Source organism: Paramormyrops kingsleyae, chromosome 12, assembly GCF_048594095.1.
Source record: "Paramormyrops kingsleyae isolate MSU_618 chromosome 12, PKINGS_0.4, whole genome shotgun sequence".
NCBI lineage: Eukaryota > Metazoa > Chordata > Actinopteri > Osteoglossiformes > Mormyridae > Paramormyrops > Paramormyrops kingsleyae.
This window is the reverse complement of record NC_132808.1, coordinates 13,849,617-13,993,795: the sequence shown is the minus strand read 5'-3', so window position 1 is coordinate 13,993,795 and position 144,179 is coordinate 13,849,617. Positions and strand designations below refer to the sequence as shown.

The window sequence follows — 144,179 nt, the reverse complement described above, 5'->3', positions numbered from 1 at the left end:
ATTAGGCTCTGTAATAAAACTTTGTCCAAGAACAGAAAAGCCACAACAGCACTGACACTGACGTAGAACTTTGGAAGATTCTTTTATCATATTCCACTGCCTCCTTCACTGCATGCCAGAATAACAGCCAAACAAGGAAACAGTGTAGAGAATATTTTAATTAAAGTGCTACTATATTTACACTACATGCATACACTTATTAAATAGTAAAGTGATTCTTAAACTACATATACTGATTATAAAATCATAAAAACACCCCATGAATGAGACAGATGGTGGTATTTTCAATTAGTAATACAGAAATGGACACATTTTTTCCATGAAGAATTTTAATCTCCCCTAGCAAATGTAAATCGATTAATAATAACTGCCAGTTTAAAAAATATATAACATTATTGAATTCTACAGACGCTCCTCTACTTACGAACGAGTTACGTTCCGAATGGCCGTTCATAACTTGAAATGTTCGCACAGTATGTCGTTATTCAACATAATTTTAAGGGTATACGCAAGTACAAAGAACTGGGATGGTTGGAGTAAGCATGCTACACTGCTGCACGGTGGGAGTAGCGGCCAGAAGTCGTAGGCTACTAGGTGGAATTGGCAGGCAGAAAAAAAAATATGTTGCGAACAGGAAATGGGAGCCCAACGAACAAAATTTGGACTTACAGTCCTCTTCGTTCGTATGTCTGAAAGTTCGTAAGTTGAAAGTTCATAAGTGGAGGAGCGTCTACAAAGCCAAAATGTATTCCAGGGACGTAATCCAAATTGGCACTGGATGGTAACAGGAAAGCAGGGCAAGAAACCAAATCCAAAATGCTAGGCAAAGAACAAGAACATCAGGAGAGTAAATGGGGATTACATTCATGAAGTGTATTATGGAATGCATGCTTCATGTAGTGTAACACTCAATTCTTCACAAGGAGATCACTGAAACTGGGTTCTTTTATTCTGTGCTTAATTCATACAGTTAATCAGTGCTTGATGTGTCTAGTATTCAAAGGAGGAAGAGTGGGAACTCACTGAGTGTGGCAAGGACTTACACTGAAACTATGATTCACTCTTCAGTTTATAATCTTTACAGTGCAACGTGAAAGTGAAAGCACAGAAGCTGAAAAACAGAAGTACAATACTGCATCCATAAAGTTGCAAAGCTGTACATGCCATATCAAAGCATTTTTTTAAAAAGATGTAGTTTAAAAACTGTTAGATATACAGACCTAATACATGGGATTCTCCATAAATTTGGTATGGTACCACCCGTGATTCTTTTCAGACTAATCTGAGAGGGTGACTTGGGAAATTTTTCGCAGATTGGGTGATTTCACATATAATGATCATAACTCAAAGGTATATCTGCCATTCAGTTTAAAACATGCAGTTCAAGGTGAAAGTTGATCACTGTGGTCGAAAAACAGAACTACAATAACGTACACCAGATATACAGGAATAAAAATCAACATGGGAAAGATTTAACAAGCATTTGTAACTGGAGTAAATAATGTGAAAACAACAGTTGACGCTGGATTTTCAGAAGACGAGATGAATAACATGACTGTTACAGAACTGAAGACGAAAATTGCTCAGAAGCTGCCAGAGACCGCAGGGAGATGATACTGTACAGTACGTGTCAAATTTGTGTAATACTGATTCATGAGAATGTGATGTCCATGGCTATCTTAAGGTAGCGCAGTAGTTAAGATTGGTCGCTTGTTAAATTTCCAGTGATTAAAATGAAGTTTTCCGATCAAATAATGTGTAGATATATTTTAAGATTCGCACGTTAACATCTGCTATTCATTTCGGAATTTCCTTGTATTTGTTTTCGTACTAATCACATGCTTCCCAAGGCCCCTCCCAGGCGAAAATATCCTAGCTGTCTTACTTATCGCAGGTGATTTATACCGAAGTATCACACAGCACATATACGCTTAGCAAAACACCATGGCAACAAGAAAAAGGGGATATCAGTCACCTTCGATAAAGAATCAAGGAAAAAAACCTTGTAACAGCGCGAGTGGTATTTATGATCGACCTGGTGAGTCAGTACGTTGTCGCAGAATAAAAAAATATTTATATAAAGGTAGTAGAAAGTCATGTTTATTTTTAATTCTAAATGAGAAACGTAAAAAAAACTAAGGCATTCTTCCTAAAATCACTATCGGTTTTGCAATTGCCGGTTGCTCGCCAACACTGTTTAGGCTACGCGAAACAAGGCGTCTAAATTTACTTCAGTGTGCGTGTGCACGCATGTGTATCGAATAATGGACTAGACTAGACCCGGCGTACTTTGTGCCCTTTCTGGGGCCGATGACTGCGGCTGTTTAAAGGTCTGTATGAGCTCCAAAATGGAGTAATGCTGCCACATAGTGCTTAAATAACGAAACTGCAATTTGCGATTTCAATCATCCAGCCATCCATCCATTTTCTGAAACTACTTTTCCTATTCAGGATGGGGGGGGGGTCCAGAAGCTACGGGCACAAGACAGGGACCATCCCATCACATGGGGACATCCACAAACCATTCACACACCTATGGGCAGTTTGGTAACTCCAATTGGCCTCAGATTATTTATGGACTGTCGGGGGAAACCAGAGTACCTGGAGGAAACCCCACGATGACATGGGGAGAACATGCCAACTCCACACACATGGAACTCCTGAGGGAGACATGAACCCTGGTCCCAGAAGTGACCACTGCACCACCATGCCACCCCTGCTTTCAATTAGTTTTGTTCCATTTTGTAATTGAATACCATTCTTTTAATTACTCTATCCAACAATGTCATTTGATAGTATAAACATGAATTACTGATTAATTCATATATATTTTGATAGACACATACATTTATACCTTGGTGTTCGCTGGGTAAGTAGAGCTTTAGTAATATAATACTAAATTATACTAAAATAAGCGAAATCAAGTATATTCAAGACTCCCCATGTCTCTGAAAAATTATAGAGAAAATTACAGAGCTATACGTTGAGAAATTAAACATGACCAGGCAAATGAAAATTGGCGCACACATTTTAGCAATAGAAATGTATTAGCGTACAATATACAATTCACTTTTTGGAGCCTAATTACTACATAACTGTTATAGGTTAACATTTTCTGGAATTCCGCATTTCTAACCAGTGAGCAGCACTGGTACATTGGTATATTAAAGTGAAGCTAATGCTAACCTCATAGTTTCTCTAGGTGGGTTCACAGATGACTCAAAAAGGCTAGAGAAGTGTAGACCCGAAGTAACCATCTGCGGTAAATGTAAGCAGTCAAGCATGGAAATTACATTGTGTTCTTTTATATTGAGAGGTGCATATGTAAAATGTGTAATCCCCCCTAAAATGCATATTGGAAACATTTTGTAGTTAGATTTGTTTAATTCTAGCCCATATATTTTATTGTATTTTTATAATGTGCCATAATGTTCATTCTCAGGTGTAAATGTGGTAATATCTGAGTGCCTTCACGGGTAAATTGAAGTTTTGAAATTGATATTTTTTCCTAATATCAACTTTAGCTTATTATGGACTCCAAAACCTGAGGGCCACATGCTACTTGAATGCAGTGCTGCAGACACTCTTCATGACCAAGCAATTCAGGGAGGCTGTGGAGAGGTGGGAAAGTGATTCTGCAAACCTGTCATCATGGTCCACTATAAATAAAATAAAATTTAGGTCATATTTCTATTTAAAATTGGAAATTGTCAAGGATGGGGGTGCATGATACTGTCATTAAGTCATCTTATTATCAATTGAAATAGGAAAACATCAGTTGGTTAATTTATGATTCTCAATGTGTTAAAACAGAAAGTGATTGACAAAATACTGTAAATCCCCATTTCAAAGGCTTATTTCAGAACTTTTTTGCCAGTATGTACAATTGTAGCAAAACTGATTGTGGTTTATTGCTAACCATAAAGTACAAGACAATATTCCAATGAGTATTATTTCTCCCATTAACACCAGTATTGCATATTTCACTTTATTTGTAGCTTAAAACCGAGTACAACTTTTGAAGATCATTTAAAAAAGTTATTTCAAAAGTTAAAGAAAGGCACTGCAGTTGTGGAAGATGGTCTTCTAATAAATCTTGGCATCACAAATAGTGAGTACGTCCATGTGAAGATCACTGTTGTTCAGGTAGAATTTTGCTTAAAGTCTATCTAAGTAGTAACAACATATAGAAAATGTAAATAATAAAACCTATAAAACTTACTTTTCCAGATTATGAACAAGATGCTGCAGAATACTTTCAGAAGATTGTGAGTTTATGCAGCTTTACCAAGGTGAATTTTACTTTCTTTCAATTGTTTAAATTGAATTATGTGTTCAAGTTGAGTCTCACTTCCTAATTTTATATAAAACTTTCAAGTGTATATTTCCCTTACAATATAAACTTTATGAAAGTTATCCTTTTACATTTATATCTCACTGATGTAGATCTATCATGGAGAACTTAAATATTCTACCAAGTGCCAGAAGCATGGACATGAAAGTGAACCAGAATGCAGCTCATTTGTGATTCTGCCACTGGCTATTGAATCGCATCACAGCTACAATGTGGTAAGCAATTTAATAAATGGGCTTGTAATGACTGTTAGTCCAGCTTCTACCAAACTTACCAGTACAACATGGAAGGTCTCAAAAACTTCTAACATCTTCTAAGGAAATAGGGTTTGTTTCCCCGGAGAAGGGGTAATAATCATGAATTTGATGAGAAAAAAATAGAAACTATTCCTGTATTATGTAACTTAGATCGTATACACTGAGAGAATGTACTTGAACAGGCAATTGCAAAGCAATCAAAATATATTTGTGCCTGTAAATGTCTAGGTCTGCATATGAGTTTAGTAGTCTGAAAGATCATTTAGCATTAAAGCTAATTCCACTGTTAATATGATGATCCCCTAATGTTGCTCTGTGTTTTATTTTACAGATGGATGGTTGGAAGCAGTTCTTCAAGCCCTCAGTTCTGAATGGTGATAATCAGCTGTACTGTGACGTTTGTGAAAAGAAGACAGACACAGAAACAGTGGGTTATTGCAATAGTAATACATTTCTTAAAGTTATATATTCAGGCAGCAATGTACAATTTTTACTGCAACCATACTTAGAGCAATTTGTCAAGATACATATGTGAGCCATAAATGCAAATAAGCATTTCAAGCTGTTATTCACATGAGATTCTAGCTACATAGAGCTTACATACTACCTACATAAAGCTTCCCATTTCTGTTTGTGGAGGGATCACCTCTCCCTGTTTATTGGGTGGTGTGTCTGTAAAGAAGCTCTAAGGGCATACTCACACTAGGCCAGGTTGCCTTGTACTGTGCCCGAGAATGACTGTGCCCGCGTCTCCCCTCTCCACCTCCCACCATTAAACATTCACATTGCACTTAATGTTCCAGGCCTGAACACGCTTTTGTCATCATTGTGCTTTTTTGTGTCAAACAAAACATGGCTGTCGCACTGCAAAATGGAGTTATTTACTTAAGTCCTTTTTTTGTGACTTATTTGGGGTCATTTTGGGTGTGATGACACACAGTCCTTTTATACATTTATCTAGTATACAATGCAGTGATTTTTATTTATTAGGGTCGCTTGTATAAAAAGATGCTCCCACATTTTACCAAATATCTCAGAGTTTTTGTGTTGCATCTAGCTGTTCCTGGATAGTCTCATCAGCCGAAATTTCTAGCAAAAATGCTGCACCTTAGCCATAGACCCAAGTGATCCCTTGTTGTCATGTTTGTTAAATGGCTGCCGTTACCCAATCTGTAAAGTCTTTTTTTTTGCAGCACAGTTTTGTGAAAAAACTAGGTGTACAGCCTACCTGGTCAGTTCCTTCTGGGTTTGGTTCATGTAAACTGCCTGTGTTAGTCACATCATTGACATCATATTTGTGTTCTGTACCCAGGCACAGTTGCACATTTAGCATTCACACTAGATGTGTACTGTGCTCAAGTCCGATTAACTCTGCTCAGGCCGACCTCTACAAGCAGGCCTACCTCTTCAAGTGAGCCCGGGCACGGTTAAGCATACTGTGGTCAAGCACAGTACAGAGTGATCACACTAGTCAAATGACCTAGACTTTGGGGGTCAACTGTGCTCGGGCATGGTACAGCTCACCTAATGTGAGTACACACTAAGTTATATGTAACAGTCAAGTGGAGTAAAGGTCAATTACTCATAACTGCAGTCGAGAGGTACAGTTAGTTACAATCGTCACACTTCTTGATAGTACCACTATCCAGGAAACAAAGTTTGTAAAACTTTGTAAAAGTGCAGTTGTGTATATAAGGAAAAATGGAAATGAAACATGATTTAAGTCGGATATTATTGGAGAGGATAAACAGGTTTGGGTTTGCAAAGTATTTTATGTTAGGTTTTTAAAGCTCAACAGTGTCCCCTGTATTTCTGGAATGGTCCACAACCTAAAGTTGCCCATCCAACTCAATGTAGTTGTGGGAAACATGGGAGCCGTTATGGACCAGCACCCTTGTGGAATGCTGAAGTAAAATTAATATTTTATATCTGTCAAAGTGTGTTAGCGTAACCATTCCATATTTTTCTGAGAAAATATAAACTTACTACCCTGATAAATAGCTTTAAACATTTTCTTTCACAGCATATTTCATTTCAGCCATGTCTCATGGTCATTTTTTAATTTAAACCTTGTCTGACCCTTTGCAACTCAGGAATGTGAATTAGTGAGTTACCCTGAAGTCTTAACCTTACAACTGAAGAGGTTTGACTTTGACTACAACTACATGATGTATATGAAGAACGACTGCAAAGTGGAAATTCCCCTTCAGCTACAAGTCAGTCAGGTACTGTAAAAAGAGCTGTATTTTCAGTTCATAATTTTTATTGATGAATAGATTGTATCATTAGTGTTTCGATAATGCAAAAAGTGTTACAAGAGAAGGTTCCAGTCACTGGTAATGTACACATTGATAACATTAAATAGAAATTAAAAGACTTAGTACATAAAAATATTAGTACAAATGCTAATAGACCTCTGGAATACACTGTGGTATGGCCTATCATCAGGGTCTGTGTTTATTAGAGGCATGGATTCAACCTGTCTATGAGACAATAATATTGAAAAATGTACATTTCATATCCAATACACTATATCTTTAGACTGTATATTTAATGATACGTCATTGGCAGCATTAGCCAAATCTCAACATGCATCACGACACAAGAGCAGGCAGTTTAGAAAAAGAAATGAAAAAGCAGCAGGGTGTGTCTGAGTAAGTAAGCGTTCTGTAGTCATGTGTCTGAGTAAGTAAGCGTTCTGTAGTCATGTGTCTGAGTAAGTAAGCGTTCTGGAGTCATGTGTCTGAGTAAGTAAGCGTTCTGTAGTCATACCTCGATAATATACAGTACAATATATTGCCAAAAGTATTGGGACACCCCTCCAAATCATTGAATTCAGGTGTTCCAGTCACTTCCATAGCCACAGGTGTATAAAATCAAGCACCTAGGCATACAGACTGCTTATACGTACATTTGTAAAAGAATGGGTCACTCTCAGGAGCTCAGTGAATTCAAGCGTGGTACCGAGATTGGATACCACCTGTGCAATAAGTCCATTTGTGAAATTTCCTTCCTACTAAATATTCAAGTCAACTTTTAGTGGTATTATAACAAAATGGAAGCAATTGGGAACAAGAGCAACTCAGCCACAAAGTGGTAGGCCATGTAAAATCACAGAGAGCGGGTAATGCAGGCTGAGGCTCACAGTGTGCAGAAGTCACCAACTGTCTGCAGAGTCAATAGCTACAGACCTCCAAATTCTGTGTGGCCTTCAGATTAGCTCAAGAACAGTGCATAGAGAACTTCATGGAATGGGTTTGCATGGTCGAGCAGCTGCATCAAAGCCTTACTGTACATCACCAAGTGCAGTGCAAAGCATCGGATGCAGTGGTGTAAAGCACAGTGCCACTGGACTCTAGATCAATTACTACAGACATAAAAGTGAAGAAAAAAAACATTTCCATGCTGAACAAATCTAAACCTAGTTTACCTAGTTATTTAGACTTCAATACTACTGTCAGAAAACTGGCCTAGCAGGGAATTGTTACACATTAAATTATAATGTGTATAGATCTTAGGGTCTGAGGAATGTACATGAAGTGCCACCTGATGATGGTAATATACATGCAACTATACCTGCAGGTGTTTCTTGTTAGTGTTTATATTTGCTGAAATTAATTAGACTTCAACATGTCTTCATTTTGAGAATTCAGATTTTTTTCTCTCACTCTTTCAGGAGCTCTATAAGCTCTATGCTATAATTGAACATAGAGGTTCTGTGAAATCTGGACATTACTACACCATCATCAAGTCATTTCAGGATGGAAATTGGTACCATTTTAATGACAGCTGGGTCACTCAAGTTAGCCCCAAGGTACAGCTACTTACTGTCTCTCCCCTTTGACATGTTTATGAAGAGGGTGATTGTTTCTTGTTTATTTTATAATGGCGACTATGGTTTAAATTAAATGCATTTTCTTCACTGGATGTTGTCTAGAATGGATGATGGAAGATTTTGAGCATGTCCTCCAAAACTTTTATCTTCTTCAAAATGGTTTGCTAGTTTGGGCACATGCCTGCTTCATTAGGAATGATTAATAAAAATCAAAACTGAATTTCATTGAAAGACAATGCTGAATTTTTCACCTATAGTATATTTCTTCCCCTGCAGATAGTCGATGAGAACATCATCACGTAAGAAGTTTCCTTCATATTGTACTATATTATGTTCAAACCTATGATTTGGTTTATTTTAAACAATACTTTTTTATTTAAATGTACTGAAACTAATAAAGTTCAACTGATGTTATTCAACTTCCCTCATCTAATATATGTACGTAAAAGACACTTGCATCCCACAGGTCTGAACATGCCTACATGCTGCTGTACACAAGACGTGAGTTAATTAATTAAAATTCTTAATATCTTACATTCTTATTGCCGATGGTGCTCTTGAACACAAAGCAAAACTGATGTCATTGAGGATTTTATTATGATAATTTTTTAATTTCACTGTACACAGTGGTGTTGTAAACATGAAAACTGATGCTGAACCAATCATAAAACGTGTTGTTACTGTTGGAAATGCAGGAGTCAGTGGTTCTGCTGAAAGCTGCACCGATGAAAGACACAAAGTTTCTGGTAAAAGTAACGGTAAGAATGAAGGAGAGGAGCTTGGTGAAAATGATGTTGCCACTCTTAACAAAGGAGGCCATTTGGATGTGGATGCTGCCAGAGGATTTCAAAAGGTTGATGGACACAAAAGAGGCCCTAAGGAAAGTGTGCATGAAAGAAATTGGAGTACTCATGGACATAATTCTGCTGGAGATGCTGGAAGGAAACAGAGATGGAAGAGCCATGGAGATGAAAGGGCTGGATATGTCCACCCACCCACCCACCCATTTTCTGAAACTGCTTCTCCTGTTCAGCGTCACGGGAGGTCTGGAGCCAATCCCGGAGGCTATGGGCACAAGACAAGGAACAACCCAGGATGGGGTGCCAACCCACCGCAGAGGACTGAGTATGTTCACATTAGAGAGGCAGGAAACAGAGACTGTGTTGCTGGTAGGAGAGGAGGTGGAAGCAACATCATGACTGATAAGACATATAAATGTGACAATAGGGCTGTCAAAAGTGTTACTGCCACTGGCAACACTGGCCATGGGAAGGGAGCAAAAAAAGATTATGAAAAGATTACTAGAGATAAACGAGATGAAGATGATAGAGAACATGGGAGTAAAAAATGTTGTTTCAGCTGGTTTTTAAAGTTTTTGAGGAGAAGATGACTAGCTGTCAGTAGCTATGTTGCAGTAAAACAGAGATCAGAGGATGTTTGAAAGTGGTGATTTTTGTAATTCTTCAGTAAATGCCCAGTTATTGTAAGTGACGGGGAATACAATATATGGTACTCTAATAGAGCCTCTGTTCTCAAACCGTGATACGAGAACCACTGGTGGTATGTGACCTCCTTCTAGTGGTCCGCTTTTTTGTTTTAAGATAATTGTTAAAAATGAAAAAAATATATTGTGTATATATATTTGATTGTTGGTATAGAGCTATAATTATTAATATTCACAGCTGCTGTGTGTTTCAATGCAATGCAGTTATTATTCTTGATATCCTCAATATAGTAAAGTTAATTGCACAGTTGTTAATGTCACTCGGTTTTGACCGAGGAACAGTAAACACTAAATATTATTCATATTAGGAATAATATTGCCACCTGTGTAAACTATATTTGTCCAGAACACACCTGTCAGGGTCAGCCCCTGCTGTGGTCCTTCCGTGTCCCTTCCCTGTTTGACCAGCAGGTGCTGCTGGTCATCCCGTCCTTCATGTTAGTCTTTGTTCTTCCCTGTTACCTGTCTGGTCATGTGGCTCAATGTGTTAAGCATGTGGTTATCTGTGTACCCTTCTGTCTTGAGTACCCTTCTGTCCTGTGTTTGAATCCCACCTCCTGTTTTTGTATTTTGGCTCCCTAGTGTTTCATTTGAGTTTCTTTAGTTCTTGTATCTGATTTTGTAGTTGGTTTTGGTTTTGTTCCTTGTGCCCCTGATTGTCTTTACATGTTTAAATTCCAGTGTTAGTTTCTGTTTCCTTGGTTAGTTCTTAGTTTCCCTGTTTTCAGTTCCTTTTGTGTTCATTAGTTTCACCTGTGCCCTGTTTCCTTGGTTTTGTTAATTAGCCTCACCTGTCCTGTGTTAGTCTCGTTACCCATTAGTATTTTAGTTCCTGCCTGTGTTCAGTTCCCCAGTGGTTCATTGTCTATATTGTGTTCTGGTGTTGTTGATTTGTCGTTGAGTGTGTTATTGATTGTCTTGGTTAGATCTGTGTCCTGTGTTTTCCTTCCTGGTTTTAGTTTTGTAATATTTAGTCTTAGTTTATTCCCTTTAGTGTTTGACCCCCCGTGGTCCTTTTGGTTTTGGAGTTTTATAGTGTTTTCTGTTATATTTAATAAACCCTGTTTTGTTTTCCTGGAGCCGCAAGTGGGTCGTCCGCCCTTTTCTGCGCACCATGCCGCGTTCCCGTGCCCGAGATGCCCACAACCGTGACAACACCTGTCTTTCATGTTTTTTATATTTGGATCTGTTCCCAAGTTAACATTAAGAATTTACTTGATGTCATTTTCTGATTTTTTTTGTTTCATATATAATTTGAAATACTTTTGTTAATCATTGTTTTTTTTGTCTTTTTCCTTATTTTTCTCACCACTCTGTATAGATGTGTGAAATGTTGATTAAACAACTTAAATCAAATACAACATAAGAACATAAGAACTATACAAATGAGAGGAGGCCATTCGGCCCATCGAGCTCGCTTGGGGAGAACTTAACTAATAGCTTAGAGTTGTTAAAATCTTATCTAGCTCTGATTTAAAGGAACCCAAGGATTCAGCTTGCACTACGTTATCAGGAAGACTATTCCATACTCTGACTACACGCTGTGTAAAGAAGTGCTTCCTTAAATCCAGTTTGAAATGTTCTCCCGCTAATTTCCACTTATGGCCACGAGTTCTTGTATTTGAACTAATGCTAAAGTAACTATTCGGTTGAACAGCATCCAAACCTGTTAGAATCTTATAGACCTGGATCATGTCCCCCCTCAGTGTCTTTTTATTGCTTCCCCGCACTGGCAAGAATGAGACATGGAAGTATCAACATACACACCAAGGTCTTTCTCATAATCAGCTACCTTTATTTCAGTAGGTCCCATAAAATACCTGTACTTTATATTTCTGCTCCCTACATGGAGTACCTTACATTTGTCTATGTTAAATTTCATCTGCCAGGTGTCAGCCCAGTCACTAATTAAATTAAGATCCCGCTGTAGCTGCTGAGCCGCTAGTTCAGTATCTGCTACACCACCCACCTTGGTGTCATCTGCAAATTTCACCAGTTTACTGTATATATTGGTGTCTATGTCATTTATGTAAATTAGGAACAATAGTGGTCCTAAAATTGAACCCTGCGGTACCCCACTATGAACGCAGACCCACTGTAACATTGTGCCTCTTATAACTACTCGCTGCTTCCTATCCGTTAACCAGTTATCAATTCAGGTCGCTACAGTTCCTAAAATACCTGTCGCTTTGAGTTTAAGTGAGAGCCTCTTGTGGGGAACAACATCAAAAGCCTTTTGGAAATCTAAGTAGTTGACATCATAGGCCTTCTTATCATCAACTTCCTGAGTAGCTTCCTCAAAAAACTCCAACAGATTTGTTAAACAGGATCTACCTCTCCTAAATCCATGCTGGCTATCCCTCAAAATGTTATTTGAGTCCAGGTAATCTACCATTTTCTCTTTGATTATAGCCTCCATAACTTTACCAGTTATACAAGTTAGACTGATTGGCCTATAGTTTGACAAATTACTTCTATCCCCTTTTTTGAAAATGGGCGTTATGTTGGCATGCTTCCAATCAGAAGGTACCACACCTTCAGATAAGGATTTTTGAAACAGTAAAGTTAAGGGTCGGCAAATAATATCCCTCATCTCTTTTAACACTATAGGTAAGATGCCATCAGGGCCCTGTGATTTATAAAGAAAGTGATTGTTTAATGAAAAACAATCATACCATAGCATGAAGGAACTAATAACTTTATTTCTAAATTTCTTAGTTTGTACAGCCAAGAATAAGATGTAGCCACAAAAAATCCTCCTTGATAAGGCATTGGAAGATGGACGGATGCCGTACATGGGACTTTCTGACTGTCAAAACTCACTGAGTCTTTCTTTGGCAATGGGCAGGTCTTATTGATAAATAATGCATACAACATCGCCAAATACATACACGAAAGAGGTGGCAGCAATTTAGCATAATTTTACAAATGATATTGAATTAAACAATTTATTCCACGCAAGCTTGTCACAATGTTTTTGAATATTTAAAAAAAAAAAATTTTGTAATGACAAATAAAAAATGTTATGTGTTCTCTGGATGAGATTGAGATTCAGAAATGTAAAAAAAAATTAAATAAACTGTTTTGAAGATAAGAAATGTGTGGGGATTTATTTGGGCCATGTCTGGCCCAGGTGTAGCTGAAAAAATTTTGGGAACTGAAGCGGTGTTCATCTAGCCATCCAACTAGATATCAGTAACTTTTTAGAAAACAGAAGAAATTATTACTAGTTTTTATTGTGTTACTCTTAATTTGCACTAATGTTAAATTGTGTTTTTTGTTCTAAGCCAAAGTACACTTGCTACCCAGAGAAACAGCTTTAAACATTTCTTTGGACTTTTGCACAGTACTGTATATTTAAACATATACTAGATAATCTTGAAAAAGAATAATCATTAAAATTGCAAAACTTATTAGGTTTTTTTTCCTGTAACAGAGTAATAATGTTTTAGTGAGATTTGAACTCCCTGGCTATAATATCCGTACCAAGTTGAAGTTAAGAAAAAGCCTGATCATAATCAAGCTGACTGTCGAAGTAAGAATTGAATGTGCGTGACATGTGATGCTGGTATTAATATTGCACTATAGTATGTGATATAATATACTACAGCCATTTTTCGAATTTGGTACAAAATACCTCACCTCGCTTTGTGATATCATTCGACACAGGCACCAGTTTTCATGTCAGTGGAAAACCAACACCTTGAAGCACTGTACTTTTGGTACCTTTTTGAAGTACCAAAAGTACAGTACCTGGTGCGGTGGAAAAGCACCCTTTAGCTGAGCGGTGAATTGGACAGCTTTACAGTGCTGTATATTTCATACTTGCTGTACGTCCTCCGCTATGCTCCAAGCTTCTTCTGTGTACCAGCTTCTTTTGTTACTTCTGGGTCAAAGCCCAGAGGGGGAACCTGTGGAGCATGCAGAGAGCACCTAGGCCAGTTTGAGTCTGATTGAGTGTTTACATGCAGGAGTAAAGCGACTCCCAGTCGCATTATCTGGGTGTCTTAAGACTGACTAATTAGTCTGACTTGGAGAAATTGGATTTAGTGTGATTACATGTTTACATGTACTTTAAAAGTCTGGTTTTAATCAGACTAACACAATAATTTGATTTTCTTAGTGTGCATGTGTCGCGTCACTCACGATCCCACCCACTAACTAACCTCCTCCCGAGCCTCAGACAATACGGCAGTACCTCAGCCTCCGAAGGTAGCAGCTCACCACACGACTATGTGTGTCACAATGATCCTTAGAACCTATGTCGTGGAGGCTATTGTCGCCGGTAGGGTCTCCAATGCAAATATTTCCTATAGGTAAGGGTCCAGAGTAAGGGTGATTTAAATAACTCTTTTGCAGTATATAACTCCCGGACCGGATACCGGGACCCCACCCTGGAGCTAGGCCTGGGTGTGGGAGCCTGCTGGTCAGGCCTTTACCCATGACTGAGCCTTGTGGAACCATTCTCCTGTGGGCCAAACACCAAAGGAGGAGCCATAAGGGCCAGGTGCACTGAGTGGCAGAGGCCTTGGCGGACCAATCCTTGGCTAATGGCATTGGCTTTAGGGACATGGAATGTGATTTCTCTGGTGGTAATGGAGCCTGACCTAGTATGGGAGGTAGAGGACAAACTGTCTAGATATAGTCAGACTCACCTCAACACACAGCACAGAAGATCTGCAGTCTTTTCCACTCTGGAGCTGCCTTAGATGAGAAACGTTGGGCAGATATGGATATATTCATTGTCCCTAAGCTCATTGGTGCCATTTTCTGCAGCAACCCCTAAACCTGGTGGTGGATACCAATGGTAAAGGGAGCTGTCACGCCGAAGAAGGAGGCCTTCTGTGCTTGATTCGCCTGTGGCATTCTGGAAATTACTGACAGCTACCGGCAAGCCAAGAAGGCAATGTTGCTGAAGAAAATAACTAGGGTGTGGGTGACAGGACTGATCCCCATCTTACCCCATTCAGTCACTTAACTCCCTACATGAGTGAGGGAAAAACAGAGTCTGGGAATGACAGGCAGATCCATGCAGCGCTACCATTTATGTAGCCATTGTCTGGTCAATCATGGTGAAGAGAGAGCTGGGCTGAAAAGTGAAGCTATCAAATTGCCTCGGAAATCTACATGGAAGAGCTAGAGGAGGTGGCTGGAGAGAGAGAAGTCTGGGCATCTCTGCTTTGACTATTGTCCCTGTCACCAGGACCTGGATAAGCAACAGATAATGGATAGATGGATCAACACTCCAGTGTAGACAACACTGCCTCTTCAGAAATAAGAAAATTATATCCTTCAAATGTACACCATAGACATTTATCATCATGTCCGTCAGAGGTGGCTGCTTACCAAAAAATTTCAGTGAAGCAAACTCCAGACTGATCTCCCCCAGTATAATTTCAAATCATTAATTTGTTGTTTCTAGTAAGAATTCAATTTGAATGAACATTCTGGATATCTGAAATGACAATTGTGGATAGGAAGAATGTCATTGTGGATATCTGAAATGCTCTTTTTGACTAGGAAGAATTGAATTACGGATATCTGCAATACATATCCAGTCTAGCGATTAAATGTCAAAACGGCCACTTATATTTTTTAAAGATTTAAAGATATCTTAAATAGAATTGTGACTAGGAGAAATAAAGTTTTAGATATCTTGAAATACATTTTCTACTAGTAAGAATGCAATTGTGGATATCTGTAATTGCCATTCTGACTAGTAAGAATATAATTTGGACTAGGAGAAATGATATTGTGTATATCTAAAATGTAATTACGGATAGGAGTGTGACTTGATTAAATGTTAAAACGGCTTGCCATAAGCACGTAGAGAAGGATGGGTTTTCAGCTCATGAACGCATACGCGCTCGTGGTTTTTAAGCGCGCAAGTTTTGGCACTAATTTAACGCCATACAAACAAATCCAAAAATCAGCAGAGGTCTATAACAGGAAAACAGGGCAAGTAACCGAATCCAGAACACTAGACAAAGAACATGAACAACATGAGCACAAGCAGGGGTCACACATATAAAGTATATAATGGAACAAATGTTCAGTATAGTGTGATACTCGATACTTCACAATGAGATCACTGAAAGCAGGTGCTTTTAATCTGTTTCTAATTAATACAGTTAATGAGGTACAGATGGACCTGTAGCATTCAGGGGAGGTGAGGCTGTCACTGACTGGGCCTGGTTAGGGGGAGGAGTGACATCTGCATTATTAGACCTGAACTACAATATTTACAGTGCAACATGAAAGCGAAAGCACAGAAGCAGAAAAACAGAACGACAATAATACCAGACACAGGAAAAAAAACAGCATGGGAAAAACTTACCAGGTCATGGTGAATGGAATAAAAGGAGAGAAAATAACAGTTGATGTTGGGAATTCAGAGGATCAGATGAAGAACATGACTGTTTTAGAGCTAAAGAAGAAAATTGCTGTGAAGCTGCCAGGGACAGCAGGTAACTTCCTGTGTGTCAAATACTCTCCATTGGTCAGTGAGAAGGCGATGTGCTTTGTTGCACTAAGGAAACATAGTTTGGCGCTCGTCAATCAGATTGCCAGTTTGAATTCCCTGCTATTGTACCTTTCAGACAGCTACTTAACTTAAAAGTGTTTAATAATTGGTTAAAATTAATGAATGCCAGTTCAAAATGATCACCCAAAATCCCTAATCTGATTGTTTTTACCTTTTTTAATGTTTTAAATATCGTGCCGTCCTTCCATGCTTGGACTGCTTAACAAATATTTTTGCTTCTGCGACGTTTCTCTGACAGTGGACGACCTGAGCAGCCTGAGGCTGATTTTCACCGACAAACAGCTAGAGGATCCCTGTCAGCTCTCCTCTTATGGGATCCAGGACAAGTCCGTCATTCAGTTGGTGATCCGATTGCCTGGGGGGGGACAGCTTCCCCAATGAAGTACTGCAAAGATTCCTACAGCGAGCAGCAATATGCACCTGAACAACACTGTCTAGCACTGCAGAATGAGGGAATGATTCCTGTTAGTGGGAAAATGGACAATATTCTCCTGGCATGGGTTAACAATATGGGCTTTTGGGTACATGCCCAGGGGGACCTCTTCCAAGGGGGGGGGCATGCATAATTCTCCATTAACCACACCCCCCCCCCCCCCCCCGCCCCCCCGGTCCCATTCACGGATGTCTTTTAACAAGTTAGTGTGATTTAATACCCAGTTTATTTCATATGATTGCATATTAATCTTGCAGTGCTGTCCCGGATGTAACATTTTCCTAATTAGTCTGCAATTCTGCAATTTTCTGAACCACCAATCAGCTCTGTTTTTGTCATCATGTGTGCTGTTGGCCAGAGGCACTTAATATTCTATTTCCAGTCTTGATGATAACTCCTCATTTTTCTGCTAATAAGTATTTAAATCAGATACTGCAAAATTAAAACCATAAATAACAAGACAAAAAATACAGTCTACTTTTTATTAAAAGGTTGCTGATATATAATGCAAATGCAAATATATGCAAACCAATATATAAAAGTATGTAAACACAAGAAATTGTTTTTAACTCGTGTTTTCAAGCACATGAAAAAAGCAGGTCTTTATATCAAATTGAAGTCTTTTTTATTTATGAAAATTTTGTTAAATTACTCAGGAAACAGAGCTCGGGGGAGACCCAGTTGCGGACAACATAGTTTATTCACAAAAAGCAAACAGGATCAATAGGCAGGATCATGGTCGGGGTTACAGAGCAAGAGGGTCAAAGCCAGAGGGGTCAGTCCAACACGGGAGCTTGGGACAGGAGGCAGGTACGCTGGGAGAAGCTGGGGAATAGGAACAGGATTGGAGCGCGACGGGCAGGGCGGGCAGGGAGGGCAGGGCGGATCAGGGCTAAACGGGAGACTAAAGCAGGCGCTCAGTAAAGGACATGAACAATACGTCACACAGAGTGGGAGGCAGCCTAGGGAAATATCCACAGATATCCTACAGATATTGCGACTGTGATTTGACTTGCAATATATATTTTTGAAAGTTAAGCTTCAGTTCCGTTTTCAGTGTATAATACATTTAAAACATATGATACAGCATTACTGGGACTTTCATGCAATGCAGTGCCTAAAGTTTACAGAGAAAGCTGCAATAATCAAACACACTGAGGCAGCAGAACTTACAGTATATGGAGAGCAGTCAGAGGAAACCTGGCAGACTTGTTAAAACCAACAAGAAGGCCAAAAAGTACAGAATAAAGGAGAATTGCAAACTCCTTTCCTGATAGATTAGGATCCTCTTCACACTAACACAGAATGAGGGTAGAGTGATGTGTGGTTTTTGATTTTTTCAAAAAAGCAACTTGTTCCATCCAATGAGGTAAAACGGTGTCTGAAGTACAAGGCCTCGTTTGCAGAAAAGGCAACAATGAGTCCTACTAAAAGAAAGTCAATGGATGAAGATGGTGATGGTTCAGGGTTAGTTACATTTTAAAATCATATTGCATGAATTGTACTTTTAAAAATAGCACTGTACTCTTGATGCCTATTTCCTGAAAGCCAGTCTTGCATAGGAATAAGGTACATAGTTTAAAGTAACCAATGTTATCATCGGGTTTTATTTCATCTATATTTTAATTACTTGTTTGTTTGTTTGAATTATGACTTTACAAAGGAAAAAATATTACTGGAAATGTTCACAAAGTGTTTTTGTGTTCTGTATGAGTTTTTTCAGAACACCTTGTTACACATTAAGAACATTTTTGAGTATACTCCTAATATAGTGCAAATTATTTTGAATTCCCTTTCAGAAGAGCTTAATAAACTACATGGGGTGCTTGAAATGCTGCCCATGTACTAGTAGTGAACTGTTTCCAATCAGCTCATTATATTTTAAGGACATGTTTAGAATAGTAATAATGAGCTGCTGTCATAGTAAAAGAATGCAGTGAACATATTTTCACATAACCAAAGATGTGTTCAGAGTGTGCCTTAAGTAAAACTTAAGTAATATTATGAATGAATTTTAATTCGCACATTTCCATTAGATTACACTTACTTCATTAAAGTTGTTTGATTTTAACAGAAGAAATATACAACTTTAATGTATTTTTTTTCACCATATCATCACGCTTACCTATATCCCACTGACAGATACTGGTAATGTGTGATCAGGTTCAGTTCTCTAAACCGGAGGACATAATTTGTTCAGGTGGGTGGTGGCTGGATGATTGATGTGTACATGGAGATTCAGGTGGTGCTAGAGCTGATCCATGCATCAGTAATATATATATGGAGTTATTTTGCTGTTGGGGCTGTGAGCAAGGTCCTTAACCACCAGCTGCTCTACATCCGTTGGCCTATAGCTGGAGACCTGCCTGTCATCAATATATTTGCTAGTTGTGTATTTCACAAAGCGGCTGTAGTGGCTACATTTAATTTATTTAGCAGAAGCTTTTATCTAAAGCAGCATAGTTATTTATTTATTTATTTATTAAGCTGGGTCAGGGCCCGTCCTGGGCCCGTGAGTTTGCTTTGCTCACGGGCCCAACAGCAAAATGACTCCACAGGACCACAGGACTTAAACTGGTGGTTTTCTGATCACAGACACGACATCCTGGCCTGATGAGTCACACACCAGCCCTACTACCCAAACTATGCTGACTGGAAGTTCACCGAAACCTGACAAACATTCTGTGAAGCACTTTATAGCTTCTTAACATTCCCAAAACTGAAAGCACAATTGCAGCAGCAGCAGCAGCACAAACTATAGTTTTATAGAATTAAGCAAAGTGCAATTGCATGCAGCAGATATCATATTTTGTTACATTATAAACATTTTCCTGGCCAAGACATTAGTGCAGTGGCACATTAAAATATGCAAAGGCACTCAGAATGAATCAGTAGGTTTCAGCTATAGGCACAGCAGTAAACATAAAACAGATGAGCAAAGGTGCAAGATAAGATGCTCACTTGGTGCAACTTGAAGTCCATCAGATCATCAGAATGAATACAGGAGAAACTTTTATTGAGGATGAGGGCACTGAGACCTTATGTCTGACTATATATTTTACAATGAGAAATATTGATGGTAGGCAGATAGTAATGCAACTTTTACTTTCATTTCACATTGAAGAAGGAAATTGTGCTAATGTGAATCAGACTGTAGACAAAAATGTACCTGAATGTTTTGGGAATGATAAAGTGCAGGAAACTTCCTCAATTATAATTAATTTTTATTAGCCATTACCACCAATAAGCAAAACCAGTACAAGAAAAACCTCCTTTATATATAAAAAACTAGACAAAGTTAAATTGATTTAATGAAACTCTTTATTCCTGGTGTATTTCTTCTTGAAAAAGCAGTGATGCCTACCTGTTATATTTATGGGAGTTGCATGGAACAAGAAGGAAATCATTGACCAGCATGTTTGATAAGCCATCCCTTAGACCCGCTCCTGATCTAAAGTACCTGCAAAAAAGAGAAACTACTAACCGTGTCAATCCCTGCTTGTGTCATTGCCTGCATATATTCCTATCATTATCGGAGACTATCCATTCATTTCTTTCGCCATAACCCTAATCCTAACCGAGCCATAACCTTAACGATAAGTAACCAAACAAAATAAAAGACTTTTCGCTTTATTTGTTTTTTTAACTGTATTCATAGATCTTTTTGGGGACATGAAAAATGGTTCCCACATCATCAACTGGTTTTTATCTCATTGTAGTGGACATTAAAGTCCCCCACAATGCCATATATGCAAAATCCACACACACACACACACACATGCATTTGTAATAATATCTTTGTGACGACTCTCCATTCATTTCTATGGGGAAAACACTAATCTCAATATAATGACCTTAACCGCTACCTAGCCCTGAACTTTACCATAGGTAAGTAAACAAATACAACATTTTTCGGCATTTTTAGTTTTCGTTTGCACTCACAGATCTTTGTGGGGGCCTGATCATATTCACAGATCTTTGTGGGGACCTGATTATATTCACAGATCTTTGTGGGGACCTGATTATATTGTAATGTAACATAATATCTAACAGCAAAAGAAAGCATCTGAACTTTGGAGAGGAGTTTCAGCAGCTGTGAAATAGGCACAAAATATCAGTGGCCCACCTTTCAGCAATGGTTGTCGTAGTTGGACAGAAATGGTTAAACATTGTTTACCTGCCAGTTAAATACTGAGGTGGGGCAGCTGAACGCTGCTGCAGGTTAGCTCTCCCCTCCATGCAGGACATTTACATCAGGAGATGTAAGACCAGGGCAGCTAGGATTATTAAGGACTTGTCTCACCCCAATAACAGGCTGTTCAAACTCCTGCATTCAGGCAGAAGGTTCCGTGTCATTATGGCCAAGATGGAGAGACTCAGGAGGAGTTTCTATCCCCTGGCGATCCGTCTCCTCAATCGAGACATGCCACTCTCCCGGTCATAGTGTTATGGTTATCAGTTCAACCTTACACTGCTGTGCTGACACTGCACACTGCACTTTAAACTAGCTATAAGCATTTTTTTGCACAATATTTCATTTCATCCTGTAAAATTGAATATACTCGCTTTGTAAATTCATAGGTTTTCTTTTTTCTGTTTTGCACTCTATAATTTATTTACAGTATATTTTACTATTTATTTTCTAGTTTTCTTTATTTGCACAAAGTATGAGCGGTTCAGGATACATTTCACTGCATGTTGTACCTGTATAACTATGCATGTGACAAATAAAGAATCTTGAATCTTGAATAGATTCTTTGTTCCATAATTCAGGTCCCATGTCCTGTGGATCTGCTCTCCATCTTGAACTTACAGTCTCACAGGATATTGCACACATTCCTTCCTTTTTAATGTGGAGAACTCACCTTAAATCATGTGTATTTTGTGAGCTGGATCATTTGATATTGGTTCTCTTTTTGCAGGTATCTTAGTCTGAGAATGAGTTACAGAGGACAGCATGTCTATTGTGTTACCTGATGTTTGACTCATCTTACTAATTCTACACATATCAGTCATCATCCTCAAGACAGCATACCGTGAAAGCACCTTCTTTGAATGCACAGTTAGACATTCTCCAATTGACACAACTGGGTGGGGTAGAACATGTGTGGAGTTTGCACGTTCACCCTGTGTCATTGTGGGCTTTCTTCTGAGTACTCTGGTTTTCCCCCACAGTCCAAAAACATGCTAAGGTGAATTAGAGTTACCAAACTGGTCATAGGTATGTGTGTGTAGGTGAATGGTGCGTGAGTGTGCTCTGCAATGGATTGGCGCTCCATCCTGGGTTGTTTCCTGCCTAGAGCCTGCAGACTCTGGTATAGGCTCTGGACCCCATCTGACCCTGAATATATGTTCCACATGCTGGCAGTAGTACTGTAAGCCTAGTTCATGGGCTAAAAGAGGTGAAGATTAATTTCAATGCAGTTCAAGTCATGTGAATTTAAGACACCCCCGCCCCCCTTCGTCAGTGAGGCAGGTATGATTGCTGCCTCTCCTGCTGCTTTTTCATTGCAGTTTTTTGACGAGACCAGCGAGCCTAAATATTTTTATGCACACGTGAAACAAGTAACCTAGACTATGGAAGGTGAGGACATGTAATGACAGGTCTACAGACATTACATTGGTGATATACAGAGAGATGGTAACAGGCACGAGCTTACTGCCTGCGCTCCAGCCAGTTACTGAGTGGCTGCGCAGTCGGGGGGGGGGGGGGGGCTGAGTTTGTCGCTGCAGCGCCTCTCATCTCTCTCTGTGTTTGCAGCTGAGCTCCACAAATTTGTCGATTTTTACTATAAAAAAAATTATTGGAGTCATACAAACAAAACAATTCACTGGGGAAAAAATCTTAATCTTATCATATGTATTTTTTTTACTTTTAATAAAAGCTGTTTTCATTGGACTGTGACCAGTGAAGCTCTGCCTCCCTGGCCCGCACGTCCATGGTACAATTGTGGGAAATTCACTTCAAAAAAATTCTGGCTGGAGGGCTCTCATTTGAACCCACTCAATGTATAACATGGTTACGCCCTTGGATGTACTGTATGGGTGATTGGACATTTCATTCAGATGGTTTAGGTTGGCAGTTTGATCATGAGTATTATAGCACCCATCATGGTTAATCCTTCAGTCACAAATCCACAACTATTCGGTACTTGCTGCCTTTATTGAATACAAGGCGCCCCAAGGTCGCTTTACATGGGTGTGTGGTGAGTGGTGTGTAGATTACAAGATCAAGACGATCCGGCGCGTATAGAGGGGCACTGCACGTTCTGCACCTCTGGCAGGACAATCGTCAGGCACTTCTGCAGCAGGTCCAGATCCTTGTTGGTGCAGCCTTTGTTGTTGCAGGAGTTGGATTGTGGTCCAGGCCCTTTCCACTGCTTTAGACACTGGTTGAATTCATAAGTTCAGCCCATCTTGGCAGTGCAGTGTACACTCAGATTGGTCAGGTCTTCCTGTTCCACAGATGACTGGCATCCGGGACATTTCATATAGGCTAAGCATAGAGAAATCTAAGTTACCCCCCTGGGCCCTGAGGCCTTTTTTCCACTTTCGAGGTAGTCTGACATGCCTTGACATTTTAAAATATTTCACCTATCTAAAAAACATTTATCACAAAGTGATACATTTGCTTTTATTCAGTACAAACTCAGCACCAATAATCTGAGACCTCTTAGAATGTTATTATTCTATTTTTTGTTAAAATCAACTTTAAACATATACTTTTCAAAAACCTATTTTCAGACATGCTGAGAAATTGTAAAAAATCACATTATAGACATTTCTAGGTAAGACTTTTGAGCTCTGAAGCTTATAGACACAGGGGTTGGCTACACATAGGTGAAAGTGACATTCAGAAATTTTATATGGTTTGATTACTAAAGTGTTAGAGCTTTGGAGTGACACTCTTTTTCTCAAAGTCAGTGGTCTTCACAATGAATATTGATGAGATAGGTGTCCTCACACCTGTAGTAGTTTGCATACTGTCAATGGCCCATCAGTCTGGAATGTCACTGCACCCCACACCCATCACTTTGGAAAGGCAGTTTGAAACGCAAGAAAAGTAGCAACAATAAAATCCCTTTCACAGTTTATTGATAGATGGAATGAAAAATGAAAAACTGTGACTATATAAATATAGAAAGCGATAAATATGATGCAGTGACTATTATTGACGCTCTGGGGACGAGGGCATCATCGACCGCGTATCTTTCTCGTGTATTTCAGTTTATATCTCGCTGAAATCATTATGTAGAATCATGAAAAAAACACTGACTAAATCCGTTATCTGTCTTCTTTTCAAAACTTCCATTGTCAGAAGTATTAAAGTTTTTAAAATTAGGTTAAATAGGCAAAAAAGCAAATCGTGTCACCTTTCTTGGTTTTACTTGCGTCGGGAGTGTTTAGGACCGCTCTCAGCGGAAGATCGCTATTCACGTTCTAAATACGCTGCGTTTGAATCGGCGACCACGTGATTGCAGGCACACAGGCTTAGCCCACTGAGCTATGAACACAGGTATGAGCTTCGCTGCTGAAAGTGGGAACACTGGCGCAAAGCTTCAGCGGCAGAGACGTATCCGTGTGCTATATTGTAGCCGATCAGTGTAAACACTACCCAGACATGTGCTCTTGTTTATTTCGGTCACAATGGGCGTATTCACATATTTCTTTACCCAATACTAACTGTCGGATTATCATGTTATTATCATGCGAATAGCGCGATTTGCAAGTGGGTGGGCGATCAGAGCCGCTTCGAGACGCAGACGCTTAAGTCAGTCACTCTTGTTCTTTCAATTCGTATCACGAAGCTGTAAAAATATATTTAGTTTCTACCTATATATATTTGAAAAGTAGACCGTCCAAGGTTTCTGAGAGTATTTTTAAAATGTGTATATGACAAAAACTCGCAGAGTTATTTAAACGGTTTTGCGAAATTTCTGTCAGATCCCGCCGGCGGGATCGCCGGTCCCAAGGGGGCTTGTTTACTGCATCCGACAAAATAGTGTTAAAAAACTAGGATAATCCCTGAGGTTTCACTAAATTCTTTTGTCAAGGATCAACCCCGGGGATCCCCGAGTGACGTCAGGAAGACCACGCCCCCAGGTAAACCCTGACCAGTTACACGTTGTCTGCCTGGGTTACGTGCTTCTGCACCGGTTTTTCTGGTTTTTCTGGTTCTTGTGCAACTATGCCTCTCAGCTGATTCCTGCTCTAATCAGTGGATTCTATTTAGTTCGTCTGATCTTGCACTCCAACGCGAGATTTTCATGGTTTGTCCTGAGTTCTTCTGTCTGGTTCTCTTGACCTCGCTTCCGTCTTCATATTCTGAGACCTGCCTGCCCCCTGGAACTCCGACATACATCGCCCGACCATCGCCTGTTTTCCGACTACGGATTTTGTCTTTCGATTTGAACATTGTGGCACCACCCAGCTGTTTACCTCGTCGCCACTCTCGAGTTTTGCCATGCCCAAGATAAAGCCGGTTTTCATCCCTGAATCCGCATTCCCTGATATCTATAGCTGCAAGACTTGTATATAAATATATAACAAGTTTACAAGTACAAGTTTATCAAGTGCAATAATCCATCCATTTCCCATAACTACTTATCCACATTGTAATAAGATTCACAGTCAAGTACAATTTCTTAAAGATGAGTCAGTAATGCTTACAGGCACAATCAGACTGGTGGTGATTATCTCACACACTATAATACTTACTGATTTATATTCATGGAAAATTGCAGCAGCCAGAGCTGCCATGCTCTCCTCAAAATGTCTCTGCTCTGTCTGTCAGCACTGCCATTTTCCGAACCTCCTGGTAGGGCCACTCCTTCCCACACTTCTGATTCCCTCCATCCTTCAGAGCTGGACATGTGAACTTGTACTGACCCTACAGTTTAGAAAACTTCAGTTAGAGGGAGAAACCCTGTAAATGCAATCAGAATGCTGAATAGATACAAAGTTGCTTTAAAGAGAAACAGAAAGGGCTAATATGGTAACTAAATAAAGCATCACACATTATCAAGGAGGCTTCGACACCAAGCGGTCAGAGACTGTGGGCTGACAGCGTGTCCACAGGACATTTCTGCCCTCAGGGTCTCTGAGTCATCATCAAGGGCTACAGACAAAGTGCATTATCACAAAAACTATAGACCACTGTATACCACCCTCAGACATCATGATATATGTCAGGCAACAGATTTTTGTCCCCATATATTATATAAATAAATAGATAAAATAGTAACGTTACATGTTTTGAACAAGAATGCTACATTCACCATATTTTGTACCAATCCTGTCAGGCTCAGCACTGACTATCCAAGTCTTTCATGCCTTCTCCCCATTTGGCCAGCAGGTGTCGCTGGCCATCCGTTGTCAGTCTTTAGTGTGTTTCCCCTGTTTCTCCAGTCGGCTGCATGGCTCAATGAGCTGAGCATGTGGCTCCCTGTAATCCCCTTAATTGTGTGTTAAAATCCTGTGTCCTCTGTTTTTGGCTTTTGTAGATTTTGGTCCTTACTGTTTCATTTGTATCAGTTTTTCTAGTTCTTGTGTTTTGTGACTTGTATTTGATTTTGGTTTTCTGCTTTGTGCCCATGGTTGTGTTTTAACTGTCTTTGTTATTCCCCAGTATCACATTCTCTTTCCTTCCTTCTGTCACTTTCTTAGTTTCCCCGATTGATCTCCAAGTTCCTTGAGAAAATTATTAATGTCACCCGTTGCCTGTTCTTGTGCCAGTCCTTATGAGTTCAACCTGATTGCTCGTTGTCCTGCACCCTCCCTGACTAGTTAATTGTTTCATGTCTCACTCATCCTGTATCATTAACTATCTTGGTTGTGTATTTAGGTTCCTGCCTTGGTTCAGTTCCTGTGTGAGTCATTGTTTTTCATGTGCATTTCAGTAGGTGTGTTTCAGAATGTTAGATGTTCCCCTGTGTTGTTTAATTTTTTGTATTTTCTTCCATGCCTGCCTGCTCCTTGTTGTCCTGACCTTTTTGTAGTTAGTCTTTGTCCTATTTTGTTTTTGACCCCTTGTAGTCCGTATGTGTGTGTGTGTTTTCTATTGTTTCTGTGAATAAACCCCTGTTGTGTTACTGGAGCCGCCAGTGGATCGTCCACCTTCTTCCCTGCCTGCACCATACCCCGCCCCTGTGACAGTAATCCTCGAGTTCGTGACAGATCCTAACACAGACCCAGAGAGTATTACGTGTTCCAGCATCCTCAAAAAGTTACAAGTATCCTATGTAATGAGATTAAAAAATAAGGTATTTGAAACACTGCACACATTATTATCATGTACTGATGGTAGCTCTCCTTCTCATGAACTTGATGGTTCTGTCCTTGAGATCATAGACTGCGGGCAAGCTATCTGCGATTTGCCGATGTTCTGACGAGTTCAGCTACCTATCCAGACTGCTATCGAGCATTTCTGCGCAAGTGTAGTTCCACCGTCTGGGGGTTAGGGTTAGGGTAAGGGTTTTAGGGGTGTTTGGGGGGTTAGGGTTTGGGTTAGGGTTAGGGCTAGGGCTATCGATTAGCACTACGGTAGCCTAACTCGACAAAGTAGCTCAACACCGATACACGGTAAAATCATCCGCGTTTAAAATGTGGTGCATGCATGGACTGAACATTACGGTATCAGCTCGCTTTTAGAAAAATATTTTTTAGAAAATAAGACTAAGCGATCTCGTTTAAGAAAAGGGTGATTTATACTTATATTTACGAAGTACAGGGTGTACAGATATACCATCTGAAAGGTAAGGTCCAAGGCTATTTCCAGACAAAATGAGTTCACCTTTTACTGTGCCATTTACAAGAAAAGGCACTTTGAAATCCAGGTTATTTTGTCTTATGGGCCAAGTTTGACAGGACATTTCTCAGAATTTTCTCATAATGTATAAAAAAGTCTTTCACTCGCTGAAAGGCAAGGTCCTAGGCTATTTCCAAATATATACGTATCTATCATCATCTCCTTTGCCTCTAAAATTGCTTTATTTTGAAGGTGGAGTGCTTGCTCTGCAGTAAGGAGCTGGTGAATGTTTTTTGCTTGGTTTTTCCCCCTCATTTTATTCAACAGTGAACACATTACAAATGTACGTTATATGTATTCACCAGTAGGTGTCACTAGTGCACAGCGTATTGAATGAAGCTTCAATGAATGAAGCTTTTGGAGAATCGATTGGCTGGAAAGTCTCACTGCTTCAGAAAGCCTCATTTCCCCATCACAAATAGAGTCCATCTGCCTAACTTCCAACGGCTTATCCTGGATAGGGTTGTGGGGAGCCAGGAGCCCATCCCAGGCAGCACTGGACAAAAAGGCAGGGAAACAGCCTGGATGGCATGTCAGTTTGTTGCTGTATAGATAATTTAAAGAGGCCAATTTTCCTGACTGGGAAAAGGCCAGGAAATGCTGGGGACTTCATACTGCCCTTATTCACCTTTCTAAGCACCTCTTTCCTTCCCCCCTTACATGAGCCTGGCACTAATTAGGAAACCCCAACTTGGTTTTCAGCTTCTCTGAAGTTCCCCACAGCTAGACCACACCAATACCAATCTCAGGACTTACCCGTGGGTCGACCACAGCAACACCTAATCCTGAGACCCCTCAAACCGCCTTTGTAGGATTATAAAACCCCCATTGTCTATTAAACATCAGCCTTTCAGAGTCTCTGGACTGATTCTTGTAAAGGATCCATTACATAGGTTTTTTTGTATTGACACTCTGCCATATACAGTACAGTTAATAACTATTTGAATAATGGCATTATTATTTTATTATTATTATTATTATTATTGCTCTGTACACCATTAAAATGCATTTTCAGACATGAATGCTTAAATTACAGCCTCTATACAATAAAACCTCAGTTTTCTGAGTCTTCATCTCATTAAAGCGGTTCGGTAATGTCGTAATATATTAGTTTTTATTAGCTGTAACTGATATGCGTAGGAATGAATGTTAACGTTATTTTTTCCTATTATATTATCTGAAAAAGCGGACAAGTAGAGGTATTACGCGAACAGCGCGGTTTGCTGTTGCCTTTATATGAAGTCCCAGGCTTTCGCACAGTCTCGCGAGAGTGGCGCGTAGCGGAGCGCCCACGGTCAGCGTGACGTTAGACGGAGATCGGAATACGACCATGGAGGTTAGTGTCACGGTACTGAGTTCTGGCCCCTACGGTGTTTAAAGTTCTGCGTATTTTTATTGCGCATCATCGCTAATAATTACTTGTCTGTTAGGAAGAAAACTTGCAGTGTTACGTTTCTTTGCCGACTATATCTGTAGCTGAACGTTTATGATCAGTTGTTTTTAAAAAATACAATACTGTGCAAAGAATGCTTCCTCAGATATATGTCTTGCATGTCGTCCCTTTTGGATGTGACGTATATTTGTGTCATGAGAAATTATAGATATACAAAGTAAACAAAAACTGACGTATATATAGCGTGTGTATATATATATATATATAAACTGGAACCATTTGGCACTGCCATTGGCGCTCTGGTAACACCGACAACAGAGAAGTATTCCATGAAAGACGAACTGAAAGTGCAAAGGTTATCCTTTGTCAACTACTGAATCAGTATATTACAGCTGTGGAGCATGGTGGTAATTTGTCTTGCAGGTTCCAAAAAAGCTTCTGAATTCAGTGGACAGCTGTGTGGATGAGGCGCTGTCGGGGATCATAAGCAGCAACAGTGGGCTGTCCCTGCTTAAGGGCCACAGGGTGGTGGTGCGTTCCGACCTTGAGACTCTGAGGAACCGAGTGGCATTGGTGTCAGGAGGCGGCTCTGGACATGAACCGGCACACGCAGGTAATGCATGGGTGCATGAAGCGTAACTGGCCCACTGTTCTTATGGGTCACCTCCTAAAATCACGGGACTCTAAATTGCTTGTGGTGTGTGGTTGTGTGTGTCCGCCACAGTGACAGTGACACTGCGACAGTGTGTTGGATAAAGGGAGAGGAAAGAGGGATGCATGGTAATGATTTTCAGGCCAGTTCAAACTGAGAGTTGGTGTTACCTGTTATTTTGTTTTTAAGATAAAACTTCATTTATACCAAGGGAAATTATTGACAATTTAGGGACAAACAGTCCAAGGAAAGAAGAGAGTGAAGTTATTAATTGTCATTGTTGACACACTATAGCACAACAACAGAATGTGTCCCCTGCATTTAGCCCATGTGTGACATCGTGGAGGGCAGCTATTATTCAGCGCCTGGGGAGCAGTACCTTGCTGGTCTGGGATTTGATCACAAGCACGCTTCCGTAATCATTAGGCCAGGAAAAAAAACACAATCGAGTGTAAAGGAGAGAGGATTTTGATTGACTGTCTTTGTCCGTATCCTGCAGGGTACGTGGGAGCGGGGATGCTGTCGGCGGCAGTGGCCGGCTCCGTGTTTGCTTCCCCCCCACCCAGCAGCGTGCTGGCTGCCATCCTCACCCTCCGGCAGGCTGGGGCCAGCGGGGTGCTGCTCATCGTGAAGAATTACACTGGTGACCGGCTCAACTTCGGCCTGGCGTTGGAGCAGGCCCGGGCCCGGGGTGTGCCAGTCGCCATGGTGATCGTTGCTGACGATTGCGCCTTTGTCCAGCCCAGCAAGGCAGGGCGGAGGGGCCTTTGCGGCACTCTGCTTATTCACAAGGTAATCCAGCACACCGTGGTTACACACGACGGTTATGCCTATTCCTTTGAACCACTTGCTTTATTTATACTGATGGTCAGTCCTCCAGATGCTGGGCTTTTAGTGTCGGCTGCTAGATATCACCACACCAGTGCTGAATTTCGTGTCCACGGAAATTGACCAACAGGTCGTTATACTTAATTATTTTGCAGATGGCTGGGGCTCTGGCTGAAGAGGGCCGTTCATTGGACGAGATTGTCACCATAGTAACAGAAGCAGTGAAGGACATCGGTGAGAGTGACGCCTGCGAGTCCCATGGCTTCATGAGAGTCCTGGTGAGTCTGCGGCAGTGTAAGTGACTCGGTGTGACATGGGTGTTATGCTTGTTTCCAGGCACCCTGGGAGTCAGCATGTCCCCATGCAGTGTCCCTGGCTGTGTGCCCTCCTTTGAACTGCCCCCAGGGGAGATGGAGCTGGGCTTGGGTGTGTACATTTGTTTTTAATCATGCTGTCAGCTTGCACATGCAGTTATACTCAAACATCTGCAAGGAAAGAACTTAAATGTCCATCTTAATTGAGGCTGACTTTTCGAAATTAAGGATTTAATTGTTTCTGAGAACCCCGTGTAGATTGTCAGATTCTAACATTCTCCACCTGCTGCGTTCTCTGTCTGTATACCTGTCTCTCTGGCCAACCCAGGAATACATGGGGAAGCAGGCATACAAAGATTAAAGGTCAGTGTGCCGGAGTCATGTGTAGCATGCTAGTACTTTATATGGGTAATCGACTATGATGCTTGGCTAATTTAATGCTTCATTTGATTGGTTTCTTGCCTTCTAGATTGGCTCAGCAGATGAGGTAGTGAAGATTATGATAGATCACATGACTAATCCCACCAGCCAATCACACCTGCCACTTAATACAGGTAGGTGCAAAGCAGCAATTTCACTTCCAATTCTCTCATCATTGCAGAAAAATTGCACTATTCTTATACAACACAAATTATGTTACAATGTTTTTGGTGTTTACAAAAGCAGATGGCACCAAATGACTTGCTGTGGTTTGATTTTTGTGATAATTTTACGGTACTTTTTCCTCTCTATGGCTGTCACTATTATTATTATTATTATTATTATTATTGATTATATCAATAATCAAGTAATCGTTTACATTATGTATATAGGTTGCATTTGTCACAGAGCAGGAGCCTTGTTTCTGGGCGGTAGAAGGAAATCGGTGAATCCACCAAAAAGCCACGCCCACATGGGCTGAAAATGCAAACTCTTTACCCACGATGTTCTGCGACATTGCTACCCGCCGCACCACGGTGCCTTCCTTAATACTAGACTTGCACAATATACAATGTTAATATCGACATGGAATAATATCACATATATTAACCACATGCAGCCAACTCATCGCAAGGATCAAACTATCAATAAGTTGCACTAGAACATTTTTGATAGTCATTTTTGATAGATATAAATAAAATTTAGCACGCTTTTCAATTTTAACCATGGTTCTTTTTCAGTATTATGTAATTTATGTTAAAAAAAAAATCAGTCTACAGTTTACAGCTTTTTCATGAGCTCTGCATTCAGTCCCTGAGACAATCTTAATCGTTTTCATCCTTGCTGTTTGATTCAGAGATCATGTGGCGCATTCGTGAGAAATTAAGCAAAACAAGCGAAAACAAGCCAAGAAAAGTATGATGAAAAGATATTCTGCTGTGTGGAAATATATCTTGATAGAGAGCAAAGGCGGTGGTACCCCGACGTGACTTTGCTAATGGCAATATCACCGACTTTGTTAAACAGACTGTTGTAGATAATTAAGTTCTCTTTGGTTATATAGTTAATTTTCAACTCTTAAATTTTGCAAAAATTAAAAATATCATTTATCCCTGCTCAAAACACAATGTATTCACCAAAAAATATTATCATATGGTTTATATATCATATTACGTAAGATGATGAGGCTACGCAACAGGGCTAACCTTTGTTTTAGCAGAGATTATTCTGACATAGAGGAATCGTAGACAGTAAATTAAGCTGATTCAAAATACACAATTTAGGGACAAACAGTCCCTAGGGACAAACAGTCCCCTGATTCAAAATACAAGTCACGAAAAAAAAAGGCTAGTCTAATCCGAGAGGCTAAATAGCATATCTCTGGCTAACCCGCATTATTGGGTGAGTCCGTCAAATGTGGAAATCTTATAGATGTATTCGTATTGAAGTCGAGCTGTGGTGATTTGTATGCTCTACAATACTGACAGTCGGCTGCACTTTCATTCACTTATAATGTTAAGTGCTTCCACACAACAGATGGGTTTCGTTTATTTTCACCTTCTTCCGCTATGTGCCGTCTCCCTTCCGCCATATTGTTGTAAAATCGAGAATGAAACTTTTAATCGATGCTTTTTAATGATCAAGTAATGGAGTTTGAGTAACAGCTCCGTTCCCCTCTAGTGTAGCGGGAGGCTGGTGCTCGCTGCACATTGTCACAGCACAGTCATTTTCTTATAATTGTTTATGGTGCACTTCTGCAGGGGACACCGTGGTGCTCTGTGTGAATAACCTGGGAGCCTTGTCCTGTCTGGAGATGGCCGTGGTGACCAGAGCTGCCCTAACCTGCCTGGGTAAGGCTGATGTCTTCCACTGACATTATGTTATTGAGGTTTTCTCCTCTGCAGTCAGCGGTCTCCTTGCTGGGCAGTGCAGGGTTTCCACATGTCCTGGAACACTTGAAAAACATGATCTTTTAAGTACATTTTCCAGTCATGGAAAATGAAATATCTACATGTCCTGGAAAATAAATGGGTCGACCTTAAATTTTTACATGGACAATAAAATTATAACCTACTCATGTTTTGAAGTTGTAGGGTTTTATAAAAGTTGACCACTGTATATGTTTTTCAGTAGGCTAATGCCGAATCTGAATCCCTCTTTTGGTAGCAAGTGTAGCTGGTCAGAACTACCATATTTGCATGAATATATGGGCAGGACAAAAAAATTCAATTATTTTTTTGTGGAAAAAAATCTTTACACTGTAATTATATATTTTACTGTTTGCCTAAATCATAACTACCAAGCACGCAAACATACCTTAAGATGTTATTTTACCGACATATACGAGACCCACACCTAGGTTTAGAAGCCTGACAAAGTTCTTATGTTCTGTGTAATGCACGTTATATTTTGTTTCATTCTGTACTTCATTCCACAGGCAGCAATAACATTACTTAAAAAGTTATATAAGTGAAATTAATGGAATATGGTGAAGATGCACAGCTGACGAGCAAAGTGTCTGCTAGCCCCTGGGCTGCACACGCACAGTCCAAGCAGACACCATTGATGATGCAATTTATTTTTTGCACATTGTGCTCAGACGGTAATGCGAACAATTGGACTTAATGTTCAAATCTTGATGTAAGCAGCGTGTCATCATTTGTTGTTGTCTTTTCATTTTTGTCGGGATTTGCCCAACTTTCAGAGGGGCGTGGCGTTCGCGTCGCCCGGGTCACGTCTGGGACGTTCATGACATCGCTGGAGATGACCGGCGTGTCTCTCACACTCATGCGGACTGACGAGGAAAGGCTGCGGCTTTTCGGTGAGCTTCATCACAGGCCTGCTGCAGCGCCACAGGAAATCCAGCTCGCAATTAAAATAAAATGCGAGACACATGCACATAAATACAGATACATTGCAGATCTGCAGCAGCACATCCCATAATGACCGTTAATTTTATATTTAGCTCTCTAGGCGTTTTTTCCAGCCACTGGTGGTGTACATGAGTGTTGTCTGTCATTTTCTGTATGGTCAGTAGTTATAAACACATGTAAGCAACCGTATGTTTTGCTCTCTAGATGCTAAAACCACAGCCCCCAACTGGCCCAACCTCAGCCGTGGTGCGGTGAGCGGACGGAACTGCATTGTGGAGCTGCCGAAGAGTGTCTTAGCTACAGAGCTGTCAGCAGAAAAAGAAGGTGTGTAGTAAAGTGAGTAGTGTTACTGACTAGACCATATTTCAGCCTGGGGTCCGGTGAGTGGAGTGCAGGTGCCTGAGTACCAAAATGGGCTTTTATTGGGTGTCATGTGGAAACAGCCTGATTTGTTGCCTGTCCCTTCTGCTAAATGAATGTGAACGAATGTTACATTCATATAGCACCTTTCCAGACAGCCGAAGCGATTTACAGAACCAATGGGGAGCCACTTCAACTGCAACCCCTGTGTAACACCCACCTGGATGATGCGACGGCAGCCATACTGGGAGCGTACTGGGGGCAGGAGAGGATTCTCCAGTTAGATGCAGGGGGTGATTAGGAGGCCAGATTTGACAGGAACACAGTGGGCAACTTTAGGCAGGACGTCGGGGTACCACCCCCTACTCTTTTAGAAAGACGCCCAGGGATCTTTTTTATGATCTCAGGTATCCTGTACCTTGGTTTTACGTCTCTTCCAAAGGATGTCGCCATTTTTACAGCACACTCCCCCTGGCGCTGCACTGGGATTTTGGGGGCCACACAGACTACAGCATGGGCTAATTTGTTGGCCAAACCAACAGCAACCCAGCTTTCCTAGTTGGTCTGTCATCAAAGTACTGGCCAGGCCCAGACCCGCTTAATTTCAGTTCGATTACCTTGTCTGAACTGCAGGTGGTATGGTTTGGTGGGACAGATCTTTGTGGACAGCCACGGGGAACTATGATGATTCTGTGTCACTCCCACTTCCTGTACTCGGTAGAGTAGTTCTGTGGTTATATACAGTTTTAAGGAATACACCCCGTAATTTGACATAAGTCAATTCAGAACCACTTGTCCAGGAGCTGGTGGAAGATTGTTGTGAGCGGACCAGATTTTAGAGGAAGCTTGCGACAAAAGCCACCCAGAGGTCTGTCAGCCATGAATAGCTTCTCTCCGCAGGTCCTCTCAGTGCTGTGACACGAAGAGTTCTGGAAGCAGTTTGTACTACTCTGCTGAATCAGCGGGAGCAGCTGAACACCTTGGATCGTGCATCAGGGGACGGGGACTGCGGGAACACGCATGCACTCGCTGCACGTGGTGCGTCATGGACAAACACGCACATGTGAAGGCCCCTCTGTAGATGAACTTGCATCAGCAAAGTGTCCACTGGTCTCTAAATGAGTGGTTGATTCCTTTTTCCACAGCCATCCAAGAGTGGATCCATAGTCATGTGATCCCGGGTTGCCCAGGGAAGGTTCTGTCTGCCCTCGCCGGATTGGTGCAGGAGCACATGGGCGGGTCTTCTGGGGCGGTTCGTAATTTCAAAGGATAGATTTTTAGTCACTATGTGACTGACTGATCAACACATTATATTTTGTATTAGAAGAGCTATGCAATCTCATCCCTGGTGTTCAGTAGCCTATCCAGTGTATAGATGGAAAGGAACTATTACTTTCTAAGAATAAATAATAGTCAGAGTTGGGTAATTCAGGTCCAGAGAGTAAAAGTCCAGACCGGGATTTTGTTTCAACCAACCAGCTGAGTACTCTGTGAATGTGACTCTTTATGCTCAACTGATTGGTTGAAACAAAATCTTGGACTGGACTTTTACTCTCTGGACCTGAATTACCCAACTCTAATAATAGTTATTCTCTTACAATATATGTTGTGCATTATTAGCTTTTAGCACCATTAGCATGACATTTTACCATTTAATCCCACCAGCTGTACAGCCTGTTTTTAACAGCCGCTGCAACCCCTCTGAGTGGACGTAGTGACTCTGCAGCCTGGGCTGATGCATTGCATGCTGGGACAGAGGCTATGAGGAGGTGAAGGCCTGCTCTGTTATCGCGTGTAATAATGGGACGGCAGTTTATGTCTTGTTTTTTTCCAGGAATGGAATGTATGTGTAATAGGATTCTTTGCTTTCCTGGATAAAAATCCGTTACTTGTGTTTTACTTTAATATTTTTTCAAACATGGTTCCGTGAGGTGACCTAAAGTTACTCTAAGTGTTGTTTGGCTGTATTGTAGTCAACTTCATTGTCTCTTTCTTGCAGGTATGGAGGAGCAGATCCTGGTGACCGAACCATGGTAAGTTTGCATGCATCTTTGAGCATGGTTCTCGTATACCCAGTTCTGAGATGACCCACTTTCCACAGCTTGATGCCCTTTGCCCAGCACTTGATGAACTGAGGAAACTTTCAGAGGTGCCCCCTGGTGGTGAGATGGCTATTTGGCAGGCTGCCGTGCAGGTAAGAAAACGCATGTCTTGTAAATTAGTGCTTTGTTACTGGGGATAAGAGGGAAAATGTACCTGCAAAACTTAATAATCATTTATAACCTCAGAATGCCAGCTGTAAAACATTACTGTTGTATGCCATCAATGTAGATGAGAATAGCTTCTGAAGTGAAGGAATTTTATGTTATATGGTAGGCCGCGTAAAATCACAAAGTGGGGACAACGCATGCTGAGGCACACAGTGTGCAGAAGTCACCAACTGTCTGCAGAGTCAATAGCTACAGATCTCCAAACTTTATGTGGCCTTCAGATTAGCTCAAGAACAGTGTGTAGAGAACTTCATGGAATCAGTCTCCGTGGCCAAGCAGCTGTATCCAATTCAATGCTCCCAACTTTGTGGGAACAGTTTGGGGATGGCCCCTTCCTGTTCCAACATGACTGTGCACCAGTGCATAAGGACATGGATGAGTGAGTCTGTTGTGGTTGTGGAGGAACTTGACTGGCCTGCACAGAGCACTGATCGAAACCCGATAGAACACCTTTGGGATGAATTAGAGTAGAGACTGTGAGTCAGGCCTTCTCATCCAACATCAGTGCCTGACCTCACAGATGCTTTCCTGGAAGAATGGTCAAAAATTCCCATAAACACTCTCCTAAACCTTGTGGACAGCCTTCCTAGAAGAGCTGAAGCTGTTATAGCTGCAAATAGTGGGCCGACTCCATATTAAAGCCTATGTCATTAAAATTCATGTGCGTGTAAAGGCAGGTGTCCCAGTACTTTGGCAATATAGTGTATATACACTACCACCCGCCCCCCCCCCCAATCTGGAAAACAGTGGGAATTTAAATTGAAAAAAGTATAGTAACCCCATACTTATTAGAGCTGTGCTACAGCAATACAGACGCTCCTCTACTTACAAACTTTCAACTTACAAACTTTCAGACATACGAACGAAGAGGACTGTAAGTCCAAATTGTGTTAGTTGGGCTCCCGTTTCCTGTCTGCAACATCTTTTTTTTTTTGCGTGCCAATTCCAGGTAGTACGACTTCTGGCCGCTACTCCCACCGCGCAGCAGCGTAGCGTGTTACTCCCAGCATCCTAGCTCTTTGTACTTGCGTATACCGTTAAAATGATGTTGAATGACGACTTACAAACATTACAAGTCACGAACGGCCGTTCGGAACGTATCTCGTTCGTAAGTAGAGCAGCGTCTGTACTACTAAGCAATTCCAGTTTCCTCTCATACTATAAGGACTTGCAGTTCAACTGATTAGTGTCCATGAATTGCCCATAGTTTGTGTATTTTATTTAGAAGTTGCTTTAGCCAAAAATGATGTACAAGTGAGAGGGCAGCGTCAGCCAGCCTCATGGTGACACAACAGTGAAATGACCATGGGATTTGTGTGTGCGTGTGTGCGTGTGCGTGCGTGTGTGTGTGTGTGCGCGCCCACTCTGCGATGGACTAGCATTCTGTCCAGGGTGTCCTCCAACCTTGTGACCTGTACTGCCTGGAACAGACTCCATGCCCACTATGACCAGGAGAGACAGTTAGAATATGGATGGATAACAGGCGAAAAAAAGATTTTTAAAGGCTAAAGTGATAACAGAGAAACATTGCCTTTTTTATCGGCACAACTTTCCATTGTTGATAAAGCCCACAGAGTCCCAAGCAGTAGACCTGCCATCTCAGGAAATAGGGCAGGAATCCAGACCACCAGTCTAATTGATTGAAATATTAATATTAAAATTAACCTTAATCTTTAAGCTAAATATAATGCAGTTCAGTGTGACTGATTATTTTTTCATGCTTTAATAGTCCCTGTTTTCTCCCTTCCCCCCACCCCTATAGAAAGCTGAGTCTGGGGCAGAGTCCACACGTAACCTAACGGCAAGGGCGGGTCGAGCCAGTTACGTCGCTGCCGAGCGGGTGACGCTGCCTGATCCCGGTGCCGTTGCCGTGGCCGCCATCCTTCGGACAGTGATCGCCGCTTTAGGCAGCGACAAGTAGGAGCGGCGGAGACGGCGGTGTTGAGGATGGCTGCGATGGAAGCCTTTAGAGCTGGACCAATTTTACTCCTTCCTACAAACATGAAAAGCAGTGAATAAACTCGAATAAAAGATCAGTGAAGGGAGACGCGATAACATGTCACCCTTCTGTTTCAAATTACTATTACATCATGATCTTGTTTTAGCAAACTGACAGCAGGGGAAAAGTATCTTTGGCTAGTTCCACATTTGCTACTCTATGACGTATGGACAGAAGAAAATTGCAATAATGGAATTTGATTGCAGCCCTGAAATTAACCTGCATACTGTTAAAAAAAATACTAAAATCGATGCTGTAGTGTATTAAAGCTACAAAATAAATTTATTTTACAAAAAGTTTATGGTCATCTGCATAGTCGTGAATGGACGTCTCTGTTTAATGTTCCATGCAGTGCCTTGAACTTATCCAGACATTCTAAGACGGTGTCATTGCTGCAGATGCTGGCATGCAGTACTACCAGGGTTTAAACGAAGGGGTAGTGGCTGTGTTTCATAGATAACCAGTTAGTAACCACAGATTGACACATTGCTAACAATCGACCAGTGCTGTTGAATTTGTTTTTTAGTGGGGCGTAATTAGCTGTCTGATGGGAATGAGCAGATGTTTCCGTGTGGGCATGCCGTCTCTACCTGCTTGTTTCTCTTGGGTGGAAAAAAAACCCTGTTTTTAAACTGACATTTGCCTACTGGGGATTTTTATACTTTTCATTTTTCAAACACTTTTGCACTTAAAGCTGATTAAAAGGTAATTTTTTTAGGTGTGTGAAAAACTCTGTGTGTGTGTATCTCTGCTTTATTTTACCGGTCGTTACTATCTTCCCACCACTTTTGCATCAAATGTTTTTTTTTTCTGCTTTGGTTTTATCTTCCCCCACCTCCGCGCTCGCTTCACTTCCTGCGCCACAATCACAGTGAGACGAGCAGAAAGCTTCGTCCGGACTAAGAATCTACGACGACGTCTCCGATACCAACTGCTGGGGCTGGCTTGCTCTGTTTCTGAGCCGGTTCTGTTAACAGCAGTCAGTTACACACCTCGCTGCAGGGTCAAGGTACGCCGAGAGTGCCGCAAGAATTCGTAGAGGTCACATGACATGGGCGTTGAGGAGCTGAACCTCTAAGTCTGAGCAACAAGAAAGTGCGTGTAAATTTACACCGGTAAGTAGCCTGTACAGTGATCAGTGTTCAGCATTTCTAAACATGATGGCTAACAGACTACGATCGCCACACATTACAGAATGACAGAAGAGCTTTTCTATTGTGTAATTATTAGACATGTTGGCCATGAATTTTATTCTAAAGGAGCTTTATGGTTTCATTTACCTTCTCTCTTGCTGAATCAGCAGAAATTCACAACAGGATACGATTATAGAAAAGAGCAAATCAACAGTGCGGTCTGTGTGGGGAACAGAAATTCATTCTTATGATGAAATTACTGGTGCAAACATAGATGTACATAACCTAGTTTCCTCCAGGGGTCTCAGCAGCAGTGAAGGATGCAGGTCTTGCAGCTCAGACTCCATCGACGCCTGCATCAGCCAAAGAGACTCTTGGGCGGTGGGGGGGAGTCAATGTAAATAAAAGCATTTGGCGGCTACAGGAAAGCAGACGGCAAGTCATAAAACATAAAGGAAAATTAAGTATAGAACCTCAGTCAGGGGGGTTTGGTAGGAAACACGGATGCATCACACCTCAAGGGTTGGCAGTCTACCTGTCTCTGATGTAATAACTACCAATAATGAGGTAACGTGCCAAGAAAGTAATGTTTCTCCATTTTTAATTCGACAAAAGTCAATAATGTAACAACTGGCTAATAATGTAATAACATTATTTTATTGGGAAAAAGTTATGTTATTGCTTTGCTTGCAGCGACAAAAGTCAAACCAAATGTTTTTTACGTTATTGGTTGCAAATTTCCGTGACACAATACAACTGCGATGACACATTCTATTCTGTTCAGAAAATGTATTACATTAAGAATGGAAAAATGGTTACGTTATTGGCAGTTGTTACATCATTAACTGCTACAGACCCTAAACGGAATAAGATGAATGGGGAAAAAAACAGTAATTTCTGTAATATCTGTCCATTCTTCCGTCTTTCTCTTATAATCTTCTCCTTCTCTCCCATTCTTTTAGTCACGCGTGTGATCCCGTCTCTCCCTAGATCAGGTAAAGGTTGCCTGTGGTCCATTTCTGTGTGAATGAGGTGCCTGACACTGTCTCTAGCTGATGGAGTTTGCTTGTAGCCATGTGGTGTGCAACTGGAGACCTGAGAGTGTCACATCAGGTAGGACTGCAAATGTTCCTTTCCGGGTTTTTTTTTGTAATTCTATGTTTCTTCACATAGAACACTTTATACGTTGTTTTGTACTGAGGGTCCTGCTTTATTTTGCTAGGCGCAGGCCAGAATCTCACAAATCTCAGTTGGGAGACCAGCTCCACCTCCTCAAGGCCTCGCTCCGTCTGCGAACACGACTATGACAACCGCATATCCGTCCTCCCCAAAACCGGTAAAGTACTGAACGCCAGTCGTGATGCATCTGGGGCCGTGCCAGTCACAGTGTAGACCACAGCAATCGTGACGAAGCTGACCACTCACCCTAACTCTTGAGTAAAACACTTCTTGTTCAAAAACTCCATGATGGGTTTTCGTGGTTACAAAGAAGAAAAAAAAACATGTAACTCATGTAATTTTACAGTTTTCTGTCTGAGGTGATGACAAACAATAGTTTTCTCATAAAACTGACGTGATGTTTTCTGCTAATCTGTGACATTTTTAAACTTTGAGTAAGTAAAACTGATGAAAAGTACAATTATTATTGGATCGTATTACGTTACTCTGCCAGTCTTTTTTCTCTTGGGCCTGTTAGACACAGGAAGTAGTGCTCCAGCGTACTCACTCTTCCGTCATACATCAGGCAGTAGGCAGACATTCTAACAGCAGTCAAAGAATGTACACACCAGCCAAAGGAGTTATGGGAGAGTTGGGTACCTTGAAATTGAAGGATTACACACTGCAAGTCTGGCACGGGACTTGCACGGGACCAGACACTAGGCATGTCTACGTGCCCAGCTAGTCCTGCAAACTGCTACACGTTTTTCTAAAGTGCACACTTCCTCACATCCCCTAACGAGAATACCCTGCAGTGCAGCATGCGAGACTGCAGCTGCATGCAGCCAGCAGGACGCGCCAGGCCTTGGGGACCGACGGCTGAAAGACAGTGTCACCCAAATTTAGTGCTTTCATTTTTAAATGCTTCCCAGAGTGGCTCACTACTTAATTGCCTCGGTTGTCCTATAGAGCCTTTTCTGGCCCAATTTACGCACTCATTAACCTCAAATGTGTAATGTAGGTTATACACTACCTGTCCAAAAAAAAAGTCGCCATTTGAATTTATATCAGCAAATACTTAAAAGCCAATGACTAGATCATTATTACAGTCCTGCAACATTATGCAGCAATAAAGTAAAGTCAGCTGAGTACCTGAATCTACTGAATGGCCAGGTTACACCTCCATCCATCATCAATGGATTTTTTTCTTCCCTGTTGGCATGGGCATATTCTAGGATGAGAATGCCAAGATTCATTGGGTTTGAATTGTCAAAGAGTGGTTCAGGGAGCATGAGGAATCATTTTCACACGTGACTTGGTCACCTCAGAGTTATGACCTTAACCTCATTGAAGGTCTTTGGGATATGCTGAAGGAGGCTTTATGGTGTGGTTCAACTCACTTGTCAATACAGGATCTTGGTGAGAAATAAATGCAAATCTGGATGAAAATAAAGGGTGAGATGTTGCATAAGCCTGTGGAAACAGTGCCATGATAAATGTGCACCATAATCACAGCTAAAGGAGGTCCAATGAAAAATCCAAATGGCGACTTTTTTTTTGGACGGGCAGTGCATTAAAAGACTTCCGGGGCAGTACTGTGACTCAGTGGGTAGTATTACTGCCACCAGCCTCCAAGGCTCAAACACCTCCGCTGTTCTGTATGTGCCCGTTTGTGTCTGGGAATTTCCTGACCATTTTTGCTTTCTGCCGCAGTCCAAAGACGTGCAGTTATATGAATCGTTGCCATATCCGCCCATAGCATGTGTGCCCTGCACATGGACTGGCGTGTCTCCCCACGTTGTATCTTATGTTGCCTGAGTTACACTCCAGCCCCCCCCCCCCCCCAGACCAAGATAAATGGCTAGCAAATGAACATATGATGTCCTTTCAACCAGCATGTGATGTATTTCTAGGAGGTTCAAGACACTAAATGAGTTAGGATCAACCTGGCAGTAACCCACAACATTGCTGATGCCATCTGCTGTGAGTTTAGAGGCATCATTTCTCCTGTCACTCTTTGAATGTTCGTCTTCAAAATTTGCGTTCCTGTCAGGTTCAGCCAGCAGAGGGCGAGCTTTCCAGATTCTCATGTCTCGCTTACCGCTGGAGTGTTTTTTTTACTCTGTGTATCTTCCTGTTTCAGAGCCGCAACTCCTACCACCACCCCTCCCACCTCGGCAGTCATTGCCACAGGCGCCCATGCCACCCCCTTTGCCCCCCCGAGGTATGTCAGTGTTCAGACCTAAGAGGTGCCACAGAGATGTCCATGTATTATAATTTCATAGGACTGATGTGGCAGACTCTCCCCTCACTCCCAGGGCTGGAAGCCAAGGGCGAGACTCGAATCAAGGCCAATGTGAACGTTCTGTCCGTCAACGTGGGTCATCTCGTGGACATCAGCAAAGGTATGAGGGTTAGAGCCTGCCCCCGCCTTTAAGGCGGGAATTTACGGGGTAGCACATCCAGTCCCTAAATTTACTTAAAATGCCGCAGTAAGAATGCACCTCAAAAGACTCAAACCTTGATAAATATGAGATGGGTTCCTTGAGTGTGCGACACATCCTTTATATTGACCTATTGTATTAATTAATCATTGATATATAGTATGCATATTGGGATAAAGAGATATTTTAACCACTTTAGCTAAAATTAGGGTTGGAACACCAACGCTTATCTTAAAGCACATCATAGCTTGGGTTGCATATGGTTTATGAAGTTCTGTCCACCTCTGCTCTTAACCGACGCACTGTTACTCCTCCGTTGGTCTGTCTCTCCTGGCGTTCCCTTGGCCTGCCTTCCTGGGACTTCGTTGTTTCAGCCAATGCCATCCATTGCACGCGGAGCCCGCTGTATTGCTCCAAGTGTAAAGCCGCAATGTCATCCCTGAGCAACCTGCAGAACAAGCAGAACGAAACGGTTAGTGTGGCCGCCGCGTGTCACAAACAGCATGTTCCTCTAGATCAGGGTTCTTCAAATCTGGACCTCGATTCCAAATCCAGGCCGTGTTTTCAGTTCTCCTAGTTAGTTAGTTTAATAATTACTGATTCTGATTGGTCAGAGGCTTCACAGCTGACTGACAGGTAAAGGAAGGCTGGAAAACCAGCAGCGCTCAGATCTCGAAGACCGTGAGTTGAAGAACCCTGTTCTAGATACTTCCTGTACTGCCTGGCTCTACTTGACCCCCTGTCTCCTGTGTCCCTAAGCAGGTGTGGTCATGTGAGTTCTGTGGACAGGAAAACAAGCTCACCAACATGGACCCAGGGATCAGACACTTCTCCCGCCAGACTCTGCCCGGGAGGGACGTTCTTCACCTGACAGAGGACATTGACAAAGACTACATCAACCTGGAGGACATGCTAGTGGTCTTCTGTGTGGACATATCTGGGAGCATGAGTGTCACCTTTGAGGTTGTAGACTGTGTGTCAGCCAAACATTGTGTGTTTTAAATTGATTATAGGGGACATTCACTACAGTCTGATTGGCTTCTTGTAGATAAACTTGCAATATAATTGGTCAGCATTTATATTTTTTATTCCAGTTATGCTAAAATCCTGACAGCATGACTTTAGCTAACACAAAAGAGAAACATTCAGTTTCACTTTGTTGCTGCAAGTAATGCCAAAAATATCCCCTCAAGACAATTAAATTTTATCTTTATTTATTTACAATGAGACAGGATGGCTTGTTGGTTCACACCTTCAGGGCTGGAAGTTCCACTTCCGCTGTGTTGTGTTTTTCTGTCTTCTCTTTGTGTGATGCAGTTGCAAGATGATTGCATTGATAAAGAGATAGGAAGTTGAATGAATATATAAATGTGCTTCTTTGTCCATTTAAAGTAACCGCTTATGCACTCCATGCCGCTTATGCAGTCATGTGGCTGCACATGGACATGCAACTTACCCCGGCTCCCGTGTATATGGACATGTGACTAACCCCGACTCCCGTGTTTATGGACATGTGACTAACCCCGGCTCCCGTGTATACGGACATGTGACTTACCCCGGCTCTCGTGTATATGGACATGCGACTTACCCCGGCTCTCGTGTTTATGGACATGCGACTTACCCCGGCTCCCGTGTATACGGACATGTGACTAACCTCGGCTCCCGTGTATACGGACATGCAACTTACCCCGGCTCTCGTGTTTATGGACATGTGACTAACCCTGGCTCCCGTGTATACGGACATGTGACTTACCCCGGCTCTCGTGTATATGGACATGTGACTAACCTCGGCTCCCGTGTATACGGACGTGCGACTTACCCCGGCTCTCGTGTTTATGGACGTGCGACTTACCCCGGCTCCCGTGTATACGGACATGTGACTAACCTCGGCTCCCGTGTATATGGACATGTGTGACTAACCCCGGCTCTCGTGTTTATGGACATGCGACTTACCCCGGCTCTCGTGTTTATGGACGTGCGACTTACCCCGGCTCCCGTGTATACGGACATGTGACTAACCTCGGCTCCCGTGTATATGGACATGTGTGACTAACCCCGGCTCTCGTGTTTATGGACATGTGACTTACCCCGGCTCTCGTGTTTATGGACATGCGACTTACCCCGGCTCTCGTGTTTATGGACATGTGACTAACCCCGGCTCCCGTGTATACGGACATGTGACTTACCCCGGCTCTCGTGTATATGGCCATGTGACTAACCTCGGCTCCCGTGTATACGGACATGCGACTTACCCCGGCTCTCATGTTTATGGACATGCGACTTACCCCAGCTCTCTTGTTTATGGACATGCGACTTACCCCGGCTCCCGTGTATACGGACATGTGACTAACCTCGGCTCCCGTGTATACGGACATGTGACTAACCTCGGCTCCCGTGTATACGGACATGCGACTTACCCCGGCTCTCGTGTTTATGGACATGTGACTAACCCTGGCTCCCGTGTATACGGACATGTGACTTACCCCGGCTCTCGTGTATACGGACATGTGACTAACCTCGGCTCCCGTGTATACGGACGTGCGACTTACCCCGGCTCTCGTGTTTATGGACATGCGACTTACCCCGGCTCCCGTGTATACGGACATGTGACTAACCTCGGCTCCCGTGTATACGGACATGCGACTTACCTCGGCTCCCGTGTATACGGACATGCGACTTACCCCGGCTCTCGTGTTTATGGACATGTGACTTAACCTGGCTCACATATTTTTCCCCACAGGTTACTGCTGGCAACAGTATGAGGTCTCCCACATATGTGTCCAGACTTCAGGTACTTTTCTCCAAAGAAATATACAAGTAATAGTCCCTGGAACAATTAGAATTAAAGGTCTTGCTCAGGGGTCCAACAGTGGTGTCTCACTGCCTTCCCACCTGCTTAATTGTTATTTTCTCCAGGTAGCACTGTTACTGGGATTTGCTCATCTTCTCTTGCACACATGTAATGGATCTGAAAACCTCAGCACAGAGAGGCCCTTAGTTCATGATAGTACAAGTAATTATCTTTGGTCTGACCTTAAACTGCTGTCTCTCCTACTCATGGGCAGAGTGTTCAGGACGCCCTGCAGAGGGCGCTGTCCTCATTGTTCCAGACATCTCCACGCCGCAGGGTGGCTCTGGTCACGTTTAACGACGAGGTAAGTGAGCTTCCTCTGTCGTGATGCACAATGACATTTTAAACTGACTGCAGCTCTCTGGTTGGCCTCTTAGTAGTCTGTGCGATGCTTTAAATATACACCAATCGGCCATAACATTAAAACAGGTAAAGTGAATAACATAGATTAACACAGTACAGTGGGATCTGTCAAGGGTGCCATTATATATTAGGCAAACGAACAGTCAGTTCTTGAAGGTGACGTGCTAGAAGCAGGAAAAATGGGCAAATGTAAGGATCTGAGCAACTTTCACAAGGGCCAAATTAAAATGGCTAGACGACTGGGTCAGAGCATCTCCATAACAGCACGTCTTGTGGGGTGTTCCCAGAATGCAGTGGTCAGTACCTCGCTACCTATTAAAACTGCTCGAAGGAATGTCAGCAGATCATGGGCACCAAAGGCTCATTGATGTACGTGGGGAGCAAAGGCTAACCCGCCTTGTCTAATCTCACCAGAGAGCTACTGTAGCACAGATAGCTGAAAAAGTTCATGCTGGCTGTGACAGAAAGGTGTCTGCTCACATACTGCATCGCAACTTGCTGCGTGTGGGTCTGTGTAGCCGCAGCCCAGTCAGTAAACATGCTGACCCCCCTCCACCAGCAACAGCACCTACAATGGACACATGAGCATCAGAACTGGACCATGGACCAATGGAAGATGGTGGCCTGATGAGTCACGTTCCATGACATCATGTGGACGGCCATGTGCGTGTGCATCATTTTCCTGGGGAAGACATGGTACCAGGATGCACTAGGGGAAGAAGGCCAGATGTACTGCTGGGAAACCTTGGGTGCTGGCATTCATGTGTATGTTACTTTGACGCATACCACGTACCTAAACATTATTGCAGACCAAGTGCACGCCTTCAGGACAGCGGCATTCCTTGACGGCAGTGGCCTTTTTCAGCAGGATAAAATAATTCAGGGGTGGTTTGAAGAACATGAAAAAGAGGAGACTTGACCTCCAAATCCCCTAGTTCTCCATCCGATTGAGCATCTATGGGATCCATGGCGGCTCTACCTCACAATTTATGGACTGCTGCCAGATATCACAGGACACCTCTTTAGTGGAATCCATGCCTCCATGGGTCAGAGCTGTTTTGGCCGCACAAGGGGGTCCTACACAGATGGTTTTAATGTCATGGCTGATGAGTGCAGCATCTCAAATTTAAATATTAATCAGATGTGAACACAATAGCTAAACAAAAGGCTCAACTGAAGTAACTTGAAGGTACAGAAGAAAACTAGAAGTCTATATAGCTAATACACACTAATTACACTTTAATGCTACGTATTGCTTGTAAATTCTAAACAAAGCTGATGGACACTTCTGATAATAGGATTATTTACACATGTAGAGTTCAGCTGCATTGGCATCCCCGTTTTCACATGCTTTACACGCACCTACTTCGCAAGCTGACGTTTGCCTACAACAATCCAAACAAAAACACACGGAGGCACCTTCTGGCTCTGCGGTGTTTTTGCAGAGGTACGGATGCCAAGTAGGTGAGAGTTCACACGCAACAAGCAAAACATAGGAGGGACGGCATTCGAGAGAGCGTGGGACTGCCAAGCAGGCGAGATCCTATCGGTGCCAGGCCTGGTCTGCTTCCTGCTGAGCCGAAGGTCATCAGGTGCAAAACCTGTATTTTTGCACGTTCCCTCCCGACAGGTAACTGTATATGGCGATGGCACTGGGGTTCCGCTCACCTTGAGGGACTGGTCACTGGTGGACTTTGATTACCTAAAGGACCAAGGAGAGAAGTATTCCACTCCCCACTGTATCCTGGAGTCCATACATCCCCTCACCCAGAAGATCAAGGAGTGAGTTTGTCCCAGTGTGGTCCTCCCTCTCTGCCTGTCTGTGGTGTTTGGTGGGCCATGCCATCTCCTCTTCATCTCTTCATGTATTCATCCCAATATGTTTTAAGTACCTACCACGGATTGTCTCATTCATTCTCTTTTCTTCATACTCATTCCTTTTCCATTCAGAATGCGAGAACATGGAGCCACAGCACTGGGCCCAGCAGCGCTCGTCTCCATAGCGATGGCCTCTCGATATACAGGGTCTAAGGCAATTATCATTTTGCATCTTCCCTAGCCTGATCAGTGACGAGCTGATCTGTAATATGTCAGAGCCATACCTATTTCCATGGTCAACGTTTAGCATGGCTAACCAATTTGTCCACTTACTGGTTTCAGGTAATCATATGCACAGACGGGCAAGCTAACATCGGCCTGGGGGAACTGGAGCAAGGGTCCCTCCACACCTCTACTTACTCCCCATATTTCTATAGCCAGCTGGCCAAAGAGGCTGTGAACAATGGGTAAGTCTAGAAAACCAACGCAGTAGGTAAGATCTTTCTGCTCCTTATAATATGGTTCCTCACAGCTGTACATCTCATACAGGATCATAGTGTCAGTGCTGACCTTTGAGGGGACAGACTGCCGGCTGGCCGAAATCGGGCGACTGGCTGACCTCACAGGGGGCAGGGTGAGTGAGACCTTGTGTTTTTACACATTATCGTACTGCGGCCCTTTGTGAAGCCATACCAGCAGTAATCTTTTCTTATCTCTTTTGCTTTGGGTAGCTACAGACTAGAGAGCTACTGTCAACAGCACAGTAAGATCAAACTTACAATTAAAAAAAAAAATTTTGCTTTCATAATTGACCCACACTTAATGGAACCCCTGCCTTTAATACATCACTTGGATATGGTCGGTTTGTCATTTTATCATCCATCCACTTACCTTTGGACCACCAATCCTGGTCAGGGTTACAGGGCAGATCCGGAGTCTATCCGGAACATAGGCCATAAAGCTGGGGTACGGCCCAGTCAGGATGAACTTCCCTTACATCAGGGTTACAGGGCGGATCCGGAGTCTATCCGGAACATAGGCCATAAAGCTGGGGTACGGCCCAGACAGGATGAACTTCCCTTACATCAATATAAAAACTAGATGCAAAAATGAAAACTATGGCTAGCCTATTTAATATTAGTAGTATTAATAATAATCTGAGCTTATTGTAGGTCTGTTTTATTTATATACAAGAAGGATAAACTATTAACTGTATAGTAACTGTATAAATACAAGACAGTAAGTAAAATAGCTGACAATAGTTAACAACACTGTAGGTAAAATTATAAAAGTACGTACAAAAGACATATTAGAAGTAGAATTTGGCAAAGTGTTAGATTCTCTGAGCATTTATTAGTCTTTTCTGGGTCAGGCATGATTTTTGGGTCTGGTGCTCTTTTTGGGAAGGATTGTCATCATATTATATATGCTTCATCATTTTTTTCGATAATCATGTGTATTGACTTGCCAAGACCATTTTTAGTCTGTTTCACAACAAACCTGGTCAGTGAAACCAACATTTAGCTACTTCGTATCTGAATGCAAGAAAGAGGTTAACAATGTATAATTATTAAAAGGCCATTTTGATGACGACTTTAAAATGCTTCATTTATCATTAGCACTGCACATGTGCAGAAACTTCAGGAAATATTTATGCCCATTTACTGGAAAATTCCCTTGCATTGTTTCCTCATTTTGCAATGCATTCACTTGACAGTTCTAAGAACCGCGAAAAGAAAAGCACAGTTGTGACGACAATTTATTGTGCTATAGGCGAGCAGTAGTTAGTTGACAATTTATTACCCTGTCATTAATAAAAATCCCACAGACCCTTAAAGTGACAGATACTTCCATTTTGGACAGCCCTACAGCAATCACTTAGCAATGGTCAACCCACGCAAGTCATTAGGGTTACGGTTCCTGCCTTACTCAGGTCCTAGTAATCCCCTAGTAATGCTAGGGAAGTTGTCCCGGACCCCAGCCCAGGTGGGAGGGGTTGCGTGTCATGGGGGCTCGGCTTGTGCACATCGGGCCTGACCTTACTGCCATCCCAGCTCTCGTCCATCCTCCGAGCTACAGAGGGAGCCGAGCTCTTTGACGTCTCCTTATCAGTTGTGGATGTTAGTGTAGGCCTGCAGCAACTGGCTGACCTGGATAACAATGGCCACACCAGCAGCGATCCTACCAGAGATAAGCGATAGTATCACACACAAGCTGCTAGAATTACAAGAAAAAAGGAAGCAAACCGGTGTAAGGAAAAAAAAAACAAAAAAACGCCCAGTTATCTAGCATCCTATAGAAAGGAGATACTTTCTTATGTGATGGGGCATTTTTTTTAATAAGGCCTGGCACTAATGCAGCAGCAGTGAATCTCTATTCATCATTTCCATGCCAGCATGGCTCTCCTTTCCCTTCCACTGTGCACACACTCTCCCCCGTGTCACGCGTAAAAGTTACCTGATTCAGTGATCACAAAAATTAACACACAAATCAAGCAAACTCTGAAATATTTGCAAGCGCTTGCAATTTTTCTAATTTACCGCAACTTTTCTTCTGGAAATGGATAAATAAATAGAGCGCTGAGTCCGGTGATGCCATTCCAGTGCATATTCATGTCTGCTTATTGCTAGGCTGTACTGTGGGGAAGAAGGACACATCTCCTCCATTGTATTCTGTTGAGGCCAGAGGTGTAAAGTAATGAAGCACAAATTCTTAGTTACTATACTCCAGCATCTTTATAAAGATGGAACAAACAATATATAGAGATGCATGATATATCCTGTTAACATACCAATATTACCAGCCTATATTTAAACTTTATGAATATTCATAGTTAGTTAGCAGCACCAGAGCTATAGACAGAACTACTGAAATATTGGAGATGACTGGATTGGACGATCAGTCATTTTCTGCAGTGGAGAAGGAAGGATTTCATTCAGCATCAATGTTTTAAGAGGTCTCAAAGTAACATGTTTATAATTCATCATTAAATCTGGCCTGTAGATTGATCGTTTGTTTTCCACCGAATAAAAAGAACGATGTAATGTCATGCTGGTAATCTTCGCCTGCAAGCCTGGCAAGTTTCACGGCTTTTTCTGAGTAAAAAGAAAGTATCTGCTTGTACTCTTTTTCCTTATTGTGATGCACTGCAATTTACAAAGATGTATTCAAACCTGTTCTGAGTGAATTTAAAAGGTTAGGTTGCTTTTTGTAAGACAGTGGATATAAAAAGTGTACAGACAGACAGACAGACAGACGCCTGTTATAATGGCAGGTTTTCGTGATGTAATATAATGAGACCCCAATAAATCATTTCAAAACTTTCCCCACCGTTAATGTGACCTATAATCTGTACAATTCAATTGAAAAGCAAACAAATCTGTTAGGGGGAAAAAATCTAAAAAAAATTAAAACGTACAATAGGCTGGTTGCATAAGTGTGCACACCTTTAAACTAATACTTTGTTGAAGCACCTTTTGATTTAATTACAGCACTCAGTCTTTTTTGGTAGGAGTCTATCAGCATGACACATCTTCACTTGGCAGAATTTGCCCTCTCCTTCTTGCAAAAATGCTCCAAATCTGTCAGATTGTGGGTGCATCCTTTATGCACAGCTCTCTTCAGGTCACTCTACAGATATCAGTTGGATTTAGGTCTGGGCTCTGGCTTGCCAGTACTTTCATTTTGTTCTGGTGAAGACATTCTTTTGTTGATTTGGATGAATGAGGTCAATTCCTCTTCACCTTCTAGCAGACACCTGAAGGTTTTGGGCCAAAATTGACTGGTGTTTGGATCTTTTTATAATTCCCTCCACCTTGATTGAAGCCCCAGTTCCAGCTGAAGAAAAACCCCAGAGTATGATGCTGCCCCCGCCCTGCTTCCCTGTGGGTGTGGTGTGATTTTGGTGATGCACAGTGTTGTTTTTGGAATTGTGGCCAAAAAGTTCAACCTTGGTTTCATCAGACCGTGACACATTTTCCAAAATGTTTTTCGGAGATTTAATGTATTTTTTGCTAAATTTAGCCAGACCTTGTTGTTTTTCTTTTAATGAAAAAGCTTCCGTCTTTTGAACCTACCACATAGTCCAGACATATGGAGAATACGGGAGATTGTTGTCACATGCAGGCCCGAGGAGAGTTGGGTGCAGCCGGTGCATCGCTCCGGGGCCCATGAAGCTCAAGGGGGCCCCTGAAGCCCAACGCGTCCCATAATTTTTATTATACAGTTATCTCCAGCTATACTGCGGTTCAGCTACTGCGCCCCCGCTGTATTGTGGATTTTTCTGTGGAACAGAATTTTCTATTGCGGAAATCTGCGGTTTTATAGTGATCGTTTTTAATTCAACTTTTTACGTTGAAATAAACATTTTTCTATGCTAAACTATTAATAACAGTAATGTATTACTGTAATTATAACATATATATATATATATGTGTGTGTTTGTGTATATATATATATATATATATACTGTATATAAATAAAAATGGAGTACATCCTACCTGTAGTGTACTTTGCAGCATATTCATAAGAAAGCATACGGTTTTCAGCAGACACTACGTGTGATAGACAAAAATTCGTTAGAACAATATTATAATTTATAATAACTAATGTATACGTAATATTTAAGCAATACACTAGTAAATCATAAAACATACTGCTACGTACAGGAATGCGTAGACATGCAGAGTCGCAATTCATAACGAAATGTACATACGCTTTTCATTTGTCACTATGCGTGCTATAAATATTGTAATTTATAATAACTATAACATAATTAAATATACATATATATTCCATATTATTATTATTATTATTATTATTATTATTATGTTACTCATATCCTTAGCCCGACATCCACATATTATATGTGTTTACAAAGTGTGTATTTTAAGGGTTAAACTATATTTTTAAAAAATATTTATTTATATGTTCTTTCTATATCACAGATTTTCACCTTTCACTGATGGGTCTGTAACATAACTTCGCAGATAGGCAGGGGATCACTGTAATTTGAACATTTATTGATTTAATTCATTTAATTTTTATTGTCTTTTTTGTAATTTGCAAGTCTGTTTAGTTTCAAAATTAAAAAGGCACGTGTGTCACAGGGTACTTGACAGCAGTCAATGCACAAAACCCTGTGAAAGTGACTATCAACGAGTGTTCTCACATGTTCATTCTACGTGTGTGAAATTTTGTATAAGGGCCCACACACCTCTTCGTACCGGGGCCCGGATTTTCTCTCAGCGGCCCTGGTCACATGTACTGTAGTACATAACCAGTACTTGCCAGAAATTCCTGCAGTGTTGCTGCAGGCCTCTTGACAGCCTCCCTGACCAGTTTTTGTCTTGTCTTTTCATCAATTTTGGAAGGACATCCAGTTCTCTGTAACGTCACGGTTGTCCCATATTTTCTCCACTTCTTGATGATTCTCTTCACTGTGTTCCATGATATATCTAATGCCGTGGAATTGTTTTGTACATTTCTCCTGACTGATACCTTTCAACGATGAGATCCCTTTGATACTGTGCAAGCTCTCTGAAAACCATGGCTTTTACCGTAGGATGCAACTTAGTAAATATCAGGAAAATCCTACTAGGACAGCTGAACTTTATTTGGGGTTAATCAGAGTCCCTTTAATTGATGGCAGGTGTGTACCCAAAAATGCCGCTGGCTGAGGCATAGTAACGAGGACAGGTGAATGTACTCTACACAAACAATGGGCATTTTGAAAATTAAACTATACATTTTCCTTTGATGTATATCACTGATGTCATTTGCCACAAGTTTCGAAATGAGAGTTTAGTTTAATAGGACTTACAGTAACTAGATGGAACCAAAATACAGTATTTCCTTTTATATATGACTGAGTCCATGGTTGTTGAATTTAGAAATGAAATATAAATGGACTCTGAAATGTCATTGTTCTATAAAAAGAAATATACAAAGAAAGTAATTATAGGCCTATATGTGTTTAAAAAATTGAATTTGCAATTTTGTCAATTTCTGCAAAATTTCCACAAAAAAGCACATCCCAGAAATGGCAATTCTTTTACAAAAATTGCTGCCAAATCAAGTATTTTTGGCCACAACAACCACAAAAAACCTCCCTGAAAACCCTTAGCGACTGACCATAAGTGACTCTGTAGTTAGGTCACTCTGCAGACAGTGTGTTACTTATGCTGTGCTTTGGGGACGCTGTGAGGTTTGCATGTGAAATCTGTGCAAGGTGGCAGTAAGAGTCAGAATGGCAAAATACATTGTAGGAGTCTGAGGTCTAAAATGCTGCCCATTTCATCCCTTTGATGGGTGCAAATGTTACCTGCTTCTTCGACCACTGACACCACCCCCCCCCCCCCCATCCTCTTGTCAACCCCCTTACAAGGTTAACATTGTGAACATCAGTACGATATTCAACGAGATCCAGTCAGTGCTGGCCGACAACGTCATGGCTACCGATGTCACGGCAACACTGCTTTCAGCCGACGGCGTGTAAGTCTACGCTCTTTCCTGGGTTCTGATCTTTGTGTTAAGTACAGTACAGTCAGCTACATATGAGATATATGACCAGCCTGTGTGAGTTTCAGGGACTGCGGGTTAGGTTAGGTGATCACATGGACTCCAGTTGGAATCTTGTCTTTGGCAGCATGTTCACATGTTCCTTTGGCACTTCATTAAGGCTCATAATCTCCCGAAATGGTGCCAGATAAATGGCCTGGCCCTGTGCTCAGATGCCAAGCTTTGCTCTCAACTGTACATACAGTACGTGTGTCTGAGTCAGAGGAAAGCAAGACTGGATATGTGAAAGGAAGCATTACAATGTTCCACTGTACCTGCATTTGTACTTGTACAGATGAGACAAACAGTAAATGAACCATAATTTAATTTAATTTCAAACTCACATAGTCACCCTAAGCTATGAGTCATACACAGCTCCTCCAATCAACTGCCAGCTTGAAAAAGAAAGCAGGGGTCTGTACTGGAAGAAGCACCAATCAGACACCAGTTAACAGACAGGAAGCACAAAAGGCCAACTTGTCCTCACCCCCCCCCCCCCCTTTTTTTTTGTCCTTCAAGGTATTTCCCTTATGAAGAGGGGTCGACACACAAACTGGTGAAGAAGCTCGGCAACGTGACGGAAGGAGCTGAGATCACATTCCAGTTTGCCGTTAAACCAGAGAGCATGGAGGGTAAATCGAAAACATTGTTCCTTTCCCACAGTTCCCACACTGTCCGCATCACCCTCAACCTCATACCTCAGAAGCCTTTGATCTGATGCCAGAAAAGTGGATATGTTTCAGAAAACCTTTATCAGGTGTCACGGTCTGTCCTTTAAGGCATTTGGTACCTGGTACACACGGTGCCTTAAAGAGCGGCTGAGCACGTCTCTGCGGCGTGAGGTGTACGTAAGCCTGCAGTACCTGTGCTTGGCTCCCTGATGGGATATTCATTAAACCATCCTCTGAAAAAAATCAAGCTCTTTTTCAGTATTTCATTCATTTCTGAGATGTGTTCTTTAACCTGTAGGACATGGTCTGTGTGCGTTGGGGGATGGGCATTCATGTTTTAGGAAAGGGAGATTAGGGTACAAGACTTTCCACTTGCCTACAATTAATTACTAATGAATTAAAGGCTGGGTTTTCTGTAGGTAGAAAGGTCATAATAGGGACTGTGTTAGGTCCTTATGCTCATCTAGTGTATTTTCCATGTGTGTTGGTCTGTTTACAGTCTGCAAACATCCATGACCTCCCCTGGTCTCAGTGTAAATTAGGCATTACAAAGTGGAAAAAAAGACTGCAAACCTGATGGATACATTTCTGATTGAACTTTTTGCCATTCTTGTTTCTGCTGCTGCCACCCTCCCAATCCAAAAATGTGTTGAGGTTGATTGGAGTTATCAAATGTGAGTGTGCCTTGCGATTGGTTGGTTACCCATCCAAGGTTGTAACCTGCACCCATAGCCTCTGGGATAGGCTGCAGACCCCCCACGACCCTGAACAGGACAAGCAGTTGCAGAAGATGGATGGATGGATGGATGGATGGGTTTTTGCTGCTGGGTCTCATTTGTCCGGCACAAATTCTTATTAGTTGATATCTTTTTTGAGGACTGGCATGTTCTTATGTTCTTATGCCGTTCAGGGTTTCCCTGCTCTGTATCTTGTGCTTCCTTGAATGGATTTCATGCTCTGTACTCTCCAGTTACTAAATAAAAATTTGGATGATGGATGGATGGATGGATGGACATTTATTGTAATTAATAAGACCCTAATATTGATACAGTATAACAGTGTTTTCTGAGGTCCAGAAATGCAGTGAAGACATATTTCCAAGAGTTAGAACAGGCACTGTATAACGTGAATGTTAAAAAGATCTATCCATCCATCCATTTTCTGTACCAGCTTGTTCTATTCAGAGTCACGGGGGTCCAGAGCCTGTCCCAGAAGATACGGGCACAAGGCAGGGAATAACCCAGGATGAGGCACTAAAACATTTAATTAAAAAAAGAACTGACTGTCAAGGCCCAGTGCTTTGTGTTGTTAATTGCTTGGTCTTTCAGAACAGCCCTGCAGTGGAAGAATTATTTTATTGTCCCCGTTAAATGTTAGCTTATGTATGAGCAGCTGTAGCTAATTCTGGCCTAGAAGCTTTGGAGTACTTTGTCTGAAATTAAAAATCATCTCACTTAAACAGCTAGGAGGTTAGTGGGTGAAAGTTTAAGGCCTGGGGAAAACAGTAGGCTTGCCCGTATCTTCCGGTGAGAGAGGGAACCTGTTTGACAGATGCTGAGCTATTCAGACTCTTAAGGCAAGGTTTACAAGAAGAGATTACAAGACGAGGAATTATTGAGGAGGTGATAGTATTTCAGCCAGGTAAAGGTTAGGGAGTGTACTCAGCTGTTTTCACTGCAGTTTAAGTGCAGAATTCTGATGCTGAGCCATTGAGAAATATTGGGTAACGCTTTACATTAACTGCATCTTCATAATGCTTTTATATTGCATTCATAAAACTTTCAGTACACCTTCATAATGCATTCATAATGTATTCATAAAACATTCAGAAACATCATGTATGTATGCCTTAACATCCCTTAACAGGTGTAATATACATTAATAACAAACATTATAATTGTATAATCATGTAATGTTTGTTATTAATGTATATTAAAACTGTTAAGGGATGTTAGGATGTTATGGTATACATACATGATGTTTATGAATGTTCTATGAATGCATTATGACTGCTTTATGAAGGTGCACTGAATGTTCTATGAATGCATAATGAATGCATTATGAAGGTGCACTTAATGTAAAGCATTACCAAATGTTGTCTTCAGTTGGCCTTTGTAGAGACCACTCATTTGGTTTGTATCATTATGTAAACGGAAGGGAGTGAGCACAAACCCATGTACCTTTTTTTAGAGAAAAGGCACAGACAGGCAGTGCCATCAAGATGCATGATAGCAGTCTATCTCAGCTATGTGAAGTTTCTCTCTCTGTAGAAACTGTGGATGTTGAACAGCGAAGCAGATGAATGACCGATTTGAATTTCGATTGCATTCTGGAGGCAGCGTAGCGTAAATGCAAACGTGCCTTTACGTGTGAACAAATATGGGCTTTTTAATGCAGTATGAATACTATCTGACTTGTGGAAACTGGTTTTTGTTATATGGTATTGTATAATGAATCCATAATGAAATGCTTTGTTTACTTACAATTACAGTTCACTTAAGTGCTAAATTAACTGATGATTAGTGGTCATTTTTATTACAAAAAAATGGGGTTTCTTTCAGGTACTCCAATTTTTAGGTAGGTGAATTGGGGCTTCTAAATAGCCCATAGTATGTAAATGTACACTGACATTTGAAACATAACAATGCAACCTGTTTTAACATATTGCCACATTTTTGTCACCGGGTCCCTATGTTGGGACATAATACCAGATGTTAAAACCCCCGAAAGCCTAGGTGCTAACCCATTTGTCTGCTGTTTCTCTGTATGTGTTTATTTGGGAAGTTTTTCAAAGGAGGGACAGGATCCCTTTCCAGCTGCAGCTGGACTTCAGGACGCGGGACTTGCAAAGAGTGAAACGCATCGTCACAGAGCAGAGAAGAGTCACGACAAGCAGGTGAAGCAGAGTAGTACTGCCGTCGTGTTCGAGGAAAATTCTATTACCCTTATTGATCCAGACAGCAGAGTGTGTGTGTGTGTGTGTGTGTGTGTGTTAATCTTCCTGCATAGTTTAGCATTAACCTCTTTCCTTACCCACCTTGCTTCTTGACATTTTTCTTCCACCTCTTCCTGGTGTAGCTGGGTATGGGCAGGCAGCCTGAATATGGCGGTGCTGGGGGTCCACTGTGCCCAATTGTGTGCCCGGCTGACCATGGAGGGACGAGTGCTGGAGGCGCAGCGGCAACTGAAGGCTCAACAGGATCTGCTAAAGGACATCAGGTACCAAACAACGCCATGAATAACCCTGAAATATCACCATATCAAGGGAATCCAGTGAACACATGCAACAATCTTTCCTTATTTATCTCTATGGCAGTGATTTACTTTCTGGGTGTGCCTGTTTACTGCATACATAAAAAAGACACGTGCGGTGTCATTGACTGAGTGCGTCCATGTCTACACAGTGAACAGAGGCCCAGGCCCAAGGAAGAGAGCATTTATGGGAACTGGATCAGCACCATGACCATGATCTGTGAGGATCTGTCAGGGGGGAGCAAGGTCCGTTGCACTAGTTAACTACTCAAGCACCTGTTTATTCAAGTTTTTAACCATGAGGAACAGGGCCATAGTCAGCTATGAGGACACCAAGGTCCGGACCTCGGAAATTTTTTGAAAGCTACAAACCCGCCCCCCCCTCCCCCCCGACTCCACCACCCACCCCCCACCCCCAGGTCCCACACCTTACTCCTTTCCAAAGCCTGACTATGGCCCTGATAAGTAAGAGCCATCAGTTGAGGTGGATATGGCTGTCCCTCATCTATAGGATCTACATAATTTGTTCAATGACCACAAAGAATTCTGCTGTTATCAGTGTTGTTAAGACTTGAAGACTGGAAGAGATTGTTCCCTTTTTCAGAGAAGCTCAGAACTCAAAGGCTTGCAGGCCAGCCCATCTTCCCCAGTCCAGGTGAGCCAGGATCAGCCGTGATGTTGAAGCTCGCAAATGAAGTGAAACGCAAGCCTAGACCATCCAGCTATTTTTATTTTTTTGGATCTCCTGACTGGTGTCCCCTATTGATTTTTAGGACTTGTCAGATGAGGCGGCGAAAGTGGTGTACCAGATGAAGAGAGCAAGGAGTGTGAGTGCCAGGAAGCAGACTGAAGGCAATCTGGAGATGTGAGCACGGGCATAGGAACGACGCTGGGATTACTGAGAATACCCATGGAAAATGGGTAATGAATGTGTGTATGCAGGGAGTCAAATCTAATCTCAAAAACTGCACTGGTTTAACTGCTGTCCACAGAGCAGAAACTGCTTTACATACAGCTAATAACTCAAACTCATCATAGTCTAGGAATACAGTAACAGATTGGGGGGGGGGCTGTGAAGCTTCGTAAATAAACATAACATTTTTTTTTTTAACTTCTTAAATTAAGTTTGAAGTTTCAGGGTTTAAGTAGGCCTGAGTTTCTTCTCATGGTTGGCAGGAGAACATGCTCCAGTCTACAGACACTGGATGCAGAAAGCAAACTGTACATTATATATACTATATTCTTCAGTTCAAACTGAGCACTGATACACATTTAAAAGGAAAAACTACTAATATGAGAAAACTGACACAATGAAAGTCAACAATGTGAACAAGGACATGGCTGTGGGTGGGAATGATCATTTGCCTGGGATTGCTTCTTTTTATCGCCACCCACTCCTCAGAGGGTGTCAGCTTCCCACAAGAGGACCCCCCCCCCCCAATCCTCATGCATATTTTGAGCAGCAGCATGGCCCCAAATGCCCACCCCAGCATGGCGTCCTGATAATGACAACCTACCACTAGAAGATGTTGGATTAGTAATAAGGAATTGACATTTGACCTGTGGTTGCAATTCTCATGAGAACTTACAAATCTAAAGCCAGTGTTAAAAGATTTGAAAAACATCATCCTAGTGCTGGAATTTAATGTGTGAACAAAATTCAGTAAAGTAGTTTTTATCAAGTAGGATGGCTCCACATCCACAAAGTTATACAATGGCCACGTGTTGAACTCATTTTATTTTGTTGTATCATGGTGAAGTTTCGCATTTGCTTTAGCATTGTAATGATTGTAATTAGTTTCCTTGTAAAGTGATCAGTAGTTTCGCAGCCAAGGTTCAACAGGGGCATGTTTATCACAGTCGTCACATCCCTGCTGCCTTTATGTTTACAGGGACTCATCAGTGGGAGTTTGACATTTTGTGCCTTGAGGGACAGAACTTGAGCCACAACATTCCTTCACTATCTCACAACATCTGGGCCTAAGCACCTAAGAATAGGCAATAATTCATCATTCTGAATTATTTGACATTTCTATTTTTGGTCATATTCTGACCACATGGGTGCTCATACACGCATGAGGTTACAGAAATCTTTTTGGGTTAAATGTCACCTTAGCCTCTTCTTATTTCAGCTACTGTCATTTAACTTTTTATTTACTTTTTTATTCCTATTTTTTAGTTTTTTTAGGTTAGAGAGTGGCACTTCCTCTATTCTGTTACTGATCATTATCCAAGATATCTTAGATTCTTAGGTTCTGTTTTGCAGACACCTACTTAAGAAGTTCATGAAAAAGCTACCCACATAAGACAGTCCAATTTACCCTTCATATTATGTGCAATGATACTACAAGCCAGAAGAGACAGAATTCTCCCAACATGTTGGTAGCTCCCACCAATGCAGAAAACATGAAGATTTTCTCTTAATACCAAATTTAAGTCACTGCATTTGTAAAAGAATGGCTAACATTAGATGCCAAAGTGAAGCACACATCCTCTGCACTGTCATAAAAAAGAGTAGCAATTTGTACCTTTGCTTGTCACTGGGGCTGTACCCTCAAGGGAAAATATACCTTTCAAGATACAAAAATGGACTATAAGGAAGAGTTTTGTACCACTGAGGGCACATTTGGGGGCACATTAATGTTGTTTGTACCTTGGGGATGTTCCTCAGAGTACACTTAAATTAGACTAAAGTGTACATAAACCTACAGATAGGGTACAAATGGCAGACACTTCAGGGCACAGCCCCAGTGATAAGCAAAGGTACAAATTGCTACTCTTTTTTAAAAAAATTTGTGGACCAAAAGCCCATAATTTTTGGTCAGAATTTGTCACAGTTGAATGCCTGTTGTTACGATCTGAATGCAGCATACACGGCCACATCCCATTTAAAGCAGCTAACCCATTCATCAGTTTGGCCACATTTCTGAGTGTCATCCTCCACGGTTTCTCAAAAGACGGAACAAAACATCTCAACTTGTCAGTATGCCATTTCTGTTCAAGATGCCGTACTGACTCACTTGGGTCCAGCTGAGACATACCTCCCATAACATACTTGGGGGACATCTATAATGAGCGAATTCCATGCTGCTAATGAGCCGGAGTTATACAGGAGATAGTCAGAGGTATGCACGAGCAGAGAACATGGACCGATCAGACTTTGTATGTGTGGCTGGACTGGACAGAGTCTCCAGATAACGCTTGTTGTTTATCAGTGGCTGCTGTCTCCTAGCTTTGTCCGAGCAGTTCAGCACCCCCTCCAACCCCCAGCCCCTGCTCTGAGTTCTTTATTATTGTAATTGCTTGTTTTGCTGGTGGAATTCCTTTGAGTTTAATGGCTGAAACTATTCGATTTAATATGTGACAGAATCAAGATGTGTACTATCAGCACTGGGCAGAATTCTATGAGCAAGTGCATATATACCTGAATACTGAATACACAGTCTTGAAGGTATTCAGTACTTTATTCAGATACAATACTTAAAATGTGTATCTTACTGAGAATCCTTTTAGAAACTGTAACATATGTATGAGTGCAAAGAGTGTTTCGTGATTGGATGTCATAGTTTTTATTAAACAGATTATTCTTTAAAATATCTGATCATACAAGCAAATCAGTGAGAGGATATTTATGTACAAGAAGTGAAGAAAACAATGACACAATATGTCTAACCACAGTTAACATTTAAGCAATGCAGACTTATATTTTGCATTTTTTAAGTTAAAGTATCGGCTGAAAATTAAACAGGCAGAACTTTAAATCTCATGAGGTTGCTGGTGCATAGAGTGTGAGGAGACAGAGTCCTATATTTTTTAGATTAAATTATGAAATTACTTTGAAATGAGTAACTCATTACTTTCATTTTATTGTCATTTAAAAACATATTTTCCCTATTCTTTGAAAAATTCACTGTTATAAAATGCATCTTCTTACCTCAATTTTACCAACCAGTTGCCATTAAATTTCACATAAAGAACAAGCTTTGCTCCTGTTGTTCTTCAAGTACAAGGGTACTTAACATTACTCGTTAACGACCGCAACATGATGGTCCTTTATACTATTTGAAAATGTTTACATACTGAAACATAAACACGAAGAGCAACCCATTATACTTCAAATTAATGTATGCATAACATTTAATCAAAATACTGTCAATAAATTTAGAACATGCAGTGGTGCTTGAAAGTTAGTGCACCCCTTTTAATAAATTTTCCTTTTTTATATTATCCCAGCCACCTCCCCTCTGTTTAGAAGACAGCTTTATTCATAATTTACCATAATAATTCAATACATTAAGTGAAGCCACTCAAACCCTGCCCTCCCCAACCCACCCACTGTTATAACACGATGGTACCCAAATAGACAGATTTAACATGGCAGACAAGACACAACATTGTAAGACCATACAGATTGATGCAGACAGAGAAGCCAGGACAAGACAAAACATAATTAGATCTTGACACAAGTCCTAAACGTAGGTGAGAACACAATTGAACAAATGAGACTAAATATCATACTTGGTCCTCTATTTATTAATGATCAATTGTCACAAATCTATGACTGGCAAAACTATGTGAATCTTGCAGGTTATTTGAAGGTGAGATTAGAGTCAGATGTTGCTAATCAGTGTCAGGGTTGTCAATCAAAGTGATGACAATCAGGTGTGAATAGGCACCCTGTTAATTTTAAAATAACAGGCTTCTATCTAGGGCTGGGAGAATGACAGAGGTTTTATTAAATCAAAACTAAACAGCGACTATAAAACAAACAGGACTGCAAGGGATCAAAAACAGTTAGACTTGTACAGGGAATAATAGAGGCAGGGAAGGAAACACTGGAGGGAACAATCGGGCCACCAGGCCAGTGCAGGAGGATTCCATGGGTTCTTTCCTTCGGTCCTCAGCAGGAGAGTTCCTCGGGCCGACAACATCAGGAAAACGAGAGTCGGGGCAGCCGTCATGGAGAGTGAACCCCCGTCTCCCACTCTGAGAGATGGAGAGTCAGCCAACCCCTCGTTGGGGCCCCAGCAGACACGTCTGACCATACTGGGGCTCCAGATCAGGTCAATGTGGACTTCAGGCTGAGGTGGGGGCCCATGCAGACAGACTTAGGGCGAGATCCAGAGACTCCTCTTCCAAGTCCTCTAGCTGGACTTCGTCTGGGTATACTCACCCTGGCCTGGTGGCAACCTTCAGGGAACAAAGAGGGCGGCAAGGTGACGCCAGGAGGCGAGGCGGGCACAGACAGGACACCAGTAGGTAAGGTGGGCACTGATGGAACAAACGGAGGCGAGGCGGGCACCGAGGGGACACCTGGAGGCGAGGTGGGTGCAGCCGGGACACCTGGAGTGACCTCAAAAGTTCACTGCAGGACAGAATGGCTGCTGCGAGACTGGGCCTGGGTGATGTGGCCCCTCTCGGGCCGGGAGCTGTGGACTTGGGCAGAATGTCCTTCTCTGGGCCAGGAGCCTGAAGTACGGACCTTGTGGGTGAGACTCATGAGACTTAGGTGCGGTGGCAATGGCTTCCCTTGGGCGAGGCTCTGGAGGCATGGTGACGGCCTCCCCTAGGTAGGGCTCCAGAGGCACTGGGATAGGCGAGGCGGCAGCTATGGGCTGACCAGCTTCACGCAGTGGAGAGGCGGCAGGCTGACCAGCTTCATGTGGTGGAGAAGCATAATGCTTATACAGGGAAAGGCACAGACAACGGGAATGTAGACGCTAATAACCGGACGGGAATAATGAGACAAACAGGTGCTTAAGTACAAAGACTAATAAGGGGCAACAAGTAACAGGCGTGACTCATCAGGGCCACGTTAGGGAGAAGACATGAAGGTCAGGTGTACATGATGGCCAGGACGTAACAAAAGCGTTACACAGAATTCAGCTAAAACTGTTTAAAACAAACTAAAGTAAGCTAAGGGATTTTTTACAGGTGCTATTTAGTGAAGAAACCCTTCTTGTGTTGCAGGCCAGTAGCCAAAAAACAAAATTTTACTAAATTTAGCTGACCAGGGTGGGCAAATTCATATTTTTACTACATGACTAGGTGTCATGTTGCTGACAAAACTTTTCAGAGGGTGGGGGACTTCAAACCTGTTATAATAGTATGTGGCTGCTGTGGTGTTATTATTATTTTTAGCAGTAGCTTTAAAAGAACTACTGGCACCTTTAAGATGATGTCATGAGGCAGCGCCAGGGACAGAGGCTCAGGAAGCAGCAATCAAGAGAGTTCATGTCTCCTCTACAGTCGGACTCATGTGCGTTACTTTCGATGCCTAGTGTCTTAGCGGCGGGCCTGTCTGCGGTCGGGCCCAGGGTGTAATTGTACCATATATACCCCCAGTACAACCAGCCCTGATTACCACTAACAAGGATAAATTTGTGGTAATCAATGGTAATTAGCCACAAATAAAGTAATGTTCATCCTTGGCTGGAGGTAAAAAAAATCATACCATACTAAATCAGATGGAAATGAGTATGTCCAACAAAGGAAGGCAGGTAAGGTAAGTAGTAAACGGTCTCTCATTTAAGTAACAAACTGGCTCAAATAACCGCCACGAATGAGAAACTGAACTGGCAAAATAATAATAATAAGTAATACCACTATTCTATTATGATAAAACACACACACAAACAAAAGCACTGATACAGATGTCAGTTCCTGCGCATGCTAACCAGTCGTTCCGCTTGTTCAGTCACTGCTTATCTCACCATCTCTTATGTTGTATTGAATACAGTGTTATCGCGAGTCAAAAGTATTAAAAAGCATAACAATTCAGCTGAAATTTAGACATTAAATACCATTAAAATGTCATAAATACGATTCCTTTATTTAAAAAAAAAACACAGTTTGACCAAAAATTAAAAAATTGTGTGTGATATTTAGGCATAGCGCCTATGTGAAGTAATAAGGTAAGTGGAGACAAGTCACGTAAGATAGCTTAACGTGGTAAAGTTACATTCGAAATTCAGTTAACAGGTAGTCAAAGTTTTTGCTGGCCAGATTTAATAATAAAGTATAGATATGTCACAGGCCAAATAAATAAAATATTGTGCCATTCAAGTGGTGAAGAGATCATGAGGCAGACAGTAAAGTTCATTTTTAGTAGATTTATTGTGCACTTGTTAAAATGACAGGGGTAAAACAGCGAGTGTGAATAAACTCACACACAGACGGGGGAGCCGCTAGGGAGACAAAATGTCGTAAAATAGCTTAAAAGAGTATGGATGTTATTTGCCGAAAATAAGATATTTTAAGTTAAATATTAATTTGCGTTAAAACACTTATAATTAACATAAATGATGGAGCGTTACATGCAGTTTTTATTCCGTAGAAAACGAAAGACCGATTTAATAATAAATTATAAATAGGTCGAACGAATAAAATATTGTGATGCTCGAGTAGCGAAGAGATCATGAGGTGGACTGCAACGTAAAGATTTTAGCGGACTTTTATTGCACAATCTTTATAAGGACAGCAGTGAAACAGCAAGCAAGAATAAACTCACAGACAGATTTGGGACTCTATATGGAGACATAAGCGGATACAGGCAATAGAGACAGGGCGCGACGAGTCACTATGAAAATATTTTTTCGGTTCGGCAGCTTATAAAAACTTCAAATTCAAATCAGATAAAAATTAAAAAAAAAAAAGAAATACAGATTAAACTTTTCTTTACATTCACTTCCGCCTAAGTAACATTTCTGTTCCTTTTTGAAACAGGTGGAAATGCAGGCAGGTTCTCAAAAGGCACCAAGTGAGAACCAGCCCAGCACTAGCACCAGCATTGGCTCCATGTTGGTAGAAACGAGGCAAGTGACCCTGGATAAAGACTCTCTGGGCCTGTGCTGTGTTTCACCCAGGGGGGCAACTGTCAACTCGGCTCCGATGAGGCTGGGCAGAGGCTATCAGACCAACCTATCAGTGACCTCACCTCCACTGAACCCCCACTTAAGAAGAAAAAGCCCACAGGCAGACTCGCTGATCACAAACACGTCTTGCCCTCTCCCCCCTCCCTTCCTGTTCACCTACCCCTCTCCCAGGTACAAAATTGGTCGCATAGAAATCCAAAATAGGAAAAGCATTATCTAATATTAATGTAATCAATGTATATACTCTTGCTTGGTCCCATCTGAATGTTCTCAGTGTAACTGATATAATAGTCTCAGTCTTAAATCAACATATCATAATATCATGAAGATCTAGAGGATTTGAGAAACCGCTATCGTTTGAAACACAGCGAACAGCGAGAAAGGAAATAAAAAGCAGTAGAAATAAAAATAGAAAAACGTAAAATGGAAGGATGGACAAACAAGGAAACACAGGCTTTAATCACCATATGGTCGGATGAACAGATCCAGCGGGATTTGGATGGCACGACTCAAAATAAAAAAGTATTTGCCGTAATAGCAAGCCACTTGGAAGAAATGGGGCACATGCAAAACACCGAACAATGCCGCTTGAAAATCAAAAAACTTAAGCAGGATTACAGGAAAGTGAAGGATCATAATAACAGGAGTGGCGCCAACAGGAAAACCAACACATGGTTTGAGGCACTGGACGCCATTTTGGGCCGCAGGTGCTTCAAAAAGCTGGTTGACTTAGCTACTAATTATAAGAATCAACAACACCAGTCTCAGCACGTCTTCCATGTTTGAATTCAGCAAAAGAAATACCGCGCCACACTTTGTGATGATGTCAGTCAGGGGCGGTCACTGATGATGTCATTTGGCGCCGGTACCAGCTTTTACGCCAGTGGAAAACCGACACAAAAGAAGTACTATACTTTTGGTACTTTATGGAAGTACCAAAAGTACTAAAAGTACGGTGCCTGGTGTGGTGGAAAAGTGCCCAAAGACATCGCACCCTAAAAGTCTAAGTAAACAGTAAACAAAACATCAGAGCAGAGTGGTGTATCACCATCTTCAAAAAAAAAAACGCATTTCTTGGGTTGGTATTTAACAAAGGGTCCACAAGACAGTTGGGTGTACATTCTGCAGCCAGAACCTGCACATGGAATGTGTGATTAGCATACTCACCATGTGTAGCCTGTACTAAAAATCATTCAGTAATCAGAGCTCCCACATAATGCTGCACAATTAGCATATTTACTCAAATCTGTGTCACAATCACCATGTGCGTATTTTGCTGGGGTATGTATCACTTTGTCTCTGTGCTGTCTTGTAGGTGTATAATGTAGTTATGTTCGGGCGCTTTTCCACCGTACCAGGTACCGTACTTTCAGTGCTTCCATGAAGTACCAAAAGTATGGTACTTCTTTTGTGTCGGTTTTCCACTGGCGTAAAAACTGGTACCGGTGCCAAATGACATCATCAGTGATTGCCCCTGACTTACATCATCACAAAGCATGGCGCAGTATTTATGCTGCATTCCATTTGCCTCGGGATCCGATTTTCGAATCCAATGCATAAATATGGATAGGGAATTTTCCAATAGATAAATATGGATAGGGAAGCAAAAACGTATTCATTAATGCATTAAGTTTAAATTAAGTATATTTTCTGCTCATTTTCTGCTCTGCTACTTACTGTATATCTGTTTTCTACACTTCTGCGTAAATTCCACGATAGCGCGGTGTGGTCAACCAATCAGCAAGTTTATCGCTATAACATGAGGTCATGCACATGAGATCAAGGGCTAGACAACAGATACTTTATATGGAGACTTGCCAAAATCTGGACAGGGGTGTGAATTACTTATGGTAGATTGCTCTCAGTAATATGTGACAATGATGGACGGCGTTCACATTTTCATGTCATTATTAAAAATATTCTGCCAGTGACGTAAAATATTCAGTTAGTGCGACATCCGGTCATGACACAAAGTAATACCATTAGCGTTTCAGTGGTTTGTTGGATTTACAGAAATTACTCCGCAAAGACATGGATTAGTAATTATAGGCACCTCGCAGTGTATAAGATTTGGAAATTAAATGTAACTCATTTTATGGAAAATGAATATACAGTATATGACTTCTGAGGATTCATAATTTCCAGATGCTTTTGTGACATTGAGACTAAGCTGCTGTTCATTGTGGCCATGTTACCATCCTCTACAAAGTATTAACCTTTTCTTTTAAAGCTGGTTTTACATAACAGTCACTTTATGTCACTCTGACATACTGTTCAGTCTTATAACTTTTTATGTCACTTGAATGAAAAAAGGGTCATAACACAACTTTATGTAGCATAAACTTATGACGGTTGACATAGGGGTTGCCATTATCAGCAGTTATGACAGCTGCAAAACTTTATAAACGAACCTAAAAATGCTTTTGACAAGATATGTCAGCTGTCATGAAGGGCTTATGTTGGTGTCATGCAGCCTTAAGTACTGTGTTACTGATTCATTTTACTTTTAACTACAGATTTTAATTAGCCTCATTCTCTTATGAAAAAAATCTACGTATGTCTGATAAGGAACACTTTTTTTTCAGTTGCAAATAACATGTTGTACCTGTCAGTCAGGCGGGTTTGTCAGATTCCTGGGATTAGGCGGAGTCTGGCCAGTACACATAAACAGGCATGCAGTCTCCCGCTTCTCCTTTGCCTGTGACAACAGACGTCCCCTCCGCACGCTGCTGAGCTCCAGCTCCAGCTCCAACAGACTGTCCCAACGTCCTCGCAAGGCAACACCTAGGAGACCAGACAGCGCAGAAGATTCAGGTACAGGGCTGCTGCTTGGCTCCTTATGCTCAGTGTTAAGTTTGTTGTAGTTTTACGTGCACTTCAGATATATAGAAAGTGCTTCATGTGTATTTCAGTTGTTGACATCAGTGGCAAGGTGTTTTGCTGTGTTATTTCTAATGGTTGTTTCTTGGATAAATGTCTTGCACATCCATACATCCATCTGCCATAACTGCTTATCTAGTACAGGATCATACTGTCTTTGACACATCATAATGTCAAATATAAATCGCCATGTAACTCCTGCTGCCCTTTCAGCTAATGGTTTGGCTAAATCACTTCAGTGCAAGTCCAGTGCGCTGCACACAATTAAATTGCATTAATTGGATGTGTTAATGCCTTCGAAGGTGCACCCAACCCTGTGCTGCCTGGTTGTTCACAACCTCGACTATAATAAGCAGTTAGAAAATGGATGGATGTCGGTGATACAAAGAAGCCCCAGTGTATTAAAGTGGATGAGAGAGGGATATAGGTCTATCGAAGGAACAAACAGGCACGCTTAGGTTCACTCAAAAAAACTTTAATACAAGTAATACAAGATAACTTCGCATTAAAATCAAGATCAATATATCAATTAAAAGCAATGCAAAATAACCTTGTACCACAAGGGATATAGAATAGCATATATCACACGAACTAAGGTATATATAAAAGAAATAATGAAATATAGACAATGCAAATTATTATCACGATCGGTGATAATTAATCCCCATTAATCGATTAAACGTATAAGCAGCTGCAAAACTATTCACACTCGGACGTGCCATCATCACCCACCTTCACACACGGACTGGGGAGCCCTTTTCAGTCCTGGCAGGAGACCAACACGTGAGTCCCGAGAAAGTGCCGGGCGATGCGCGCTCTATCCCACGGCTGAGCTCCGGTCAGTACTGGAATCTCCCCTTTCCTTTATACTAAATTTAGAGTTGCGTGTGGGCAGGGGGTAAGCTGGCCAGGCTCACCCCTTCCCCCCAGGCAATATGTACTCCAATTGCCCCTTTTGTCCGAGTGATGCTGCTTGCGATAACATAATACAATAGGCGTCCTTGCGCAATGCCTCCCTGTTCCCCCCTAAAGGCATTATAGGGTGCTGTATACCGACCCCCCCTATCTCCTGAAACCAAGATAAGAATTCTGCATGCCGATCTAATGGCCCAGATTAGCACCCTGGTTTCTTTTTATGAGCCCAAGTTATTTATGGCAAAATTAGGTTTTACAGGGGATCGGTAAATAACGTGTTCATGCAGTCTAGTAACATTTGGGGTGAATCATGGACAATTGATCTGAATTTCAGGATGATCAGTCCACACGCGATCAGAATTAATCCACAATTACAACTTCCCAAAATATTATAGTAAAAGGATTAATTCCATGTCACATGGGTGACGTAATCGTCCGCGAATTCATCCTAATACACCCAGTCATGCCTGTTTTGCTCTGTCTGTCTGCTCAGGATGGCCCTGTTGCAGAGCTTCCTGTCCGCTGAGCAGTTCCAGTGCTCCATTTGCCTGGACATCTTCACCAACCCCGTGTCCACCCCATGTGGCCACAGCTTTTGCATGGCCTGCATTGGAAGGTACTGGGATGAGAGCAGAACCTGCCAGTGCCCTCTGTGCAAGGAGATCTTTCGTAACAGACCCGACCTGCACATCAACCGAACCCTCAGGGAGATCACCGAGCAATTCAAAGTCGCGGCGGGCTTCGGGGCTCGCAGCCACAGCCGGAGGGTGTCCTGTGCGAGCCTACCAAAGCCAGACGAGCTGGCCTCTGTTGTCTTTGCAGAGGCGCGGTCCCGATGGACCCCATCACACAGCCAAGTTGCCGACAGCTACATACTTCCGGCCTTAGCTCCCCCGGTCCCAGACGAGGCCCAGGAACTCCTGGTTCAAGCCTCAGGTTCTCGGTTGGCTCTAAGGAGGTTCACGTTGGGCGGGTCAGACTGCCTGCACACAACACTGAACCAGAAGCACCAGCAGTGCGTGGAGCTGTTCTGCAAGAATGACAAAATGTGCACCTGTGAGGGATGTGCAGAGATGAACCACGCAGACCACGATGTCATCTTCTCTGAGAGAGAGGGGCTGCTTAATAAGGTGCATCTTTACATAAACCCTTCATTAAAGAAAAGATAGTTATTGTTTTGTAGCGATAATTTTCAAATGTCCTGAACATATATTTAATAAGAATTATAAAAATTATAAATTGTAACATTGTTGTCTATAGTCTCTGTTAGGAATAACCAACAAAGAAATCCAGGAGATGATCCAAGACAGGGTGAAGAAGGTGGAGGAGATACGAACATCCCTGATGGACATCAAAGTAAGCACCCTTCTTAAGATTTCCTCAAACCCACTGAACACTGATGCATTAGAGAACACTAGTTCACTCAGATGATTATCAGTAGTTCTGCAATCCAACAATGCTGGAAATCAGATCACCACACAGTTATGAGTTTCTCATAAAAGGGGGGGTTTAATATTTTACTGAAAGTACTTTTTACAACATTCATAAGGAAGTTGATTTGATGTATTAACAGACATAAGCAGTATAAAATGAGATTTTAATGCTACGGGAATTTATTAAAATTGCCCCCACCTTCTGGCCCATCCCTCATGTTCCTGATCAGGAATCTACAGAGACAGAAATGCTGGGCAGCCTGCAGGTCTTCAGCACCCTGGTCAGCGCTATCCAGAGAAGTCAGGCTGAGCTGCTCGAGATCATCGAGATGAACCACCAGGTGGCTGAGCGCCAGGTCGTGGGCCTGATTCAGGAGCTGGAGGATGAGATCGAAGAATTACAGAGGAGGGGTGATACCCTTAAGCAGCTCCTGCCCTCTGAAGACAATGACTTTTTGCTTGAGGTCAGACAGATTTCCTTTGCTGACTGATGTGTTGTGGCAGTTGCTTTTAAAATCAGTGTTTCCCAATCCGGTCCTCGGGGCCCAAAACCGGTTCAAGTTTTTGCTCCCTCTGAGTTCCCTGCCAGACAGTCCACATTTTTGCTTCCTACCAGGAGCTGGGAGGGAGCGAAAACATGGACTGTCTGTGGGTCCCCCAAGACTGGATTGGGAGACACTGTTTTAAACTATTCCTGCAAGACATGGTAGAGCATTTGCCAATTAGGATTATTATTGCAGTTAGTTCATGAGAGTCCTTTATATCACGGAAGAGGGAACTTCTGAATCTTTCTATCCCTTAATTAAATGTCCATTTTAAGGAGTACTTTGCTTTGGACATCATAGTGTTTAAAATATTTGTTTTGCTGTGAAACTTGACCAACTTTGAAACCCCCCCACAGACTAAGGACTGGTCCAGCATATCGGTGAACCCTGACATCTGCGTTGTAAAGGTACACAAGATTGTTTCAAGGCTGGTGGAGCGCTTCCAAGAGGAGCTGAAGAGGCTCCCAGAGATAAGTAAGCGTGTGGTGCATTTTAAAAATGTATATTATAAATCCTCCCAAGAAACGTGGCCATTTTGCCAAAGCTTAACCTGAGATTCACAATTAAAAGACATTCAATATTACGTTTGAAGTGTAAGCTGTAAAACCTGATACAGATAAACAGGTGTGGCCAATAATATTTACTTTATAGCACGCCTGATGGCTTCCTTCCTGAACTGTATCTCGGTATAGAAGGAATGTGTCAAAATAAGTGTACAATAGGTCACGATTCTGAAATGCAAAACAAAAAATAAATAAATGAAAGGAGCTGGTAATGTAAACCACAGTTACCTTTGTTCCACATTGTTGCATGCATCTGCTCTTGGCTTAAATCACAGCATGTTTGAATATTGGATTCATGTTTCTATTTGTCTCTGCTTTTTAAAACAACAATCAGATGCACCATAAACATGAGTTCCTGTCAGTGTGAAATGTCTTAGTTATAGCTACGCTTTCTCTTTAAACAGGTTTACGGGCTACAGCGGACTCCTCCTCACTAACATCACAGCCAAGTAAGCCAAAGTGCCAAACAATACAGGAACTCTTTTCATCTTCAAACTGTCACCATAGTTTTTACCTCAGGAATGTCATTAGAAGTCTCTCTGTAATCTTTCTCATAACAGAAGTGATGTGGTAGGCAGGATGTGTAAATAAGGAGTCTGTGTTTTTCTTTATTTCAGAGGCTAGGAAGATCCAGGAATATGCAGGTCTGTATTCTTCTTTCAATCTCCACTAGTTGTTTTAGCGTTTCCTACTTTAAGCTCAGACGTGACTCTCAGCCTTCTTATGGCTTTTTGTTAAATCATCATGACATTCTGGAGTGTAAAATGTTTTACATGAAATCAACTAGTTATTTTATAAAGCACTATTACACGTGGAAGTATCTTAGGCTCTTTCTGAGAAAAAGCTGAAAATTACTTTTTACATGTGCTGTTTCTCTGATGCTTTTCTTCTTAAAGTGGATGTCAGGCTGGATGCCAGCACAGCTCATCCCAGGCTGATCCTGTCTGAGGACAGGAAGCAGGTGTGTTGTGGAACCAAAACCCAGAAAGTCCCCGACTTCCCGCAGAGATTCAACCGCATTTTCTGTGTTCTGGGCCAGGAGGGCTTCACATCGGGTCGGCACTACTGGGAGGTGGAGGTGAGGGGCAAGACTGACTGGGATTTGGGTGTGGCCAGTCAGTCTGTAAACAGAAAGGGTAAGATCACGGTCCACCCTAGCCATGGTTTTTGGTTCTTAAGCCTGAGGGATAAAAGCAATTATGGGTTTCAGACCAGTTCATCCAGCTCCCACCTGAGACCCCAGAAAATAGGTGTCTTCCTGGATTACGATCGGGGCCAAGTCTCTTTTTATAATGTGGAGGCTAAATTGCACATCTACACTTTCCACGGCACCTTCTCTGACACCATCTACCCCTTCTTTTGCCCCTGTAGCAATAAATCGGGGAAGAATGAAGCCCCTCTTATCATTACCCCCATTGTAATGACAGAGTAAAGTTGCACTGAACTATATGTTTACACTTAAGACTTCAAACATAAGTAGCACTGTGTATTTTTACTGTATCCACACTCCTGTCATAAAACCAGATAATGCACTTTGAAGGGAAATGCATTCTGGCTGGCATTTAATTATGTTATACTTTGAGTAATGAATATAAATGAAAATATTTATTGTAAATAAGTCAACACAGAAAACATTGAAATAATGTTTTAAAACTCACTCTCTCATTGCACTGCAACATATATTCTTTTTCATGGTTTCCTGTATATAGTTGTTAACAATGTTTGATAAAATCTCTCTTTTCCTGGCTACTGTTCAAAGGACTTCAAAACTGTTATAGTCACTGTAATAATCTTGATCAAGCCTTCTTATAATGTAAAATATTATACATCTGTCATGTTTATGTGTTATGTTTATTTCCACACACACATATATATATATATAAAATTTTATTCTTTTTCACCTGATTTTTACTTGGTTATTGTGCTATTGTCAAGTCCAACCACCTGTGTACCTTCGGATCCAGAATCCAGCCCAGTTTCCAAAGAACCGGTTAATTAACTGCATTTACTGGCACTGTATGCCTTAAATACTCATACCATCATGCCTATTATCAGGTTGCAAAGTATCTTGAGTTTCACCGAGCAGAGCAGTATCTTCCTGTATTCTTGCTCATGTGTACCCACTTTGAGTACATGTAGTAATTCGGTTTTGGTATTTTCCTTTGATCGTGTTACAACCCCTGCCTGTCTTCCCGGGTTTGATGCTTGGATTGTGTTTTGTGGCCCTCAATAAACGAATATGGACCTAGCACATGAACTCAGATCCAGTTCATCACAGTAATGGGTGAGGGGAAGACATGTTACAATTTGATTACGATTAATTTTAGCCATTCCTGTTTGGGATAAAAGTGAGAAAACCATGAAATCAGATTAACATAAATTTTGATTATTATTATTTTCATATGCTCTTCACTGTTCCAGTATGTTTGTTTGCACTGCAAGTGCTGCTGTGTAAAACTTCTCCTGGATTTCTCAGGGCAATAAAAATCACAAAAAATACTTCATAACCTAAAAGAAATCAGGCAACACATCTGATTTATAAGAGGGTACCAGGGTTTTGTTTCTCAGAGGGTGTAAATATATGTTATAATTAGGAAACCTGTAGTTCAGCTCTCTGGTGTAAAAAATAAATGAGGTTCTAGAACATGTGCTAATGTCCTCAGTACCTATCCGGATGGGACCGCATTGCAGTTTTTCTCGATTGCTTTGGCACATTTCATGAAACTTAACATTCTCACCACTATAACAGTATTTCTCAAAACAATGTATGCATATGGCACAACACTGTGGTTTAGATGCACAACCATAACTTCCCCAAAACAATTAATCCATGTCCCAAAAGCAAAGAATTCTATCAATGAATTAGTCAGTGCCACCAAAAGTACAATTTTTTCGATCCCGAAAACTGTCACTAAAAATACAAATAACATACAAGCTGCTTTAACTTAGATGATCTTATTGTCATATACCCATATATGCTGTTTTAAGCTGCCTGCACTTACTTTATGGTAAGTCCATCCTTGATTGTTGTGTTTGTGAGCAGCTAAATCGAGAAGGTGCGTAGGTACCCGTATACCAATTTTTCCCATACTGTTCAGACATTATTTCATGCTATATGGTGTTTTCAAAATCAACACTATTAAGGCATTTTTTCAATCACAGCGAAAGAATTCATAGACTGACGGGGGGGAGGGATTTTGTTGTAATTTCAAAATAACGCGATATTCCGTATTACTTTAATACTACAGAAACGTAGAAAATCAACTTTAAAACTTTATAAAAGTTGACCCATTTCGCTACACTGCTTGTGTTATTGGCAATACATCAGCCCTCTCCTGTGGCCTGTACTACGAAGCGGGGTTACTGGTTTATCGGGATAACGTGTTGGATTTAAGGTACCACAGTTTAAATGGACTCGATATTCGTTCACTTACATTTTGCACAAACTACCTTAAATCCGTCAAGTTACCCCGATAAGCCAGTAACCCCGCTTCGTAATACAGGTCACTGGTTCGGTGGAATATCATTCCTATATGCATACGCCGACTGCAACCTTCGGCGTCCACAGACCAACGTAATAGACCACGAAAGTCTATTACGTAAACCGTAAGCGCATACGAAAAAGTGAAGCGTCGCTCTTAGTCGGGAAAAAGTTTCTGTTCTGATACAATAAACAGCGACCTCTGGTGAATTTCAGACGTTAAAACAGGCAGCCTGGATGGTTTCAAAATGTCCCAAATAATATAACTTTCCCTCTTTCCGGTAGGTTCCATTACTCAACACTGAAATCCAACAACTAGTGAAACACTGTCCACACAGCAGTGATGTTTTGCTTCTTTATATTCAGACCAACACCACAATTGTATCGGTCATGTGATTCCCCTAGAAATTATATGAGCTTCGATAAGGGGCTTCAGTTGTAGTCATCATCTGTATCTGATACATGTTTATTCATGTGTACTGCATTCATCAGTACTGCCTGGGTCATCATTAGCGTTAAGTCATGGGTAGCATCCATTCATTGAATTCAAGGGTTTTACATGTCACATGCACGGTATACAGCCAGACTATAATCTGCAGTGAAATGCACAGTGGTTACCTCCGCCATAATAAAAATAGTGAAAGCAGTAAGCCAGAAAAGGTAATAATGTAATTAATATAATAAATATGGAATTGAGTTATACAGAAAAAAGACCAAAGATGTGCAGCAAGTTCAAAAAAAGTGTGAGATGCATAAATAAGGGGCAAAAAGCTATAACTAAAATTAAATATTTAGTAATCTGATGGCTTGAGGGTAGAAGCTTCTTCTGAGCCTCTCAGCTCTTACTGAGAGACAGCAGAAACATTTAGTGAAGTGGTAGTTGTTTAGAGTGGAATGTGTCCCTGTTGATTTTGGCAGCTATGCTCCTGCATCATCTGAGGTGTCCTGCAGGGAGGCCAAGTCAGCTTTGCAGATGCCTTCAGCTGAACATACCACCCCTTGCAGAGCTTTGAGGTCCAGAGCAGAGCAATTACCAAATAAGGCTGTGATTCCCCTAGTAAGGATGCTCTCTTATGCTCCAGAGTAGACGGCTTTGGGAATGGCTAGTGAGACCTCGAACCTCCTCAGCTGCCTAAAACGGATGACCATTGCAGGACTTTATGTGATTCTGTATGTGATTGGACCATGTGAGGTCATCAGTGATACAGACTCCGAGACATCTAAAAGTCTTCACCCTCTTGAACGATACCCTTTTGATGTTGAGAGGACTGTATGCACTAGCCTGTTTTTGCCTAAAGTCCATCCTCATCTCCTAAGTCTTACAGCTATTGAGCAAGAGGCAGATAATCTGATGCCATTGTATCAGACTAAACAAATCATCCATGTAGACATTCTCATAATTTGTGGCGATCAGGCCAATCACAACTGTGTCGTCCGTGTATTTCGCTATTTTGTTTAAGTTGTGCTTGACTATACTATCATGCTTGTATGAGGAATACAGCAGGGGGTTCACTACACGGCCTTAAGGGGGCGCCAATATTGAGGGTGATGGGAGCTGAAGTACAGGATTCCTCCTATATCTCAGGGCTGCCTGTGAGAGAGATCCATTAGCAGAGGGATGCATTCAGACCCACTATTTTGAGGTTGGAGGGACTATATATGGTTTTGAAAGCTGAAACAAAATCTACAAACGCCACTCTCGAATAGTTCCCCCTGCCACTGTCCAAGTGGGTGAGAGTGGTATGAAGGACATACTGTAAGAGCTGGCATCGTCGGTGGACCTATGTCCTCTGCACTGAAAGCCTTCAACAGCGATACTGTGGGACCTGTACTTTCTGGGAGCATCACTGCTTGGTATGGCAGCTGCAGCTCGGAAGACCACAGAGCCCCGCAGAGGGCTGAACGAATCCCCAGGGCAAAACTGCCCACTCTGCAGGACATCTGCATACAACATTGTAGGTTCAAGGCATTAAATATCATTTGAGACACTCACCACCTGTGCCATGGACACAGTGGCTGTGCCCAGGCAGATGCCTCTGGATCCTTATGGATGGCACTGAGAGGCCAAGGAGAAGCTTCTACCCCCAGTACATTAGGATCATTAACACCACCGATTGAAAACCAAAATAAGTTATGACTGCAACCTGCATTTTAAATACTTTCTCAAATCTTCTCATAACATTTATTTTTACTTTTAAATACTTCTTGTTTCTATATTTTATACTTATTTTGTTAATTTAGTTACACCTTGGTTAATTGGTTATACCTTGTTTATTGCAGTGTACATGCAGTAGCAGCAATTTAATTTCATTGCTGGTTTGCCACTACATTCATGCACGTGACGAATGTAAATCTTGAATTTGGGCGACAGGCAGACTGAAGCGGATCAATGATCACAGGAATTATAAAGGGTGGAACCGATATAGGGTAACCCTTAACCAGCCTCTTCAACGCACTTCATGAAACGCGTGGTCAGGGCAGCAGGGATGAATCATTAGAGTGGGGTTGGATGTTTTTGGAACTGAGATAATTTCGGATTTTTTTTTTTTTAAAAAAAGGAGGAACCACAGTACTGGACAGGCACAGACTGAAAAATTGCATAAACACTCCGGCAAGGGGAGGATGATCGCGGGACCGCAGAACGCGTCCGTATATACAGTGTAGGCTGGCTGGTGTCCTGCCGCTCACACACCGCAGGGACAAGTGTACTTGATGCCCGGCGACCGTAACCGCGTGGAGTGGATGGTCCCGGGACCTGCTCTGGGCTTCACATGCAGCCATGTTGTCATCCAACATTGACATCAAAGAATGCGAAAAAGCGTTCATAACATTCGAATTAATAACACTGAAACAGGAAACAAGTATCACAATTAAAGAGAACTGTCTTTCTCTCTAAATTGATAGCCCAAACATAATTCTATAAAACGGACGTTTCTAGTAAGGCATATTTAATAATTTGTAATTGTGTGTGTAAACACACATGGAACGAACGCTACGTGCACAAGAAAACAAGTTTATAGCAGGGAGCTTAATTCAGCGATAATGTCTGTACGAAAACCAGGTTTTCCATAACATGCACAGAAACGCAATACGACAACGAAAACAAACACTCACATGCTGAACACATGCGAGTGCGCCGTACAGTTGGGACAGTGAAGATCATGTGATGAGGTATACGCATGCGCGAAGTTGGTACGCGTGCGTGTTGCGAATAGAACAGTAGCTGTGGGTCGAGTGGCGACAAGTGACAACAGTAACACAAGGAAGGAGCTGTGCTGCGCATTTTGGGAGCGCGTTAGTGGTGTCATCGACGGCGGCTAGACGAAACACCCGTCGCATTGCGGTGACGCCGCGGGTTAGTCCGGCTCCGGTGGTTTTGGTAGTTCTGGGACTGAGTGGAAACGGGTGTGAATAGCGAGCTGGCTGTACGGAGTTTGGAGGAGCGCGAATTCAGGCAATCAGGTGCGTGAGGGTGGTGTATCTATTATTAGTTCAGAAGGCTGAAGTAGGATATTCAGAATAACTTAATAATTGAGCGAAATATCCAGAAGTCGGTACATTTGGTTGTTTGTGATGTTTTGGTATTAGTTGCTTTTGTGTTTTTATAATATATGAAGTCGTTACCGACGAGGCGTCGTACTCTTTACTGCCGCCGAATGCGACACACGGCTGCGGGAGGTGTCAGCGGTGTTACCATGTAAAATAAAACTAAATAACACGCCAGGAACTTATCAGTTTAATTTATAACTGCCGTCAGATTCTCCCCAGTGACAGTGGGTCGTTGGGAATGGTCTGGGGTGGTCCATCACAGCAGCAGTCTAGCTGTTTTATGCATCTTAATTCTGTGAAGTTGATATCGCAGTGGTTTGATGTTTATAGAAAAAAAACATTCACTTTTTCTCGTTTAACAGTACTAATTTTAGAATCTGTTTTGAGTTATACCCCTACTGACTGATAGTATATTTAGAGTTCAGAGATCAATGTTTAATAAACACAAGAAAATGTATGTGCAAGCTTTTCCTTCGTATTATAAAAATGCAGGACTCGAATAGTCACATCACTTATTCTGTCCAGCTGAACGATGGTTAAAATATTAACCGTTTAAGGGCCTCTTCTTAACTGTTTCAGTATGATTTAAAAGTCATGTCCAGTGGGATTTGTCATAAGAAATGGGGAGTGAAAGACCTGCAAGATGCTACTGCATCTTGTTGGCTTAGGTAGAGATGTTCAGGGTCCAGGTGCTTTGTTTTACTAGGTGTACTCCAAAAAATGTGGCGCTTTTGAGTCTCTCTACCACAGATCGCTTGATTTGCAGTGAAATTATATGACACAAGCCTTCCTGAAGGCACGCATGTTGTTGCTGAAGCCCTGAATGATTTGTCTAGCTCAGATAATTTAACAGAAGTAGGTTGAACACACAGCCCTGGTGGATGGCAGTGCTCAATGTGATGGCATTGGATGTTGTTATAAAGTATTTGAATATATAAATATATTTAATAGTCTATCTCCAGGGTGATGTAATTGCTCAGTGGGTTGCACAGTACCTTCACACCTCTAGGGTTGTGAGTTTGATTCCCATTTCCCATTGGATATGGAGTTCAGTGCATGTTCTCATGTTTGTGTAAGTCTCCACTTAGTGCCCAAAAGCATATAGTTTGGATAAGTGGTTATGGAAGATAGATGGGTATGAATTTAATTTTAAATGCATACTGTCCTCACCCTTTAAGGAAATTTTAAGTGAGGCAGAGAGGGTAACACCTGTACAATTTTTTTTTCATTTGTGTTTATGAGTCTAAATGAGACTTGGCACTGCCAAAACACGAAGGGCGTTTATTTTATATTCTCATGGTATTCTGAGTTTCATGATTTCCACGTGCCATGTTTGAGCAGTCAACCGTTGTAAGATAAGGATGTCCTTGTTCTACTTCGTCTGTGGTCAGTGACACATCTCTTGCACCACCTGCTTATGCTGTAACATAAACGGCAGTTGTGTGACCGAGTCCTGCTGAAGCCATAGGTTTTGTAGGTGTTGTCTGACGGCTTCTCAGGATGTCAGCGGGAGTTGCTTTGTTTGTACTTGCATGTTGCCCTGCCCCGAAAGCTAGCTGTTTTCCTTAGACACAGTGCCTCTGTGAGGGTGAGGTGGCCTTTGCCATTTGGTTTCTCTGTCCTGTCACATGTTTCATGCTGTTTTTATTATTCAGCTGGGCTTTCAGTTCACTTTCCCAGTCCTTTGCCAAGTTCATTGCAATGCACATCTATACATAAGGAATTAGTATAAACAGGTGGGCCATGTGTGATCTGTTTCCTAACAACATTTATTGACTTGAAGTCCAGCCTGAAATTGTCCAGCACTGAAGCTTTTGGGCAGGAGGGCGATGAGTGGTGCATGGTGGATGAAGAAACACTGTGACATGGCTTTAATTCAATCAACTTGGACCAGTCAGTGTTTGAGTTTTTGCGTTTTTACATTAGGGAAAGTGCTTACTCACTGTGGTGTGGGGAACATAATTTTTGTTTACAGAGCTTTTTAATTGACTAGCCTTTTACTGTTTATCAGACAAGATAAGCTTGTTTTATAGTATTGATTTTTGGTATCATTAGATAGACAATACAGAGAGGCTGTGTTACTCTCCTTCACCTGCCTTTCACTGTCTTTCTCTCTAGGAATTTTTGTGAGACGGAAGTTCCAGGATGATATCACTGTGATACCTGGAGATCTGTCAGCCCCAGAATGGCTACGGCAAAGAAGAGTATGTCTCTTTGTTTTTTTCCTATCGATTGCTTTATATTTATTTAAGACACTTTTATCCAAAGTGACAAACATATTTGAGAAAGAAGGATCAGCTCTCCCTGGAGTGACTGGGGGTTAAGGCCCCCACTGCAGGGCACAGCTGTGAAACCACAGCTGCCGACCACAAGATCTGAACCAGCAATCCTTTGATCACAGGCACAGTGTCTGAGCTACACACTGCCCTGTTCTCCTTTTTTAGCCTTGTGAGAGACATTGACGAATGCTGCAACTGTAGTATCATCACTCACTTGTAGATGTTATGCAGACCGACTGTATCATCAGTGAATACTAAGCAGAGGTGGATAGATCAAGTTCAGAAAGTATAAATCTAGACCTGTATTTTCTTTTAACCAACCAGTTGGATATAAAAACTCACAGAGTACTCAAGTGGTTGGTTGAACTTTCCTAAATCTTTTATTTTCATCAGGAGTCTGTTTTTATAATGTAAGAGAATTTCCCCAAGGGGATTAATAAAGTAATTCTGATTCTGATTCTGATTCTGAAGCAAAATCTTGGTTCGGATTTTTACTTTCTGGACTTGAACTATTGTCCTCCTGTGAGTAGTTAGCTGAAGAAATTAGATGTTAGGTACTGTATATTTATTATATGTTAATATATATTAAATGCATGAAAGTCAGGATGGTTTGTTGGGTGCTTTTGAAGTGGCTGGTAAGTATTGGCTGTGCTTCATGTGAGATGTTCTGTGTTGGCAAGGTCTCATGTACTTTTTGTTACTATAATGAAGTCTTTGGATCAGTCCAAAATCCTACTGTCCTCTATTACTGTCTCAATTTGAAACAAAACCTGTGCCCTGTAAGCTAGTTGTGGCTAAAATATGTCAAAGCCACAACTGTGTGTCCTGCCCAGTCACCTGGCCACTTCTGAATCACATGTAAATATGCAGGTTCTGTTGGTTTTCAAGGATATATTTCATTGTTCATAGTTTTGTTTAATGCAAATCTGCTTCAGGGAGCCCTGCCGTGGTCTGGCATTTCATCCGGGGTGTGTCGCTGCCTCATGTCGCTGCCTCATGTCGCTGCCTCATGTCGCTGCCTCATGTCGCTGCCTCATGTCGCTGCCTCATGTCTACTGCTCCCCTCTGCGACCATGACTAAGAAAAGCATAAGCATGAGAAAATGAATAGATGCTTCAGGAAGAACATGTCATGACGAGAAATTGTAGGTATTTGCGGTCAGATACCAGTGAAGTTGTTAAGTTGTCAGATATACATTATTTGTCCCCACAATGTGATTAAGAACCTGTTATTTCAACATTGGGGGGACCAGTCCCCACAAGGGGAAATTCAGTTTTATAAAAATCTGTGACTGCAACCAAAAACTAAAAATGCCGAAAGACTTTGTATTTTGTTTGGTTACTTAAGGTTAAGGTTAGGGCTGGGTAGGGTTTAAGGTTGTCATTGTTGGGATTAGGGTTTTGCCCATACAAATGAATGTACGGTCCCCACAGAGATATGAATACAGGTCTGTGTGTCTGTGTGTGTATGACTGGGGGGAAACTGAGCCTACTATGTGTTCTGTGGATGGGCATGGATGTTGCCATGGTGATCAGTAAAAGCCCACCGATAACTTTATAAATCCCAGCTGTGGGTATTCTGGCTATCAAACTGCTCTCATACTCCCCAAAGCCCAAGCCAATTTAGTAAGCTTCACACACACTCCGAGAGTCCTAGCAGTCTCTGTCACGTAATGTGATGCTGTGAATCCCAGTGCATTTGACAGCATCTGTGTGTATATTATCTTCTAACGCTTTATCGTTTGGTAAGTACTGTGATGTCTCTCCTTGGCAAAGAGTGGGTCAGAAGACAAGGAAGAGTGAAAGAATGAAAAGGACAGAACAGTGCAGTCAAAAGACAAAACCGCAGGCTTTGTCACTCTCAATACCTTTAGTATTCGTTAGTAGAGAGGAAGTGAAAGACAACTGCTCCGCTGGCCAGGGTGGGGTGGAGCGGCAAGATGAAGAAGTAGGGCTGAAAGAGAGAGCAGAAAAGCAGGCCGGTAGTTGGAGGAGACCTGAACGGCAACCAGGGGGTTATGAGTTCCAGGTTATAAATCCCAGGTTATAAATCCCAGTATAGGAGTTGGTTTAAAAATGCTGAGCTGATTATTATACAGAGAACTGTGTACTGCTGTTACATGTTGTGTGTCTGCTAAGATGTATAAAATAGTAAATGCCCTATGAAGGCATTGGAGATGCTGTGGGAGGGATTAAATGAGACAGGCAGAGAGGACTGTTATCTGCGTACCAAGTAACCAAGCAGCTGAAATCTCTCTGTTGTACTGGAGACCAAATCTCTGTTTGCTGCAGATTCCTATTACAGTAAACGTGAAAATGACCCATTTTGAGCGAATGCTATTTCTCCCCCTTTACTTGATTTGGCAGTCACCCCTCGTCTGCTGTTTGGCGGGTTTTAGAAGCAGTTCTGTACCTTTCCAAAATGTTTCCATGACACTTGCATAAAGTGTTTATATAATAGGATTAGTGAAGTTATAATTTTGGAATAAATATACTAATAGAATGACTTATTGTGTGACATATTATTTATTTATTTTCCTGGAGATCAAAGTTCTGATTATTTTCATTTACCAGACGAATATGGTAGCATCTTTGAGCTCTGTACTGATGCAATGAATGATTTAATTTCCAGAAACAGAATTTCTTTCACCAAACAGATGATGTGCCAATAGCAGGGTTTAAAATAAGGATCTGTCTGGCCTACTTTCAGGCCTTTTGGTAGACGGGATGAGATGGGATGGCATCTGCAGACACACAAGCTACACCAGGCAGAGACGTCCTGTCTCCGTTACGGTCTCCTCTCAGCCGTGTAACAGCCAGCCTTGTAATCCCCCCCCAGCCATCTGCCTGTTGGCACAGCAGACGGCCAGTCACTCCAGCACAGCAGACGGCCAGTCACTCCAGCACAGCAGTAGCTTCCCTTTGCTCTGGACACTCCACATCCCTCTCCGTTAACTAATTTAAAATAATTTGCTCTAGTTTTGAAACACACTGATGGCAAAAAAAAAACTGCTCTTTTGGCAGCAAAAATGTACTGGTGTTGGTTTCCACTATTGGGCAAGTCAGTGAAATGTGGATTTCTAATACGCCTAAGTATATTTTATGTGAAAGTAAGGTGGTAACCTACCACAGGAGCTGTGGTGCCGACCCAAGGCCTTCTGAGAGCTATAGTGAGCGTTTATATGATTAGATCAGGGTCGGGTTCCCAAACACAGGAGGGAAGCTGTTCAGAGAGCTTCATGTGCATCTCATTCTCGCTGCTCCTGGTGAGGGTCACAATGGCTGCATGCCTAGCTTTTCAGAACAGAAACAGGTAGACGCTCCCTTCTGGGGGATTCCTGCACATTCCCTGGCCACCGGCAGGTGTAACCCAGTGGAACATGTCTGGAACAGCCCCCTTGGGTGTCCTTCAGGTGGCGTCTGTATACGGTGCCTGAACCGGCTCAGCTGACTTTTCACGAGTAGCAGCTCTATTCTGAGGTCCCACCAGATTCCTGAGCGCCTCACCCCCTCAGGGAGATTGAGTCCAGCAACCCTATGGAAAAACCTCATTTTGACTGCTGGTACTTGTGACTTTGTTCTATCCGTCATCACCCGCAGCTCACAATCATAGGTGGGGATATGGACATATATTGACTGGTAAACCGCAAGTTTTGTCTTCTATCTTAACTCCTGCTTCACCACCATAGACCTCTTTAGTGCCCACATAACTCAGTTAATGAACGTATCTGTCTGTCGGTCTCATGTTACCGCTTCACTGTCAGTCAAAGTCCTTAAATTACTTTGCTAAGGGCAGAGTCCAGAGCAGGAGTCAAACCCCTAACCTGGAGGTGTCAGGCAGGCAGTAGTACCTGTCATACTATCCTGCACTTCGTAATGTTGCTGCAATAATGGCTACATTTTGATGCATAACCATGGCTTGTTAAAAGGTTTCCTGAAAATACACTCACTGTGTGTGTATGTATGTGTATGTCTGTGTCTCTGCTTTGTTGTCCACAGGGTCAACTTCAAAGGCGGGGGGGGTCCGCTTCTCTGAGGACACCAGCGCCCACTCCCATGTCCATTTTGATGAGAAGCTGCATGACTCCGTCGTCATGGTGATTCCCGAGGTGGATGGCAACTTCCTAGTGAAGGTGAGTGGGCAGGATTTTCAGAAAAACTTTAATTGGCACATTTGTGGCTTTTGGATTCTCATTAAAGATTATTATTCTGAACAGCTGTCATTTATGTGATGTGAAACAGAGAATGCTAAAAATAGATAAGGAATGAACTATCTTTCTTGTCAGTTTAAATGTCAGGGTTCAGGCTAAAGAAGTCAGAGTGTGAAACGTTGAAATTCTCTTTTAGCTGCATGTATCCCTGTTGTTAAATCAGGTTGCCCTTCCAGGTTCAAAAGAAATGCCAGTCAGATGTAAACCTTTGAAGTTAACCGTATATTTAGGGATGATCTGTTAACAAGGTCAGACCAACCGTCAGCAAAGGAAGCAAAATGTCATTGGTGTCATTGAATTCTCTTGATTTTCCATATCTGTATACCCTGGAAGAATCAAGTGTTTTTTGCAAGAGGAATAACATTTATTTACTTGATGTTGTGTGTTTATCAAAAGAGATGTTCCAGTGTGAAATACGGCCAGCCAGTCCCTGGGGCAGTTTGGGTTAAGGGCCTTCCTCATGGGCCCAATGGTGACATCACTCTGCCAGCCATGGAATCTGAACCAGCCACCTCCCAATTGTAACATTGTTGACCGACACATGTGTGTTTGAATGGATTACAGTGGCTGAAGCTGTGGAATATCAATGTTAGCGCAGACTGAAAAGGGCTAGCAGTTGCATATACCAGCTCTCAGACTTTTTCTGGCTGTAGAAATGGTTTTATTGTGAAAGGACATCTCTGGTAAATGCCTTATTTTTCTACTGACAGTCTGACATCTATTTACAGTTCAGTACTTGGTTCTAATATTCCTTTTAAAGCTTGTGCTGAGCCTACAGTACAGTATGTGATACAGTATGCATACATGTGCATAGTGTCTGAAAAGGTTTAGCAGGTGTACCTCCTGTACCTTGAATTTTATTTCTTTAGTAGTTCTGAAGCAGCTAAATATTACTATGGTTTTGCTGTCTGAGATGGTTTTTTTCCTGTTTCTTTTTGCTACCTCTTTGAAGGTAATGCCTTATTTAGGAAAAGTCTACTCCAAGATGTTACTTTTTGTTCTCACATGCAGAGTATTGATATCCACTACATACATAAAAGTAAAATCTTATAAACATACATGCAGTTGAGTTCTTGCTGCATCAATGTACACTAGCCTTTTTTCACATATTGGCTTCCCAGCCTGCAGTTACGCCTCCAGTGGTAGTCTGTGACCTGCCCTTATGTTCTTTGTGAGGGAGGTGCTGTGGGAAGCAGTGATTTCCAGGCCAGGGTAGTGATTTCTTTGCAGCTGACGCCTTCAGAAAGCTTGCTGCTCCTCCAGTCTTGCCAGTTATCTGAAGTGTTGGCAAGAACAAATTCCATCAACCAGGACAGCATAATAATTCACAAACCAGTTGTCTCAGAATAATGTAGCATAATAATTCACAAACCAGTTGTCTCAGAATAATGTAGCATGTTTTCTTCCATGTCAAATTAATTTTGATGTTTAATATTTGAACTTCTTGACACCATGAGGTGTACGGTTCTTGAAGCATTTTAGGGAACATGTCCCGTTTGGAACCGATCAGTCTCATTTATTCACTGCTTCTCCTGCTGTCTGTCCTTGACTGAGATGTTGCTTTGAGCTTCATTAAATCCCTGGATTCTCTGCTCTCTGTACCTGCACGTGAAGGTGGGCTTTCTGAAGATCCAGCATAAGTACGAGATTGTGTTCACGCTCCCGGAAGTGCCGGCCTTGGGGAGGGATGTCTGCCCGGCGCCGGTGCCAAACCCCCACCTCAGTGTTACGGACATCAGGCATGCGGCAGAGGGTGCGTGACCCCACCCACGACGCTCTTAAAGGGGCGGTTCACCCTTGTCAGTCCCCACATGCCAGTCCATCGCAGGGCACCCACATTGAAATAGGAAGAAAAATTTAGACACCATTTTACTTAAAATGTACGTGAGGGAAGAAATCAGCACAGCCTGGGAATATGTGGAATGAGGAGAGAGTGAGGTTTGTAATAATTATTCTTACTGTGTAAGCGGAGGAAGAAACAGTATGAAGCCGGCCCAGTTCCTGCCCAGTCTTTATATAAGCAGTCCTGTGGGTCTCTTTAGATTAACTTGCGTGTCTGGGACACAGTGCTGCATTTATCCAGCCATCAGGCACTGGGGCTGTGCCTGTTTCAGAAGTTGTTAATGTTAACCCCTCAGTACCTGTGACAGTCACACATAGCGAGCAGCGTCTCCCCTGTGAACCTACTGGACAAACTAAGAGGTTCTAAATCCTCCTGAGACCCCACCCATTCATTTATGTCCATTGTGGTGGACATTTTGTTTTTGCATCTGTCTTTTCACTGATGTAAGGAAACATATTTATTCCTGTTGTAGACTAAAGAGGACATGCTGTGAAATTTAAAAATGAAAATAAATTTGAAAAAATGTAAATTGTAAGATGTCTTGTTTCCATCCAAATACAAATAAGCTAAAATTGAAGGAACTGTTTTTCCTTGGGTCTCAGGAGGATATGCTGGCAAACTCTGAAACCTCTATGCTTAATAAATAGATGAAAATGCATCTGCGAAAAAGAGCAGCACTTAAGGATGTAAGTGGGCGTTTGTGGACTGTTTGTGATTCTGACACTAAGGGAAAATGCACACAGACACACAGAAACAGTTTGGAGAAAGGTGTTTCTGCTTCACGTTGGTCCTTCCCCACTTAGCTAAGCAGCCTGTCCCTCTTCATCCTTCCCACCAACCCCAACACCCGTCCGTGATGCAGGTGGTCTGCAGGTGACCTGTGAGTACCTGGCCCACCAGGAGGGGGTTCTGCAGGAGGACGTCATTCTGGTGAGCGAGAGCAAGGAAGACGCCTCTGTGCGGGTCAGGCTGCAGGCCCGTGTTATGGGTGAGTGTCATGGCAGGGCGTCTGCACGGAAGTGACTGGATATAAGAGAGCAGGTGGGCCTGTAGCAGGGCTCCGTCCAGCCTCCTCCGGTACAAAGGGGATTTAATTAAGGAAGCCAGTCAGCAAAGGAGTTCCTGTGTGAGGTGGCACTGTGGCTTCCTTAGCTGGGCAGATGCTTTCTAAGCCAGTATTCAGAATGGTTCACTCATTCACTCACTGTTCTCTATATAGGAAATGCTCTTCATTATATAGGGAGTGAAACCAGACAGTGCTTTTGGATACCATATCCCAAGACAGTCTGTGTTGGAATGCTAATCACCTTTAATAGCTGATATTTGCCATTAGCAAAATACAGTGACAACTAAATATTATTATTATTATTATTTCAATGTCAGTGTTTGCAGATATTACTCATACCATAATTTAGCATAACATTTTCAAAAGTGTGCTTACGTTTTTATACAATATTTCCCACTTGCACTTCTTATCTTATTTGTATTGACAACAAATGCCACCTTCTCTTTGCATTATGGTATATAGGGAGCACAATAGCGTACACTATCTGTACATTATAATTTGCAGTGCATTGTGGGTATTGTATAGTGCACTATATAATGAGTCAGACTTGCTGTTGAGGATTCAACGATTATTTTATATACTGCGCTTTTTAGGTAATATGAGTGGTTTTTGATATAGCCTAACACTCGTAATCTGAAATGATCATGGGCGGGGGTGCAGAGTCGTACATGCTTTAGGCCAGAAACATCAGCTGAGGTTTTTTGGACTGGACTGATGGCTAAATAAAGCATTTAAAGGCAGACATGCCTCTGGACTTGGACGGTGCACTGACTGAATGCTGCGCTCCCTCCCCCCCGCCTGCAGACCGCCATCACGGGACGCCCATGCTGCTGGAGGGGGTGCGGTGCGTGGGGATGGAGCTGGAGTACGACTCGGAGCAGAGCGACTGGCAGGGTTTCGACTAGCCTGTCCTCCCTCATCCCTGTCATGGATACACAGGTTGAAAACTGCTGCCCTTGCAGCAGACAGACAAATCAGTTAAATTGATGTGACTGCACACACTCAATGTATACCTGTAGAAATGGACTGTTAATACACACACACACATACGCTCTTGCTGCCACAGATCTAACCCACGCACATGCATGCGAAAAGTGGAAGCTATCTTTTTCACGTGTTATATTGACTCTGAAGAATGCCACTGTGAATCCATTCAGAACAAGGGAAGGTTGGAGGCTGAGGGATCTTCTCCTGTTTCACAGGAATAATTCTGCATCGTAAATACAGAATAACATTGTCTTCATTTATGTACGATTTATTTTTATGGCCCGACAATGTCTACTACTTTTTTTTTGCTCTCTAAAAGTGCAGAGCTTCTGCAATATAGCCACAAGGGGTCGCCCAAGAGAATATGTGGTGTTCGTCTGGTACTGCCGTTGTGTGATTTATTTTTATTTTTTTCTGCTTTGCCTTGTTTCTCTGTAGTGATTTAGTAAATACCATTCTGCATCCGAATCAGAAGGAGAGTGATGAACTGACAGTGTCTCCCAGTGTCCCCCATGATACCATTACCAGTCTTTGAACTGCTTCAGTACAGTCAAGGAAATTTTTTTTTTTATTTCATTAGCAGTAGTAGTATTTTACCTTAGCTGTGCATATATTAGCACTTCGGATCCAGCTCACATTGTCCCATATTCACTGATAATATGATATATTAAAATTTGTTTCCTGGGCGGGATGCTGAACCTTCCTGCTTCCCTTTGTGTATGTGTGGGGGGGGTGAGGGGGGTTCTGGTATTGTATGCCATTCGTCACTATGCCCTGGTGCATATGAAGAATATTCCTCATCTAAAGTGCCTGAGACATCTTCAGCTAACTGCCCCCAGTCCAGAATCAGCTTTTTCATAAAAATAGAAGGTTAGTCCGAGGAAATGCTCGTGTGTATTGGCTTGGTCTAACGGCGCATCGGACGAGCCTAAGGATTTTCATTAATTCATTTCTTGATTGTGATCTAAAAAAAAAAAAACATCCCACAATCCTGTACTGGATGAGTGACTGGAAGGCAGATGCTTGGAGTACATATTCACACACAAAAATCTACTGCTTTTTTCGTTCCTAATTACCATTAGACCTGGGGGCTCGCTGACCATCTTTCACCTGGGAAATCAAACTATGCAGAGCTAATGTTCCAGAAGCAGGAATGTCATCAAGCCTTATGTAAAAGACAACAGTTTTATCTCAAGATCGTGGTTTTGTGTGCCTCTCTGTTTTGTACTGTTTAGAAAGTAATTCCAATGCATTCAGATTTGCAGAAATTATTTCCAATATTATTGTATTTTTTGTCATGTTTTTCCAATGAAAAATAAAAGCAGTGTTTGTCAACCGTCGTATGGTTCGCTTATCAGTACCGCAAGGGGGTGTGCTGTGGATGTAACAGTTGATGTGTTAAGTGAACATTAAGAGATGTTCTCATTGTGTTGATTTGCTATGACCCTGTATGCATGATTGTCATAGGGCCATATATGTGTAGCACTGATCAGTTATTTCATTTGAAGGCCACAACACTTAATGAGTTGATTTGGGCAAAATATCAACAGATGGTGTGAATAATTCTTTTTAAGTGAAAGTAACGTAAAAAGCTGCTTTACTTCCATTGGAAATACAATTGTATGTGTGAACATTGTATTGTACTTTGTTAGTTATCCTCCAGCAATATAAAAAGTATATTACAATGCTTTTTAATTTTTATTATAAGGTCACTTTTAAGCAGTATGTTTGTGTAATAAAAATATGTAGCTGTGATTAAGGTTTATATTCTTTATTGATGTGATGATGTACTCTTGCCAACCACTTTACTCGGAACGCCATTCTAGTGCTTGGTAGGTCCACCTTTGTTCTCACATGTCTGATTTCTTCATGGCATAGACTTAATTAGGTGCTGGAAACATTTCTTAGTAATTCTGGTCCATTCATGCTGCAAATCAACACTTCCACCACATCCCAGATGTACTCTGCTGGATATAGATCTGGTGACTGGGGTAACCATTGAAGTACACTGAACTCATTGTCATGTTCATGGAACCAGTTTGATCCTGCTGGAAGTAGCCATTACAGGATGGGTAATTTGTGGCAATAATGGGATGCCCATGGTCAGCAACCATGCTCAGACTGTAGCATTTAAATTATTCTCAGTCGGTTTCAGGGGACCAATGTATGCCAAGAAAACATTCCACCCATCTTTATACCACCAACAACAGGCTGGGTCAATGGATTCCTGCCATTTATCCCAAATTCTAACCCTCTACCATCTGCATATTGCAGTAGTCAAAATTTATTAGACCAGGTAACATTTTTCCAATATTCAGCTGTCCAATTTTGCTGTGCCCACTGTAGCCTTTCTTTCCTGTTCTTTGCTGACAGGAGTGAAACCTGATGTGGTGGAGTGTAGCCCGTCCACCTCGACATGCTGTGCATTCAGAGATACTTTTCTGCTCACCACTGTTACAGAGAGTGGTTATTTGAGTTACAGTAGCTTTCCTGTCAGCTTCAATCTGTTGGGTCATTCTCCTCGGACCTCTCGCATCAACAAGGCATTTCCACCCACAGTACTGTTGCCCACCATGTTTTCTATGTAAACTCTGGAGGTTGCACTTCATGAAAATCCCAGGACATCAACGGTATCTCAAATACTTAATTCACCCCATCTGGCACCAACAGTTCTACCACGATCACTCGCTTAGATTAGAGTTTCCCCCGTTCCCCATTCTGATGTTTCATCTGACCATTATCTGAAGCTCCTGACCTTCATCTGCATTATTTTATACCCTGAACTTTTGCCACATAATTGCCTGATTGTATACTTACATGAAAAAGCAGGTGTTCCTATTAATGTGGCCGGTACGTGTATGTATGTATATACACTCACCTAAATGATTATTAGGAACACCTGTTCAATTTCTCATTAATGCAATTATCTAATCAACCAATCACATGGCAGTTGCTTCAATGCATTTAGGGGTGTGGTCCTGGTCAAGACAATGTCCTGAACTCCAAACTGAATGTCAGAATGGGAAAGAAAGGTGATTTAAGCAATTTTGAGCGTGGCATGGTTGTTGGTGCCAGACGGGCCGGTCTGAGTATTTCACAATCTGCTCAGTTACTGGGATTTTCACGCACAACCATTTCTAGGGTTTACAAAGAATGGTGTGCAAAGAAAAAAACATCCAGTATGCGGCAGTCCTGTGGGCGAAAATGCCTTGTTGATGCTAGAGGTCAGAGGAGAATGGGCCGACTGATTCAAGCTGATAGACGAGCAACTTTGACTGAAATAACCACTCGTTACAACCGAGGTATGCAGCAAAGGATTTGTGAAGTCACAACACGCACAACCTTGAGGCAGATGGGCTACAACAGCAGAAGACCCCACCGGGTACCACTCATCTCCACTGCAAATAGGAAAAAGAGGCTACAATTTGCATGAGCTCACCAAAATTGGACAGTTGAAGACTGGAAAAATGTTGCCTGGTCTGATGAGTCTCGATTTCTTATGAGACATTCAAATGGTAGAGTCAGAATTTGGCATAAACAGAATGAGAACATGGATCCATCATGCCTTGTTACCACTGTGCAGGCTGGTGGTGGTGGTGTAATGGTGTGGGGGATGTTTTCTTGGCACACTTTAGGCCCCTTAGTGCCAATTGGGCATCGTTTAAATGCCATGTTTCTGACCATGTCCATCCCTTTATGACCACCATGTACCCATCCTCTGATGGCTACTTCCAGGAGGATAATGCACCATGTCAAAAAGCTCGAATAATTTCAAATTGGTTTCTTGAACATGACAATGAGTTCACTGTACTAAAATGGCCCCCACAGTCACCAGATCTCAACCCAATAGAGCATCTTTGGGATGTGGTGGAACGGGAGCTTCGTGCCCTGGATGTGCATCCCAGAAATCTCCATCAACTGCAAGATCCTATCAATATGGGCCAAAATTTCTAAAGAATGCTTTCAGCACCTTGTTGAATCAATGCCACGTAGAATTAAGGCAGTTCTGAAGGCGAAAGGGGGTCAAACACCGTCTTAGTATGGTGTTCCTAATAATCCTTTAGGTGAGTGTAGTTGTTCAGTGTTTATAATTACAGGTAAGACTTTATGTCTTTGAAACTTTAAAGCTTCTAACAGCTTAAACTACAGCATGTCCTATGTCTTATTTGTTTTATTTGTTTTTGTTTTTATTGTTTTATACAAAGTATGCATACTGTCCAGCCCAAACATCTCCTAATAATACTATATGACTGGTTAAAGCATACAAGGAATGTTTTGAATTCTCAGATTTTATCTTTTGTGTTTGCAGAGTGCTTGTCTGTTCAATTTGTGTATAATGGGCCATGTTATAAGTAATTGGTTTTTATGTCTTTAAGAAATTTACTGCAAAACATCCAGATCAGCACACACACGGTATTCTACTTGCATGTTACTCAGAATGGTGTGTGGAGCCTCACTGTTTTCAAGTGAGTCTAATCCCTGGATAGATTTATCAGGTTTACCCTGGATTTACTTATTTTCTTTCATGAGTAGTTTAAATAAAAGGTAAAAAGAAGAATTGTTTTGGATCATTGTAGTGGAAAACACATTTGATGTAAACCTCATAATCCCTATCGATAACATTCTTCAGTTACCAAAGCACTAGGCAGAAATGTACTTTATTTGTATTTTTTCTGTATTTTTTCAGCTATGGATGCAGAAGCAGTAAGAAAAGGGATGTGGCCATTCTGTGAATGATAAGCAGTACAACCCCAGGCACATCACAATAACAGCAAGGACCCAAATGTGCCACCCTCACTTGCCCCACCCTCAGCAGACCCCACAGTCAAAATGAAGTTCTGTGATTAGCAAATGACAGTGGATCATCCCTATGCCTTTAACTCAGTTTATGGGGAAATTACTTTCACAAAATGCTAAACTGGGTATTATAATAGACACAGACACTGCAAGCTGGCTGTCATAAACTGCAGGGTGAACTCTTACTAGGATGAAGTTTCCCCCTTTGTATCAGAGAGCATCTATGAATAGGCCTACAATCAGTATCTATGACACACTTTAGATACAAGTACAAATGGACATGTTCAGTACCAAGGTCTCTGGGGAGAGAGTTTGTTTAGCTAATCCGGCACAAGAGACATCCTCCACTGTGCTGCCGCTTGCATATTAGCAGGAAAGGAGAAGACTACACAGATTTTTGGAGTCAAAGTGCTGGATTGTAAATGGTCCTAAATGGTTCTGGAATACTTGACTCCAGGATGAGGGTCCTCTTGTTTGGAAGAGCCAGGGAGTGCAGCAATGATCTTCAGAGCTGGAACATGCAGATGGAGGAACCAGGAAATTCATGAATTGCCTCTGCAGATGTTTCTGGTCCAGGAAGTTTCAGTCGACATGGATAGTGAAGTTTAAAACAATCAAACTTCGTTCTTAGAGAGATCTTGCTTGCGAGAGTGTAACCTTGTGACAGGTGTATGCTATTAATGTCTCATACATAATGTCTAATAATGTATAATAATAATAATGCATAATGTCTCAGGTCAGAAACTTTCAGTTTAAGAGGTGTTTTATCCATCTGTAGGAGGAGATCATATCCTCCTGCCTTTCCTGTTCATTGGTGTGACTGGCAGGTGTTATCAGGAGCAGCTAGCAGAGGGGTCCAGTGCAGGAGATGCTGTTGCCCATGTGGACTATCTGAGGTCTCTCAATCCAGTGGCATCGGGAGATGCTGAAGCTCAGTAGCCTCAACATCTCCATCAGCATCTAGGGGATGATGGTGTTGGATGGTAGCTGTCCAAGTGGAACAGGGCCAGGTGAAGAGCTGAGGATGGACCAGTTGAGATGAGGAAACTGGTGAGGGGCAACGTGTAATTGAGAGTTCAGTTTGCCAAGCCTTTCGCATTACTAGCATATGATGATGACAGGTTTGAGTGTGACTTCTTCAGAGCATGATGGTGGTGGCCTTGAAGCACTTTGAGTGACTGCCCAGCTCAGAGAAATGTTGATGGACTCTGCAAGCACACCAGCCAGTTAGTTTGCTTATTCGGCCCAGGTTGCTGTCCAGTCCAGCAGCTTTGTGTGGATTTTCTCTCACATTTACTCATGTCCGCTGTGGACCAACATAGTACCTGTTCCTTTGCAAGGGGATGATCTTCTTTGTAGGCATGTCATTTAGTGCATCTGGGAGGGAGGTGTCTCTTTTTCTAGCGTGTTGTATAGTCTTGTAGTCTGTGATGGTCTGAGTGCGCTGCCATAAGACCCATGAGTCTTTGTTATCTTGTAAGTGAATGAGAATTCCTAGAGCGTACATGTTCTGTGCAGCTCTGATGTTCCAGGAAAGGTTTGCCCTTGCTGTGCTAAGAGCTACATTGTCTCCCAATTTAAAAATTGTATCATAGGCTTTCAGCACAGTACATACATCAGTCAACGTCCTTAGTTTCTGGTTGGCTTGGGTGCTGATGGTCTTTGAGATGGTTACACCATCCACGCATTTGTTGATGTAAGCAGTGACAGATGCTGTCCAGTGACTTGCTTTTAGATCAAGCAGCAGTATCTGTTTACCCCAGAGGATAAAAGAGGTATAGCACTGGTAATTGGGGCCCCTCTGAAACAAGGGCTATTAACACACATTCAGCGTCCTTGCAGCACTCCCTCATTGCCAGTTAAGTACCCAGTGGTGCATGGTGTTCAGCTAAAACAAGCTCCATTTCGGAAATGTGTCTGAATACCAGGTCAAACTAATCCCCCCAAATACTGAGCTAGTTACACAGCAGCATGTTTGTTTCTGCAATCACGCTAATTGTGTCACGATCTCGCAGCCCAGCCGCAGACACTGCTCTGCTTTGTGCGCCGCGATTTCTTACCGCGCCGCCGGAGAGCGTTCAAACGTTCCCGCACCTCCGCTCTTCTGCCACATTACCTTTCCTATTCCCACCAGCTTTTTGCCTCCACAAAAAAAATAATAATAATAAAAGACAGCTTGTCTCTGCAGCTCAAAATTAACAAAGCTGTGAGGCAGAGAGGCCTCTTTGTTTTACTGGAATAAAAGGCTGACCTCATATTCCAGGTCGCGGTTTGTCACCAGCAACTTGCTCTGGTAATGATTCTTCCCAAACTTTCAGCTGTGAAGAGCAGACAGGCTGTGTGTGCGTCTGTGTAATTGGGGGTTCATATGATCATCTTCTCCTGTTCTGCACTGTTCATTAAACTACCCCATATGGTCCAGTGAGCCCAAAGAGAATTTGAACCTGCCTTCCTCCCTGCATGTGCCTCTATTCCCCCCCCGTTTCCTGAATTTATGTATTCATTCTTTGTGGATATTCATATGTGTGCATAAATTAAAATGTACACTTTGTGTCTTATATAGTAATTAAGGCATATTAAGCGTCATTATATAAATCATCATAATCAAAAGTTAACAGAATGCTGCGATAATGCTTAGTTACATAGTCTTGACGGGCTAAATTCTCATAAATATTCTTTTCTGCCACTGGTTATCAGTAAGTTGAATCTTAATCCTTTTTTGAAAGCAATCTTCCCCAGTCAGCATGATGTGTACTTGTATTAAACACAGCAGTATCGCTGCACTAGCAATCAGTGAGAGGAAATTGTTTTTTTTATCAGGAGACTGTTAGCAAGGTTAGTAATCTTGATTTATGTTGAGTTCTTATGTCCTGTTTGTCGTATAAATTATCCCTTCCTAGTGTAAAGTTACCGTCAAGGGGGGACTGACTTATAATGGATTTAATGAATGATTTAGTGTTTAGTGATTTTGGTTTCAGAGGCACACATAAGTCAGTGCGTTCTGTAATTACTTGCTGAGTCACCTAATAATCTTCAATAATCCGTAGGAATGAATGATTACATTCTAGTTTATGTAAATATCGCTGACCTCATAATGTATTATTTATTATAAATGTTCTGACCATATACCTGGTACTGCCCCCACCGTGAGTCCCTGCCTTGTGCCCTGTGTGGCTCAGGATGCTCTGCAGACCTGTGACCTTGTCCTGGATGAGCACCTGGAGATGGATGGATGGATGGATGACCATGTGAATATTATCATTGATGCTGACGCTGTTGTTGCTGTGGTTATGACATTTAAGGACGAATGATTGGAACAAGCCTTAGGCTGCAAATATTGCTCATAAATTGTATATTTATAAAGGTACTGTTACATGTTTTACATATTCAAATAATAAAAATGTACAGGAAGTACAACATGTATTATAGAAACACATTAAACACCAGAAGTATGGCAATATCAGCAATTTAGTTGCAATTAAAAAAGAAATATATATACCTCATCCGACAGCATGACTTGGATCCATTCTAACTGGAAGAATTGTATTTCCACATTTAAATGTTATTCAATTAATTACAAAAGATAAGCAGTTCTTTCATGTTTTAGCAAATTATTTATGCTATAATCATACACCTAATGTATCAATAGCTTAGGTAATCTATTTCCTTAAAATTAACGACAGAAAATCGACCATCTTCCTTTAAAATTAATGACAGCAAATTTAGCAATGTGTAAGTTAGACTGTCTTCTATTACAATTTTACTTGCTGATTCTTTCCTTCAAAAACAGAAGTATGATACAAACTGCACAGGCCGATATTTTATAAACCTGAAGAAAATAGCAGATGGTAGTCACACTTCTTATTCTCACGTGCTTTTCTCAAGTTTAGCCAACATGTGTCAATTGAATAATATTACAAGTTTAAAGTCTTGTCTGGAACTGGGTATCCTTGTTTGTCTTTGTAACTCTTTATTAACTTTATAAACACTCTTTGACAACATGGTTAAAACAATGTCCTTTTAAATACATCCATATCATTTGCTTCTAACAAAAGCACAACTTTAAGAATGTAGAGCAGCCAACAATTCATAAACGTCATTGTTAATATGGCATATTTAATAATAAGCCATTAAAATAGGCTAATCAGTGTTATCGATGTTTGATGCACTCACATGTGACCGCCATACTCAAAGTCACTATGCCAACCCGACCCAGCCTGTCTTGTCTTTCTTGCGATGTCCGAATAGTTTGTACCTGTAACGTCATTAAAAACATCCAAATATCACAAAATAATGCAAATTTGAAAAATTTCCTTTAAGTTAGGAAAAATAGAAAATCATACCTCAAAGGTAAGTCTATAATCTTAACCCGAAAAACAACGATGGCTAGATTCAGACTAACAAGACACACTATTTACAGTTTTACTTAGTCTTAAACCAATCTGGATAAAAAGAGTGTGACAACCAACCCATGTGACAACGGTCCGCGGTCTCATTTATCGATAATAGAAATAAACAATTAAAGTATCAATGACGTATTGGTCATTATTACATCGTATGTTAACGTGCAAAAAAAGAAATACACATTACGTGAAGCACATTATTTTATATAGATATATTTAGGCTATATATGTGTTTTAACAGAGCAACCTGTACTTTGAGAAAAAATATAACACAGTGTATTTTACACCAACATTTATATACATATTTTTCACTTTTACTGAGTATGGATAGAGGTGCATTTGCCTAGCTACAAATGCATACATGCGCAAAAATTTAAGCATGCAATTACATCTACCAGCGCTACTAAAAATATTATAAGAAAAGGAACTGATATTTTTTACCTTAAATAAAAAATAGTAGTCTTCCCTTCTGTGCTATATGTGATATGCTGGGTCTACCGATGACACCAGAAACACAGATTTCCAGACTGTTATTACTTTTCATTTTTTTTTAATAAAATGCATTTTAAATTAAAACTGTGTTTGATCTTGCATGACTTTGCAGTTTTGTTATAGAATAATTCAATTGAAAGCCACTTAACCCATGATCTCTCCTTTTCGGTCAACCGTGGTGTTTCCAATTTTATCGACATGATTTTTTTTACGATGATTTTTTTTCTCTGTCCATATACAGACGCGCTAGTGCGGAATCTGACGCCTCATGCAAGCAGACAGTTGAGTTTTCGTCTCGCAGCGAGGGAACACAGGCACCTCAGTTGTATGACTGAATAGTTGAATATTTTTTTACTTTTTGTAAAAGAGCAGTTAATTAGATTTGTTTGACTTAGGGGCGACACGTTTGTTTCCTTCTTTGCCTTTTCTCTGTCATTAATTTCATGTCGTTTTTTTAGATCTAAATGTAGTCATCTGTCTCCTTTTGTTCCCTCGCGTTGGAAGCACTGATGATTTTTCCTACTTTCTCCTGCTGCATTTGCGTTTATTTGATCTAATTCAGAACACGAGTTTGGTCTCATGTAGGGATGCCCGGACACAACACCTGTTTGCTTTCAGTCAGTGTCATTCATTCGAAAATACTATTCATAAAATAAATAAGAAAATACAAAGCTGGACTGCCACTCCACTCCCCCAAATCAAATAGTTTAAAACTTACTATGTAGGCTACGTACAATGTAAGAATCCATCTGACGGATGGATACTGTAAAAAATATAAGAACCAGCTTAAAAAAATATGTTACAGCACAATCACTTGTAAAGTACAAATGTTTACATAGGTAGCGTCGACCGTGAAGTGGTAAATGGATTAAATCCACTTTAGTATTAAAATTAATGACTCGATATACCTTTAAAGGAGTTGCTCTGCCTGTACTGCCCTTACGATCCGGCATTGTTACCTATACCAAGTCATTACGGTATTAACATTATAAGTGATGCTTATAGCGTTGATCCACACCGCATCGGCTGATAAATATTTAAAAGAAAAAAACTTTACCACTTACCACAAACATGCATTTATCTTCAGGCCTGTGTCGCCAAACAGACGCCTTACGATTAATACGTAGCTGTGGAAGACGGAGAACCAAATTAAATCCATGTTGATTTGTGAGTAAACATTATTATGAAATCCTCCGAGTGAGCTCATTTAAATTTAGCCTTGGAACTTTAAACAATTTCTGTAGTTTTAACTTCAGCGAAATCAGAACAAATGCTAACAAAATTGGTTCTTGAAGAGAAGCATATAATATGCGCCCTAAAACCTAAACCAAATTAATCGAAATGCTCATTTTAACAAACATTCATGTGTACTTAATTTGCACTGTGCATTAATTAATGTGTTAATATTTATATTGCTTTTGCTTCTACATGAACATGGTTTAATAGATCAACAAAAAAAATGTTTAGTATATGTTGACGCAGTCCTAATACATTTCATAAAGCTCAGTCCTGATAAGAGACATCGTGTAAATACTGGTGTGTTTCTAATTTGTTTAGAACGTGCACCCGCATTGTGATATCTACGGTACACAGTGATGGTGAGCCTGACTTCTTTCTCTGCCCTCCCTGTTTCACGTTGCACCAACAGTATACAAAAAGAAACATGAAAAGCCCGAACTGTTACAACCATTATACAGCCTGATTGTCCAGATTCTTCTTTATCAGCCTGGAATCTCTTGGAGAAACCTGCAACTTTATGAAAAGCCAATCATTAATAAATAATTGAAGATCGAGCTGGGTAAAGACATGGGTGTTGGCATTAGGGACCTTGGACCAGATGACTGTATTGCATTAGATTGCACTCCATGCGTGAAGGCCTTTCTTCTGTCAGATTAATGTCTAGCTACAATATAACACTCAGAATAGTAAATCGCTCCATTCGTCCACAAGAGGACTCTGCTCATCTGGGATTGGGTGTCCGCGTCAGAGACTGAAGAATACAAAAACAATATCGAAAAGGTTGCTGGAGAGTTCAACAGTTTTGGCATTTCTGCTCACCAGTATTTGACAAGCTAATGACATACACTTCTTGTGTCATACATGTATGCATCCATAGTAAACCATTCTAAATTTATCACTTAAAACAGATACGTTCCAATTTGATTTCCCTTGAGCAAAGCTCCTCTCTGATTCCAGCTGTAAAACGACTAACACTGGAGGGTAGACGGGCATGACATGCAGGAACCCTGGCAGAACTGTCTGTATGACCTCCATTTTTTCCCTTTTTCATTCTGGCATATGCATTTTGGTGTTGATAACGTCCGCTGAAGGGATTAACAGCTTTAACTCCATGTTGCACATCAGCAAGGAAGCTAAATTCATTTTTTTAATCTACCATCAGTTTCTTGTGTTTTTTTGTGTCAGTATGTTATAATGAAAGATGGTTTGGTTAAAACCCGGCATATGATATTTGGTACTCCGTCCAAAGTACTGCCATTAAGAAGTGCTATAAAACCTCATCACGACATTCTTAGTAGCCCGAGTCTACCTGTTATGCACTGTTTGATAAATGGGGTATTTTTCTTCAGTGTAAGGATCTCTATGCGGTGCAAATGCGACTTTTCCTTTTCATAAATCACATACACTCCTATACTCAAAGTCTATATACACTCAAACTCTGTTAGAAATTGCATGGGATGGATGGTTCTTTTTAAAAGTATGCAATATTCTCTATTATAGTATGGTATATGTTGAAAGTAACCGATTCTTCCACACCGGTCTCATTCCCACATCCCAATACAACCTGAAACTTGCATCATAAAACTTCAAATGAAAAAAGAGACAATGCTATTCATATTAAAACGCATAATACAAATATAATATACATATTGGAGATTTTTTTAATTTGTCGTGTTCCCTTAAGTTGGGAATTAATGTTCGTCATTTAAGCGCTAAACAAAATGATAACGATAAAGTTTTCTTTTGCGTTTCCGTTTGTTTGACTTGTGTAACAAGCTTTGGGGTGAATTTCGGATTCCATACAAGAATAACACATTTCTGTTTAATTACATTTAATACACATACCCATTGAATATGTTTTATTCTTTGTACTAAGGCCTATGTGTAACTGTGTCATTACAATTGGCCTATATTAAACTACATTCAATATAATTCTTTTCGTATCATCAAAATATGTAGTAATGAATAAATTAATATTACCAATGAAACATCATTCATATGTTTTGATTACCCAAAATAATGAAGTCTGTAATACGTGACAAACAGTATTCTTGAATTGTACTAAATCCATATCCACCAGTTTGAAATGGGGTATGTTTCTCTCTGGCATTAATATTTATACCATAGCCTACTCTCACTAATAGCCTACATACTGTGCATAACTAAATGCATGACAAAAAATAAATAAAACAGAAAAATGAAGCGCCCATATCCCTCATAAGAGAAGCGGGTATGGAAAACAAATTATTGAACGATTTGATTTGTGTTAATCACAAATCAAACATATCGCTGATTTCACTTAAATTAAATTTAAATAGGGTGATGTTATTAGTTAACCAGATTTAAAACCTTCTATAACATTATATGATAAACTTAGCTTCTCTTACAGGCTCATTACTGAACAACTGTCGCACTGCTCGAGCATATCGTGATCCTATGCATTATTCCGTTTTCAATAACATTTCAGAAAATGTCTTTTCTGTTTATTTTCAGTTTTTGCAGTTTCTAAAAAAAAAGCCCATTTGTCCTCGAATTAAGGTTAATTTAAAACTGGTCATATATTATATAAACCCATTATATCATTCATATATCTACTATATGTCTAAAATAAAATATTGTGCCATACTTAATTCACAGCGTGTCACAATTATACCAATAACTCGGGATTCCCTTTTCCCAGCATAGGCCCTACTAACCTCCACCCCTGACAAACTGTCAGAGGTTGTTTACCAATCAAAGGCTACTTTTCACAGACAGGAAATTGCGTAGTTGCTGACAGTCGATTTAAAACGCACTATGCTACTCCCTGATAGGAATCATTTGCTGTCAGAAGTATATTTTTAAGGCTCCGTGTAATTCGTTTTTTTTTATTGAATGAGCGAGCCCGTTATAGGAACTGAAGTCGGATTTCGAGCTGAGTAATGTCGCGGGATAAACTGTGTACAAATGTAATGTTCAAGTCGCACCATTCCCTTTAAAACGATGTCTGTATAACACCGAAACAACGTAATCCATAGAAGATACTGAGCAGACCTACAGACTAAGAGTCATGCACATGTCAGCAGAGCGCTGCTGAGAATAATCGCATCACCAGGGTGCAGTCCGTTCGTGACCCACTACTTCCACAGCCAGAGAAAGTTTCTTTTTTGAATGTGTCGTGTGGAATTCTGATTGGGTTACCATTCAGTTTTTTAATATTGGGGTCAGCAAGGAAGCACGTCTCCGAGCGATTCATCAGCACACATGGAATTAATTCCCCTCCCTATGTGTGCACTATGCATTTTTGGTTAAATACGATATAGATGAGGAGGTTCCTCCGGCTTGTCCAAGGGACCCCATCCTTCTCCGTCTTCTGCAGCTGCTCCTTTGCCGGACTGGCGGTCATGCCGAAACGTCCAGAGGGAAACTGTTTAGCTCCTTTTGAATTTTAAAGAAAAACGGAAGACTACAATAAAATCCCAAAGGTGAACGTCAAGTCAAAACAAAGGCAACGGCACTACTTAAATGTTTGATCAGGCCACGAGTATGGGCGATGCAGTCGCCGAAGACCGAAACCACATCTCTGGATCCAGCTCACTGTGTCGAGATCGGACGAAAGACATTAAGTGCTACAGCGAATTAGGAAGCAGGTCTCCTGCCCAAAACGCCGCTGACACCTCGGCAACATCTGCATCTACACCAACTTCTTCCAGTGAGGACGGACATGATAAATCTTTGGCAGTGGACCCAGAGTACTGCAGAAGAATTTTAGTGAGGGGTAAGTAACCAGCTTTTGTCGAAATATTTATTGAAAATAAGGCAACACACAGTGTTACATGTAAGTACAACATAACGAAAAGGCTTTGTTATTGGTATTCGATATTATTACTGTTTTGGCAAGTGCGAGAATCATCGACTATTGCTATTGTTAAAACTATTAGTAACACTAGTAGCGTCACTTTCGGGCGGTTTATATTGTAAATGCTGATTGTTTCACATTGAGTTGCCTCTAGGAATGAATATTTCGACACATCCTTTGCGACCTAAAATGTTATTAAAATCCCTCTAGCCACCTTCCGGTCACTTATACTATACAGGGGGTCTTTTTAACATGTAATATTAAAAACTTTAAAAATAACTAAAATGCCTTTAAGACAGTACTTCTTTGACATATCCAACCCATAATTTAACTTTTTCTAAATTGATTGACAATTATTAATGGAAAATCATCATTTACAAACACAAATATTGCAAGCTGTGTTACCTGTAGGTGCTATACATAAGGAAAAAAATGCTAAAAGAAGAAAGTGTGTCTTTTGTATAGGTTTCAGTTAGACTACGTACTTTGAACATAATATCTGCTTATTTACATTATCAGTATTGGTAGAAACATGGTTGAGTTCCATCCTTCCTTGGCCTGTATTTCTCATTTTATTTATTTATTTTTTGTTATTTTGGAAAATGGGATCCTACTGGATGACTCCCGATTTTTAGACATACAGAGTAGTAATTTTTTCAGTCTGCTGTTATTATTTCGTGCACTTTTTAATTATAGTTAAACTTGGTAGTGTAAACAGTTTGAATGTTTTATCTTCATTAATACTGTGGACTGAAAATCAGAGTAATTTAAATACAATGCCAATTAAAGTATTTCACTATAGGTTTTTAATTTCTATAAAGCAATATAACTTAATAAAATATTTTATGCACTGTTTATAATGTAAAATCTGAAAATAACATTATTCCACCTAAGTGAATAATAGGCTACACTGTTGACTTATGCTGTGGCCCAAAATAATAAGACAAAGCAAACTAGAAATATGACCAGAGTATGACAATTCTCTCTGAACCAAATGCACATTTTTTACATTTACGGTAGTATTTATATGTAGAGAATCCATCCCTGTAAAATTCCTTACATATTACAGAGCATGGCTATGATTATGGTTATACAAGGACATGTTGCAGAGGCCTATATCTTGCAGCCTATTAAGGTTTTCAAATGATGGTCGATAGTGTCAAAATGGAGCAGGCATGAGATGAGGCAGTGGTGGACAAAAAGGAAATTTAAACAAATCTATTATAGATAGTATTAGATTCGGATATATGTTTGCATGAACACATATCCTGCTCTTTGTAACTGTAAAAATAAAATGATCGGTATGCCCTTAAAAGGGATCTAATCAAACATACATAGGAGTCACTGTATAAACGTTTTAAGTTTGCACAGTTTGGCGTCAGGCCTACGATGGAGGATGGCAATGATAGGACATGCTTACAGGCGAATGCTGATTGGATATGATGACTGGGATATGAACGATTTTGGCAGCGCTGCTCAGAACGCGGAGTAAAGCTCCCAGTCAGTATTTGCTTTTAAATCTGGATAATAAATATGTTGGATACCTGAAGTCAACGAAACGTGAAATATGACATTCTAACACATAGGTGTCGGTAATATTCAATCTTAGGCTATAAAACGGTTCTTCCCGTGATGCTGACCAGGGTAAGCGGTTGTAACATGGTTGAATGGATGCATAAAATCCTCCTACTGTTAGTTAGATTTGGCAAAACTCTCGGAAGTAAAGCTGCATTAAGTTGTGCATTTTCACACGTGTAGTGTTTAATGGTACCGTTTGAATGGGCTATTTGAATGATTCTGTGGCCTAGACTGAACATTGAACCATTTGACCAAAATGCTATTATAATGATAAAGGAGAATTAGAGCAACAAATTACAATGATTGTGCAGACTGTATAGGCAGACAGGATACTTCTGATAGTGTCGAGTCAATCAAATATGAAAGAAGCACAGTTATCATTATAAAGAGTAAAGATGAATAAATTTGCCTTGACAAAAACGTTACACTAGCTATGCTAATTGTTTTTCGTCGTCTGACTTGCGAAAAAAAAACTGTTTATAGGCCTAGGTCTGTTGTAACAAAGTTAATGTTTTTTTTTTTTTTTTTAATAATTATATAAATAATGTCACACAAAACTTGCCATGATCAAGCCGTTGTCGGGGTTCAGATAGCTGGGGGTCTCTCGGGTTGGTTACGTATTCTTAATATGGATATTTATGTGCTATTTATATGAGAATTGGCGCGTTACATATACATATACAATAGGCTCACATATATTTGTTTCTATGATTATGATTAAACGGCCGTTTAAGTTTTTAGGCTACATAAACTGGACTGATAAGTGTTATTGCGACTCTTACATTGTGCAATAATGAATAAAAAGCTAAATTGGTTCTTTAAGGAGCGCGGTTTATTTTCAACAGCCCCCGACCACGACAAATGATAATAGCATTTTATCAAATAATCAGTAAAACTGTCAAACTATGTTATTAATGTCTAAAGGAGTTGTCAATTCACTTATTAAATTCTGCAGAAACACAGTTTTATATGTTTACCTCCTTCTGTATAGACTTGTGTAATGAATATTACCAGATACTTAACCTCTTAAGTTAATCGCATGATTATTTCCGGTTTTATATGTTGTCAATACGATGGTGAAGTGGCTTCTAAACAAATAAAATGAGAACCTTTATAAGAACATTAGACATTTATTCAGTCACGCACGACTTATTAAAAAATCAATATATGTACATTTCAGTAAATACACGGTCGAATTTGTATAACATCTATTAATATATGAATATATCACAAAAGTGTAAATGAGACGTATTTAGAAAATACATAAATAAATCATATTCCTAACACTGGCAAGACCACTGCCTGTTTTTAAAATCAGCTTGTTTTATACCGTACATTGTTCCTATAAAACCAAAACAGCCAAAACCTTGGAAAGAATTGCCGTACTTGCTGTACACTATTACAAAAACGTGTGTATATATATATATATATATATATATATATATATATATATATATATATATATATATATATCGTCTAGGTTTCGCAGTTCTTTAGCCCTGTTTTTTGTATCATCTTCAGACGCCAAGGGGACTATCCGAGAGATTGTTCTGCCCAAGGGTCTCGACCTAGACCGTCCGAAACGCACACGGACCTCCTTCACGGCGGAGCAGCTCTACCGGCTCGAGCTGGAGTTCCAGCGCTGCCAGTACGTGGTGGGCCGCGAGCGCACTGAACTGGCGAGGCAACTCAACCTTTCTGAAACGCAGGTAAGGAAACAAAAACGATAATACTCTTTTCAGCATTATTTAACTATGAAATACATTGTAATATTTTGAGAGTTCAACAGCTGAATAGTAAGTTTTGGTAACAAATGTAATAACATATTAAACAATACACATCATTATTATCATCACGTTATTCAATTTGAAGACATAATCATCTTAACGAATAATTTAATTAAACAGTTAACTATGTTTCCTCATGAACGCACCATAACGAATTATTCTATAAAATTGTGTAGTTATTTTACTTGTAACAGTCATCATTTTAGTGTAGGCCTATCAGTATGTTCAACGTATTATCAACAACAGTAACAACAGTACCCCAGTCCATTATTAGCTGAAAAGAACTACTCCTTCATTTTTGACTCGTGTTTAGATTAAGTATGTAATACTTCGTAAGTAGTATTTTGATTTGAGTTGTAATATAACATTGTATTTAATGTATGGATTTGTCATTGTTCTGAATGTATACACACGTACTGCTTGTCACTGAACATCTTAAGCATTCTAGAAACAATTTTACACCACCAATCTATTTTGAGGGTAAGCCTGTTTCACTACTCGGAATAGATTAGGGCCAGGTTTCCCAATAACGATGAATCTTCGCGGTTGCGAGTGTTCTCTGCGAGCGAGTTCACGATCGCGCGGAACGTTTTTACGCCCGTTTCCCAAACAAACACACAGCGTGAACGCGCGTTCACGACTCTTAAGTAGTACTTAACAGGCGCTGCGCATGTCAGCTGTGCCGATTATTATCTCAGTTCATAGGACGAGGAGACGTCACAAATGTCAAAAATAGGGTTTATCTGCGATTAGAAACCCTAATTTCCACATCACACTTAACAGTGCATATTAATATTGCATATATTTATTTTAAAAATGATATTGCACCAAAACAATGACGGTTACATCTTTTTAATCCCGTTGCTGACGTTACATCTATAAAAAGCTCACGCAAAAACATGGAAAACCTTTGAGGACCTTGGAGAAAAAAAGGAAACAAATATTTTGCTCTGAGGAGGTAGAAGTAATGCTGGATGAGACTGAGCAAAACAGACACATATTATTCAGCAGATTCAAAGGCTCTCACACCAACAAACAAAATAATTGCAGGAATGGCGTAACATAGCTGAAAATCTAATGCCAATACTGGCAAAGATCAGCACAAGAAGTAAGAGAACTGTGGCAGGATTTTGCAAGTCTAGCTAAGAGGAAGGAGGCTGCTTGGAGACAGGAGCAGACAAACAGGAGGTGGCGCCAGCTCAGCGACTGCTCTGACTTCTACAGGAGTCACTACCATCTCATTTTTGCATCCTGCCCAATTCTCGTTTTTTTTTTTTTTTTAACATTTATTTACTTTTTAATACATTATTTTTTTCTGCCCCCCTGCCACTTTTTTGCCGGTCATGTAATATTTTCTGATAACCTCAACCACTGTTTTTTAATGTCCCTATACACCAAGTAAATAATTGCACAGCATAATAAAAAATCAGCATGTGTAGACATGAATGTGACTTAACGTTCAACTGGTGACTTCACTAAGTTATTCGCATTAAGACGCACTTAGCCATTTAGGACAACTCCGGAGCACACATAAATGTGCGAAGGTTTTAGAGTAGTACTTAAGTTACGATGCTTTTGGCAAACGCTCCGAAAATCTAGTTCATTTTAGGTATTTTACAAACTATTTAGGCTTACGATGTTTTGGGATACCCGGCCTAGGCCGCTGAATTATATAATAGTTGAAGTCTAAAACACATAACATTTTTATTTTGTGTGGGGCTTTTTATTTAAAAATTTACAGCATTAAATGTATTTTATAAAAAGTGAGAACATATGAGACCGTAAAAATATATATCGGCAGGAGTTACCACCATGGCGAATTCTGGCGGACATTTTCATCAAAATGCAATTTTTACCACGGACATGGTATTTAACACACAAGACATTGAATTTGGCTAAGTGTCGCCCCAAAATATGCTTAAGATCTGGATTTAAACTACTCCTGGCCGGTGTGTATAGGTGTCGTTTAGGATAAATGCCTGTTTATCTTACCTATATTTCAACATGCGTGACCAGTCAGCATTGCGACCGTATGTTTCATGTCTCACAGAAACTTTCCTCAAATGACTCACATTTGATTATTTTAATGTGTTTAAAAAGGGCCTACTAAGAATAATTTAAATCGAAACTGTAACAAGAACAAAAACAATGTGTACATATGTAGCCTAATAAATCATAGAGACCATAGCCTATAGCTATAAATTGAAGCAAAACAAAGAGAACCATGCAATAACAAATAGCCACATTCACGATATACCAAGTCCCGAATAATGTCGTCCGTCAATGCAGCTTACATCAATTCAGCTGATAAGCTGTGTTTATAGAAGATTATGCACACGTACGTGATGTTTTATATTCGGATTTCTCGTTAGCTAAACAGATACCATATGACCAAGATTTCTTTAACTTCGGATAACGTTTTATTGCCACTGCACTATTGCAGCGGATATTTTAAATCGTTTTTTGAAAAACATTTTTTTAAAATTTCATTTGTTGAAATAAATTATGCTTAACCTGCATGGGTTGCACGTGGAAATATGTGAAAGAAATAATGATGAAGAACTATACGTTTAGTCGATAATGGCACTGTTCAGTAAGTAATTTATTTTAAATAATAAATAAATTATTACAATTAAAACTGTAGTATCTATACTTATCAGTACCTACGTATACCCTGTTTATATAGTACTTCACAGAAGGAAGGACGTAGATTTGGTTTCAACATTGGTTGGGACCAAATCAGCCCTAATCCTCCCGTCCAACGAAACACACACGGTACTCCCACAACATATAGTATCAATCCTACCAATCAATCGTCTATACCAAATCTAAACCCTGGCATTGAAGATATATTAGGAAACTTCACACAAAAGTAATCCTCTAGAGGGAGTGTGAGAATTAGGAAATGTTAACTGGAACAAAGTCAATACGACACTCCTAACCGTTAATGAAGGCTGCGATCTCATAGCAAGTGAAACAGGAGCCTCTCTCGTTGCTGTTAGACCCAGACTGTGTCTGTCTTTGCAGTTAATCACAGAAGTACAACATATATAAAAGCCTCGTGTAGTTATCCTTACGCTATACTTCGGTACTTGCGGTTTGGTACCTGCTTCATTGTAACATGTAGGCCTATGTCCAGTGCAACTGTTAAATAAACAGGAAGTTTCTGAAAGTCACATTTCATTCCGTCCAGCATAGTTTAATAAATACGGGGATGTAATTGCGGTGAAAAGGCAGCAGTCTGCGTTAACGCTGAAAATACTCCAACAGAAGCGCCAGGTCGATTCTCATATTTAGTACATATTTAGCCTGATGTCAAAACACCCATTTCACCCGGCTTATTTCTAATGATGAACCGCAATTCCATATATAGCTATAGTTACAATAAAAGGTCGTTGACAGTAGATTCGGAAAATTAAAAAATCCGACTTAAATTAATTCCGATTCTGCGAATCACTGCACTGACATATTTGGGGTGATTTAGTATTAATCACATTTGACCCGTTGTTGTATTAATTAGGCTACAGCACACAAATGGTTCTAAATATATTTGTGCAAATTATAAAATTTTAATAACAAAGTCTCATTGTTATCTGTAATGATATTTTATATATTACGACTTGAGTTGAATGAGTATCGATAAAACTGATATTAAAAATGAGATCATATTTGTATATTAGGTAATTAGTGCCATTTAGTGAATTTGATGAGAGGAATTCATAAGTAAACATTGACATTATAGATAGTATTAAGCGAACATTAAAATTGTGTTAAATTTAAGGAAATTACGGGAAGGGCGCAAACTTGTCACACCGTGAATCACCACCGAATTTATTTTTCACGGATCTACGTTGTGGGAGTTATGTGATGTGTAGCTAATTTCTGCAATTTTTTTACCTGTGATTTTTTCACATATTAGTCATTGGCTGTTGAGAATTTGATTTGTCCCAATACAGAAATTAAGGATGAATGCATCTCACTACGCGAACAATAAAACACCCAGATACTACGATTCAAGTCGTAACTCAATAAACACATGTAAATAAATAAGTGGTAAGATCGCAGATGTAACAATTTATTGGATGTAAAGAAATGCTGTGTAATGATAAAAACGTTAGAATTCATTTTATGCATCATGGTCTATAACAAGAAAAGCTAGTGGAATACTTCCCTGTTCCGTCAGAATCATTGAATGAGGCTGGCTTTTCACCACCCTGTACTTCGCTATATTTTCAAATATTCACAATCCAAAAAACTGTCTTTCCTTACTCTGTGGAGTAGGGTTGAGCGTTTCGCTGCAGTCAGACCTATAATGTTGATTTGAGTCTTATTTAAAAACAATAATAATTAACAACAATTATTATAAATAACAATATGTGAGTCTTATTAACAACAATAAAGGGGAAATTGTCTGTTTTGATTTGGAAAATTTCACAGTATTAAAAAAAACTGGAAATGAAAATGTAACTTTGTGTCAGACACCTGTGGACCTGAATTTAAATTATAGTTAATAACTTCATGGGTACCCATGGGCTTAGGGACTGGAGGTAGGTACTGTAAGTGTGTTAGATTCATGTATTTCCATAATCTGGATCAATTATTTGACATTTTATAAGATGGGAAAAGCAGTAATATGTTAGTGGGCTCTTTTATTAAAAAAAAAACAAAGTTTGAAAATGTGCGTAATCTCAGACATATCACTTTAAACTTTACTAAGAGGGACACATCTACCCATCCAAAAGAAACCCTAAATTAAATTGTTCTGTTTTCTTAAAGTGTGTGTTAGTGTTTTTTGTATCATTTTGCTGTGGGCTACCAATATGCTTTACAAGAAGTAAGCCTACATTGATCTGACTGAGAAGAAACAGAGAATTGGGTGGCATTGTTGGTCATACTGAAAAATATGTACACGAAATGGAGTTTAGTGTTGTGCGAGAAATCTCAACCTGTTTTCCTTAAAGGCAAAATAACAATCAAACTGGAAGACACTGGCATTGTGTATTGCCCAAATTCAACCAATCCATCATAGCTTGCACTGTCTATACTGAATAATTATACTGTATCCGGAATTATCTGTCTTTCTCTGATTTAATAAAAGCCAGTCCAATTTTAATGACAAGAAAACAACAATTGTCAAAAGTCAATCACAGGCATCATTGCACCTGGATCATATACCACCATGAGTTTTCAAACGATGCTGACATTCTCCACTGGAGAGCATTCTGTAATTTAACACCTACATTACTATTTCAGTATATTAGCACTGTTTAATGCCATGCTACCGGTATATATGTTTTCCCACTGTGTACGGACTTATAGAGTATGGTAAGATATCCCTTCATAACATCCATCATGCCAGCTTCCTACTGCTTAGCCTAGTCGGGGTCACACTGCATGGGGCCCAAGGTGGCATAGGGCAGGGATATATACCCTTTATGGGATGCCAGGCCATTACAAGGCCATTACCCTTGTACCCATATATTATCTTAGTATTTAATCACATACCCATGACAACTTCGGAAACGGAATAAAACAAAACACCATGCAGAATTCATTATTAATGCTATCTCTGTAAGTAGAGGGAACAAGTTATTAAAACAAGCATAATTAAACGAATTCATCTTCGTAGTGCACAGCAGGTTAAGAAATTAGCATATTCAATTGAGCGTAATGGATTTTAAAATAAAATGTTTCAAAAGATACCATTAATACTTGTTTTAAGTGCAGCTGGGAAATCATATGCATATTCATATACCATCATTCCATTTCCCGCTAAAATGAATCCATTCTAAGCTAGTTGAACTTTTATTATCTCGTTCTTTTGATTCCCATTTTGAGGGCAACGCCTTAGGTTGCGCTTTCTAAGGCGGCTGATATATACACGCTTTTTAGATTGCAGGAATAATTCAGCTGTGTTTAATTGCCTTCGCTTAGCGTAAATAACATGCAGAAAATGCAAATTAAATGTAATGCGTGGAGGAATATATTTTTCAGAGGTTCTGTCAGTATTGGGTTTAGGTGTGAATGTGTGTGTGTGTGTGTGTGTGTGTGACTGCCCCTCCATCGGGTTGTATGGATGGATGTAGCTGCTTCTATCTCCGTAGTATCTTGGGTTTGCCGTACGTGTGGCTTCCTTAAAACAATCACATAGGCCTACTACCGAGGGTCTAACCTTGGTGAGACGTCTCGTCTGTGTTTCTCGAGTTACGGTATATGAGCGTTTGGTTTTTGGCTTGATCTCTAGTCTTACAATAATGGAATTGCTCATAGTTCTCTAAGGGCGCCTTATTTACCCTTGGCCCGCACTAGACTGCATGCTTTATGAATAGCGATTTGGCTTTCTGGAACAAAAATACCCAGTTGGACCCAAGCTTGCAAATTAATAGTCTCCGTAATAATAATGTAAAACCAAAAAAGTGACAATTACACGTCAGCTCACCATAGTACAAATTTACACTTAAAAATAAAAAAATAAATTATACAATTATTATTATTATTATTATTATTATTATTATTATTATTATCCATGAGATTGCGGGTGTGTTCCATGTTTTTGCTTCTGCACGCGCCGGCACTGCGTCGGCCTGCCGGAATCTTTGGTTTCTATTAATTTATTATTTTGTCACTGTTTAAGAACTTGTAAAATAAGTCATTTGTACTCGTCCATAACCGTTGTATACACTTTTTCTGTTCTTAATAAAAGTCTGTCCTGTCTAAATTTTCAGTACATTCCAAAATGTACAGTTATCTAAAGCAAAATAGGCCTACTGATTTCTGAACGATAGTTCATATATGTTTAAAGTTTCTTACCGGTTGTGTACTCGAATTTTTATTTTACTTTTATGATGTTTTAAATGTAGCCTATTTAAATATGTTGTTAAAATGTTATTTTCATTGGCGTAAGTTTTCTGTCTGACCGAGTGAACTTCATGTTTTCCTATTTGTTAGAAGGATATGTCATATGTATAGCTATTCTTTAAAGAACAATGAAGGAAGGCACAAAGAGGGGGTATTATTACTTTCATTCTTGTTTTTGCAGGAATATAGGCTGATTTCAAATTAATTATTAAACCGATAATTAAACGTGGAAAATATGCACAGAATAAATGAACTCAATACACAACAGCTGCTACTGATATGACCAATTGAAACAAATTTTCAGACAGATTTTTTTTAAATAATAGATTTTGCTTACACTGCATCGGTGTAGGTCTGTTGGCGCAGGAGTCCGAATGGTTCCAATTGTCAGGGTTTATGAATCGGAGGAGCGTGGGTAACGCGTACCTTACAACACTAAATTTGGATTAATTTATCCCTCCATAAACAGACCTTTGTATTTAAATTATCAAGATGACGCCCCCTCCCCCCAATATCAGACTTTCTCCTACGCCGGTGCCTGTCATTCATTTTGAAGTCATCTGAATAATGAACATCACAGTTCGTTGTCTCTGCTTTCGCTGGATTCGGTCGTTTTCTCGGCAGTCGATAAATCTTATACATCTTAATTTTGTGGGACGCTTCATGTTCTGGGGTGTGTTTGCCAAAAACATTCGTAGTTACTGATCTCGTTCGTGAATTAACGAGTGATCCAACTCAGCCACCCCTTTTCGTTACCCGCCTATCCTATTCTAGCGGGCGACAGGGCTAAGCGCGATCCGGCTCGCTGGACGCATTCTGTGTCGTTCGTTAATTGAACTTTGCTTGCTATTCTTTCATAGAAATTATAAAAAAACGCAATGACACAGTTTTATGGTCACGTATTATTATTATTATTATTATTATTATTATTATAATTGGTCAATGAAAAAAATATACTGTAAGATATAGGCCTAGATTAGCACAAAAAGGGCTCTATGTAGCTTCATCATCTGTATACAATGTCCTGTGGTGTGTGGCCAGTTCAATTCAAATTCCAATTCACAAATGGACTGGGACACAATTCTGAGTTTTGCACAACCCTGGTAGATAATGAGCTAACCAGTCAAACTTGCTTTGTATTCAGTCACATCCACATCCAGCAATGACAATGCCTGTTCAATCCCACCTGCGACTGCGGAAAACAGTTCAGATGATACACAACCATCAATGACTTTTTATAGATGTTGTGACCACGTAGCCTGGTAGTACAAATGATACTTATCGGTATATCTGGTCCCATTTCTGGACTGTGCCAAAAGATTCGCTAGTGTCCGGTTACTGGGAGAGAGCAGGTATCCTCTTAGCAAAAAGCTACTGACTCCAGTGTGGAATCTCCAGACCGTCGCTGAGCAGAGGCATAACACTGCACACGGAAGAACATGCAGTGATGTAGAGTGCCCTTTGGGCAGGTGTAAGACGCGATTCTGGTGCCTTCATAAGTTCTCAGAGTCATTGTTGTGTGGGAGATGCAGCACAACCATGCATATTGGACTTTATTTGTAGCCACTTCCTAGATAAAGTTTTCACACTTCTTTTGAGAAGCGCTGCTTCATTTCCCTATTGCTGCTCACCATTGTTCTTTTCTGCTTGGAAGCCACATCACGATTTGAGCCCATTTATGTTTTCGACTAATAGCTACATTTATTTTGCTCTTATTTTTGAGTGCTTTCACGTGTTTTGATAGATTTTCTTTTACATTTGCGCATATCTGATATGGCAGTAATATATATTTTATATGTAGAACTGATGTTCCTGTTATGGAGAGCCTCACGTGGACACTGCGGAGAAGCCAACAAAGAACTAATTTAAATTTGCTCAGTAAATCTTTGGTTTTGGGAAACATTCGCAAAACTCACTTGTTCTTTACCTGTTCATTCATTATTACATCATCTTGTTCATTATTACATCATCTTTTTTGTTATTTGCTAAGGTCATGCATTATCAGGAAACACACCCTTCATTGATTTGCCTGGGATGTGAAGACAAGCCTATTCTAAACATTCCAGCACCTAAAAATGTAACTTCCAATAAGTATGTTGAAGGCACATGTAGGCTGTATATACTGCTAATATTACACAAGAGGTAAATAGTAATATAGAGGATAGAGCTGGACTTGCACCACGTTGTGGTCTGTTTTCCCTTTTAAAGTGTTATTATAATTTTTTTTCTAATGGACTTTTCTGTACCTTTATGAATGAACTGTCCTGGATTAATTGATGTGCAGGAAAAATAAAAATTGTTCTTTCAATTTTTCATGAAAATAGTGAGATACATAAAACCATATTAAACTGATTAAAATTTTTCCATGGACTGCAAGCATACATTCTAGCAGAGTCTCTTTTTACTGTAAAACCATTGTTACTTGTACATGAATAGACACAGCTCCAACTGTCCAGTTGTTTGTAGTTTTCTACATCCTCTTTTATTATTAAATATGCTGAAATTAGTGGGTGGGGTGAGTGGGTGTGTAGAACACAGGTCCTCCCAAAATTATCTTCCAAAATTCCTGTCATTGGAGGCTTTGGGGACACTGCTTAGCGTTCCCCATTTTTTAGTATCACTGCTGTGCTTCTGAAGCATAACGCCACTCCTGTTGTCTGTAATACATTATACTACATAATCTATTTGTGATAATCTAAGCTTGAGGATACTGATACTGAACCTCAGGTGGGTAATTTATACGTTAAATGATGGAAATCACCCCGAGGTGCTGTCACTACATTTGCGACTTTGCTCATGAATTTCAAGTTATTTCACGTTAATGTGTGAAACAGGGGTGCGTTTTTCCGAAGTGTGATATTCTCGCGTAGGGCTGCACATGCTCTTGATAATTAAGATAAGATGAGATAAGATAAGACTGTTGTATTGATTCCCCGGGGGGGGTATTTTTTTTTTAGTCCAGCAGCAAGTACTTATCAGTGGGATGATTGGTTGGTGAATAATAATGTTATATATTAATGCCTTTTTGATCCTTAATTTCCACTCCAGTATATTTCTGGTCGGTTTTTCTTTGAAAAGACATTCACTACCTTGACGTCAGCATTGAAGTGAGCTGCCTTTCCAGCCAGTTTTTAGATTTCTGTGCTTTAGTGTCTATGCTTCTAATGTCGATGGTTTTAGTGGCTGTGTTTAAGTTTAGTGCAGAAAAGAAATATGCACGTATGTAAAAGCTACATGAATCAGACTTGCCCAGACCATTAAGGTTTTATGTACTTTTTGGCCCTCAAATCAGTCACATGATTAGTTTACAGGAGGTCCTCTTCATTTCGTACAAAAACAAAATGATTACGTCTAAATGTCCAGATGTTTGCTCCGGTTTACCCAGGGCTCTCCAGAAACATACAGTTGCACTAATTGGTGACTCTCAATAGCCCAGGAGTGTAACTGTATGTATGTGCTCTGTGATGGGGGGGCAGGGTGCCCTCCCATGTGCCCTGTGCTGCCCAGGACACACTCCAAGCCCCCGTCCAGACTTGACTAGGGTTAGTACTTGGAAGATGGGGGCACAGATATATACTGCAGTGTAAAGGCAAAACACCATAACTGTCTTTTATCTGCATTGAGTTATGACTGGTGTTGGGTGTCTAACGCTATTTTTTTAATCTCATGGCAAGTTTGAATAAGCACACTATCATTTACCTACCTACTACACATGAGAATGGACAGTCAAAGATCTTCAAAGCCCTTTTCCTCACTTTCAGTGAATGTAGTTACTGTGTTTTGCCTTTGCAGGGCAGTATAATGAGCAAAACGTTTCTGGTCTGTTCTTAGACACCCTTTATAAAGTAAGCTTAGAAGTGAAAGCCTTTGGATACTGTTTATGATAAAGATACATTTTGCAGTACCACAGTACTAATAAGTTATTTGTCTTTCATCATTCTTTTTATCTTCAGATAAGGAGAGAAAGAGTGGCTTCTGGGTATATTCGGCAGCTTATAAAAACTGAAAAACAGAGTCAAATAAATCCAACAAAACGGAATACATATGAACCTTTACTTTACTCTCACTTCTGCCTATGTTCATGTTTGAAACAGGTGGAAATGCGGGCTGGTTCTCAAAAGGCACCAAGCGAGAACCAGCCAGCATCGGCTCCGTGTTGGTGGTAATGAGGCATTTGTAACTTGGTTTTTAGAAACATCTAGAAAAGTGGAGTGATATAGCTGATGTGAAATGTCTGAGTACGGTTATACTCGGATAACCGCATTCCTCTTGTCCAATCAGATTTATTGGTCAGAACTAACTGTTGTATAATGACCTTTAATCACATTTATTGCACTTAATACACAAGTTTTGATGTTTTACTGCCTAAGAATGGCCTTACCATAGGTCCTGTTCCGCATGATGCAATTGTGTCTGGTCTGCGTAGCATGGCTGCATACTGCATTGTTTTAGGCAACAAAGCCTATCTCATGGTGCACAAAATTCAAGACGTTATGTAATGCAGTCAGAAAGATACTGGCGAGAGCCAGATAGTGAAGACTATTGTGCTTCCTGGATTTCACTGGGAGACAACTGGACAGATGGACATGGGGTGGTGCTTTGTGGATCCATCTTGGCCGTGATTAGAACAGATACCTCATCGTCTATGGCTGCCTTATACTGCCTCTGAATGGACAGGGGGCTGTATATCAACATACTGAAGCTTTTGTCATTTTGATGTGGTGCATGTTTGTAGACTCCTACTCTACAGTGTCTTGGCTAAAGCGCTTCAAAATAGGTCCCGTTTTTAATGATCTGATCATTGTATGCTCAAATTAGTTAGTTTTTGTTATACTGTGCATCTTTCAGTTCTTATCTAGTATAAACTATGTACCCAAGGGCATAGGAAAGAGTTTGGTATTGGGGAGTATATCTTCATGTAAATGCAAAGGCCTGTTTGTTGGCGGTAGGGTGGGATGAAACCAAATTAAATATTTAGGGGTACACATTTCTCAGGGCTGAATAGGAGCAACAGGAGTGCCAACAATCAGCCAAGGAGGATGGGAAGGTAGTTGTTCACCAGAGGGTATCCACTCTGCACTGTTGGCATCTTCATGTTTCTGACCAGCCCTGTGTATGACTTTGAAGGAGCGGTCCAGGAGGTCCAAGAACCACTCAGTAATGCAGGGGCTGCTGCCCTTAGCCATGGCCATCCACTGCAGTGGTGCATGGTCAGTGATGAGAGTAAAGGGTCGATCCAGGATGTAGCACTGCAATTCCTTCATAACCCATTTGATTTCCCAGGCCCTGGTCTTCAATGGTGAAGCATTCTGCTTCATGGAGTGATAAAGGATGTGGTGTTCCTCTCCTTCCGAAGTCCTGCAAGAGTACGTCTCCCTGACCTACCTCAGTGGCATCCATGTGTAGGAAGAGTGATTGGCTGAAATCAGGGGCTGTCTGCATGGGATTTGATGTTAATGCCACCTTCAGGGTTGTGATTGCTTGCTCTGCTCAGTCATTCGACACAACCTGCTTAGGCTCCCCTTCTGGATGAGATCTGTTAAGAGGGCAGCTGTTGAAGAAATATTGGAAACAAAGCATTAGTAACAGTAGTAGGGAACACTTGTTGGTCTTGGTGGTCTGCTGGGATAACAATGGACAGCCTGTATCTTTGTCTTTTGTGGTTTGAGTAGGCCATGTCCAATGAGGTGTTCCACTTAGCAGGCTATCGTCAGGTCATGGTGACATCTGCCCAGGTTGGACGTCCTTACAATTGCAGTGGTGCACTTCAGATAAGGATTGTTATTCTGTGGTACGCTTATTGTGTATCGTTACTGTTATATGTGCACTGTGATCACGGAGGAACGTTGTTTCATCTCACTATGTACTTGTACACAGTTGTTGATGACAATAAAGTGAACCTTAACCTGCAGTAAACAAGATTGGAAACAAGGTGGCAGGTGCCCTTTGTACCCCAAATGGGAGAACCATTCACAGCTAGTGACCCCCAGGGGGCTTTCTCTTGGTGTCATAATGAGGGGCACCTGGCAGTATCCTTTTGCGACGTATAAAATGCTGATATATTGAGCCTTACCTAATGGCTCCATTTGCTCATCAATCATAGGGAGTGAATAGCTGTTAATTTTTACCACTTCATTCAACCTCCAGAAATCACTGCTGAATTGCACTGAGCCGTCTGGCTTTGTGACCATTGTTGTCAGACTGGACCAGAGACGCTGTGATTATTTGATAATCCCAAATTGTAGCATTTTCTGGATCTTCATTTTAACAACTGCAATGGTGGACTGATTAATCTGGTGTGGTGGAGAAAAATTCCCATTGCTGATCTACTAGCCCCTGCAGGTATTGACTTTGTGACTCCGTAAAGCCTCCTTCAGCACATCTCAAAGTTTTTCAATGGGGTTAAGGTCAAGACTCAGAGTTTGAGAATTAGAGCCTGATGAATCTTGGCATTATTGTCCTGGAATATGCCTATGCTGTTAGGAAAGAAAAAATCCATTGGTGGGATAACCTGGTCATTCAGGAGATTCAGGTGCTCAGCTGACTTCACTTTATTGCTGCACAACATTGCTGAGCTGTAATAATGATCCAATCATTGGCTCTTAAGTACTTTCTGATTAAATTGAAATGATGATTTTTTTTTTTTGGCCAGGCAGTGTATATAATCATATATAATCATATAAACTTGCAGCATGTCATGTACGCAGGGAAAGGAAGACCCACAATGCAGCGTTTTTGCAGGTGAAAGACCACACAGCGGAGTTTATTCGGGAGGACCGCACAAGCACAAAGGCACAGACAAGCTAGAATAACCGGACACGCGAGTACAGGACTGGGGAGCACTTACATGCACGGGGAACACTGGACCTAGCGCACAACAGCTGGGAGTAATTAAGTAGGGGTTAGGGACATGTAATGAGGCTGGTAAATGGGCCTTAGGGCTCCGCCCAGGAGGAGAGGCCAGGAGGGGGGCAAGGCTGGCAGGAGGGGGGCAAGGCTGGCAGGAGGGGGGCAAGGCTGGCAGGAGGAGCAGGGTGTGAGTCAAAAGTTTTTGCACACACTGAGATTTTCCACATTTGCATGTTACTCACTTAACATTTACTGAAAATACACTCAATATTCTTTGCTAACGAATGAATTTACAGTATGTTCACCATTTGAGTACCTTTATTAGCAAGAAAATGTCATTTCTTTGACTCACTAAAATAACCTCCTCTCGCAGTCATAACAGCAGAGAAAATTCAAGGTATTAATTCGAGGGACATTAAATATTGCTCTTTTTCATGGGATGAAACAGTTAACTAGTGCATTTAAAGCTGATGGACAGCCTAAAATTGAACTATGCCAAACTGTCACCACACATCCAGTTAACATGAGGTCAGACATGCACTGTTACATAGTCTTTCCTTGTTATAAAGGAAACATGTTTTATTTGATTTATATTTTCATTTATAGTTGTTCAATCAACTTTCCAACGTTTAACAAGAATAAAAAATCTGCAGTTTATGAAGAAGAAGGTCCTGAGTTCGATCGCGGATCCTTTCTGTGTGGAGTTCACATGCTCTCCCCGTGTTCGCGTGGGTTTCTGCCGGGGGCTCCGGTTCCCTCCCACAGTCCAGAGGTGTGCAGGGTAAGCTGACTGGCGTGTCTAAATTGGCCCTGTAGTTGTGTGAGTGTGTGTGTGGCTGTGTGAGTGTGTGTGTGGCTGTGTGAGTGTGTGTGTGGCTGTGTGAGTGTGTGTGCCCTGCAGTGTGCTGGCGCCCGCCCAGGGTTGGTTCCCGCCCGAGCCTGTTGTTCCCGGGATGGGCTGTGGGCCCCCCCGCAACCCCAGTTGGGATTCAGTGGTTACGATAATGGATGGATGGAAAAACTTTTGATTGGTACTGTATACAAGGCCAGTGCCTGGAGGTCGGGTTCTCCTTGGAAGGACAGAAGTGAATGCCTGCAGCCCCGGGGGATCAGCTGGCAAACCGGGGGGGGTGGGGGGGGGTGGTAGCAGGGACAATCGTATGCTGCTCCCTGAAGTCGGCTGCTAGGGCGGGTGGCTTATATACTTTCTATTCAGAGAGTGAACAAGAGAATTAGCACAAACTCACCTGGCTTTTCCTCCCCCTACTGTCTCCCCTGGCCACATTAACTGCCCCTCGGGGAGAGCAGTGAGAGGAGTGAAACAGTCGATTTCGGAGGGGACATTAGTGGTGGTGCTCCTGTCGTTGGACTCCTGACAATTGTACTACTGGGCAACCAGCAATTTTGTATTTCGTATGTAATGACTATGTTACTTTGAGCAACTGCTTATCCTGTACAGAGTTGTGGACTTTGCCTGAAGAAAATTTCATGTTTATTCGTTTGTTTAAGCCATTTTCAGTATTATATCCATGCCTGTTTTGTATATCATAAAAAATGGATTCTACCAACACACATTATAACATGTATTGCTCTAAACACTGGAGGTAAAAAAAGTATTCATGGTGAATATACAAAGTTTAGTGTACTAAATGAATCACGGCTGACCATTTAAATGCTGTGCTGAATAACTTGCTATTGGGATTTGACCCTAAACCCACCATCTAACTTGAGTCATATGAGAAAGGGTGAGCACTTGGTGAAATGGGCTGTAACATTAACCCTATCCCTGCTCATCCATCATGGCCTCACTGCACATCTGAACATAGTGAGGCAGGAAATTGATTTTACTATGAAAGATGTATTACTGTTGTAAAATTCAAAATCCCTTTTACTCACCATTTCCTTTTGGCCAGCAGGTAGTTTGGGAGTTAACAATGGTGTCTGTCATCCAGTGACAGATTTCTTCCTACATATGAATTTTGCAGAGTTGTGTCCATTATTTACTGCCAAATACATTTCTGATTTGTGTCAAGGTCTGCTGGAATAAGGTGGAGAGGGGACTGAGATGGCATCCATGCCAAATGCAGCGCCCGTGGAGATGGAACAGAACTGGCATGTGATTGGTGCAGAATGTTTAGGCCAGGACACGCTGCTGAGCTCTGCGGTTCCATTGCTTTTTTCTCTGCTGAAGTGGTGGTCTTGATGAGTTTACAGCCAGCTGCCATTGGCCCAGTCTGCACAGGGGATGCACTGGGAGCTCTGCTGTTTAATGAGAACAAGGAAACCCTTCCACCAAAGGGTCATATGCATTTAATGGAAAAGATAAACCTTTGGCAAAACCTCTTACACCTTTTTATACCGTTTCCCCGACTGCTTAAGTCCGATTTCAAGCTGTTGCTATTTCATTGTCTTTATTTGTTTTCTTTGAGTGATATATCCTCCTGTGCATACATTTTGCAGACTTGCATCATTTGACATCTTTCAAAATATGTTATTGTTCATATTATTTCCATTTTGACTTCATTCGAGCCTAAATTACAGCCCCAAAAGGATTTTTTTTCTGTTCAGAAACTACCATGTTATGAGAGAGAGAGAGAGAGAGAGAGAGAGAGAGAGAGAGAGAGAAACTGTTTCCATTTAGAGGACCAAAGGGAATCTTCTTCTGCAGGCCTTGACTCATGCATTTGCATGAATCTGTTTTAAGGAGTCACTCTAAAATAGGTGGGAATTTTCCTAGAATTGTTTAAGTCATGCAGACATCAGCATGTGGTGTTGGTATCTTCCCGAAAAACCATTACATAGGGCAGACTCAGAAAATGTGACCATGTTTCTTGTTTATGCACTTTTAATGTGTAAGTGCCGTGCTTCCTGTTAGTAGCCTAGTGGCCTTTTCTGAGGGGGGGTGTGTTCCGGCTTGGTGCTGGATTCTGCTGGGGTGCCTGCTACATAAGAACATAAGAAATTTACAAACAAGAGGAGGCCATTCGGCCCATCAAGTTTACTCAACTAATAGCTGAGTTGTTAAAATATTACCTAGCTCTGATTTAAAGGAATCCAGGATTTTAGATTGCACTACACTAGCAGGAAGACTATTCCATATTCTAATTACACGCCGTGTAAAGATGTGCTTTCTCAAATCCATTTCAAAACCCTGGGTGCCGCTACGGGTGGCTGCCCTTCGCGGACAGCTTGCTTACAAAAGAGCAAGTTGAGGGAGGCATAAAGACAATTTCCCCACGGGGATGAATAAAGTGATGATGATTATTATTATTATTAAAATGTACTACTGCTAATTTCCATAATAATATAAAATATCTGTACTTTATATTTCTGCTCCCTGCATGGATTACCTTACATTTATCTACATTAAATTTCATCTGCCAAGTATCAGCCCAGTCGCTAATTAAATCAAGATCCCGCTGTAGCCTCTGTGCCGCTAGTTCAGTATCTGCTGAACCACCCACCTTGGTGTCATCTGCACATTTAACCAGTTTACTGTATACATTTGGCGTCAATATCGTTAATGTAAATTAGGAATAACAGTGGTCCTAAAACTGAACCCTGCGGCTCCCCACTATGAACGCAGGCTCACTGTGACTGTTGTTTCACTCTGTCCTCTGGAGTTAGATCACAGACTGTGTTGGCTGCCATTAGTTATTTCAGTTTCTTGTTATTCATTACCTGATGATTTGGGGATTATCACTGGGTTTCAGGTCTTTTCATTTCACTTATAATATAATTCTATATACTGAATCTATGGAAAAGTGAATTGAAGGGCTTTATTGACCTACAGGTATATGGTCTCACAGCACTTGTCGGTATAGAAAGCATTTATGTCACCATTACACCACATATTTCTGTTATGGATAGGTCCAAATTGGAAATGGCTAATGTGTTACCACAGTAAATGATGTTAGCATACAGTATTATTAATGCTAATTAATAATTACCTGCCTGGTTTCTGGTCATTCACAGTTTCTCCTGCTTCTCTTTGTTCTTCTGTACTGCTGTCTTAGAAATTTTGAACTTGGAAGCAATCTGCTGCTCAGCGTAGCTTCTGCCAGCAGAACCAGGATTAAACCAGGATTTAAAAATGTTTTGTTTTAAAATTTGGAGGGGTCTCTTAATTTTTTCTGTGGTTGTATATTTACTTAAATATAGATGCAGATATTTACTCCTTGGCTACAGTACAAATTTAGTTTGTGAAATCAGCTGTTAGAATGGAATCTATTTTTTTTTTATCTATTCTAATCAAATGATCCACCCATCACAGATCCTCACTAATTTATCTCTGTGAAATGCATTGTTAGCATGTCGAATGTTCTGGTGTTGGTAATTTCTCTGGTGCCATTTCTCTAGTCATGCGAAAGAGCTGCATTGATTCTAAAAATATGACCTCCTCTCTCTTCCAGCACTGGGCTAGGTTTTTACTTGAAAACTGGTATTGCGATTTGTAAATGTATTACATTAGTAACACCTGTCAGTATGCTTTCAGCCTCCTGTGATCCTTTTAATATTACTCCTGTAAGGAAATAGAAAACAACAGGAAGCTGATCTAGAAAGAACTTGAAGAGCACATGGCTTTTGTGTCACTGCGTGCGTTCCCGAGCACGTGGGCGCCGGCTACCACCGTAGGAGTCGCTGCTCCACAGCCAACTTACTAATCTAAGAAAAAATCCTTTTGGAGCGCATGCTATAAGCCTAATTGCCCCGTCTAAACCTCAGCATCACAGGACGCACCCTGGAGACTAATAATAGTCACAGTGCTCTGCCCTAAGGCGGATTATGAATCCACATCCACTGGCGACTAAGACGGCTCTGACTTTTGGCTGAACCTGCCTGGACATGTGTTCCAATAGTATGGGGGCCAAGGTGAGGATTAGGGCATGGGGGCAAGGAGGTGATCAGCTGAAGCACAAATAAGATGAGGAAGACTATGGTTGCCAGATAGAACACAGCTGCTATGTAAAAAAAGGAAGATGTATCCTATCTGGGGAGGTTGGTCTGTATTCATTCCTTAGCGGAAAAGCGTGGAGTACCGGAACCCGGTACTGAATAACAAAGGGAGTACCGGACCCCGGTACTGAATAACAAAGGGAGTACCGGAACCCGGTACTGAATAACAAAGGGAGTACCGGAACCCGGTACTGAATAACAAAGGGAGTACAGGTACCTGGTGCTGAATAACAAGGGGAGCACCGGCACCTGGTGCTGAATAACAAGGGGAGTACAGTTACCTGGTGCTGAATAACAAGGGGAGCACCGGCACCTGGTAGTGAATAACAAGGGGAGTACAGTTACCTGGTGTTGAATAACAAGGGGAGCACCGGCACCTGGTAGTGAATAACAAGGGGAGTACAGGTACCTGGTGCTGAATAACAAGGGGAGTACCGGCACCTGGTACTGAATAACAAGGGGAGTACAGTTACCTGGTGCTGAATAACAAGGGGAGCACCGGCACCTGGTAGTGAATAACAAGGGGAGTACAGGTACCTGCTGCTGAATAACAAGGGGAGTACCGACACCTGGTGCTGAATAACAAGGGGAGTACAGGTACCTGGTGCTGAATAACAAGGGGAGTACCAGCACCTGGTACCGGTACCTGGTGCTGAGTGAGAAGAGGAGCACTGGCACCTGATTTCCCCCACTTGAATCACTGAGCAGAACAACCCGGCTTATGTAAAGCATGAGTGTTTGACATGTTGCAATGTAACAATAGTCTAAAGCAGTGTTCTGCAAGCTATTCTCACCCTTGGCGTACTGAAGCCTTTCAGAGAATGCCATGGCACACCACAAGCAAAAATATACAAAAATATAAGAGTTACAAAGTGCATGCAAAGAAATTACTTTTTTTTATTTGATAAATTTAACATTACAGCTAACAACATTTTTTAAAAACTTATATTATCTAATACTTTTAACTATAGTTAATGTGATGCTTGTTTTAATGAACAAAATAATTTATATTCAGCTTGAGATTTAACAAGGCAACTCAAAGTTCTTAGTCAAGGTCCTTCAAGCATGACCAGATGTTCTCTGCAAATTATGCTTTCGGAGCCACTTCTTCACCACGCTACGAAAATCCAAATTGCACATATTTGTTGTCCTGCCTTTTCACATGCTTCGTTTCTTGTGATGGGTTCATTTAGCGACGAGGTTGTACATTCTTTTCTCAAAAACTTGTCCGTATTTAAAATGGTATAAGAACATAAGAACATAAGAACATAAGAACTATACAAACGAGAGGAGGCCATTCGGCCCATCGAGCTCGCTTGGGGAGAACTTAACTAATAGCTCAGAGTTGTTAAAATCTTATCTAGCTCTGATTTAAAGGAACCCAAGGATTCAGCTTGCACTACGTTATCAGGAAGACTATTCCATACTCTGACTACACGCTGTGTAAAGAAGTGCTTCCTTAAATCCAGTTTGAAATGTTCTCCCGCTAATTTCCACCTATGGCCACGAGTTCTTGTATTTGAACTAATGCTGAAGTAACTATTCGGTTGAACAGCATCCAAACCTGTTAGAATCTTATAGACCTGGATCATGTCCCCCCTCAGTCTCCTTTGCTTGAGGCTGAACAGATTTAGCTCAAATAACCTTTCCTCGTATGACATTCCTCTAAGACCAGGAATCATTCTTGTGGCCCTACGCTGCACCTTTTCTAAGGCCGCTATGTCCTTTTTAAGATATGGTGACCAAACCTGTACACAATATTCTAGGTGAGGTCTCACCAAGGAATTGTATAATCTTAGCATTACCTCCCTTGACTTAAACTCCACACACCTGGAGATGTACCCCAACATCCTATTGGCCTTTTTTATTGCTTCCCCACACTGGCGAGAATGAGACATGGAAGCATCAACATACACACCAAGGTCTTTCTCATAATCAGCTACCTTTATTTCAGTAGGTCCCATAAAATACCTGTACTTTATATTTCTGCTCCCTACATGGAGTACCTTACATTTGTCTATGTTAAATTTCATCTGCCAGGTGTCAGCCCAGTCACTAATTAAATTAAGATCCCGCTGTAGCTGCTGAGCCGCTAGTTCAGTATCTGCTACACCACCCACCTTGGTGTCATCTGCAAATTTCACCAGTTTACTGTATATATTGGTGTCTATATCATTTATGTAAATTAGGAACAAAAGTGGTCCTAAAATTGAACCCTGCGGTACCCCACTATGAACGCAGGCCCACTGTGACATCGAGCCTCTTATAACTACTCGCTGCTTCCTATCCGTTAACCAGTTATCAATCCAAGTCGCTACAGTTCCTAAAATACCTGTCGCTTTGAGTTTAAGTGAGAGCCTCTTGTGGGGAACAACATCAAAAGCCTTTTGGAAATCTAAATAGATGACATCATAGGCCTTCTTATCATCAACTTCCTGAGTAGCTTCCTCAAAAAACTCCAACAGATTTGTTAAACAGGATCTACCTCTCCTAAATCCATGCTGGCTATCCCTCAAAATGTTATTTGAGTCCAGGTAATCTACCATTTTCTCTTTGATTATAGCCTCCATAACTTTACCAGTTATACAAGTTAGACTGATTGGCCTATAGTTTGACAAATTACTTCTATCCCCTTTTTTGAAAATGGGCGTTATGTTGGCATGCTTCCAATCAGAAGGTACCACACCTTCAGATAAGGATTTTTGAAACAGTAATGTTAAGGGTCGGCAAATAATATCCCTCATCTCTTTTAACACTATAGGTAAGATGCCATCAGGGCCCTGTGATTTATTTATTTTGAGCTTAGCTAGGCTTTGCAAAACATCAGCTTCAGTTATATATATATTAGTTATAGACGATGTTGAATTAGTAATAAGAACTGGTAAGTTACTAGTGTCCTCGACAGTGAATACCCGTGCAAAACTATCATTGAACTCATTTACTATGTCAATGTCGTTTTCAATTATAAGACCCTTACTATCCTGCAGATTAGTAATTTCAGCTTTTAGAGCTCTTTTAGAGTTAAAATACTGGAAGAAACTTTTAACGTCATCCTTAGCCTCCAATGCGATCTTCCTTTCGACATTCCTTTTAGCTCGTCTAATGTCATTTTTTAATTCAGCCTGTAGATTTAGATACTCTTGCTTTATTATGTCATCATCAGTTATTTTCCATCTCTGGAACAAAGCCCTTTTCCTCCTTACTTTATACTTTATGTCCCTATTAAACCACCTAGGTTGCAATTTCCTAGATTTATTCTTGCTAGAAACAGGTATGAAGTCCTCTTGTACTTGCAATAATGTGCTTTTAAAAAATTCCCATGCCTCTTCAACAGTTTTGTTATTTAACTCCATCCAGTTCACGGTTTCTAGTTTTAATCTCATACAATTGAAGTTAGCCTTCCTAACATTATATATTTTTGATTTGGACTTTGCTCTTCGGGCACTAAACTTAACCTCAAATTTAACCATGTTATGATCACTACTGTCAAGTGGTTCTAAAACATCTAATTTACCAATCCTGTCCTGGTTATTAGACAAAACAAGATCAAGAATGGCATCTCCCCTGGTAGGGGTGTTAACAAACTGAGTAAAAAAACAATCCTGTACTAATTCCACCATCTCAAGTTCATTTTCAGAAGAGCCAGCAACAATGTCCCACTGTATCCCCGGTAGATTAAAATCACCCATAACTACCACATCATTTTTATTGCTCATAATCCTAATATCACTGTATAACAATCTGCTTTCCTCAGCAGCTACATTGGGTGCTCTGTAACAAACACCGACAATTAGGCTATTTGAGTTTGTAGCATCTAATTTTACCCATATAGCTTCCGTACTTTTACTTATATCAGTAAGCTCCCTTGCCTGCAAGATTTCCTTTACATATACTGCAACACCACCTCCCTTCTTACCTATACGGTCTTTACGGAACAATGTGTAACCATCCATATTATATTCTTGTCCATCCTTATCACTCAACCACGTTTCAGTTATTGCTATAATATCATAAGAGTCCGATGAGATAAGAGCCTCTAAATCATGAATTTTATTCCTAATACTCCTGGCGTTTAGATACAGACAACAAAGGGTAGGCTTATTACAGTGCCTACTTATAATATGATTTTTTTGGGCTTTCCGTTTCCCCCCAATACAGCCGTGTAAAAAATTAAGAGACCGCAGCACAATGTTTTGTTTCAATCATTTCTCAGTTTATGCCTGTGCTTTTGTGAATATTTTTTTTGCAAACTGTAGCCTGGTTCTTCTCTGTTGCTCATTAATGAAGGGCTTCTTCTTTGCTTTTTCAGTCCTGCTTCTAGGAGCCTGATACGAACTGTCCTAGCAGTGCACTTCACACCTGCACTTAATGTTTCCTTTTGAAGGTCACTTGATGTCATCCTGCGATTCATGAGAAACTGTCAGATAAGCTAACGGCCATCTCTGGCATTAGGATACCACTTCTACCCTTTACCTGGCTGGTTTCTGATCATTCCCAGTGTCTCCTGCTTCACCATATTCAGCATTTACTGCTGTCTTAGAAACTTTGAACCTGGAAGCATCCTGCTGCTCAGTGTAACCTTCTGCCAGCAGGATCAGAATTAAACCAGGATTTTAAAATGCAGATGTGTTTAAAAAATATAGAGGGGTCTCTTCATTTTTTCCATGGCTGTATATATAAATTAAATTATCGACATATATTGTTTTTAACACAAAATTAACATTCTTATAAGAAAATAATATCAAGTAAAAAGTCTCTACAGCAACGCAACCACTAGTAGCTGTGACCACTGGCTAAATGATTTCTCATAAGTGCGAATGTCTGTAACTCCCCAACACCGTGCCTCGCCAGCAGGGGCAGCAAAGCGATCACCTACACGCTGGGCTGAACATCACACATAGCCAGTACTGGGTACATTCATGAGTGTCACCCCATGATATAAGTATGATGCAGGTGCCGCTTTCCCTCCTCTTGGAGATATTGGGTCCCGGGACAGTTAGCATCGCCTCATGGCACACCAGTTGCGGAGCATTTGTCTAAAGGGAAGGCAAACTATAGGGGATCCTTGGGACACGACACAGTTCCGTTCCAAGACGGTGACATAACCCGAATTTTGGTGTAAGTTGAAACACACCCTTTTTCTGATCTCTTTACAATGTCTAATTTCACTTCCACCGTGATGGCTTTCCTCTTCACAAACAGAACACTTGCGCTTTTAACAGTCCAAAATGGCGTAGGTACTGTAAGCGTACTAGGGGGACGCCAACTCTCTCACTCATACGCCGCGTTACTGTGTATTCTTCCACCAGGCGCAACCAAACTAGTTCGCCCACGTAGTCCGTAAGTACGACGCTAACGGCATAAGCCGAAACATTCACGTCTTTAAGTTTTTATGGGAGTGAGTGTCGTAAACTCCAAACGTAGATGTCGTAACCCGAGGACCCCCCGTACTGGTCTGGTCTGAGCACTTTCTGGAATTCAGGCAATATTTCACCATGAAGTGAAGAACTGAAAGTCCATCTCTGAAAAGTAGGAAGAAAAAATGCAGCCATGAATTAAGTTAGGCCACTTGTTCATGAAAGTTCTGCGTTGGCATAATACAGTGCCAGACAGCAGCTTTTTTCAGTACCAGAGTATGTAGAGTATTCAGTGGAGTCTAAAACATCTCTCTTCATTAGGTGTGATCCCTTTGTGTTATTCATTGCTCTCTGGATCATCCCACTTCTGCTAATTAAATGATGCAAACGGTTTCATGCTAATGCTGAAATCTAACATATGTTTTAGTTTAAGATCCAAAGAAATGCATTTAGTTTCACAGAAATTCATTGTTCCTTTTTTGAGCTACACACACCTTGAGGTCTGCATGTGGAGAGCTTGGAGGTGCTCTGCTTGGCTGTGCCCTGGTTCCGAAGACCCAGGTCCAGCACTTAAGGCAAAGCAGCAAATCCAGGCCTGTACCTCCACGGTCATTGCCCCAGCTCTGAACCCTGGATCCTATTAAAGATTATTTACTCTCAAAGTGGAAATGTTTAAGGCGGATTTTTCCCCATTGTTTTCCTGTATGCTGATTAAAGTTTTATTTATCTAGATCCGAGCTCTTCAAATCTGGACCTCGATTCCAAATCCAGGCCTTGTTTTCAGTTCTTCCAGGCAGTTAGTTTAATGATTACTGCCTCTAATTGGCCACAGAGACTTCACACCTGACTGACAGGTAAAGGAAGGCTGGAAAATCAGCAGTGCTCAGACCTCGAGGACCGTGATTTGAAAACCTGATCTAGATGACCAGTATTAGAGCCTGAACTTCTGCATTCAGCTCCTGCCTGGATTTTGAAGGCTCAGGAGCCTACACTGTTCCAGTAGTGCTTTTAAACTTCTAAAGTTCAGTTCAGATACGACTGAGAATGTTTCATAAGCTGGGAGAAGAGCAGGGTTCCCTCGCTGCCCCCAGCTGCTTAGAAGCCCTGCTCTACAGATGGACCTGCCATAGCTCAGCCTCTGATACAGTTGTATTTAGTCTAATATTCAATCCCCAAACAATCACAGTCCACACCGTTCTTTGGAGTGGTCTGCATAATTCTGATGGTTTTACAGGAGCAGGGGCATATAGAGGCACTGGCCCCAGCAAAAAGCTGGGTGATCCCCAAAGTGTCCCCTCCGCTGTCACTCACTGATTCAAAACATATCATTGGCTAATGATAATCTGTATGAATTATGGCCCCTCTTATGCCCCCCACATAAAAAACAAAAATCCTAGAATCATCCCTGTCCAGGGTGGTAATCCATTATTGAGGGACTTTGTTGGTGCTGTTTGTTGTTGAGGGTTAAGGGTAGCTGGGGAGTCATGGCTTTGGCTGCCATGTCTTGGGCCCCCAGGGAAATTAGGCAAAAGTGTAATAGTGCACAGAGAAAAAAGTACAAGGAAATGCATATCTTACTGAACAATGTTTCAGAATGATGCAGCCCAAAGGTGTAGATTTGGTATGGACTGTAGGGACATGTCCTTATCAATACTGTGGGAGTACCGAGTCTGTTAAATGCGGTGGAAAGTTCGGGGCTGATTTTGTCTCTACCGGTGTTGAAACCAGACCTACACCTTTTATACAGCCTCAGTCAGATTGGCTGATTTTACATGTTGGACGCTCTCAAGTAGCTTTGTATGAAGTGACACTGCAGTCCAGGTGTGACTGCTGTTCTTCCCTCTAGGATGTCATGCTTTTCATCTCACACGCTGACATCTTCTGCAGGTAAAGGTGTGGTTCCAGAACCGGCGCACCAAGCAGAAGAAGGACCAGACCAAGGACATGGACAAGCATTCCTCGCCTAGCTCCGAGACCGTCGCCACCTGCAACATCCTGCGCCTGCTGGAACAGGGTCGCCTCCTATCAGTCCCCACACCCCCCAACCCGCTCCTGCCCCCTAACAAGGCCAACGGCCCCCTTCTAGGGGGTCCCAGCGGCTCCTCTCCGAGCACGACTGCTGGGGGGGCCTTCGGGCTGTCCCTGCCTTCACTGAGTGCCCCGTCTTCGCTCGCGGCCCCGTTGTCGCCCCATCTGGCAGCGTCCCAACTCTGCTTCTCGGTGCCCGTGTTGGGTGGCGGGCATGAACTGCCAGGGGTGTACAGTTGCGGGTCCTCTGCCTTCGAACCCTACACGCGGATAGAGCGGAAGGGCGGCAGCCTGGGTGGGAAGAAGACTGTTTCCTGAAAGCCGTCCATGCCTGCCTATTGTGGCGTGGTGCCCCAAACTGATTATGCCAGTTGTATAGCTGAGGGGAAGGGGGGGGGGGTGATGTGTCAAGGCTGTGATGTGGCTGTGGCTCCCCTACCCCCTTCCCCACATTCTCCCCCCCCAGTGTGAATCCAGCACAATATGGGCATGCGGGGAATGTAGAAGGACAAAATGCACAGAATGTTCTGAAGTAACGTCTGTATGTGTCGTAAGGCCAGTGGAATTTGTGTTCATTCAAAACCCACTCTGCACTGTGATCTAATGAATCATCACCTTGTCCTTGCCCGTGTCGTGTGCTTTCTCTTAATTGCTTAACTGCATTCTTTGTCTTCCTCCTGAACATTAACAATTCAGGTCCCGAGGCACAAAGAAAATAAAGAAAGGATGTTTGTTTCAAAATAAAGACAGGATGTAATCATCAACATTGAGTCCAAAATCCTCGTATGAACCTCAGCAGTCCCCTCTTGGGTTAGGATGCCGTGGTTGTGATTGGCAGGTCACCAATTCAAGTCTCAAGTTCGACAGAGTGATTTCGCCATCGGACACTCCAGCGACTGTCTGACCCGACTTTCTCAAAAAACTAAAAAACAAATGTACGTTGTGTTGGATAAAAGCATCTGCTAAATCTGTAAAACTGTAAAATGTGCTGTATGTTCAGGGTTGAGCCCCTGATTGTTTCAAATGCAGCCACAGCTTACGAGTTGCATGGCAGCAAGACGGCTGCCTCTCTCAGCCTCCCCAGGGCCCGTGAGAGCAGGGCCACATCTATAATGCTGGGCTGAGATATTTTGAGCCGCCTCACCACTTTAAAAAATTCTCTCATCCTGTGGATATTAGGGTTCCTGATTACATAGAATCAATAGAGTAGGTTGTCCTGCGATTGATTTAAAGGTCAGAATGGGTTGTATTGCTATGCCTTATTTAAAACAGGGCTAAGCACATGTTTTATCCCCCAGCTGTCACATTTTATGTCATTTAACCTCAATTTGTGTGCCGTAAGAGAACTGGGGGCCCCTTAAAAGGCTTTTATGGACCTCTTTAAACATGAGCTTGTCTGTTTCTCCTGGTCCGTCTTTCCATTCTCCCTATCTAGGCCACATGCAACACCCTAGTTTATTGGTAACAGTCATACATGGAGGTTCTTTTTGTTTTAATTGGGTGGGTGACATTAAAGAAGCGATTCAGTGATGCGGCCAGAGGCACATTAATATGATAAGAAGCCCCCCCCCCCCCCCGATATTTTGGCACTGGTAAAAGTTGCTGATGTCTCACCCCCTCTGACATCCATTAATTCTACCCCACGTAACTGGCACATCTCAGACTTTTCACTCATTCCACGGTGTCTTGGCGATTTGCACAAAAGCCCCACCATTGCAATTTGTTTGAAAGTCTGTAATTGTGTCCCAGTATGAAGAGGGTCCTCTTGAATATTTCTGAATCCTGACCCTGTTCTTTTTTGTTTGTTCGGGGTGCTACTGTATTGTGAGTGTTTGGTATGGTCTGAGTTCGATGAGCAGTGTTTTTTTTTTTAACTCAATCCAGGTTCCTTGTCTCATAGGCAAATGTCTGTGCATTTGTTGACTAAACTGACACCAGCTACTCACAAGGTACCAACTCTGTGTAAATAATTGGTCTTTGCACAGTCTCTCCATGTCAGTATCATGTAATCTAAATCAAAACAAACATGAAAAAGGAAAAAAAAAATCTTTGTATGCTTTACAGTTGTCTTATTAACTATTTGCACTTATTTAAAGCAGTATTTCCCAATCTGGTCTTTGGGGACCCACAAACAGAATGGGTTTTTGCTCCCTCCTAGCTCCAGGGAGCAAAATATGGACTGTCTGGCAGGGAGCATAGAGGGAGCAAAAATGTGGACCAACTGTGAGTCCATGCAGTCCGGACTCGGAAACACTGATTTAAAGAGTTTTTTTGTGTCCTGGTTATATGAGCTGTTCTCAGGCTCTGGCCATGGAAGCCAGGATATTGTAAAATATGTATATGTATTTTATTCATATGCATATAAATATATGTCTATGTACTTGGGGTTTGTCTGTTTCTTGCCTGGAATCCTTCCTTCACACAACACTGTTTGTTGTTTAGAGGGTGTTTGCCTACAGGGCCACTGTCATGGTCTTCTCTTGTAACTTTTGTCCATATGATTTTTTAAACAGAACAATTATTTGTAATAAAAGTCAAGGGCAAGACCAGCCATTAGACACAAACCTGCAAACCTGTCCATTTCTGTGACTCCTCTGCCCTCTTTAGATGAACTATTCATTCACTCGCCCTTTTACTCTTTGCTCACTGCTGCCCACAGCTATTTATCAGTGTTGGTAACACAGCTTGTGTCCTGCACAGTGACCATTTCAAAGCTTAGTTTGTATTTATATCTCAATGGGTCAGATTAGAAACTTGAATAATATTGAATTATAATTCAGATGATAACATGCAGAAGGTTGTCCATGGTTTATTATTGTATTTCTGGGAAAAAAATAAAGTTTCAGGAAGTCTGTATATTCAGATTTATATTTCAGTCGATTATGTTTAGCCTATTTTTAATGCTATTTTGTACACAAGTATTTCATGAAATAATTAGTCTGGCAAAGCATGTATAAGCCTGAGTTCTGAGTTGGAAACATTCCACTACACAGTTAAACAATAATCACACTCGTAGATATAGAAATGTAAAGAAATTGGTCTCTAGATTACTAGCTTTTTATTTGTCTGTCATAATTGTAGCTAAAAGCTAAAAGCTGTTATTCATTTAGCTAAAAGCTCTTATTCTCTTCAGTGCTGTTTTATATAGGAGATCAGGCTACAATACAATCCTGATGACTTATATCTTCAGTTTGACACGCCTACAAAGTACCAAGAATCTTTTGTCTGTAGAATCACTTAAAGGGTAGATGAGTTTGCATTCAGAGAAGCTCCACATAACTGTTGTACTGAACTGTAATTTTCACTTCAGGCTTTCCTGCTACCATTAACAAGTCTGGCCATTCTCCTTGAACCTCTCTCATTAACAAGTTGTTTTCAGCCACAGACCAGCCCTAGACTGGATACTTTATTGTTTATAAATGAAGAGCAACTTTCCAAAACTCATTCTATCCATTTTTCTTGTTATCCGTGAGATGAGACCACCAATGACCTAAAGCCAGGCTTCCTCATCATAGGCTACAGTGCTGGGAACCAAAGCTCACTCAGTCCTCAGAAATTTTCTCAAAAAACATATCCCGTGGACTGAGTACTGAAAAGCTGCTCTTCAAAATGCCCTTTATGTTTGACATAAACATAAGCATGTTTTATTATACTAGAGTACACTAAATACTGAATGCACTATATGCATAGAAGATAAATACTCCATAGGTTTATTACAGTCTGATTTTTAAATATCAGTTATAGTAACAGCTTTAAATTACTATCCATGAACTTTGCATGGCACATTTACTTAACAGTCATCAATCAATTTCAAGGTTCAGAATTTTAAATCTTGTGTTAAAAAAGGGAAATGGAAAGAACCTTCAATAATGCTGAAAAAGACAGATATAAAAATAGGAAGCCCTGTCCACAGGCTCTAGCTAGACCCCCCACAGGGTGAAGCGCTCCTGTTTTGCTCGGAGCATGACCATAATAACTGTGTCCTGTGTGCTGACCGGCCAGCCCTGCAGGGCCCCACCTGGCCATTCGGCACTGTTTCTCCCTCCCTAGGTGACCTCACTGCCCGACCTCCACCTCTACCCTGAATTGCCCAGTGGGGAGTTCCTTCGCTAATTAGCGCTGCTAATTTGAGGGAGGGCAGACAGGCCGGGATCCGCTACGCACCTGCATAGTCACGCGAGCGCAGAGCGAGGTGCGCAGGGTCGGAGGGCACTGGAGAGGAGGTGGGTCGGCAGTGCTCCGGGGGTTAATAGTTGGGGAATTCCCAGGATGGACAGCCCTTCGCACAATAGGCCTTCTGGCTCAGCTGATAGGGCTGCTATATTTCACATGGAGGACCCATTTTCCCCTCTGCTCATATTCTGGTTTACAACCTTAGGAAAACATATGAGGCTCTGTTTTAAGGTTTCAGAAAATGTGTGTAAAATCATCAGTGTCTGGGGCTTTATATTAATGTTAGATGCACGCACAGAACTCATCAACTTCCCCTGTGGTCATGTGACAGGAAAACAAAATGGCCTCACGACTGAGATTCCCATCAAAACCTGAGGAAAATATAATTTAATGTCGTTTCAGCATCAAACTAAGGCTTTCTTTTGCACTTCTGACATTAATTGTGAAAGGACCGTGTGATCGTTGCATCACAGGGAAACAATTAAATTTGCCTGAGAAACACTGCAGTGACAAGGTAACCTGGTCATAACCTGGTTTTGTGTATCCTAGTCATGACTGGTCAATGGACTAGCAGGTCAGCATTTCCAGGCTGGACTCTGAGAAGATCAAATGTTCAAATACTTGGCTTTTCTTTAGTTCTTTTTTGGAGGAACTAAGAATAGACTGAAGATTGTATTGGAGCAAATATACCTAAAACCTGCACAGATTTGTACTCAGATTTGGTTTTAGTGGTGGATTTCCAGCATGCCTGGATGTCCCTGAGATTGGTTACCATCCTGGAGGAAGAAAGGGGAGGTGGTGCAGTGACACAAGCACCTGGGGGGTCCACCTGAACAGCAGACTGGGCGGAGCTGTACGAGAAAGGTCTGAGCAGACCGTACTTCCTGAAGAAGCTCAGGTTTCTCAAGGATGCTTTACCAAGTCCGTAGCAGCCTGTGTATTTCATTACACTGTGATCTGCTGGGGAAGCAAGATCAGTTCAGATGGTGTCAAACGCCTGAACAAACTCACCAGGAAAGCCAACTCCATCACAGGAACCCTCTTTAAGAGAAGAAGATGTAGCAAAGTTGGTCAACATGAACAATTCTGCCTGTCCCCTTCACAGGGACATGGGGCTCTCTCTCAGGGCACCTTAAGCCACTGGCCTATACTCCTGTCGGCTATTGGGGGCCTTTCCTGCCTGCTGCCATCTGGTACTACAAAGCTTCCTCCTTCTGTTCCTGATACGCCAGCCCTCACCCCCAGCCATAAGATACCCATGGACAGCATTTTTACATCACTTCCTTCAAATTTCATCATTCACATATGTATAAATTTGCTAGTGTCAAAACAGTAAACAAAACCCTGATCCCTACTGAAATTAGTTAACTACCCTGTATAAAATAAATATAAAAAAAAACATACATTTCACTTCCTTAAGTACCTCTACTACTTAACACAGGAGGAATTGGTACATAACCAAAGTGGCAGTCATGCCGTTTTTTCCACTCCCACCAGGAACCGTGCCATACCCGACCCACACAGCAAACTGGCGGTTTTCCATTGTAAAGTATGCAAGCTGCACCTAACCCATATCCATGCAAGCAGAGCCAAAAATGTGCCTAAACCAAGCTGGCTGCATCACCACCATCTGATTGGTCAAAATACACTGGGATAAGAAAGAACCAATGATCTGCGTCGAAATGCACAGATTATGTGAAGGGAAAAGTGACATATTCTATACATTATTCATTATTAGTATTATTGCAGCTCATGATGTATTTATGCATCTCCAATAACTCGGAACTTGAGAATTTCCAATCTCCTACTTTAAAAAGTACTATAGAAAGGTTGAACGGAAGGGATTCATAATGAAAAATTTCACAAGATAATGTTAATTCCACTGCAGTTCCATGTTAACACAGCAGAGTGATTTTCACAGATGTGCTAGCAGAAATTGGCAAATAAACCATGACATACACCATGTGAACAGTAAATAAGCGACTCCTTGGTTTTTGCTCTCCAAACTCAGCAATGCCTTTACCAAGCTGACCCTTCTGCAGTGGAAAACTGAAGCGAGCTGAAACTGGGCTGTACACTGATCTCTCTTCACGGAACAGGTCGGGTATGGTTGGGTATGGTTTGGTATGGTTGGGTTTGGTATGGTTGGGTTTGGTATGGTTGGGTAATGCCAATTGAAAAGCGCCATTTGTGAAAAAACTAAAGAACACACACAAAAAAAACAAAATATTAATGACAAGCAACTCAAAATGATTTCAAACAACAACATCCTTCTAGACAACTTCTGATTCCATGTTTCACCCTTGGTTGCATAAGAGATCCGAACTCCACATCTGTTTATCTTTCAGAGAAAATGTATAAACCAGAAAATGAATAAACCTTGGCCTAAAGACCCCACAATCATCTTTGAGGTCAGAAGGCACCCTGAAAAAATCACCTAGACCGCCTAGTATTTATGGGTCATTCCTGTGTACAAAAAATAAGCAACCACTGGGTTAGATGTCACAATGTTAATAAGAATTAATTATTTGGAGATTCTGTATGAAGACTAAAGAATGGCTAAATAGGAAGCAGTGATGCCTCAAATTGCCAGGGTTGAGAATTCCTGCCCCTAAAGCTCCATGTGTGTTTGCATGATCTTACTCTCTTCTTTCCCAGTACAAAGGCATTTGGTTAGACTAACTAGTGTTTTTAAGTCTCCCATGCCATCCAGTATATGATGGTTTTCTGCCCATTGATTCCTGGGATTGATCCAGTGTTCCTTTCCTGAATACATTGTATTGAATATTTAATATGAATATTTTACATAACTCAAAACAAGCTATGAAACAGAATATTTTAATGTCAATCATTTTTAACAGGAATTCCAGGTGGACCTTGGGATGGCATCACACCAAAGTGTCAACGTGTCTGCTGAAACTGTGCTTTTGTTGTGGAGAAGTCCGAAACACCAGCCCATGTGGGGATATGAAAGGGTAACTGCCTGCTTCTGGTAATTGGTTTTAGCAGCCTTGAATTTTCTGCCTGTATATCCACGCCGGGCTGCAGAAGCAGGCAATGCGACAGCCATGTGATTTTTAGACTTGGACAACAGCTTTTTACCAAACATTCTGCTCTCTGGGACATCAATGTGACACTTGACACAATACGCCTTTTATATCAAGACTTTTAAAATCACAGCATCTCCCTGAAGCCGAAATAATGAAAAAAGGAATAGAGATATAAAAGTGGAACACTTCTATAGATGATTTACCGCATACAATTTTACTAAAACCTGCAACAATATAATGAATAAATGTGAAAGTCTTTAGAATTCTAATTTTCTATGGAAAACTTGTGTTATTAGACCTATTGACTTCAATTTCTGTTTTCAATTTCAGTCCTTTGCTAAAGCCAAGGACAGTCCTTTGTGTATTATGCTAAGCTTTACATATCAGGGCTTGGGTTAAGGTTATCTGTTCCTCCTCCTCTCTCCAATTAACCCATGCCTTTTGTCCGCCTCATCCACTCTCCGCCGATGTCATTCCAAAAAATCATGCCAGCCACAGCAGAACATCCAAAAAAAAAAAGATTTGTTTGACCACATTCTCCTGTCCCCCCTTGAATTGAAGATCCTTTGACTACAAAGGAGTGGACCGACTGTGGGCCCAAGGTAAACTCTCCTCCTCTGTGCTGTGACGCGATTTAATGAAGGTGTCTGCAGTTCTCTCTCCCACAAAGGAAAATGCTGAAGCACAAACAGAGCATGTCGGTGGGAACCTCTACTGCTTACCTACCACCCCCCACCCCCCCACCCCCCAGTACTGAATGAGAGTCTCCTGCAGAGCAACCTTTGTCTTATGCTTGGTTTACTGGTAATTTGTTTATTCTGACCAAGAGGAAATACCTGACGAAATCCATTTCGGTTACGCCATAAATTGTGGTCTTTCAAAGAGAGAGATGCTGCACAGTAGGAAATATCCTTGTAAAACCTTGCTTTTGTGACACAGATGACGTATTTGAATTACCCCACTGTAAATATTATCCCTTCTGACAGTACAATACCTTTGAGAGAAATTGCAATAACTTTTGTAACAAATGTAATAATTAACAGGAAGAACATTTTCCAAAATTTGTCCAGTATAAATTTGGCAGCTACTGACTGGGGGCCTGTATCATAAAGCAGGATTTTTTGCTTAGGGGATAACTTGTTGGATTTAAGGTACTCTGAGCTATACAGAAACAAAATGAGCCTTTATTTACCATTTGCACACAAGTATGAGTACAGATATACCGGCATGCTTCTCTCTGCCTACCCCGTGTTGATCTCCATGAGACACACATGCAGGTGAGAGCGAGCTGGGGGTCGCAGTGCAGGGGCAACCAGTGTGTAGCCCCCCTGGAGCTGGGGGGGGGGGGGTTAAGGGCCTTGCTCAAGGGCCAACAGACGTAACAATACCATCAAATCCCACACCGGCAACTTTCTGATCACAGGCACAGAGACTTAAGCCACTGAGCCACTCAAAAGCAAATGGACTAAATGTAAGTGAACAAAGATAAAGTCTATTTAATGGTAGAACCTTAAATCTGACAAGTTATCCGGCTAAGCAAGAAATCTCTCCTGCAGTAGCTTATAAGGAAGAGTGGAGATGAGGAAAACATTGCATTGAAATACCCAAAGGAAACAGTATTATCTTCTTTTCGAGTTAACTGTGACTTTGTACGGAGCGGAGGTATGTGACTGTGTTCAGCTTACTTGAAGGTCTCCAGCATGGTCCCGGTTCTCTGCAGTGCTGCACATTCACAAGACCACAGCAAGGTGTCCTGCTGGCCACCGACGCCTCGCACACTCATGCAGAGCAGCATTCAGCTCTTCCTTGTCCATTCATCTACTTCTGAGGACAATCTAAAAACGATGACAAGCGAGCAGGAAGCCTTCAGGCCTGGGGGGGTCCACACCGGGGGACTCACACCCTGCTGCCCTCATTAGTAGCAGGTCTTTTCACCTTGGTCTGGCCCTCCTCCCTCCTCACAGGCCACACAGGAGCATGTCATCCCCCTGAATACCAGCCCCCACACCCTGCCCCTTTCCATTATGAAGCAAAGTAAAAAGTAATTGCTAATACTTC

The 144,179-nt window shown here is 41.2% G+C and overlaps 7 protein-coding genes and 2 long non-coding RNA genes across 13 annotated transcripts; 7 read left to right on the top strand and 2 right to left on the bottom strand.

The window, feature by feature from the left end:
• The first annotated feature begins 1,923 nt into the window (after window positions 1-1,923).
• LOC111856494 (ubiquitin carboxyl-terminal hydrolase 47-like) lies at window positions 1,924-11,135 on the top strand. Its single transcript, XM_072697520.1, has 13 exons — window positions 1,924-2,038; window positions 3,203-3,268; window positions 3,525-3,621; window positions 3,999-4,111; window positions 4,231-4,292; window positions 4,447-4,569; window positions 4,943-5,038; window positions 6,705-6,836; window positions 8,288-8,425; window positions 8,723-8,745; window positions 8,913-8,947; window positions 9,142-9,204; window positions 9,480-11,135. Exons 1-13 carry the CDS (start codon window positions 1,945-1,947, stop codon window positions 9,569-9,571), a joined length of 1,134 nt encoding a protein of 377 aa, XP_072553621.1. The 5' UTR covers window positions 1,924-1,944; the 3' UTR covers window positions 9,572-11,135.
• A 5,085-nt stretch (window positions 11,136-16,220) lies between these two features.
• Window positions 16,221-17,060, top strand: LOC111856482 (uncharacterized). Its single transcript, XM_023836471.2, has 2 exons — window positions 16,221-16,417; window positions 16,733-17,060. The coding sequence occupies exons 1-2, from the start codon at window positions 16,273-16,275 to the stop codon at window positions 16,873-16,875; spliced, it is 288 nt and encodes a 95-aa protein (XP_023692239.2). The 5' UTR covers window positions 16,221-16,272; the 3' UTR covers window positions 16,876-17,060.
• An 11,949-nt stretch (window positions 17,061-29,009) lies between these two features.
• On the top strand, window positions 29,010-39,142 carry tkfc (triokinase/FMN cyclase). Its single transcript, XM_023836433.2, has 16 exons — window positions 29,010-29,070; window positions 29,551-29,740; window positions 30,279-30,571; window positions 30,763-30,841; window positions 30,944-31,033; window positions 31,250-31,284; window positions 31,391-31,475; window positions 33,102-33,191; window positions 34,046-34,162; window positions 34,419-34,538; window positions 35,475-35,612; window positions 35,720-35,826; window positions 36,240-36,343; window positions 36,574-36,607; window positions 36,676-36,768; window positions 38,607-39,142. Exons 1-16 carry the CDS (start codon window positions 29,065-29,067, stop codon window positions 38,763-38,765), a joined length of 1,740 nt encoding a protein of 579 aa, XP_023692201.2. The 5' UTR covers window positions 29,010-29,064; the 3' UTR covers window positions 38,766-39,142.
• Window positions 39,143-39,270: 128 nt separating this feature from the next.
• Window positions 39,271-63,071, top strand: LOC111856455 (circularly permutated Ras protein 1). Of its 2 annotated transcripts, none has more exons than XM_023836430.2 (20): window positions 39,271-39,958; window positions 40,967-41,089; window positions 41,199-41,312; window positions 43,278-43,358; window positions 43,453-43,539; window positions 43,953-44,050; window positions 44,341-44,541; window positions 46,319-46,369; window positions 46,644-46,733; window positions 48,423-48,574; window positions 48,743-48,824; window positions 48,953-49,077; window positions 49,160-49,244; window positions 54,996-55,102; window positions 55,688-55,800; window positions 58,624-58,735; window positions 58,918-59,058; window positions 59,244-59,337; window positions 59,696-59,746; window positions 59,865-63,071. In XM_023836430.2, the coding sequence occupies exons 2-20, from the start codon at window positions 41,032-41,034 to the stop codon at window positions 59,958-59,960; spliced, it is 1,938 nt and encodes a 645-aa protein (XP_023692198.1). In that variant the 5' UTR covers window positions 39,271-39,958; window positions 40,967-41,031; the 3' UTR covers window positions 59,961-63,071. The 2 variants fall into 2 exon arrangements, with proteins under 2 accessions (XP_023692198.1, XP_023692199.1); XM_023836431.2 differs by having other exon boundaries at window positions 40,939-41,089.
• Window positions 63,072-63,601: 530 nt separating this feature from the next.
• LOC111856461 (uncharacterized) lies at window positions 63,602-64,881 on the bottom strand. Its single transcript, XR_002841144.2, has 2 exons — window positions 64,405-64,881; window positions 63,602-64,281 (listed from the first exon to the last, which is right to left on the bottom strand). It is a non-coding gene; the product is annotated as an uncharacterized lncRNA (long non-coding RNA).
• Window positions 64,882-65,274: 393 nt separating this feature from the next.
• On the top strand, window positions 65,275-75,550 carry LOC111856458 (E3 ubiquitin-protein ligase TRIM39). Of its 3 annotated transcripts, none has more exons than XM_023836438.2 (10): window positions 65,275-65,591; window positions 66,957-67,136; window positions 69,578-69,779; window positions 71,254-71,890; window positions 72,021-72,116; window positions 72,424-72,657; window positions 73,095-73,212; window positions 73,706-73,750; window positions 73,919-73,945; window positions 74,198-75,550. In XM_023836438.2, exons 4-10 carry the CDS (start codon window positions 71,255-71,257, stop codon window positions 74,731-74,733), a joined length of 1,692 nt encoding a protein of 563 aa, XP_023692206.1. In that variant the 5' UTR covers window positions 65,275-65,591; window positions 66,957-67,136; window positions 69,578-69,779; window position 71,254; the 3' UTR covers window positions 74,734-75,550. The 3 variants fall into 3 exon arrangements, with proteins under 3 accessions (XP_023692206.1, XP_023692203.1, XP_023692202.1); XM_023836435.2 differs by having other exon boundaries at window positions 65,275-65,596; window positions 66,817-67,136; window positions 69,676-69,779; XM_023836434.2 differs by having other exon boundaries at window positions 65,275-65,596; window positions 66,817-67,136.
• Window positions 70,305-79,968, bottom strand: LOC111856460 (uncharacterized). Its single transcript, XR_002841143.2, has 3 exons — window positions 79,897-79,968; window positions 72,393-72,570; window positions 70,305-71,790 (listed from the first exon to the last, which is right to left on the bottom strand). It is a non-coding gene; the product is annotated as an uncharacterized lncRNA (long non-coding RNA).
• A 33-nt stretch (window positions 79,969-80,001) lies between these two features.
• On the top strand, window positions 80,002-92,471 carry adissp (adipose secreted signaling protein). Of its 2 annotated transcripts, none has more exons than XM_023836440.2 (6): window positions 80,002-80,137; window positions 82,450-82,535; window positions 86,609-86,742; window positions 88,435-88,573; window positions 89,526-89,651; window positions 90,534-92,471. In XM_023836440.2, the coding sequence occupies exons 2-6, from the start codon at window positions 82,517-82,519 to the stop codon at window positions 90,632-90,634; spliced, it is 519 nt and encodes a 172-aa protein (XP_023692208.1). In that variant the 5' UTR covers window positions 80,002-80,137; window positions 82,450-82,516; the 3' UTR covers window positions 90,635-92,471. The 2 variants fall into 2 exon arrangements, with proteins under 2 accessions (XP_023692208.1, XP_023692207.1); XM_023836439.2 differs by having other exon boundaries at window positions 80,026-80,244.
• Window positions 92,472-104,464: 11,993 nt separating this feature from the next.
• Window positions 104,465-135,662, top strand: vax2 (ventral anterior homeobox 2). The gene is made up of 3 exons (XM_023836456.2): window positions 104,465-105,404; window positions 108,585-108,772; window positions 134,758-135,662. The coding sequence occupies exons 1-3, from the start codon at window positions 105,152-105,154 to the stop codon at window positions 135,214-135,216; spliced, it is 900 nt and encodes a 299-aa protein (XP_023692224.1). The 5' UTR covers window positions 104,465-105,151; the 3' UTR covers window positions 135,217-135,662.
• Window positions 135,663-144,179: the final 8,517 nt, after the last annotated feature.

Coding starts and splice junctions, on each gene's coding strand:
- LOC111856494 (XM_072697520.1), top strand. CDS start 1,945: ATGGCAACAAGAAAAAGGGGATATCAGTCACCTTCGATAAAGAATCAA. Junction 2,039..3,202: donor TGGTATTTATGATCGACCTG/GTGAGTCAGTAC, acceptor TAGTTTCTCTAG/GTGGGTTCACAGATGACTCA. Junction 9,205..9,479: donor AGTTTCTGGTAAAAGTAACG/GTAAGAATGAAG, acceptor TCTCCTGTTCAG/CGTCACGGGAGGTCTGGAGC.
- LOC111856482 (XM_023836471.2), top strand. CDS start 16,273: ATGGGAAAAACTTACCAGGTCATGGTGAATGGAATAAAAGGAGAGAAA. Junction 16,418..16,732: donor GAAGCTGCCAGGGACAGCAG/GTAACTTCCTGT, acceptor TTTCTCTGACAG/TGGACGACCTGAGCAGCCTG.
- tkfc (XM_023836433.2), top strand. Junction 34,539..35,474: donor GCTGTCAGCAGAAAAAGAAG/GTGTGTAGTAAA, acceptor TTCTCTCCGCAG/GTCCTCTCAGTGCTGTGACA. Junction 35,613..35,719: donor GCATGCACTCGCTGCACGTG/GTGCGTCATGGA, acceptor CTTTTTCCACAG/CCATCCAAGAGTGGATCCAT.
- LOC111856455 (XM_023836430.2), top strand. CDS start 41,032: ATGGAGTTTGCTTGTAGCCATGTGGTGTGCAACTGGAGACCTGAGAGT. Junction 44,051..44,340: donor AGAACAAGCAGAACGAAACG/GTTAGTGTGGCC, acceptor GTCCCTAAGCAG/GTGTGGTCATGTGAGTTCTG. Junction 46,370..46,643: donor CATATGTGTCCAGACTTCAG/GTACTTTTCTCC, acceptor ACTCATGGGCAG/AGTGTTCAGGACGCCCTGCA.
- LOC111856458 (XM_023836438.2), top strand. CDS start 71,255: ATGGCCCTGTTGCAGAGCTTCCTGTCCGCTGAGCAGTTCCAGTGCTCC. Junction 72,117..72,423: donor CATCCCTGATGGACATCAAA/GTAAGCACCCTT, acceptor GTTCCTGATCAG/GAATCTACAGAGACAGAAAT. Junction 73,213..73,705: donor GAAGAGGCTCCCAGAGATAA/GTAAGCGTGTGG, acceptor CTCTTTAAACAG/GTTTACGGGCTACAGCGGAC.
- adissp (XM_023836440.2), top strand. Junction 86,743..88,434: donor ATGGCAACTTCCTAGTGAAG/GTGAGTGGGCAG, acceptor CTGCACGTGAAG/GTGGGCTTTCTGAAGATCCA. Junction 89,652..90,533: donor GCTGCAGGCCCGTGTTATGG/GTGAGTGTCATG, acceptor CCCCGCCTGCAG/ACCGCCATCACGGGACGCCC.
- vax2 (XM_023836456.2), top strand. CDS start 105,152: ATGTTTGATCAGGCCACGAGTATGGGCGATGCAGTCGCCGAAGACCGA. Junction 105,405..108,584: donor CAGAAGAATTTTAGTGAGGG/GTAAGTAACCAG, acceptor TATCATCTTCAG/ACGCCAAGGGGACTATCCGA. Junction 108,773..134,757: donor TCAACCTTTCTGAAACGCAG/GTAAGGAAACAA, acceptor CATCTTCTGCAG/GTAAAGGTGTGGTTCCAGAA.